This window comes from Scomber scombrus, chromosome 6 (genome assembly GCF_963691925.1).
Source record: "Scomber scombrus chromosome 6, fScoSco1.1, whole genome shotgun sequence".
Lineage (NCBI taxonomy): Eukaryota > Metazoa > Chordata > Actinopteri > Scombriformes > Scombridae > Scomber > Scomber scombrus.
Window position 1 is genome coordinate 21,240,740 of NC_084975.1, and position 144,179 is coordinate 21,384,918.

The following is a 144,179-nucleotide window of genomic DNA, read 5'->3' on the forward strand; positions in this document are numbered from 1 at the left end:
GGGTTGAGTTTGAGGGCTGTTTGGTATGTGAAGAATAGTGTCTGTCAGTAACAGAGCAGTGATTTTTTTCCTGAAGTCTGAAGAGGCGTCATTAACTCTAATGTCCTCTCAGATGGTAAGCACTGGGTCAAAGGGCAGGGAGTGTACTTTGTCTCCCTCTACACTAGACTGGAGGTACATGGTGAGGAGAAGAAAGATAGATAAGTGACTGGCAAAAGACAAACTGTTTGGACAGTATAAACAGAAAAGTACAAAATATAATGTCAGAAACAGAAAAAAGGAAAAGGGGTTTTGTGATAGTGACAAGTGATTTTGCACTGAGTTGTTCAACAATCCATTTCTTGTAGACTATGGTACCTGTTGATCTATATTTGAGTCATTGACCTCAATCAAAAAAGCATATCATGTAGCCAAACCTCCATCATCATCTCTGAGCAGCCCCACCATCAAACCAAGAATTAATGTGAAAGGTATTGCTAGTGCTGACAAATCCACAAAGAATCATCATGCTATGCTGCAGGTCCCCTCAACTCTAATGAGGGTTTTAGTTAAATTTTTGGTTTTACTCTTACCATTCTTGTCAGTGTAATTTCCATCTGTAGGAGGCAGGTGTTTTCAGTGAAAAGGCTCCGATAAACCACCTGATTCCACCTGAAGTTAGTGAAGACCAAAACAGAGTTGGAAGGAGACTTAATATTGGACTTCAATTGCAAGCTGGCCAGAGACATGACTCCAAATGAATGCAAATGTGGCCCTGTTTATGGTGGAGGTATAAATTGTGCTTGCTAACACTTCATAGGGTGATTGTATGCCAATGTTGTGGTTACATCCTGTTGGGCAGCCTCAAGTGGCCAAAATCAATGAAAATATGTATAAAGTGAGGTAAATAATGTGGTTGCAGTTAAGAAATGTGTATTGGTCTGTGACTTGATGCAAAAATTAGCCCCTGACACCAGTCTCTTTAAGGACTTACTTAAGTACATAATACTGCCATTGGCATTGGACATAAATCATACACTGCAGAATAATGCAGCTAAGTACAGCTAAAACTATCAATAGGCCAATTGCAAAGCCATACATGAGGTAGACAGTGTTTATTACTGTAAAGCTAGGATATGTTACTAAGTAATTCACACAATATGCAATATTTGTTGCTTGTCTGTGCATCTGCATGTTCAAACCCAGAGTTTCCTTTAATAGAATTTGTATTTGTCTCCACCTGCATCAGGAAAAAAAGACCAGTGCCTCCCAGGCCATGATTACATGTTACATTCTGCTGTAACATTTCTAATTAGAGAACACACAGATGCAGAGGATGTGGAACAAGTTGAGTCACAGTTGGTTTGGTGTCAAGAGCAGAACGGAGCAATTCATGGCTGCATATTTTGTTCACCTAAAATCTAAATAAGTGTCACAAACATGTTTCTAAACATTATATTCAGTAGGTACTTTGTTTAATTTAATAAAATAATAATAATTTATCAAACTTTTCTCATACGTGATAAAAACTTTGTGCCCCGATGCTGACCCTGCAGGGAGGCTTCGAGGCTCTTCAGCACTGTACCAACATGCATTTTTCCATTGTTCCATGTGTGATTACATCCATGATGTAATGTGAGTGCACTACACACACCCTGAGGCTACAGTGGGACTTCTCCTGTTGGTGGAATAATTTGCAATCTCCTGTTTTGTTTATTTTACCTCACATCGAATGGAATTCCCCTCTTATCTAAATCCAATGATTACTTAAACCTGGATGTCAAAACACTTTCCATTATTATCGGAGCCCTGTTTCCCCCCTTTTGCTTTGATCGCAGAAGGTACACTGTATGAACACAGTCCCTGGATCTTTTTAAGCTCAACTGAGTTGTCAGACTCCATAACCACAAGAGTTAAGTCAGAAAGATGGTGTCTCTGATCTCAGGATATGCTGTTGACTTTGTTGGGATTAAGACAATGCAATACTGTTTGTACCTTTCTTTATGTTTACAGAAAACACAGTTATGTGCAGCATTTGTCTTTTCATATCAAGACAAAAAAGTTACAGAAGTACAAACAAGAACATAAAGATGTTTTGAAAGTTTTCTTATTAAAGACCAGTAGTAAATAAAATGATGAAGTACTGTACAGCAAAATAAAATAAACAAGTGAAGGATACTTTATGCACACCCAACATTTGATTCTTAAATAAATAGATTGTTGCTTTGAACAAGTACATTATGTTGCTATATAACTGTCATTGTAAATGCTGGAAAATGGGATTAGAAAATTACTCAGTGACTATATACCTTCTTGTAGGTCTTATAAATTCAACCTCTGATGCACCAGACTTAATAGCATTTACAAATGGAACACTTTTAAGGTAAGGTCTAAGGCCTAACCCTTTTTTCTACAAGACTACAATGACTCCCACCAGTAAATGGATTGCCATCAAATTTGATGGCCCATTTAGCACTTAGAACAAAATCCCTCTTTGTCTAGCAGTGCAGAGATGCTTTGTTGGAGTTTTGGTTGTTTGGTTGGTTTGAGCTGCTGTTGATTAAGTTTCAGCTTGTGGGCTGTTTTTGGTGCATTTGCAGTGTTACTTCACCTCTGTGCTTGCACATTCTTCTGTCCCCACAGTAACCTTGTTGATGGAAGCAGGGGGTTGAGTGTTTTGGGGTAATTAAAAGTGGGTTTAGACTGAAAACTAAAAGTAAAGGGTTAAAGGGCATCAGTGCCTCCGTTCCAAAAGACTTTGTAGATTCCACCGGTTTCAAGAAAGGTTACAAGAAAAGTGGTGGTGGTCATTCTGGATTTTGCTTACGAATCTCACACACTTCCAAGTCTCCCAATAGTATTATTACATACTGTAAGTGCCTTATTTATTTGCATTAGTGGAAAAATCTTGTATTGATGTCATTAGAGATTAATGGATTATTAACTGTGGCTCGAGTCCTATTTTCATAGTTTTAGCCATCATTTTTATTGGTTATCATTTCTTTTTTATTATGTTGTATTCACCATAGTCCATTCCCCTGAGATCTGGGAACGCAGCAACATTGCTAAAATGAGGTCCACAGGGAAAAGAAATATGAGAGACAATCAGACAGGTTCTAAGTAACTACAATAAATTTGGTAGGTCAAAGTTCAACCAGGAAGTCATACTGTATACTGTGATGGATGCTTACAATAGACATTTTGCGTTCTGTTTTTCTTGCCTTTAATTTCTTGTTGAAATAAACCCAGGGGTTTGTTCAAAATAATCTTCTGAATGCTCATATTTTTTGCCAAAATAACAAAGACAGTACCCATGTCTATGAAACCAGTACTCCCCTTTATTCCTCCTCAGATGTCTAACAGTATACTTACAGAGTAGAACAGTCCTGCAGAGCAATTTTTCACAGTTCTACAGACAGACCAGCTGGGGATGTAGAGAGGAGGAGGAGGTGGTAGCAGGAAAACCAAGAAAAGGACTACATTATCTCCTTCAGGATATACCCTGCATGTCTCCAGCCTTTTGTGCTGGAAATAGCCACACTAAAGTCATTACTTCCTTGATTGGACCAGTCCAACATACGTAGTTTATGATTCAGAGACACAAATGCTAAGGGCTGCTGTTTCCCCCTGGCCTCAGGGCGACAGGCTTGCATGCCATGAGAGGAAACAGGGAGACACCTGTGTCACATTTCCCATAATCTCTGTATATGGGAGACAGCAGTGTGTCTGATGATGACCGAAATGTTGGTCCGCTTATTGTTTCCTGGGGCCCAGTCTCAGATGAAAGCATAATGGACAGCCATGTCCTTTTCGAGCCTCTCCAAAGACACCACAGGGTTTAGTAGGGAGATGGGGATGATAATTAGAAGGTGCACCAGTAGGACACCTTGTTCACTCACAATCAGCAAAAAGAGAGTTCATTCCTCCTCACTGATTCCTATAGAACTCATGTGATTTGAAAATGCATGTGAATGAACATGCTGGGCTGCAAACAGCTGGAATTTCTTTGCTTCACTAGCTTCTATGCATGATATTTGCCATACATTGTAATGCAATGTTTTGGACACACTGAAGGGAATTGAAAACAATCTAGTGCGACTGAATAGAAACAGAGGTTTTATCCATTCTTTTGACTTACTGTGACAAGGAATGCCATGGCAGAAGAATGAAAAGCTCTCACTAATATAAATGCAATTCAATCCCCTCATTTGTCTTGACAAAGATGAATGGTTGGCTATAGCAGATTTTTAATCAAGGCTTAAGGATACAGAATGTATCACAGCATGTGCCAGCAGACCACTTTCGAGTATCAACATGAGGTTTGGATATTTTAACTAATGAAATTACATCACATGATTTTTTAGAGTTGACTAACTATTCTACAATAAGTTTGTTGCTACACAGCTAGAAAACTTTCTGATAAACTCTGTTGCTCTAGATTAGCAAAACAAAGGCCCTAACTCACAAACAAAGGTACCACATCTACTCAGTCCAAAAAATCGGACACCACCTTTGAGGGATTGAGCGTCCAAACTCATTTTAATCAGAATGGAGTCTCCGGTCCATTGGAGGTATCTTGCGTGCTGGGCTTGGTTTTGTCACCTGCACAAGGAGAAGAAGGAGGTAGACATAGAAAGTGTGAATGTGTGACGCGTTGGTGACTGTGGCAGGACCTTTCCGTGCCTCTCTCCTTTTCTTTGGCAAGACCAGGAGCCCCTGCGTGGGGGCCACCCCCTCTGACATCAGCGGGGCCCCGCAGCCCTGGGAAGTTGAGCATGTGAGCTTCCCCAGGTCATTAGGGAGAGGCTTGAAAAGACTGTCACCAGGAAGGAGATAAGCCGCGAGGGGCGCAGTAATAAGGCCTTGAATAATAGCCCCTCTGTAGAGAGCCACTGAGGACACAGACCCAGGGATTAAAGGGAGACTGAAAAGGAGAAAGTCAATGGACCTCCACAAAAATATGAACCAGAGTGCTGGTGAATGGTGGGGGGAGTTATCAGCATTCTGGGGGCTCCTTCTCTGGGCCCCAGCAAGCTCAAGGAGAAGGGAGGTGTTCTGTGTCTTCTGGGATGAGACTGGCTATTTTAAAACAAGGTATTTCTGCTGTGTTGGCATGTAGCATTAAAGACATTACACAGAACCTAATTTCACACGAACTTGCTGACCTTGCGGTTCAGTGAAGTCATGCTCAGATCTCGGAGTTACTATGTAGCATCTTTTCTCCTTGCATGCATTGTTTTCTTACTGTACAAGAATGTCAATATGTCTGTTTTCTAGATTGGGTGCATGTGTTTTGTGTGTATCTACTGTATGTCTCTGATAGAATGTGTTAAATCTCCCAGCAAATGTTAATGCTGTCCACAGGGGTGTGTTCCTTCTTGTTGATTAGTCCTGATAAGATCTTAGTCACCTTTTTGTCATTCTGCTCACATCCTGCAAAAGGAAAATACTTATGGACTGCTTGATTCCCAGATTTCCTTTAGCAGGACAGTTATTGAGGCAGGTGGAAGTCTGTATAACTGCCATGTCTCATTAAACTGAAAATGACTTTCCTGCCCTGGGACATGCTCCTGGTGCCGCATTGATCATCAAAGTGAATTCAGACTGACAGACGGTTTGGATCACTGCACTCATGGGCTGTAACATGAGGTATTGAAGGGAAGGTAAACTTACAAAGCTCTCTAATCTGTGAAAGGAAATTCAATTTTTGGGGACACCCAATAAAATGTACTAAAACAGTCAGGGGGACAGGGGGGTCTATTTGTAAGTTGCTCTTGGGGAGGCTGCTGCAACTGATCAATTGCCAAGTAATTAGGTCATCCCCTTCGATGCACACTATCTGAATCAATTTCCGATCTCACCGCAGTGCTGTGCAGCTTCCCATAATGTGAGCCACATTGTCAGATGCTGGGAACAGTAATATGAAGCAGACACGTGAGGCTAAACTCAGGTGGGCCAATTCCATCTGCTGGAGCCATGAGGGCTCTGTCAAGGCTGCCCTTCAACCCAACTGCATTTATATAACAGTCAATAACAAATTCAGACACAACATTCTCTTAGAAATGACTAATATGCAAGCAGGAGACATATACAGCTACACGTTTTGCCTAAAAAAACCAGCCAGGCTTTGCGATTCTTTCAGTCACAGACACATTACACTGAAGCGTACAAACACAACACAAAGCTTAAACTCTACAAATGCCACAAAATTTCAACACACACTTGCTGTGGTTAAACAATTTTTAACTGCACAAATGAAGGCTAGCCCACAAATGAAATCTACCCCTTTTACTCCAAAGCTGAAGTCCAGGAAGTCTTTTAGCTGAGCCCTCGAATCTCAACCTCTCTCCTCACCCCACTGTCACCTCCCACACAGCTGCTTGCTGCCACATTGTCCCCCCATCATTGTCAATGTCACTGTCACCACCATGCACAACATGTGCCCACCCTACTGCTAACCTTTCCTCTCACCAAGCCTGGCCCCTGGGGTTTTAGCTGTTGATTGTTCTGGGACATGGCTGTGAAGCTGAGTGGTGAATCAAAGCTCTGCTCTCCCGCAGCAGGAGACCCCCTCGACTCTGACTTACTCTCGCCTGATCGGCAGCCCAAGGCAACCAGACTTCATTCTCCAGATCTCCGCTTTTAGGAACCCTGCTACTCCCCCCACTCCTTAGCTACAAATCCTGGCCAGGAGCAAGCCTAGAGAGACAGGCAGGTTTGTGAATAGGCGCAGAGACTGAATGGGCATTTCTTCAGACAAGGCTAATGGGTGGTCCCTTTACCTCGAGATTGGACTGCATGGAAGCAGCCCAGCCAAAAGAGCTCTCATGCAATGTCACCTCGAACAATAATCTGCAAGAACGCTCCAAGGTTTAGACTTCCTGGAAAGACATTTACTTTAACCCGTTTCTTATTGTCAAAGGGATTTTCAAAGGCAGCTCTTGCTGTGCAGGGAGGCAGTCTTGAACTCAACTCCCCCAGCTTTTCTCTCTTTCACCCTTCCTCTCTCCTTTTCTCTCCCTTTCTTTGTTTGCTCAAGAGGTGTCGAGGATAATGGTGTCTTTACCTCACAAAGCTTTACCTGAGAATATGTCCATCACTCAAATACCACTTGTCCAGTTAGCTAAGGCAGAGCAATTTGTACATTCACCACCCCTATTAATCTTTTTGCTAATGTGTCAGCATCACACCTGCTTTTTTACACTTATGTGAGTACATATGGCACCCTGAGTTCAGCGGGAGGAGTGCACGTGAGGTGTTATGCGAGACTAGGTGCAGATGAGCTTTCCATGGCTTGTGTTGTGCAAACAGAAGCTGTCAAAATGCAACAGGGCCTCTGATGGAACCACACCAGACAGATCTATGTCTGTCATCTCATTGTGGGAAACACACACACACACACACACACACACACACACACACACACACACACACACACACACACACACACACACACACACACACACACACACACACACACACACACACACAGTGCTGACACCGGTTGCATGTGAAGGTACCTTTGATCAGAGATTTTTCCTAGATCTTCAGCAGCTTCCCTGCTATTTAGACCTGTTTACACAACTTCAGACTCTAACTAGCAGAGGGACAATACCTGGAACTCATTTAAGGAATTGGTGAATATGTATAGTGGTGGAGGACATATTTGGACAAGTTTGACCTGAGCTTGTCCTGTTGCTCAGTTCATCATGATTGTACTTTTTTTTAAGCCTCCAACAAAAGACACGACCATGTCAGTTTACATGCCAAGTGTACTATAGGTCTCCACTTTTGTTTTGCTTTTCTACATCATTCATTCTAATTTTGCAGTAATAATCTGATACAACAGCTGCAAAACAGAGGCAACATGACAAGAGCTGCAGTCCATCATGGATCATATCATGCTTAATAGAGATTCAACAGTGTTTTATGAGCTGTAGCACTTGGGTGGATAGTGCTGAAATGCATGTATAAAATGGAGTGGAAGTGGATGAATGGGAGATCAGAACCGGGAGGCTGTGATGACCACGTGCTGAGCTGTTACAGCAGCTCACAGCCCCCTGATGGGGGTAGGGGTCTAAATGAAGACCACCTGGACTGGGGCTAATCCCCCAAACACTATCCTCCTCCCCAGGACCTCTTCATGGACCCAAACCACAGGAATTACACAGTTTGGGATTTGAAACAGGCCCATAAGTTTTTTCTTGTTCTTTTTTTGTTTGTTTTGGAGAGTAGATGGAGGCGGTGTGGAGGAATGAGGTACTGAACGGTTCTGTACTGCAGAACAGTGTGTTGGAGGTTGTTATGAGTGATGGATTTGTCATCATAAAATCTTTTCATATTAAAAACTTTCAGTGCTAGTATATATTTTTTGATTAAGGATTTGTGATCTGGAAAGTTTGTTCAATAACAGGGACAAAAGGGTCCTATTACCAAACTGTGCATCTACTTTATCCTGCATATTTGCATTAGTTCCATGAACATATCCCTTTAGTTTAAGCCAAATCATATCTGTTATCAAATCACAGGACTACTTGATATAACTGTAACTCTAAATGAATGTGTAGAAAATTGAGGTCTTCATTGTAGTGGTATTTAATTAAGATAAGAATTTTGGATAAAGGATCTTTTGAAGCTGTAAGATATTAGCCTCATACAAGAGTTTCAGGTTGCACCAAACATAAATCTCATACATCTGTGCTGCACAAAGACAGCAAACACACAGAGAGACTCACATGCACATACACAGGCAAACACACATGCAGATAACATGATTAAATAAGGTATGGAGACTGGATGTCTACATATGTCTCAAGATATGGTAAAAGCAGACAGCTGATTTTCAGGTGTTGTGCCCATTTCCTCTTGGCTGCAGGTAGTGCCAGTATAGAAGAGAGGAAACAAGAAGCAGAAAAGACCTCAACATCATTTATGCCGCTGATTCAAAGTAGAGAAGTGATTACTTTTGCTGCGGCTATCAATTTATAGTAGTAAGACTATCTTTGACAGATAACATAAATGACAGTAAAAGTCTGTTGTAAATCTATGAGAAACCTAGTGGGACATGGTTAAACTTGTGCATCAGGAGGGTATGGTGTTGCAACAGAGCCTACGCATGTAACCACCACAGCTATGCCAAGTTAACTCAAACCTCCTCAAAAATCTAAGTGCCATCATCCCAGTGACTGTCTCTATTGTGCAGACTCTGGCTCCAAATTATGTCACACAAATGAGGTGGCAGCTTCCGGAAATTAGATATTTTGGCTTCACTTTTGAATAGCGGTAGGAAGAAGGGTCCATATTGATATATAGCTTATGACACAGACATACAGTGTGTTGTGAGAGGTTTACATGCTATGAAAAACATTACAGTCATAACAGATACACATATTCAAAATCTTGCTCTGTTTTCAGACACAGTATTCACACTGGATGTCCCACACACAGCAGCAGTGGGACTTGAACAAAGTGACAACCAGTGTGCAGTGTGAAATCTCAAGCTGTCTTATCGTGGAGCATTCTGACAACACTAATTTTAGACGTTGTAGTATCTCTGAGGCCAAGTTATCTGTGTCTGAAAGTTCCTTCGACCATCTGAGACCTGGAATCTTTCACTGTGGGAAAACCAGGTCTTCATCAAGGGACACCTTGGCACACTGAAATCCTCCTTTGACAGAGTCAGCTCAAACAGAGATTTAACAAGGTGAGGTTTTAAAGTGTCTTTGTGAGGACCAAATACACTCACATTTAACTGGAGATTATGGTTAGGGTCTAGTATTGGGATTAGGTTTCAATTTAGGGATAATATTAGGCTTGATATTAAGGCTTCATTTGAAAGAATATGTATATCATGTTCCTCTGTTCAAAAACTATTACAAATACAAGAGTGAGCTATACAGTGACATGTTCCTTCTCAGGCAATGGCTATTGTAGTTTGTTTAGAAGCAGCTCCAAAGATTAATAACAGAATAATAATCATATTTTCACACGTGGCTCTGTTTACAGAGCTTCACTAGCTTACGCTACACATCACAACTTGCCATTGCACTGAAGTTCATTGAGAAATGTATGATGTAGCACAAAGTCAAGAGGCTGCATACATACAAGGAACTGCTCTCTTGAGACTGATTGCTGTTATTAGTTTATGGAGCTGTTTCTAAACATATTACTGTATCTGTATGTGTAAGGATGTGGCTCATCAATGTATATTCAATAGTTTTGTGTCAGCAGCAGAGGTCTAATAAGACATATAAGGCTTTGGATACACATATAATACTTGTAAATAGGATCAATTCATTATTTGTGTGGCTCTGCACCTGATATTTGTTAATGAAAAATATAGAAAATCACCAGCCATAGCCTTAAACCAAGACAGAAGAAAAAGTGTGTGTGTGTGTGCGTGTGTGTGCGTGTGTGTGTGTGTGTGTGTGTGTGTGTGTGTGTGTGTGTGTGTGTGTGTGTATTGGGGGGCAATGAGAGAGAGTGAGTACAACACCTTTGTGCTACAAGGCTCTAATCCTGCTGTAAGGGAATGAAATGAGGCGAAAAGTGGAGGGAGCCTTTGTGAAAGTGTAGAATAGCAGTGAGCTCAGTGGGTGTGTAAAAGGATGAGCCCTACTTTAGACAGACTGACTGCTAAAGCCTACAAATCATCTTCTGTGCATCATGTGCAAAGCACTGGTGGCCTCAAATAACCATGATCAAAATCAAAGATCAAAATGATGAAAAAAAAGTTTGAAACTGATGACTGCGATTATCAACAATATGATTCAATTGTTAAAAAGATAACATTATTAAACAGCTGATGAACCACTGCCCCTCTCTCTGTGCACATCTCTGGTGCCATGACAGGAAGTTATTCACTGTTAAACTATTTCACACATCTAAAACGAGTTTCACACCTTATTGTCACACTTCTTGGAACTGTCTTTTTAATACATATCATGGGAAACTATCTTGAATGTAACCAACCCCCCAGTGACTTGACTGCCCAGTATCTGGTCAATGTCAAAGTAATATGCAGGCATTCCTTTCAGTAGTTCACACTAGATGTCTGTTTTTTGCCAACAAGAGAAGTGAAGGTGTGAGCTCTTTATTATTTATTATTATATGAGAGATTTTTTATTTTTTTGCTAAAAAAAGATAAATAATCTTACTGCCAACAAAGCTTCAGGAAGAAACATTCTATTTGGTAAAGTAGATTAAAACATAACTTTAATAACATGGTATTCACAAACAGGATTTGCAGAAAACACAAGTAGCTGAGTAAATGTACATATATTTACATCTTCAGTCTTAAATGTTCTAATTTGTGGTACTATACGGCCCAAATATCTCCGGTATATCTCCACAGTATGACATACATTATTCATTTAGGTTTTGGCGAAATAGTAGTATACTCTTCCTGAACATCTGCCTTCTTTAGAGAAGCATAAGTGTTGTTTTCTTCTCTGTCACAAGGAACCTTCTGCATATTTTTATATCTGTAAATAAATTCATAAATAAAAACAATAGTTAAAGAGCTTTAATGAGTTTTTGGATATTTGCTCCCTTCAAATTACCAACCGACTATTCATGTTTGATCTGTTTATTTTTTTTGTTTGTTTAGTTGTTTATTAGAGCTCACATTCAAAATGCTTTCGCATTCTCACCGTTTGTAAGCGCAGATGATCAGGCTGGTGAGGAGGATCAGGTTCAGACTGAAAGACACAGCTGTTATCCAGGGAAGGTTTGCATCAAACCTCTGACTCCCATCCAACCCATCTATAGGAATTTATTACAGTTTAAAGCATTTATTAAACTGATGCTAAAGTGAAATGAAGCTATGCAAAATCCAAAAATTCAGATTGCAGAATGTGCTGAAGACTCACATTTCTCCGTGTAGTTTTGGATTGGAATTACAATCTCAGCCTGCCCCAGTCCATTACTGCTGATGCATTTGACCGTAGAGTTGAGATAGTCTGCAGCAGGCATGGTGAATGTGCTGTTCACTGTTTGGATGCTGCTAGAGCTGATGACTGAGTATTCTGTGAGAGACGCAAATGGCCAGGTGATCGGAGGCAGTGGATTCCCCCGACTGATACACACACAGACCAGCAGCTTTCCCTCCACCACACACTGAGAACCATTTAGGATTTGAGGAGGAACTGAAAGACAGACAGACAGACAGGTAGACAGACAGAAAAAAAGAAAGAAGAAGAAGAAGAAGAAGAAGAAGAAGAAGAAGAAGAAGAAGAAGAAGAAGAAGAAGAAGGAGAAGAAGAAGAAGAAGAAGAAGAAGAAGAAGAAGAAGAAGAAGAAGAAGAAGAAGAAGAAGAAGAAGAAGAAGAAGAAGAAGAAGAAATGAGAAAATACTGGAGGATTTGAATTGGTGACAGCTGATGACAGCTGATGACTGAACTATAACATATAAACTCAATTTTGTTCATGCCAAGTCAAACAAATGCTGCAGCAGACTTACATTCCACAGTCAAGGTGACAGTTCTCTCAGTTACAATGCTGTAATTATATTCTGCCACACATGTGATGTTGGTGTTATGGTCATCCGCTTTAGGAGTGAGGTGAAATCTAGAAATTTCACGACCCCTTTGAAAATGAAAATGAAAATCATAATCATAATCATGCTGTACTGTAGATTGTCCATCAGCCTTTGTCCATTTCCAGTGGACTTTTGATCTTCCAGAGCATAACCTATAAGCTCTACATGTCAGTGTGGCAGCTTGTCCTTCCTTCATGGGATACGCTCTAACAATTGGTTTCCGGGTTAATTCTGAAAATAAACACAATCAAGATATTACATTCATATACTATTAAGCTGCCACATCAAATACATTTTGCTTGGAGAGTAATATTGACCAAATAACATTTTCTCTTAAACATAATTAAAAAAATGTGTTTTTGGCAAGTTGAAAAATGTTTATTTGTGAACGTATGAGTGAAACGTTGACTACATAGTTGATTCTTTCTCCAGATTATCTGATCTTGCAGTAAATTATCCACTGGCAATCACTACAGCAATCCTAATACTGTATATAGGAACTGGCAGCACTTGGTTAAGGTTTGGGAAAATACAGAAAAACATCTGCAAAGACTTGAAGCAGAACATGTTCATTAACATTTAGGAAAAACCACAACCTTTCACTAACCTTAACCACAGTGCTTCTGTACTCGGAATGCCAAACCCTGTTCTCTAGTACCAAAGGCCTATGATAATAATCCAGGCAGTGATTGTCAGCACAATGTAATTGGAAAAACAATTAAGTAGTATATAAGCATGATTTATTTGAAACATGGTTACATTTGGTCCATGCCTGGTGCAACCAATCCAGTCACTTCAGTATGTGGGCTAATAACATGACTTTATTCTTTCAAATTGCATTTGAACTCAAACTATGATGTTTCCAAATCCAAGTCTCACAAATAATATGGCTTTAATGCTGCATTTTTAACCTTTTCACATGTCATTTAACACTGTTGGTTAGGTTAAGGCACAAAAAAACATTTGGTTAGGGTTTAGGAACGACAGCCAAGTCTCTTCAATCTGCATACAAATAACACAACTCTAAACTTTCAAATTGCATGCAGTTCATATACCAAACTCCAATTCTGTATGCAGGTTGTATGCCAATCCTTCCCAGAGAAGTGAAGTCAATATAAAGTGACTTTCTTTCTTATTTTATGAGGTGATTTTTGGCTTATTAGCAGGATGCAGGTTGGGTGGATGGCAAAAGTTGCAAAAGCAGCATGAAAGCACTGTTCAAAACCACTAACTGGATGTCTTTAATGTCACATCAGGCATTTTAACCCTATATTATTATAGTCATGTTGGGTATTTTAACCAGAGATTTTTACCACCATGTTGGCCATTTTAACCAGACCAGGTTGCAACAAATGGTGATTGGCTACCATGACTACTGTTCACTGTCACTTCTATTTGGGCCTCATTACCCAATAGCATATTACGCATTATTAGGAAACAGAGCCCTGTGGTTTGTTACACAGCTTTTAGGGATACATAAGGCACATTTAGTCTTCAAGATAATGCACTGTGGATAAAAGGGCTCCGTAGTTGTTGTTTTTTTAGTTTTTTTTTACTTTAATTATGACACATATTTTTAATTTCACACAATAAAATAAATCAGTATGTAAGTTATTTCTTACCAGAAACGTAGATCCGAAGCCTTTTGGGAAAAATATATGTCTGATTACAGCCCCATTCCAATTTGAAGCCATACTCATACTCTCCACGTGGTAGACCGTTGATTCTGAAAGTGTTTTTTGACTCAAGTTTCATATTGTCAACAACTTGTATATCTACATTTGTCTGTGGATCTTCTTTAAACCAAATCTTTTTATATGGGGGTGTAACTTTGTTTTTTGGAAAGGTCAAATTGAATGGGATCCAGATGCAGTCCCCAGACTCCGCTGTAGTATGGTCAGTCATGCTGATTGAAAACTCTTTGTCATCAAGAATTTCTGTCAAAGAAAAGCAAAAATACCAAAGTTTCCAAAATTCTCTTCAACGTGGTATATATGAGTTTCTGTTCAGTGTAGTTTATTATAGGTCAAACCTTTGGAACATTGAAGCTGGCAGCTGCTGCTCTTCAAAAAGAGGCTGAGAATCAGCAACAAGAGAGTCATTATGCTGTGGCTTTGTAGGAACTGTGGAAAAAAGTATGTAAATTAAATCTTAATTAATCAATAAGAAATGATACGTTTAATTATAAATGGCTTTTATATTTTCCCCAGTTAGTTGTGTTCTATTGTAACTTTAACACACATTAATTATTACATAAATAATGAACAAATGTATGAACTCACCCTTCGGTCCACTGTTTGTTGTTAGATCAAGTCATGCAGTAGATCCGCAGTGATGATACATTCTGAGGCTTTTCTTGGGCTGGGGCTTTTCACTGTGATGATCATTTCCTCTTACTAATGTAAGTTGAAGTAAAATTCACAGTCTCGTAATATTATTTTAGACTTGCATACAAGGAAGTGGTCAATTACAACACTAAAAAGACACCCTCCTTTTGGTGTTATCTGTGTTTTCGAACACTCAAAAGCCAGCAAGATGACAAAAAAATCGTAGGACTGTTGAGGAAGCTGTTGTAGAAAAGAATACTAACTAACAGTTACACCAGTTACAATCGCTGTTGTGAGATATATTTCAAATCTGAAAAGCTGAATTTGACTAATGCTTATGAAACAAAGGAAATGAATAAACCCCCACCACCTCCAGATATTTAAAAAAAAAAAAAAAAAATTAAACACTGAAGATATATAGTTCCAAAAACTACTTGTTCCACAGTAAGAATAATTAATTTTGATAATGTATAGCAAAAACAGGAGGGACTCCTCTCCCACTGACTCTTTATGTTGTATTTGTGTATGTGTGTGTGTTTGTGTACCAAAAATCTGCCAACAATATCTGCACTTTAAATGCTCCATTGACTGAACTCAATCTGCGTTTTACAGGATTTCTTGTTGCTCTGGTATCAACTCTGGTACTTATAACATTTCTTGCTCAGTGTTTCGGAGTATAGTGTATTATTAATGAAAAAACAACAACACTTACAATTACACAAACATTAATGCCTCTGGAGAGTCTTGTACAAAATATAAATAAATAAGCTTGTGGCATCAGCTTGTGGCATCTTTATTTCCGTTTTGTGTTGCATGCTCAAATGTACATTAGCCAACAAATACTTGTTTCCTTTTTGTACATCCTCATTTCTGATTTTCTGAAGCACATTATGAGGTAATGGGTCTAAGAGAAAAAATAGTTCTTATTTTCATATGGTCTGTGGGGAACATCCTTTTTTGTTTTTCATTTGGCTGATTTGAAGGAAAATTAAATAAAGATGAGAATGTGTCTGTGTCCTGAAAACTGGCTTTTAGCTTAAGTGTAATAGTGGAGCAATAAGATCAATTTACCCTGATAATACACACAGATCTTCTTTCACGACAAGCTCATCTTCTGGGCATTCATGACTGAGTACAGAACTCTCATTGGGTGGTGGTATCTTCTATTTCCACCACATGTGACCTCACTGTTATTTTGGTTGCTGGTCACATATAGTGCAGCAGTTGTCCTGGCTGTTGCCTTTGGGGATTTATTACTTTATCTTGTAAATTCTCCTCTTTATTTAAAATGTGTGCAAATCATAGGTCAGTTTTAAATTCACGTGATGTGCCTGAACACTTATGGGTAAATGCAAAGCTTGATTTTATTCCAAAAGTGTGTGCATTTATGGAAACTACTTCCGAATGTGAAAACTGACCCTTGCCATAGCTGATGGCAAACCTCATGTGAGTACTAATAGGTCAGGGAAACAGTTAATTTGAGGATGTGTGTTGAACGTGTATGTGTGTGTGTGTGTGTGTGTGTGTGTGTGTGTGTGTGTGTGTGTGTAGGTGTGCGTGTGTATGTGTGTGTTTGTATAAGTGTGTGTGTATGTGTATTTTGCATATATAAACAGAATGGATGTCATGTCTAGGTATGAAGCTGTCAAGTTAGAAATAAATGGAGTAAAGTAATTTTCCCCTGAGCTCAAATATATCCAAACATCACCTGTTGACCCTGACCTAAGGAAACTGATGGAAATGGAAGGTTGTTGGATGTCTGAGAGGCAAAGCAAGAGAAAGCAATATTTAAAGGCATACTGTGCAGGATTTGTCAGTTGGTGTTTGTAAACACACAGCATTCAGTTGGCCCCTCCTCCCCAACTCAACAAGCGAGCGAGAGCAGTGGTGTTAGAGTAAGCTAGACAGTGAATGAAGAGAGCGAGCTGCACTAGCAAGAGCAAAGCCATGAATCAGATAAGTAGAATTTTCCCCCCGATTGATTCATGGCGGTTATGTTCTGAAGCACAAATAAACATGCCCACACCTCCGCACAACCCTGTGGGAAGGTGCCCCATTGCAGGATTTTGTGTAAATACAGAACTTCATCCTGTCTGCTGTGGCATCTCTGCTCTGCGTTTGTGTAGCTCTGCCCTGCCCTGGTCAAGGAGACACATAGATCTGCTTTTACATTCATGACACAGAGACAGGGAGCAAAGCAGAGCAGAAGAGAGAGACGGAGACAGTATGGTAATCTGATCGCTACACTACGAGTCCCAACCTCACATCCTGTGCGCTGTTATTTGCTTGCGGCTACACACCCAATGCCCAGCAACTGATGCCCAAAAACATCCCGAACAGTCTATACATTGTTTCTTTTGAAAATCCTGCATTGCATTACTTTAAGGAAATTGTTTTTGGGAATTTTGGGAAACACATTCATTGTAGTTGCTGTCTCTGTCTCTGTTTGAGATGATAAGTATCACTCTCATGCGCATTTAGTATGGAGTATTCACTGGGAAAAATATGGGAAACATGGATAAACAGATAGCCTGGCTCTGCAAAGTTCAAACATCCATCTACTAACAAAGCTGACTAATTAATACATTTCTCATTTGTTTAATCTATACACAAACATAAATGTTAAAACATCAATTTGTGGTTGTAGGAGGACTTAAGTGCTGTACTGTTTCTTTGCCAACAACAACCGGACAAAGTGACTGTACAGAAGTGCTGGGCGAATGTATAAACCTCAAGTACTTGTTCTGTGTAGAGATTAAGCAAGGAAGTTACAACGTGAGATTTGGAGCCCTGTTAGCTGTTTCCTCCTCTGCCAGAGTTCATGTTGAGTGAATTGCTTCACTTTACAGAAACGTGATTTTCTCATCTAACTCTCAAAGAGACAGCAAATGATCATGATGATTTTCACAAAGTGCTGAAATATTCCTATGAGACCTATGAGTTAATAATGAACGGTGGTGAGCACAGAGATGTGTGTTTTAGTAACTAGGTATTAAGACAGTAAGACAGTAATTTCCCATCACAAAAGTGTTCGCGTCACATTTCTTCATGTTCAACTTTCCAAATATTTCCCAACATTTTATGATGTAAAAATGCTATGGTTAAAGTTTGGTTTGGCTTAGGTTTGAAAAGAACTTTGGTTAGATTCAGGGAAACATAAGGGTTTGGGTTAAAATACGTTCTTTGTTTAAGTTTTGGGACAATTGTGGTCATGTTTTAAAAAAACAATGTTGATTAATGGTTGGAAACAAACAGCTGTCTCTCGTATTAAAATCTCCCTCCTCCTTAACATGACCTTTGTCGCTTTACAGTAATGTCAGCTGATTTCCATCTTGGCTCCCGTCATAATTACTTTGGTGACTATCACTTGAATGTCAACATGTTTTTTGGGCACTTTGGGCACTAATGTTATTCTGTTGTTTTTCTGGGATGTCTGTTTCAGTTTGCAAAATGGTTTGTTGGATAATGATATATAGTGATTTGTATTACATGCCAAAACATGCAGAATCACTGATTATACTAAGAATGTTACTCAAACTCTATTTTTTATAAAATAATAAATTAAAAATACAAAAATCATCATTAGTACCTCCTAGCTTGAATTTCTAAAGAGAAAGTAGAAGAGAGCTCAGACCAGGACCAACTTTACACATGATCTCATAAACATGGCTCTGTCTTCAGGATATTGTGTGCTTACTATTAGTGGATCAGAAGAAAGATCCAAGGACTCCAAGCTGGACTGTCATCAAATCTCATGAGTCACTGCATGTTTAAAGTTCACAGCTGTTAATATCCCAAATACTAGGCAGCTGTCTCTAGCAGGGCCTGTGCCACTTATCACTACACGATTAGTCCCCTGTGTGACAAGAGAAAAAGCAAAGCTGTGCAAAGCAAAATGGTCAGCGTTTTCTCTTCTGGTCCTACTTTGAGTAAAACATGATGAGTGCTGGTGAGTTGTGTGACATTCAATCGTGGTATGGAGAGATATCAGGTGACAGATTAATGACACCAATGCGCTAAGTGCCGGCATTTGATGTCAAAATGTTTCCTGTTTCAATCGGCTTGACACTCAGGACCAAGCAAACTAAAAAGCTGATATGTAGATCTCCGTCCATCAACTGTAATAAGTAAAGAATTCCGCACACACTATTTCTATCGTGGGGATGGATGCACGATTGCCTGTAGACAACTGCAGAAAGAGAATACATTTCTCAGTGAAACCCGATCACAGTCACATGACATGTGTAGCAGGCTTCATGTTGTGAGTGGAGTCATGGTGGGTATATCCTGGGCAAAAAACTTTTGCATAGCTTAGATCATCTTCCACTCTACGTAACGTTTATGAGTGTGATGCCTTATTATGGTTTATGACCCCCTCTCAGTGTCTGATCTTTTTAAAGACAATTTCAGCATTAAACATGATCTCACTTCGCTTGAATGTCTGATTTGTCTCCCCATTTTAGTGTAATTGATAGTCATGTGATATGTGATTCATTAGACTTTGTCTTTATGACACCAGACGTTTCCCCTTTAGCCCCTTCCCCTAACCCAAACACACACACACACACACACACACACACACACACACACACACACACACACACACACACACACACACACACACACACACACACACACACACACACACACTCACTTTTTCTCTCACCTCTGTTTCCCTACGGTTCCTATTAGCAGTGGAAATGGATACAGTTCCTGGTATGGAAAACAGAGCCAAGTAAGTGTCTGGTCCCAGAGGAGACCAGCTGAGAAGTCACAAATTAAGGATGAGGTAGTTTTAAATGGTGCATATTCTGAATCAGTCTATTGCTTCCAAGGTTAAACTTATTTATCACATATGGTGTAAATTTAGAGGGAGAAACAGAACAGACAGGAAGAAGAAGGTAGACAATGGTCCTCATTGTAGAATATGATCTAAATGATATTTAATGAATCACTGGCAAGTAGTTTCTGAATAACTTTGAATTGTGGACTATGTAGTAGATGATAAGATACACAAGAAAATACATCAAGATAGCATGTCTATAAAACAGTACATAATTTGTTCCCAGATATCTGAATCGACATACTGAATCATTCCTGATAAATTCTGAAAATTGATTGGCATTTGAGGGGCATGTAAATAATGACTACTCCTTAATTTGAGTTACTTACATATTAATTACATTTTTTGTGCCTCCTCAAGGAAATCTCTTGCATCTAATATATATACTGAGTAGTTTCCAGAAAACCTGAGAAGTAAAAACTGAGAAGTAACTCAGTTTTTTGGTAATCCACAAATAGTCCCTTAAAGCTAGTTAATATTTTCACATGCTCAATGACATTGTGTAATTCAAAAGCGATTACTTGTAGTGAAAAACAACTAATGATTATTATCATTATTGATTAATATGGTGTTTTTTCTTGATTAATTGAGCAATCCTTTTCCCTATGAAATGTCAGAAAATAATGAAAGTGTTATTATTTCCTAGAGTCCAGGATTGTGTCTTTAAATGTTTTGTTTTGTCCAATAAACAGTACAAAATCCAATGACATTTAGTTTACTAAAATGTATGATGCGAAAGCTTCAAATGTTCAGCTTTTTTCCTTAAAAAATTGTTATTCGATTATCAAGATAGTCGATTTTCTGTTAATCGACTAATCAGCTAATCATTGCAGCTATACCCGATTTTGCAGGTCCTCCCAGCTCCATGGCTCTATGTTTTGGCATCTTTTAGCTCATTCATTTGTTTGTAAGATCTGAAATTCTAACACCCATTGTACAAATGGTCGCCCATAAAGTTGGAATAATTTTGTTTTCAGACACATTCCTCTTTTTTATTTTCTATTTATACACATCAGTAATCACATTTGACCAGGTGCAATGAGATTGATCAATACAATTTTGAGAATATATACACTTTATCTATCAAGAATAAATCACATTGTCACAATCATTTCATGAGAAGAAGTAAAACATATTTGATTCCAACTTTATGGGCGACCGTGTATAATACCCATTCAGCACCCAAGAGTCAATATTGGACTTGCATTCAAGATGTCATGCTGTTTCAAAACTTAGCTTAATCTGTTCTCAAGTAACTTATCAGTATTCATTATAAAAATCCATCATTCCAATTTATTCAGAAAACGACTGTTAGGGATTCATTCATTATTAGTTAGATGCTGATTTGTTCATCACTTTATATGGTCAAATGTTGTGTTCTGTACTGTCACGTGTTACTAATAATTGCATTGTCTACCATGTTAGGTCACTCAGCAGGTTATGATGTAATGGCCTCAGCAGCACAATAATAAACACTCCCCCTGCCATGGAAAGAGGATGTCAAAATACAAGATCTGTATTTGTGAAAGCAGCAAGATTTCATCATGTATTTACACAACTGCCTTTACTACAGTCATCGCAAGGTACAATTAAAAGCCTCATTGTTCTGTTTCTTTTCAGCACACAAGAATCTTTTTGTTTGCTGTCAACCCTTTTTTGTTATTTTGCCATAACATGATGATTCATCAATAAGACAGTACTCAGGAGAGTGGTGAGAGAGTGCTGCTTTGACATTGTTTTACAGCTGTCTTCAGGGCTAAGACAGACAATGCCTCACTCAATGGGAACAGGAAAGAGGTTGACAGACCACTGTGTTTAAAGGGCACTAGGAATTCAGCGGCTTATGAAGCTTCGTTGCCGCAATGGGGGGCGGAAGCCTTTTTGGGGGGGGCTTAATCTGTAGTGCAAGCCAACACAAGTCTCAGGTGGCCGAGCTCCTTGATCACTGCACCATGAAAACCACCTGAACGGTCAGAGAAGGGGGCGGGTGGGAGCAGAGATAGGATAGAAAGGGAGGATGTGGCAAGTATGTTATGGTAACTCCTTCAGTGACACAGTAACCTGCTATCACCACTGCACCGACTTTTTCATCTATCCATAGACAATTCAAGCTCATGGCATCATACAGATTGTAGCACAGTATGAAGAGTTCAATACAAGTACCTTGTTGGAGGGGAATGCCTGCTATAGTAGGTAATTATATTTCCCTAAGCTCTGTGGATTGTCAATATCATCTTGTTGTCAAACACAACTACAACAACATGTGGTGATGTATTGCAGTTTGGTTACTCTCCAGCAAGAAATCATTCTCTGTGATCATATTACAATCACAGGAGACCTCTAACACTTGCAAATATGCATCTGAGAAAGCAGAGGTTGCAACATTGCAAGGAGTAGCTGGTGAAAGCAAGGCTCTGATGTGTATCAGGAAGTATAGATCACTGTTATGACTAGGGAGTTCAAACCCATTGAACCATGAGGGAGAGTGGCTCTGGAGCTGTTTGAGCTCTCAAGTCTGCCCTTTGCTAAAGTTTGGGGTAAGGCTGCAGGGGTGGGAGTTTGGGGCAAGGGTCCGTCAAACCCCCTGGATGATAAATCACCTGACATGCCAGTGAAAGATCATCCACCGCTGCATTTAGTTAGAATGTACAGTAAGAATAACTGAGTGCCGCTTTTTACAGTAATTCCCGGAGAGCTCTGGTCTCTGGTATTGATTTTCAGATGGTTTACAGTACAAACAAAATATGGCAAACAAATAAAGACAGAAAAACATACAATAAAAAACAGGATAAAATGGCAATAGCACATTTTTAACAGTAGTCATGTGGGTCAGCCACCTTTTTTGAACCCTCTGTCAAATCAACGCACAGGATGTATGTCTCCTGCATGTATCTCCCTGGATTGAAATGGCAGAATAAGACAATTTTCAACAATAAATTGGGTAACAGGCATTACAATCATGTAACTAATGTTTGTAAAAATAAATAGAGTAATTTAGAAAAGGTCAAACAAGGAAAAGGAGAGGAAATTAAGAAAAACAGCTACTGTATTTCACAAATGGCATACAAACATCTGAACAAAACTACAAATATTAAGAAAAAACATCAGGGTCTGCACAAATCTTCAAAAAACCATAAAACTAAATGTACCATGGTTGATACATGATTTCTATTGATGTCTGGTTCACCACAGTTGATTGCTCCCATAAGGGGACAAACCCTTGGCCACATCTTTAACATGCACAGATGGCTGGAAGTCTCTTCAAACACTATTTCTAACTCTTTTCTTAACACAACTGTCAATCTGAAAGCAACATGTGCATGTTGGTAAAATAGATTATATTACATGAAGACAAATACACTTTTTTTTCTAGGATAACTTGCAAGGAGGTTCAATGATGATAAACTACAAGGTACAATGTAAGAATGAACTAACATGGAGCAGAATAAGAAGTGTAGCTATCAAAGTTACAATGCTTCTTATATTCTTATGGTGAACAAGTATGTTTCTCTCCATCTTAACCCTTCTTTTACCAAATGTCTCTTAACCTCCCCCAATCACCTGACCCCATAGGGTAAACTGTGGACAAGGGCCACGTAATGCAGATGGTCAATCAAGAGTATATCTTTGCTGATTTGAGGCAATGAGATGGTTAACATTTGGAACCAAACAAGTCCCTGACCACCAATTTGTTATTAAGACATTGTTGTTTGATCTGAAGCAATGACCCCAATATGGGCTAGTCACTGGCTGAACAGGGACTGATTAATATTTGTGCCCTGCACAACCACTGTATGTCCACATGTATAAGACTGATTTTTTGAAGGGGAGAACACTCCACATTTTTTAAGATTATACAAAGTAGAGGCCTAAGGCAGACACTTTATGTGCAGAGACCTGACTCTGTACATCTGGTAGAAATTGGGGATGTTTCATCTATTAACTCTAGCATCTGTGGAGAAATAATGAGTATGTGGGAGCTACACTAATCCTAAATAAGCTATCCAGTGCAGTCAAATGGCTAACTTAAAATGTGCCGCAGGTGATATAAGCTAGTTAGTTGATGGGAACTGACGTGATAGCTAAAGGGCTTGGCACCTGTACACCATGCAGCACAGGATCCAATAGGTAACCTCCCCTCAGTAGTTGTTACACTGAGCAAGCTGCACATCTGGGGCTTGTCATTATTTTCACATATAGGTTTAGTTTAACCCCTTCAGAATCATTTTTATCCCCAACTCCAATTACATAAAAAGGAAAAATAGATCATCTCATTGACATTGTTTTTTTTTTTTTAAAGACATGGCTGTTTTTCTTTCACTTAGAATTAATCATTACACTGTGGAAATATCACAAGAGACTTAGGTGTCAAATCAAACATTAACTTTATGACCTGCTTTAGGACTGACGATATACTGTATATGATAGAGTATTACTTTTGTTATATCACAAACATGTTAGAGCAATATTATTATTTATTATTATGAATTTTTGCACAAAACTTTTATGACTAACATTCCTTTCGATACGCTATGCAAATATGCATTTTTGTCCCAACTGGTTTCTGTTTGTCAAATTCAGTACTTTTTGCACATTCACACTTGGCTCTTGGTGATGAAAGAACAGTGACCGTGGTTTAGTGGAATGAATAGCCTCACAGGAGGCTTGGAGACAGAATGAATAACACATCAGGGAGGCATCAGAAGAGTTACAGTGGAGAGATTTTGCTCAAAATAACAATAACGTCATCTCAGGAGCTCTGAAATTCAGATGCAGCTTAGCAAGCCTGACTTGAACACTGGGCCTTGCATTGCATTTGAATGGGCTCTATCCATTCTTTTATGACTGCTATCAACTAAGAAAATGGAATGTGAGAATCTTGTTGTTTTATTAGCGCGTTTGAACTGTTTCCAGATGTGCTTTTTTTTGTTTCATTGAGTTCAGTTTAAAGGGGCACTTTAAGCAGATGTTAACACATTTTGATAGAAAAAAACACCATTGGGATCCCTGCCTCATCTTTTTATGTGAATTCTGATGTGCATTGATTTCTCTACATAGGAAATAAAACATGTGATCAAGTTACCAAATAAAACCAAATATAAGTGGATTTTAGAGCCTGCCTCTCATACTGTAACTGTATGACCAGCATATCTACAATGTAGACAGGGCCATATCTGATCATGTAAAAGACCAACAAAGATTTGATGTGGCAAGCCAGTGTTTGGTCTACCACATCGTGTTCTTGGCTGAAATGTATCTAGTTCTTGTTTTTTCTTTTCCTTTGAATCAGAAAAGTTCATAGAGATACACAGGAGGATGGAGATAGAGAGACTTTTAAAAACTTGGAGACTAGATGTTTTGTGTCAAAGAAAGAGCTTCCAGGATCCAAAAGTGTTTCCGGTGAGCCCACCGAGTCTAATTACTCACAATGATGTGACATTAGTCTTCAAAGGACATGAAAAACAAGAATCCTTTCACACGTCCATCAACTTTGTGTTGGACTTCATGTGCCCAAATGATTAACGAGATGCTGACCACATCATGGCCAAGAAAATCTACTTCCTCCAATAGATGACAGTGAAAAATGGCTGATAATGCCCTCTGTGCTAATTATTTTGTGCTTTGATTGCCTAATATTTTCCCACGAGTTATATTACATACTACTGTGGATACACTAATAGTAGCCAAAATGATACATGAAATGCATAATATAATCAACATAAGCCTAAACATTAGGATGGAGTTGAAATATAATGATCTCATGAGCATCAGTGTGGATTACACAAACTCTTATTAAATTTAGGCCTACAGCCTCAGACCGGTGAGATATAACTAATCTTTAGACTATTACTTTAATATAGATATGAATTGAGATCAGCATATTAGCTATATAAGCTACACACTAAATTCCAAGTTTAGGTACACTTACATAAGTACATGCAGTGTAATCCAATATATCAGCCTTTCAAATAAACCCTTATGGATCTCATTATATTAGGTGTTAATTTATCTCCTCTTGCTTCTTATTACTACTTAACCAAGCAGAAAGAAAAATAACAGTGACATGACCCATAGTACAATCTGAAAAGTGTTTATAATATATATCCACCCATATTGTGAACAGTTTGTTTCTTTTAAGTATATTTTGTTCTGTCTATGGACAAAATGACCATCCCCTTGAATCAACACCTTTTGACTGAGTTTGGATAAAATAAGTAAATTATTCAAATTTGACATCAATATATGAGAATTCAGAAAACATGATCATTATACATCAGCAGAATTTTTTCATATGAACACCCCCAAACATTTCTTGCCCTAAATGTGTCAGTACTCTCTGGTGGAGATGGACTCCACCAATTTATCAGTCAATATCTACTGTGCAAACCCACTATGAACTTTATATAAGAATGTCTTGATACTTTATAGAAACATTATAATTTTTGCATTATAGGAGATTTTAAAATGAAGTCAACACAATGTGGTATTGCAGCTTTTTGATAGTAGCTACCTATCATACACATTTTTCACATTTACACATTATTTAGAACTCAATGTTGATGGCAAAACTAAAACATTGATCTCAAGAAGACTGTTGTTTTGGTGGATTTGTATACATTGAATGGCATTGTAACCTCCTTCCAGGGTTTTGTACTGCAGCGTACAAGACTGCCCCATGTGTGGTGGTCGAGGCGAACTCACCATTGGCTCGGGAGCCTATAGGGGCGTTGCTTGTCAGTTGGTGAGTGCTTAGGGTGCACGGGGTGTTCTAGGGATGGCTAAGGGAAAGTGTACTTGGCACTGATCCCTCCTTTCAGTATAGACTGTAGTTTACATCAGGCAGCATTTTTTTTGTAAGGGAGATGAATGTATCATAAATAGTTCGCGTTTATAGAGGGTAGTGGATGCATGTTTAACAATGCGATGAGGCCAGTGCACTTTGCAAGACTTGCGCTGCAGAGAGCCTCCGCAGATCCCACGACCTGTTGCTGACAAGCCGGGGAAAAGGAGAGGGAGAGGGGGAGCAGCTCGGGAAAGACAGAGGGTACTGCCTTGGAGACGACAGCCCGGCTTTCTTCGCGGAGGAAATCATGCAGTTTGCAATCTGGCTGGTTGGACTAATGTGTCATCTGTCAGCACTTGTCCGGGATTCTTTGCAACACCGATTGCATCCGAAACAAGGTAGGTTTTAATTTTAATTTATGACTACCGTTAAGCGATATTGTTGGAGGTGTCTTAACAGTACTCTGCGGTGTTTGAGAATGATGCCTGGTGTACAGTAGGGCTGCAGCTGCATTTATTACACTGCTGTTAATGCCGTTATTTTGTTTCTGGATCACAACTTTCTCTTACTTTTTTGCAGAAGGCTTCATCAAGCAACTGTCATCGTATGAAATCATCACCCCGCTTCGTGTGAATGACTTCGGAGAATCATTCCCCCACAAATTGCACTACAGAAGGAGACGGAGAAGTTTAAATGATGACCTTTCGGACTTACGGATTCACTACAGGATTGATGCGTTTGGGGAACGCTTTCATCTCAATATGACCGCAGACTCCGGCTTCATTGCTCCCTCTTACACAGTGACACACTTGGGAGCCGAACAGAGCAACGCCACGGACTTCCACTTCTATGAGCCAAGCGATATGCGCCACTGCTTTTTCCGAGGACACGTCAACGCCAAGAGCGAGTATCCCGCCGTCTTCAGTCTGTGCACTGGCCTTGTGAGTATTGACTTTTCCCTACCTTTAAAAGGTTTTTTTTTTTAGATGTTTTAATCAAGCGATGCTGACAGGCCTCCACGCTTTCTCTCATTTCAACGGATTTCATCCATGCATGTTCCAAGTAACCCGCAGCTTAAGTGAAGTGTGTAGGAGTGTAACAAGAGCAAGTGTTACTAGAATAATGTCACAGGGGAGGAGAGTATGCAACCCTGCATCCCAGCGCATGTGGGTGTGATGCTGCAGTTGCTCAGGACTGTCTGGGTATCAGGGTGGTGTTGTGGGGCTGATGGTAGCCTACAATAAGCGTCCAGTGCCCTTGCCCTGATCAGCTCCAGGGTTGCTGATCTGTAGCTGCTGTTTGACATCTGAGGAGAGAGCATATGGAAAGACAAATGTTCCCTACATGGATCAATAAAGTATGGGATGACATCTGTTGTATCATGCATGCTTTTTTTGTTGTTTCTGCAAGAAACCTCAAAAATCTTAAACAAAGTGTAAGAGAGTAGTCAATGAATTGATTTGCACATCAGTTCCAAACATTTGCTGACTCCAGCCTCTCATAGTTGACAATTAGATGCTTTTGTCTCTTTTATATTATTGTAAGTGGATTGCTTTTGTGTAAGGCTATTTAAAGACATTACCTTGGGTTTTGGGAAGTTGTTATGGGCATTTTTTCATAGTTTTTCACTTTTCATAGACTAAAAGTAATCAGGGCAACCATTTATGACAGTCATCATTACTCAAAGCCCCCAACAACAGACACAACCACTTAGTCAAAAACAGCTGTTGCTGTTGGTTTTTTGATGGCCCATTATCATATCTTTTGGATCTTACAGGTTGTAACAGTGCTTATTGGGTAGTAATGAGTTTACGGCCCCATTATAATATATGGGGATCCTGATGCCCAAGTCATTTAGTTTGCTGACTCTCGTGTGAGAGAATCTGATAAGTGCTGAAGGGGATGACTTCATGGGTCACATAAGGTTACTGGTCCAGGGGCAGGGGGTTGACCTCAGTCGCGCCAGCCGGATTCTGGTGTGGACTGTGGTGGGGGTGTTTGGCTGGCCACATGAACATAGACAGGCTTGGTGGACCACAGACTTGGATTCTTCCTCCCTGTCATAACCCCTATCAGTGACATAATCCTTATTTTAGATAGGTGCACTGCGTACAGTACAAGGATAGCATATTACAGAATAGGTATCAGCTGCACTGAGGCTTTTCTAAACAGTACATTCACAATGCATGTAGTGATTGTACTCCAGTTGAAACCTGGCACAATGATTTGAAATCATTGTGTATTATTAATTTGTGGAGATTGACTCTGATTTGGTAAAAAAAAAAAAAGAGACAGACAGCCAAGTAAGGTCTTTTTTCATGTTTGTATGGCAATTTAAGACATGAGGTATGCTGGAATTATCAGGGTAATAAGCCTTTAATTGCCCCTCTGCCCAACTTTGATGTATGACTCGCTTATCCAAACATGTTTGCATCCTTTTTCAAGAATCTTTGTTGGTTATCCGCATCATCACTCATTGAGAATGACAGGACAATAGAGACAGCACCAGAGGCTATTGGGTCATAAATGTGTCCGAATCTGATCACTGGGGCTTAATGGCCAGGCACATTTTGTTGGGATGAGGTCATTAAGGAATAATTAAGCCCTAAAACAAAAGGGTCATTCTAGAAAAAGCAGGTTCCCCTTTCGTCCAGAGTGACTTAAAGCCGTCCCCAGGGGGGAGTTGGGGGGTGGGGTTGAGGAGCTTTTGGCCTTTTCAAAGTGAGCTGTGATGGACAGAAAAGAGGAGAAATGCTGTGAAGAGCAGACAACCGCCAATGAAGGATGTGAGGAACTTAAGGATTGCTCACATCGTGGGAATGTTAGTTCCTGGAGAAGCTTGCTGTCTCACTCCACTCACATTATAAGTGTGTGGTGAGTCAGCCTGTCCTGAGAAATGATCTTCAATTCTAGCATCAAGTGGAGTACCTCTGTGTAAAGATCAGGCTCATGACACCTTTATGTCCTATTTAACTTTAGAGATTGACTGCAACTGTATGCCACTTCTGGATGACTCAGCACCCCCAGGATTTGAAAGTGTCTTTGTTGGATTTAATGAAACAGATGTGTGCCAACAGTCATTCCATCTATGTCATGAGTGTGACCTTGCTTCAAATAGAAGTCCCTCAGCTGTAAGGCCCAGTTCAGCACCCACTACTGAACAGCAACCATTGTGTCTGTCCAAACTTTTGCCAGATTTGCTGCTGAGCTAATGCTGGGAAACCCTGTAACATTGACAAAACAGAGCATTTGTCTGTTCAGCCTTTGGTTAACACCACATGAGAACTTAAGAACGGCATGACCGTAATCATCTAATTAAACTTAACTCACCACATATAGTGATTTACAAGATACAGGTAAACATTCACTAGTTCTTACTCTGAATGAATCATTTATTATGTGTACTTAACTACAACAGTAGTTGTAGTAAACCTGCACCATTCTTGTAATTAGTTAGAAGTATTTGTGCAGGAATAATTGAATAAAGTTTAAATTCTTACAACTAGGCAAGAAAAAACTGAATGTTTTTAGCTGACTTTTAATATAGATGAGAATTCCTCAGAGTGCTCCAAAAAGAGGAAATTTGACTGAGCCAACTCAATCTACTGATGAAGTTCATCTGATATGAATGAAAGCTCCAGAACAGTTAATAAAATAACCTTGTGGTGTTATTTCCAAGAGAACAGAATATTGTTTTTACATATAAAATGATTCATCTGACTGATTTTAGCTTTTTAGAAGTTATTGTCAATGATTGATTATCAAGGCATGTAAATGCTCTCAAGTAAACTCTTTAAAGTTGTATAATGTTATCTATATTTCTAACATAGATTTGAGAAATCCACCGTCAAATTGGTTCATACAGAAAATTGTCAACACATTGGGTGCACTTTGGGTGCACCATTGTATTTCCACAGTACAAACATATAGAATTTCAGTATGTCTCAGTTGCCCATATGATTTTGTGTGTGTGTACATCAGTCTAACTTGGGATAAAATATGTATTTCTTGAACAGGAACATAAAGTAATGATTGAATGAACTATATTTTGACTGCAGAGATACTTTAGTGAGTACCTCCATGTCAGTTTCAACTCTTGATAGATTTGTACAAACCCTCTCAGCACTTGTTGCTATACTACACAATTTTACTCAGTATCTGGACTATGTCAATACTTTGCTCCATTCCTGCATAGCAGCAACAATCTCATTCATTCCCACTGGCTTGTCAGTTGTGAGGGGATGATAGTGCTGCAGAACAGTATTGTGTGGAACATTAAGGCTCTGAGTGCCTTTTTCCAGTGCTGAGATTGTTTCTATTCTGTGTCATGTTTTCACAAGCTAGTCATTACACTGCAGCGCTGAACACATGTCGCACTCAAGGCCTGTAGCACTTTTGAGGACACATTGTAAATATGTGCGAGCCTACTAATCCCTCACCCTTTGAAAGACGCAAAGGAAAGGTACATAGACAGTTTGTGCACGTTTTCCATATCCGATTTGTATGTTTTCCATTGACAAATGTCCATCACTTCTGTGGATGGTTATGGAATAATGCTGCTTTAAAGATAACATTCCAGTGTCCAATATCCTGTTTAAGTGTGCACATGAAATTACCATACAAACACCATTGTGCCTCATGGCTGAGTGAGCTAAGAAGCTTTGTGAGGGACTGAGCTGCCAAATCAATATTAGCATTCCTCTGTCAGCAGCTCTGTCCATGTATAATGATGTCACTACTCCCAGTGTCAAGTTGTGAGGGGAAATGCGTTTTCACAGTAAGAATAATCACTCTAACTTAGCAGCCTGCATATTAAGATGTGAAATGGATTTCTGAATCCACTTACATGTGCATTGATTAATGTATAAAAGGATAAAACAATGTCTTGTGATTGTTCCTGATTACCATGGTTACACTTTCAACAATGACTGACAGCGCACTGTAGTGATGTTCTTTGACCTTTACAAGTCAGCATGTTCTTTCCATGTGCACCTGTCAAAAAACAGAGCTCATTCAAAAGCATGGAAATAATGTGCACAGTGGTGCCCAAGGGCAACACAGGATGGCTGCAATTAGACCTCAACTACTTAAATGAAACCATGCCATAACCTGTAAACTATAGCTACACATACTGTACAGTATTCACACATGTAAGCGCATGCTTCATACCAAAGCTGTCAATGACATCTCTTTTTTCTACTCTAGATTGGAACTTTTACGACACAACATGGCGAATACTTCTTGGAGCCCCTTTTGAATGCTGTCGGGGAGGAATATGATGACAAGCACAATAAACCTCATCTTATCTATCGACATGAGAGGAAGATGAACATCTCAAGTACCGAAAACAACACAGAACCCTGTGCTGCCTCAGGTAACAGACTACCTAAATATACTGCCTATAACCACTGTCTGACTTTCACCCACAAACACTTACCTCCTGATGACCTGCATTTAATCTTTGAACCACAGCAATAAAAACTGACTTAAAAAGTAAATTATACTCAGTCACGATCTTTGGCTTCCAGATTACTCAATAGATTTCAGCCTTGATTAAGGGGTGTTACTGAAAACTCCTCGATTTAATTAAGTAAAAAGCGTTCGAGCACTGCCTGGTGGTTTCACTCACATTCTGCTGAAGCATTCAGTGCCAGGTCTGTGGCGGACGCTCAAAGGAAAGGAATAATTACGTTTTAGTTTGCAGTTGTGATGAAAAGAATTGAAGAGGTTTTCTGCTTGGGAGGCTGCTTCAAAGTTCTCCCAATTTCATTTGAATTTTTATGGTTGAGGCCTTTAGGTGATGCAGAGGCCCTCAAGATAAAGCAGGGTGACTGAGTGGAGTTCACCATGATGGAGGGCCTTAGAGTCATCCTTGCAGGAATCTCTGTGGGCGGCCTTTGTTGTGCGATGCAATAAATCTTTTATGTGCAGACCGCTTGATTTGCTTGTTGTCTGAACCCAGCCATTGTCGCCTGGTGGTGGCTATTGTGTGCGGCGGCGGTTTAAAGAACTTGGAATGACCTGATGGGCCAGGCCAGTACCTCTTTAATATGCTTTGTCCTTTCATTCACTCAGCATGTGTGTGGTAAACAGAGACAGAGACATTTGGAGGGTCTCTCAGCCCCCACTCTGGGACACTTTTAAATATACTCTACTTGAAGACCTGTGAGTGTAGGCTTGGTGAATGACTTCTCACTTCCAAGCAACATCCATTATCCATTCAGTAATTGTCCCATAATATCTACTAAACCCTGAGATACATCTTAACTTTTATCTCATAACCTCATCTACAAACCAATAGATAATAAAAAAACAACAAACCTTTAGAAATGACATTCAGTATACAGCAGGGGATAGTAGGGAGGAGGATGCGTATATGGATGAGACACCTGTAGAGCTTCATCAAAGGGCAGCAGGTAAACAATGATCAGGAGGATTAAAAGAACCAGTGGGGCTGGGTTAGGACTGTGAGGTGTCCCAAGCTGCGACTCCTCAGCCTTATCAGATAGGCCCCTCTCCAGATGTGGTGATAAATGGGCTCTTTGAAGGCCAAACTGAGCCAAGACTAACAGGCCTCCTGTCTTTTTATGGGAAGGAGTGCAGTACACGTCCCTACTAGCAGGTTAGATGTAAACACTGACTTGGCGTGTGTCGTTCTGCTTGCAAAACACTTTTAGTTGTTTCTCCTGGTTTTAGATTTGGACATTTGTTTGCTGAGGATTCAAAACCTTTGACATTTTAATTGGATTAAATCTCAATGATTAGGATAAGCAACAGTGTTTTTGGACTGTACTCCTAAAACTAAACTGTACCTTGTATGTATGGTGAGATAGAGCATCTAGTGTATAATTTGCAAAGATGTTTCACTGCACTTGGATTGCAGTGAAAATCTAACTGGTCACCCAAAGCTGATCATTTCTCACTAGCATATTATGCCTGTTACCCAGTAAATGCACAGTTTTTCTCAAATGGATATATAGCAGTGAATTAGCTACATCAATATGTTTCTAATATTTTATCCACCTCCAGAATATTGGAGAATATTGCAATTCAATACAACTACAAATTACCACAAACTACAGCCTCCAAAATGATCCCAGAGTTTAGTGAACACCTCTTAGACACAATCTACTCAAAAACAAAATACTATAACCGTCATAAATGTATTTTTTATTATGGTTGGAATTTAAGAATGTGTATCTAGTAGATGGGTAGTTGGAAAAATGGTTGTGTATAGAACAGATAATTTCAGTTAACTTTAGTATAACCCCCACTGACCCTGATTCATAGTAAGTTAAGAAACAAAAGTTTCTGATTTATCTCATCACATAAATGATAGACCAAAGAACCAGTGGTATTAGTAGGGGGCAGATTCCTTTCCCAGTATCTCCTCTTTTTGAGGACCTATAAAAGCACTCTTTGTCAGGGTCAAGCCCTCTCTCTTTTTCTCTTTGTCTCTTTCTTTCTCCACTTTATGTTTCTGTGAAGAGGACTCTTGTCTTAAATCAAATTGCGAGCTAGAGTTTGAATGATGAAGGATTTGGCAGGTTTGGGACTTTGAAGAGGTTTGGGTGTTTAGAGGACTCCTGGGTCTGAAACATGCCAACCATTTGAGTTCGTCCACACACATGGAAATGCTAGATGGTTAACAATTTCTCAAATCTACTAGCCAGACAGTCTTTCCCTCTAAAATCTTTGTTTTGTAAATCCCATCTACTCACTGTGATTATTCATTTTCATACGCGTTTCTCTTTTCTATATCCAAAAGGAAACATCTTTTTGAGTAAGACAAAGATAAAACAAGTTGCGTTTTATCAAAGCTGACTTCCAGGAAACAAAATGTTTATCAGCAGAAAGATACTTCTGGTGAGATAAGCTTTTCCCTCAGATATGATGTCTCATGGGACTGCCTTCAGTGTGTTACAGACAATGTCAAAACAACAACTAGGACCTCTGTATCTTCCAAAGTTTCCAAAGTTTGTATAGCATCTGCACACCTTTGCAAAATTGTGTTGAAAGGAAAGGAAGGCTATGTTTCCACGAAGATGAAGTTAACAAAGAATATGTTTTGTTTTCAGCTCTGGGCTTGTCATCTCCAACACGTACGAATACTTGACTTTTTTGTACATATAACCTATGAAGTGTCAAAAACAGAGGGGCAATGATAAGGGCTTTTAAAGTGTTACCTTGATGGAAAATGATGGTTTGTTATTTCAGCAGTCATGACATGGCCATATACCTGTCTTCAGCTGCTTTTCTTCACCGTGTGTGTTCATGCGTTGTTGTGAAAGCATCATGTCATCATTCTATATGCTATTGAATGGATGTGAGTTATACTATATCTTGAATACAGAATTTCCAAAGACCAGCTACACCAAAAAAAAACACAACAGAGTAACACTACAAATCAGAAATTTAAAAGTAAATCAAGGTCTCATTGACTAACATTGCTAGCAACTGTACCGGTCGCCTGCCTGTATCAGCCAACCTGGGTGGCTTCTTTGCTGTTTAGAATACCTCCAGAGTATACAGTGTAGCTGTTGAGTGGGTGATTAATGTTTTAAAGTCACAGAGTGCTTTGTTGTGCCTGGTTCTGGCTTTTAAAAGCCTCTGGAGAAGAAGAATACTAGACTCAAATCACAACACAGCCCCGACCTTTAATGACACATTCTACGGGGTATCTGTCTCTGAGCTTGCATGTGAATCCCTGTGTCGTCCTTCAATGGAGATAGCCACGAGGATGAGGGTGGCTACAGATAGGGGCAGATTCTTCTCTCATTCTCTTTCCTTTGCGCTCTAAAATCCATGTGAAGACAAGCAGGAGACGGAGGGAAAGGGAGTTGTACAGTATCTCTTTCTTTCAGCTGTTGACTGCAAGTCTAAAGCTCTGCAGTGTCATGTATTGTATGAATTAGACACAGTGAATTGAATATGGACAGCTTGACAGCAAATATTACAATACCAGCTGAATACCCAAACACCAACGTTCCAGCGTTGGCTACGGGGTACTTCATCCGATTTCTTGGTTTGATGGCTAACTGAGGGCAGCTGGGACAGCAAAGTGACTGGCTTTGATGTGGCAATACTTGGCACACATGGCATCTGTGCCCCTTGACCCTCAACATAATCAGTGTATAGGATTCCCCCCTTGGTGCCCACTGTGTATACATGGTAGTTCAAATGCTAGCCTCAGGTTTTTGGTCAATGGGTTCATTTACATGGAAAAATGCCCTCCCCCGCCTGGGGTTTGAACTAGCCGACTTGAATCGTTGCCCGCTCTCCCTTTGCGCTTTCATGTATGTGAATGGAAGCACTTGTTGATTGTAACCTCACTTCCCTCTTTGTTTGGAGTCACTCACTGGACGGGTGGATGTGACCTTGAGTTTTTCCCCTCCTAGAGGTGTGTGGTTATTGGGCTTTCTGGCTTGTTTGCTGGGCCTCAGTTGGAACTATGTATGCATTAAGCTCTTTGTTTTCCTCTTACGTCGACTCTTGACAGAGGTCAGGAAAGGTGGCTAGTCAGAGTGTGATGGACGGACGCTGAACACTCAGACAACCTCTCTCACCTTTAGGGGTTCAGCTTTAGGTGGTGTGGAACTTCTGAATGTCAGATGGCTCCAAAAGGCTTAGCTGTGCTTTGTGCCCTCATGCCCCCTAGACGAACTGAACCTCCCCCATTCCAGGAAGCAACTATTGCTGCTGGGCAAAAACGTTTGTTTTGGGGCTTTTGTGTGCATACGTAGATGTGACTTGCTTGTGTATGTGTGTTTGTGAGAGCACAGGCATAGGAGTGCATGTCATCTCTCTGGCCTGTGAGTGGATGAAGGATCCCGCAGAATATCGGGAGTTGCTGACCGGGCACTGCAGAGGAATGGAGAAAAGAACTTCTTTCTTCATGTGTTTGAGCAGTCCTGGCCAGCGCTGCATGTGCCTGTCGTTCTTGCGCCAGAGGTTGGCAGAGGCCCCAGCCTCTTCCCAAGCTCTCACTGAATGCCTTTCTTCTTCTACACCTGCTTCTCTAAAGTAGCTTTCTCACCCATTGCCTTGCTATTGGCCTAGAAAAGAATCAGAATGTCTGACTTTTAAATATCCATTTCAGTGGACATGTTTGTCACATGAGTTTGTTTTGCTATCATGCAGTGTCTGCAAGTCTTCAGCCAAAGTGTGAAGTTCTGACTTGAGACTCTGTTTCATCATTGTCTCATATTTGTTAATAGTGTATGACAGATAGTGCAAGCAGCTAATAATAAGGTCCATTGCACTCATTGTCATCTGATTTTAAGATAACAGATACTTTGGACAGGTCCAAACAGAGCTAGGCAGCTATAGACAGTCTATAACTTTAATAGCTGCCATGTGTCTGCCTGCCTTGAGGCCTCAGCCCTATTGAACTCTGCGTGTTGTGTTGTCTCGGGAGTTCCCGTGACAGATTCCAGCTGGGGCTATTTTCTGCCACTGTCTACTGTCTGGGCATTCTTAACAGATGGGGACTGATTGGAATGGTTAGAGTGACTTGAGTGACAGAATTGACTGTATGGTGGCATGGATGACAGTCAGAGGTTAGAGGGGGTGACAGGTGACCAACAGTTTCCCACTGAGATGGACTGGGGAGAGGCAGTGCCGAGAGCTGGGCAGTGAAACATTAGTGTCGTCGCCTGCAGCTCTGGTTATTTATCATCTGAGAGGCCTGACATCTCTCAAAACTGTGGACCTGCTTTGTTTATGTCAAGGCAAAATGATTTGTTTCAGGATTTTAAAAGTATGGATGAGATGTAATAACTTCTTCCATACTGACTGTTTGAAGAAGCATAATTTATTAATCCTATTAAATTTAAAATAGTTTGTTTTATTGAACAATAGAAACACACTTTTTTATCTGGGATCATGACAACATTGTCCAAAAACTCAATTTTACTTCTTGAATTCTTGAAGTTTTTTTCTGTTTCTCAGATCTCAGCAGTTAAACTGGTGAGTGCAATTTTATTTCTAACAATAGATCCTAATTCAGGTGCAGATGTGCAAACATCTTCTATTACGATTGTGCAGCCTTGGGTGAGGTTGGTGGAAGTATGCGCTCTCAGTGTTTGGATAGTATAAGTTAGGTTAATATGCTTTCTCAAATCTTAATGTTGGAGGACTCCCAGCTTGAACCTGACAAAAGAAAACACTCTTGGGCCCCTGCCCATCATTAGGAGTCCAGATCCATAAGTAGTATTTTGTCTCCTCAGAGGAGGTCTGCTACTCCAAACACATTCTTTAACAGACCACCATGCTGTTTTTAGCATGTCTCCGGAGTGAAAATAACAACTGAACTCAGAGCACTGTAAGTGTACAAAGCCCAATGTCTTCCAATGAGGTCAAAAGTCATGCCACTTAACTTTTAAAAGCCTTCTTCAGCAGCAACAATTAGCTGTCTCTGCTTCTCTCTGTCTGTCTAAATTGTGCCTCTGTCTGCAGGAGTTGTACTGTTATTTAAAGGGGGCGGGGTGATTGAGGTTTGAGGTTTTTATAGCTTTCCAGTAGTGTTACATATGTATTCAAATCCGTATATTTTAGCCTCAAAATACTTTTTTCCCTTGCCCTTCTAAAAACATTTCCCCATGTAACTTGGCGTGGGTTTCAGCATAATTTTTATAATGACATTGCTATATAAATCCTCTAGCCTGTCTCCCTAGCACCAAGGCCAGCATTTGCCATGGGCTCAAAAGAGCAATGAGCTCCCTGGCTCTGGCTGTTTGGCGATGGGAGAGGAGAGCTTTCTTCCATCTCCGAGCTCAAATCTTCCAAGCTAACGCTTTCATCATTCTCCATGCTTACATACTCACTGATCAACATGTGTGTGTTCGGGTAGGGGGGGGGGCATACAGATGGCGTTGCCCTTTAAACTGCAATAATCAGAGTATCTGACCTCATATACAACCAAAGCACTACCTATATTCAATATAAGGTACAATGTCTATTTAATTGGCACCTGAGGAATAGTGTGCTTCAACTCTCAGTGGACCATTGTAGAAGAATGTTAATTAGTTCAACAATGAAATGTGTGTTCCCCATTGTTGGGCTCTTGGCATTGATACCTCTGACTGAACTGAAGGCAAGTCAAAGAGCAACTCTTTGACCTAGACTGAAATTGAATCTCAATGAGATCATTTTGGAAAGGCTGTAGTACATGGATGTGCTCAAGCAGAAAGTGCATAACCTTAAAGATTGTGTACAAGCATAAAAATGTGCCCATACAATAATAAATGCTTATATACGCATCTGTATGTGTTCAGACCTAGCTTAAAAACTTGAAATATGTATAAAACTGTCATAATGTGTTGGGAATACTTGTGTGCAATTGAACATGTTATTGAGTGAGTAGATAAACATTTGTAATATTTGTTGTGTTTGATTATCTTTTGGCACGAAGATGAAAATAATTTTTGCTTAGCTTATAAGTCAAGTAGGCGTTAGAGCAGAGAAGTGTGGGTCTGTTTTAGCTATGTGCATTCTGGAGCCAACCAAATTACAACATTTATAAATGCTTACACTCATGCTGTGCAGGGCTCCTTTCATTATTCTCTGTTTTGAGAACTGTTGGAGATCGGTTTTATAGGCTCATGCTTGTGAAATTAGTGCTCGTGTAAAACAAAAATGGAATATATCACATTTTGATCTTTGACTATGAATTCAAAAAAAGATGTTGATGTGTATGTGATGTAGCTGAATTGGTGCCCATTGCCCAGTGGGTGATGTAATGTCTATGTGTGTCCAATGGGTCAGGGCAGTCACCCCTGTCTTCTCATGGTGTAAGTAGCAGCTCACTACCTAGTGAGAGGGGGATTTGAACCTAAGGCGATTTGGGAAAGGTTGTGTGTGGCTAATCTGCACTGATTCAAAGGCTATTATAAGAGAGATCATATTTTCACCTCTTCCTCTTCTTTTTTTTCATCTCACACTTCCTTGTTCTGAGACTTAACACAAATTTCTGTAGATGTAGATACTCCTCTGTGCGTTGATAATCCCTTTGATGTCTGCAGTGATGAGTCTGTTTAAGAGGTTTAGTGAAGGGTTGGCCTCAGAGAGATTTTTCCTGGAAGATACAAAGCTCTGTTCTGGCCTTGCTGGCCGGGCGGTGTGCACGGGCACAGGCGAGCTTGGCGCTGACTTGGATGCTGGTGCTGGCAAGGGGCTGGGCCTCACGGCGGCAAGAGCTGTCTGCCATTGTGCCAGGGATTCACGCTCCGCCTCGTGTGCCCGCTGGGGGCATCGCTTGAATAATCTCAGAGTGCTCAACACGTTTAGTTTTTTTTTTTTTTTTGCTTTCCTCTGACCTAACAGTTACACACAATCTCTCTCTGTCTGACTGTCTGGAAAGATTGAGTGTTGAAGAGACAATGGAGCACTTCACTATAATTGGGTTATCCAAAGTTGAGGAGGTTGTTTAGGATGACGGACTCCAAACTATGCTTGGCTCGTAAACAAAGAAAGTCATATAATGTTCACTGAATGTTATTTCATGTATAAATTATAATGCTTTAATTATTTAATGTGCACACGTGTCCTTAAAAGCTGCGGAAAGTGCTGCAGAACTTTAGTTAACATAAAATAAAAATCATTAAATCATTAACGCAATACAAACCACATTTATACACATTTTTACATTAATTGAGGAAATAATAGATTTGCTTCCAGTTTGTGAACACTAGAACAAAATGCTTTTGTGTAATAAAAAGAATCAGAAATTGTCAATCAAATCTCAGTTTGTGCCTTTTCAGCTTCTGTGTCAATGTGTTTGTATGATTTGGTGGCTTGTGGCTGATGAAAAACTGAGAGATGGCAGAAACTACTGCAAGCAATCTTTCATACTTACATCACACATGGTTATGCATCAGTGCAGATCTGGACAACATAATGGCCTGTATGCAGATACTCAAACCTCAAATTGCCTGTTTCAACAAAAAAATCATCCAATGCTAATAAATTATCCATCTTGGCTGAAACAGTTCAACACTCAGACTACACAGAAGATTTTGATGTGTTATTCTTTAACTTGATTAATGATGCTGAAGGAGATTTCTCATAACAAAAATATATCAGTTCGTTTTACGTTTGGGGTGGTTTGCTGGTCAGTAACAGGCATACTCTGCAGCTGTCTCTCCTAAACAAAATCACCTTTTTATGTGGAGCTTTCCTGTGTGTTCCCTCTCTGGTCCCCCTGGTCTAACTGTGCATTCCCCAGACTCTGTCAGGCTACAGCCGTAAGAAACATCTCCATGGACAGATATTATATGTACATGTAATTAAGTCTGACCTTAACCTTTGTAGTTTTCTCTTTTCCCTTTTCCCCAAAGAAACAAGCCTCATGCTTTCCTGATCTCTCCCACTGTTTCCCCTCTTTTAACTTTATCATGGTAAAGGAATCTATGGCTCATAGTCAGCTCAACACGTGCAGTTCAGCTGAGGAAATGCCAGTTGAGTATGCACAGCATATTATATGGCTGTTATCCCAGTTTTTTTCCGCCTGTTTGAAGCAGTTGTTAAAGGTGTTCAGCTCTGGCCTATAAATGGGACCGTTTCATTTTGGCATTACATTTATTTGATTTGTTGCTTTCTGAAAGGATTGTCCACATTTTATGCAAGTTTCAGATAAGATATTGGTCAGGGTTAGAGATGGGATAATTCTAAGCAATTTTATATACCCTTGTGGGTCGTACACTGAGGCTAGTCCCTCTGTGAGTTTGTAAAATGTTTGTTTGTATGGCTTGCACTTGGGTATGGGGAGTGCAGACTGCCTGGCCTGTAAACTCTTAGTCTCAAAGCTCACCAGTGTGCTCACCTTGTGTCTCCTGGTACAACTGTTTTCCTGAACTCTGGAAGGACACAGTCATTTATGGCAGGTTTTTGCTATGGAAGTCCAGCTTGCCTCTGTTATGTCATTGAAATTCAGCTAAGCTAAAAGCCATGGCTCTTAACTGTAGATGTACCATGCTCTCTGATGAAATGCCTATGTAACATGAGGTGGTGGATGTCCAGGGTGAAATAATTTGAGTGTGTGATAATGAACACTTTCATTTTCAAACATCTATTTCTCTCCATATAATCACTTCCATCACTTTCCTGTCTTAAAACAGAGGACTCCAAGAGGCCTGTCTCTTTTGAGAGCAGAGGGAATATGGGAGGGGAGCTGGACAATATCAGAGCCACAGTAGACGATCAACACAATTATGACAACAACTCCACCGGCACACACCCCAAATCCCAGCGGAGACGCAAGCGTTTCCTCTCATACCCTCGCTACGTTGAGCTGATGGTGACAGCGGACGTTAAAATGGCACGTCACCATGGACGCAACCTAGAGCACTACATCCTAACAATCATGTCAGTAGTAAGTAAAATAATGTTTCTTAAAATTACATTTTGTTTTAGTGTGGAAGATGTATTTTTGTGCTGTATTATTAGATGATTTGTTGTGTGTTTCTAGTGGGATATCCCTCGATCCCTCGGTAGATATATACACATATATGCATGCATATTGACCTCTACATGAGTCCCATATCTGGCTGGGAGACTAATCAAGCCAAGTAACATTGTGAATGACTCTCTGTACATATGTTATAGTAAGAGTGTTGGGGGAGTCTCTGTTTTGTGTCAAAGCAGGATAAGTTATCAATTGAACTGAACTGTGTGCACCTTCCACTGTCTCTCAGCAGTATGACAGACTTAATGTTCACAACACTCCTTAACTTATAAAGAAGTAATGATTGTCAGTGGAGTGTTGTCCTTAAGGAAGGATGATAGGGTACAGTGAATGTTATAAAGCATTGTGCCAACTTTGAAGTCCCAACATTAGACCTGCAATGCTTCTATCTGAAGACACACACATTTTTTCTGTTTTTTTCCCTCTTTCACATCCTGTCAGTTACTTGAGCCACGATTTAACCAAACCTGCAGACATATTATAGAGCCATTTTAAGCAGAACAGAGAAATCCACCAAGTCTGATGCATGCCATGGTGCTAACCCTCTGAGCTTTTTAGGTATTTTCCATACTGATGAAGTGCCTGTTGTTGAATATATTTGGCTGACATTCAGGGACGTAGCTAGGATTCTAGAAATACTAAGGTAATGAGGCTGCATTTATCTGATCAAGGACTGCAGATGGAAAGTAGCTAACTAAAATGCATCTCTTCTCTTCATACTTTATGTTTGAGATTTATAGTGTTTGTGCACGGTGCCTGTGAAATACATTTAATAAAATTTAAATTAAAATCATTCAAATTCCCCCAGAAGAACACCATCAACCTACAACATTTTGAAACACTCAAAAGTCTTTAGATTTTTTTGTTTTGATTATTTCAGTGTTTTGCCTCATAGATAATTTTTAAAAACCTAAACCAATATCAGAATCAGCTTTTAAAACCCCAGAGATTCCCTAAAATATTACTACTATAGCTACGAAAGTACACACAGCCCTGTTGGCATTGTTGTAATTTTTGGTTTGGTGGTTTTGGTTTACAATAATATGAATTGGGACGAGAGCACACAGAACAAGGTCTTGTGGCACAGTTGGACTAAGGGCATGCAAAGATTGGCTCCCTTTGCCCACTCTGAACAGGCCTTGGCCACATTTGTCTCCCCCCAGGCTAAGACAAGCTAAATGTTTATAGTGGACTAATGAGTTCCTGTCTGGAGGCCGCTCACGGCCTCAGGAGACCGCTGGACGACCGTGACAAGGGTGCAGCAGAGAAGCAAGAGAGGGGAAAGTAACAGAGGGAATGTTTTGCTGTCTTCACAGTGGGGCTTTGAGGTCCAGCTTTGCTGACGTTTCACATTTGTTGCTGGGTCCAGGTTTTAGTTTATTTTTTCTTTGCTAAAGTCCATGCGGGAAATGTAATTGGTTCTAATACCCTGTTGATTAAACTTACCCTGAAGGAGACATTTTTTCTTTCTTTTGCCTTCACTGAACTGTTGCTATTTTGATTAAACCTCATGGAGATTAACCAAAAAAAGCAACAGCTGTATTTTCTTAATCCAAGTACTGAGTTAAATACAATACACTAGCTTTTATACTGTCCCTATCTGTCCTCTGGTTCAGGTTAGTGGAGGTTTGCATTTTTTGTCTGTGTGTTTTGTCTTTGTTACAGGTAGCGGCAGTGTACAAAGACCCCAGCGTAGGAAACCTCATCAACATCGTGATTGTCAAGCTAGTCATCGTCCACAATGAACAGGTGAGTGCATAGTCTTGAATGCTCACAGTATCCACGTCTCCAATATGGCTGACGTCAGTGCAGGTGTCCCTAGCCTGGCCTTTTCTCTGTGGGGCCTGTTTGAAAGGACACTGCCTGCCTTGTCAGTCTCAAGTCTCAGGAGAGGTCTCTGTGGAAAACAAACGATACTATAGTGAGGCAGCTAGCCACCTGCACATGAGATGATGCAGAAGAGGCTTGCTGTAGCTTGTTTGGTCACTGTACTTGATTCTTAAATAGTAAAATTAATTTCAGGTATATGCCAAACTTGGTATTAATCCCATATTATGACAACATTTTACTCACCACCTCGGTTATAGAGTGCGTTGATCAGGGTAAAGAATGTGAGCCTCCTGCAAATCATCTCATGTGTGTCCAAGATACAGATAATAAGTCTCCTGAACACCACTTTTGATGTTGTGGTAAACTAAATAGCAGAGCATATCCATTTCTGGGTTAACAGACCGGCTGACTTGACGTGTGTATGTGTACTAATGCAAGGATGCTCGTTTGGTTACATTGATGTGAGGTTGTGGCTCGCTGTGTATTTAGTATCTGTGTATGCCAGACAAGTAATAGTATTTGAGAAGATGGTTTGTTTCTGCCAGTTTCCAAATGAGTATAATAAAATAACAAGGAACAAAGTAAGACTAAATGATTGCTTAACGCTATGCAAACTGTTCCATATATCAAGGAACACTGTCTGGCAGACAACATTTCAAAATTACTGACCATCTTGCATCAGATCTACAGCTGTTCCTAGAAGTGGTGTAAGAGCGATGCTTTGTAGTTCCCTTAAAATTTCTTGAGGACTATTTTTTGTGTTTACTTCGGTCTAACTCAAAGACAAGTGGTTGACATGAATTCTGCTCCTTAACTGAAGTTGTTTGGAAAGCTGCAGGAGTCTCCTGATCTGTGCCCCGATCTACTGTATGTCATTCTGATTTTTTAAGACCACTTAGAGAATATGAAAGTTTGACAAATCTGAGATACTCTTTTGAAATGAGACTTTACTTACTACAATTACTACAACCCTTACAATATTGCTGTTGGTGCGCCGAGTTTCTTGGTCACATTTCCATTGGTGTTTCACTCATAACAGGAAGGGCCCACAGTGAGTTTCAATGCTGCCACTACTCTCCACAACTTCTGCGTCTGGCAGCAGAGCCAAAATGTCCAGGATGACAGCCATCCTTCTCACCATGACACTGCACTCCTCATCACCAGGTACATACTTACCTCCTACCCTCACTATGAAAGCAAAAGCAAGTGTTTCTCAAGCTTCATAGAATAGTAAAAGCATTGTATGTATTTTTTTTTCCAGGGAAGACATCTGTCGTGCGAAAGATAAATGCGACACGTTAGGTAAACATTTGCTGTTCTCTTTGCAAAATTATCTCCACCTCCAATTCCTTTTCAATTAACTTTCCACTCTGTTAACCACAGCTCATAAACTGTGCAGTAATGAGTTTATGGCAAGCTGTCAGCTAATAATATTATAGTGACAGAACAGAGTGGTAGAAAGGGGAGGGGGGATGGAGGGAGTTGGCGGTGGGGCTAATCTCTCTTATGGAACAGAAGTTTTGATGGTTTAATCGCCTTTAACACTAAAGCAGCATGCTTTTTTTCCCTGATAGCTGTGTATTTGTGTGTATATGTTTATTTGCATCTATGTGTTTGTCTCTGTGTGTGTACGTGACCCTGCAGGACTTGCAGAGCTGGGGACAATGTGCGACCAGTACCGGAGCTGCTCCATCAGTGAGGAAAATGGAATTAGTGCCTCTTTCACTATTGCTCATGAGCTGGGCCATGTGTAAGTTGCAGCACAGAACCTGTAGCAACCCCCCCTCATACACATCCCATCTCACCCCCCATAGCCAGTCCTGACCAACAAAAGCCCTCTTATCAAGAGACGTAGGGCGTAGCAGACACAGGTGCAAAACATAATAAAGAGAAAACTTGACTTTTAATAACATGCCAGCCTATAATACCTCACTATACAGCTTAAGAATTTAACCCTGTCAGTGTCAGAGCTTTCTTTTGAGAGTTATTTGTTCTACAGCCAATACATCCAAAGATTTCTTTAAAGTGGCACAGTGAACTTTATCAGACAGTACAAAGTTAAATATTCAGTTTAGTATTCAGGAGCTGACTAGTTCCAAGCCCTCCTCTCCTTATCTCCTGCCAAAAGCCTGATAAAATAACCCGATGATGTCACAATGCCGTCATATTTAACTTGCCTATTAGCGAGTAAAACACTGTTATCACAACACGCTTGTCTGCCGTAGAATGTTTTCACAACAAGCAAATGTTGCCACATGTGTGAAGTGGAAAAAAAGGCTTGTATGTATAAACTGTATCCAAATGACCAAGTCAAAACACATGACTGAATCTTTCATATGAACCACTGTTTATTACAAATATCCATCTGAGGCAAAATTATGGTAAATCACTCATTACTGCCTCTTTCTTCCAATTCAGTTCAGTTCATTTAAATTTCACATCCTCTTTTCCATCTCAGTAAGATAGGAATAGTTTATGCGGATGATAAAGCATCCCTCTTTTTGTGTCCGTTCTTTCTTCCTGCCCACCTCCTCTGCAAAGTAAAAATTTGAAACTGAGTGAGGGATTTTCTTTCCGGTCTCCATGTCCATTTGTGTAGGATAGTAGAAAGGACCCGTGTCAGAGAGAGGCCGTAAGCCATTTGGTAAGAATGAAAGATATTCTTCTTCCTCCTCATTGCCACTCACACATTCTTCCAGTGGAGAGATTGTACCATAGCAGCCAGATGGACGAGTCTAAAGCACCCCCCTCTTCCTCTTACATCTTGTGTGGATCTGTTTATGCTAAAGTTCAAGCAGCTGGAAGGCCAGTTGGCTCTGCTTCTTTGCGAGGTTAATCGCAGCGTTCACAGGCATGAGTGTTTAGCACTCTGGGAAAGCCAGTGTCAGGTAGTGGGAGCCACTCAAGAGCATTGCAGATTAAAGAAAGATTTAGACTAATGGATAGGAGGCCTTTCTCAGAATACTGCAAGGATGTAGGATTGCTAATAGCCATCATGGGGATTTTCAGGGCGAGGCTGTGTCATTTGATAGCTGATTAAAGGTGGCACATATAAGGATTTATCAAGTTTGTCATTAGACAATACCAAGTGCTCAGATTATAAATAATTCATCCTGACAATTTGATAAGTCATTAAAGTCTATAGCTGCAAACAGACTTTCTTTTTCAACATCAAGGGTACACCAAAAAATTTCACTGGCATTATCCTGATAATGCATAACCTAAGCAAGCTGGCTAAGAAGAACAAATAGTTTCCTTTTTTGTGCAGTACTCAATTTGGAGGAGCAAAGATGTGTAATCCATTGACGATGCAGGAATCAATTTCCTCTTACTCTTATGTCCCCAAGGTCTGTTTGTCTAGAAGTGCTGGCAAAGGCTGTTTCTGTAGACTGCAGTGCTGGCTGTGACACTAATTCAAGAACAGCCAGTTTGTACAAAAGACTAAAAGTGAGTGGGCTTTAAACTTATGACATTCTGGGTAATACATAACTAATAATTCAGTGCTGGGGTTGTTACTCTCCTACTGGAATTGACTCATTGATTATGATCTGATCTGTCCCCTGAGGTTTCTGAAAAGGAAGCCACAAAGCTGCCTGATTTATAACGTAATTACAGTAAAAGGCTCTAATCTCAGGACTGCAATCCAGTATTCTCATTTGTGCTGTTCAAATCTGGGTTAAACAACACATACACATTTCTACATCATGATAATAACACAGTCTACTAAGTTGCAGCAACATATCAACGTGTTATATATTATAAATATTTGTGTGCTTGGAGATTCACCTGTGCATAAGCATATACAGATAAAGAATAGTTGCAAATACTATTTGAGCCATATTCAGTGTTGTCACTATCAGCCAATAGCTCAGCTTGTGTTTGGAGCTCATTACTGTGCCAGAGGCTTAATTATTCCCTGGGTGTTTGTCTTCAGGCCCTCGGCCCCTGTAGGGTGGGCCTCATGCCAGCCATGCTAGGTCTTGTTTGTGTGGTGGTATGGATTGACCCTCAGCCACAGCCCAGAGCCCAAAGCCCAGCACTGACCCACATCCTGTTGTAAACACTTCAGACATCATACAGCTGTGTGGGTTCCTGTGTGTATATATACGTGTGCACGCATGTACTCATGCACTATGCATATTTATGGGTGTACTGCCAAAACCGCAGCAAAAAAACAGGACATCCGTATCGGACTGCACTATTCTGGACATGATCAAGAAAAATTGCTTCATGAGCTTGCCAACTGCAGACAGGCTGGATGAATTCATTCATTTTCCAATGCCATGCTTGTACTTTACTTAATACATCTGTTCATCTGTGAAGGCTTGTTTTGTTTAGCATGACTAGTGCTGGAACAATTTGTCAATGAACTCATCAGAGGATCAGCAGAAAATTAACTGCCAACTCTTTTAATAATCATCTGAGCGTTTAAGTGATTTATTTAGCGGAAATACCAACTGTTCTGTATTTGTGTAAATAGAATGTCTTGTTGTTGGATTTGGTATTGTTGGTCAGACAATACAACAATACAATTTTATTTTCTTACATAAAAACATAATTGACAAATGACTCAGTAATTAAAATTAACCATTCGCTGCAGCACTAATTACAACTCTGGTGAAACTATGATAATATACGTTCACAGTCACACCGGAGGGGCATACACATGTGTGCTGATGTGCATGATGTTAATTCCCCTACCTTTCCCTCAGTATTAAGCCCTTTGAGAATGTGATATGGTGACTAGCATGTTGGCCGTGATGGTAGAACAGGTTGATAGATAGGTAGTAAAAGTAGATCAAGTATATAAAATGCTGTGCCACCTACTGTGCAGTTGGAGTTTTACTGAATTGTTTTGGGGATTTTATAGCATAAACATTTGGGAGATTGCAAAAATAAAGAGGTGTATGCATTTGGGAATGGAAAGTGCAGAGAAAGGTGCAAAGTATTACTCACACACGTGTCTGTTGCTGTGTGTGGCAGCCCACAGGGATGATGCGAATTGATACCTTGTTAAAAATGAGTCAATGTAACTCTTGTGACACTTATCCTCCTTGTTACGACTGAGCCATTAAGCAGCTGATAATCACATTGTGTGTTCCCTTATATCTCTTTCTCTATCTCTCTCTCCACCAGGTTCAACATGCCTCATGATGACAACCCCAAATGTCGGGATGCAGGCATGAAGCACCAGTATCATGTCATGGCTCCTACTCTCAATTATGACACCAATCCCTGGTCATGGTCCAAGTGCAGCCGCAAGTACATCACAGAGTTTCTAGAGTAGGTACCCCCAGCTGTCCTTTTATAATTTTAAACTGTTTGGCAAAATATATTAGGAATGATGCATTTTTCTCATGGAAGAGAAAGAAATGTTTCTCCATTTCCTTTCCAAGCTGATATTATCACATCCACTTTTTAAATGTGTATTAACTTTTACTTGTTGTGACGTGGCCGGCTAAACAAACAGCTTCACCGTCTCTCGCAGTGCTCTGTAGACAGGTCAGCACAATGTAAACTGTGTAGAGTTGTTATTGCCTGGTGTTGAAAGAGTATTTCCTGTTTGAATCCGGGGGTCTTCCTAGGCTGACCTGAGCGATGGATCTTTTACAGCCCCTTCATGGTCTCTCCACTCAGAGTCCTGCTCTCAAGATCCTGAGGAAACAATAATCTAGTCACTAGCCCGCTTTCTCCACCAAAACCTGTAGCACAGGGCAACAGTTCATTCAGCAACCCCTAACCCGCACCATGGTCACTGAATCTTGGTGAAGGGCTTCTCTTTAAGATTGGAAATGTCAGTTATAATTAGATCTTCCCTGGACCTGACCCTTTAATCTTTGCCTCCTTTCCTCTGTTAATTGTGGAGGCCTTCACAAAGGATGGCCTTGTTGACCAGATGCATCTCGAGAACGCAGTGTTAGGCGATTTCTCACATGCAGTTTTAAGGTTGTACGTCCCATAGTTTCCAGTCAGTGCTGATCTCAACACTGAGTGGTCGGTACATTCAGATAAGGAAGAGGAGGATCTTCATGAATCTCCTCATTATTTGGACAAGTCCTTCTCAGCTGTGTTGGGTTTCTGTGTATGACTGGTTGCCACACAAAAATCAGTATGAGTATGATATGCATGTCAAATGCATTTGTAAACTTTAACATTTAACACATAAACTTAACATTTGTTATGCGACATATAACAAACAGTGCAGGTATGGAGAGACTAAAGCAGCTCTCCAGGTTGAGTGTGGGAGCCACAGTGGTGGGAAAGGCCCTTGAGGGGTGTAGTCCAAGTGCTTTTGAAGTCCGTCTCTGGCCAACAATGAGGAGCATTGATTCAAGCGAGCACTTCTACACTGGCACTCCTGCTCAGTGGGCTGACCTGGTCAAGTACGTCAGTATTTTGACTGCCCATTCTCCCTGAAGAATAAATTCAATTTGTGCCACTCTCCTACCAGTTTAAAAAACGAAAGGCTGCACCACCTCTCAAATATCCCTTTTCAAAAGGCAAAGGATTCCCTTCCTTCTCCCCCTTATCTCACTGTTGCTGTAATAATGTGCACTGAACTCCCCCACCTAAGAGTTGATGAAAAGCGTCCTGCTGTTGTGTAGTGTTATTATGTGTCAACTGCTATATAAAGAAACCATTCATTTCTTCCCTGGCCTGGTGCCATTTGATTTAAGCCACAAAATCCAAATATAAAAGTAAAATGCAAATCTTTGACTGTTGCCACCCACTAATTGTTGTGTTCGCTGGATGTTGAAACCACATAATAATTAGCAGTGGGCAAGCCCAATCATTTTCCATTAAACACTTCAAAAATTAGGCTTACAGCACCAACAGCAACTACTTTTAAAACCCTCAATGTCAAATCCTTTTTTGATCCATTTTTAAAATGTTCTCCTTTTTCTTGATAAAATCAAGATACATTTTTATATGTGGCTTCAAATTCAACTAAACCTTACCAATCTTGTTTTATGTGCTATCATTGGCACATGCTGTCATGTACATGCTGACAAACTTCTGAGCTCTGCTGCAGTTTACTTGGCATTATTTGATCAAACACTGTACAGTGATGCTGTGTGCCATTCAGTCCATTGCAAAAACCATCAGTCAACATGAGCAGACTTCTTGCACTATCTGCTGAGGGATACCCACTATGGTGAACATGGAAACTATTATTGTTTAGTCTGATGAAATGCACACAACAGCCAACTATGTCTAACTAAGTCATTTTACAAATAAATTAACTTTCACGTTTTCCGATGGCCACCAGCTGTGGAATCTCTTCTGGTGCCAGACAGGAATTGCCTTGCTGTCTTGAATTCACGCAGCTGATATTCTTTAATAAAGTTTGATTTAAAAAGTGACCACATTGACCTCTTCTCCCTCTGTCTGTCTGTCTTGGTCTTAATAATCATTCCATTAGGTTCCAGATGACCAACTGCTGAAAGACACTGTAATATGGGACTGTCTGTATGATTCCTTGACAGGCTGCTCAAAAGTCTTCATTCATAGTATCTTCTCCTGTGATTTATTCTTCCTATGTATTGTAGTCATTCCCCTACCAGCTGACACTGTTCACTGCAGTTTTTTACATTATGGGTGGAAATGAAAGGGACAGAAGTAGGGTGACGGTAATCCTATGTAATTATTGGCCTGTCACATCAGCTAGTGCTTTGTGGACCAGGTGTTTTAGCAGCCTGAAGTTGCTCTGCCAACATGTTTGACTAGGACCTTCTCACAACTGTGAAGGCTGATGATTTCATATGCAGCCTGCTGGTGGATATATTCAGTCCAGCTGTGTTTGTGGTCTCTGTTACTGTGTTGAGGCGCAGGGTGTGGCTGATATACATCACAATCTGTCATTATACAACAACGCTAGAGCTGGCACTGACTCATATAACTTAATCACAGTGCTTTATGATTCCAATTTCCCTTGTTTGCCTTCAGCACAGAGAAATACACCTTGGATAAAAATGTGGTCAGTGTACAGATCCTTTTGAGTCTGTATCAAAATGCTGTTTTATTCAGTCTGTGGCGCCTGACTCCAGTTTCATAGTGACAGCATTTACTGACAGGCTATTGAGGAGAAGTGGTATCAGTCTCTCTGTTAGGTAACTTTACAGACCACTCGCAGGGGGAAACACATCTAAGGATGGTCACAGACAATGACAGAGATGTTTATTTTGCTCTTATGAAAGAGATGAAACATGTTGATTCTTTCTGGGGTCAAAAAATACTGGATTATCGAAGGAAGTTTTAAGAAAGTTTGCCTTGTGCATGCGTGTGTGCACATGTGCATTTGTCTGTTTGTGCAGAATTGTATGGCTTTATTATTTCTTTTTAATTTACTGTACACAAACTTCTCCTTTTGACATAGCACTGGCTACGGGGAGTGCCTTCTTGACGAGCCTGTTGGCAGGACATATGAGCTGCCTACCCTCCTCCCTGGTCAAATCTACAATGCTAACAGACAATGTGAACTGATGTTTGGACCTGGTTCCCAAATTTGCCCTTACATGGTAAGTTGGCTGAAATAAAAGAAAATAACTAGCTCTTTATGTGGAAGTAGAGCTGATATTTTTAGTTTTCTACTCAGAGGTACAGGAAACCTCATATGTGCTCTATGTAAACTCTGTGCAGATCAGTTTTTCACACAGTATAAGCCAAAAGATATTAAGCTGCTTTCAGTTTATTGTGTCTGGTTTTTATGACACTTTATTGTAATATACAGTGGGATACATTAAATCTGTAAGTTCCCATATGTAATGTAGAATTTGCATTTCAACAAGGATAAAAAGGGGCTGATTACCTAAGCCTATTTTTGAATGCATGGGGAGGCACTAATTAAAACATTATGCTGGGATATTTAAATTGCATCTTGCAGATGTCTGGAAAACACCAAACTAAAAAAGAGAATGTCAGTTCCTGACTACTAAATCTGAGAACTGCAATCACACACTTCCCACAAGAAGGAAGGGGAATATAAGGGGGAAACAGCAGTCACAGGTGAACTGTGTTGAAAACCTGTAGAATGTTGAAAGCTATTTTTTTTCTTTCTGCCACAATGATTAATTGCTAGTGCTCACTCCCCCCCCCTTTTTTTAATACACAGAAACAGTGCAAACGGCTGTGGTGTACAAGTGCAGAGGGGGACCATAAAGGATGTCGCACGCAACACATGCCACTGGCTGATGGGACTGACTGTGGTCATGGAATGGTAAGTTTGAAAATGTATGCAACAGTCTTGGCCACATGTTGGTATGTGTTAGTTGATTAACCTTTTTTCATTCAAATGTTGATGTTCAAGACCTGGGGTTTGGGAGTGTAGATGTAGTTTTCAGTTGATACTATAATGATAATAAGGTGATGTTTTTATGATTTTTTATGAATTCGCTTCAAAGTGTGTCCTAACTGTGTACTGTACCGTTTTCTTTTCCCCTTGCATGGTTGGATGACATGCATCTATATCTCACATAAGAAACTTCTCATTCTCTTTCTATGGGGTAGTGTGCCATTGAGTTGATGCATTAAATTACCCTGATGCAGAAAAGCCCACACCTCGGGTATTTGAAGCAGGGTAAGAAAAACATGATTCATTATTTGCAGCTGCCATGAAACTACTTTGGGCTAGCTTAAACCAAATACAGGTTAAATATAAATATTTGTTTTAAATTTCCATGTTGCAACACTGAATGTATTTCCTCTGTTTACTAATCAGCATTGTTAAAGCTGGCCTCATCGAACTTTATACAAAATACATTACTTACACAAGCCAAACCTCAAAGTTCCACTTTGAATTGTAATGCCTTTTTCTTGTAATTCACTTTGTCCACCAAGACAAAGGAATAATTTACCATGCATTACTTTCCTGCCTGCATTCTGGTTGCTGAAACCAATGTAAATGTGGTCAGGTGATGGCCCTAGTTAGAAACTTGAAGCTTTACCCTCAGTGTTGTTAGGGGCCCCAACCCCCATTAGCCTTCATGTTCTCCTCGCTCTGGGATGCTATGCTAATTAGGGCTGAGACGGCGGGTCAGTCACTGAGGATACATGGAAAGAGGGGCTGCAGGGCAGGGGGGGCAGAGAGAGACAGAGAGAAAGAGGAAAGAAAAGAGAGACAGAGGGGCTTAAAATGAAGGAGAGAGTCAGGAGACGGAAAGGTGAAGACGTGGGTCCTTTGAAAGAGGATGCCGCCTGCCGTTCACAGTTGAGTCACCTTGTTGTGAACCCATGACCCTAAAACCTCTTTAAAAGGCGGGTGAGTGGGTCAGTGGTCAGGCCGTAACAGAGCCCAGGCTGAGGCCAGCCAGCGCTCTCACAAAAGATCTCACATCAGTGATTCCGCAGAGCAGGAGGCGGGAGGAGTGGAGGGAGGAGGAGAGCTAGGAGGAGGTACAGGGGGATGAGGATATGGTGGGCTGGTGTTTAGCATTCGGAACATGCATGAGAGAGAGAAGGAGGGCTCTCTTCTCTCCTTAACCTTCTGCCCTCCAGGAGTCGTTTGCAGTGTGGGCCCATGTAAGTCTTATATCCCCTATACTCTTTCATCTGGCTCCATCTCCCACCTCACCATGTTAGGTCCTGGATCAGCGTTGTCTAGCGAGGAGAGGTTAACAGGGGATAGCTAACATCTTAATCCAACTACAACAACCCCGACTAAACAGTAATGTAGCTCCCATACTGGTGTAAGCCGTTTTGTGGGAGAAACGCTTGAGGAGACATGGTGTTAGTTTAATCAAACCAAGTGGCTTTCTTTAATAAACTACACACCCTTAACGCATCTTGAGCTGACTTAGCTTGATTGCAATGGATGTTTGAGCTTTATGAAACCCCGTAAACATTGACTTGGTGATTTGAACATCAATAACACGAGGACATCTGGGTTCAAACCAGGTTCAATTAGTTTGAAAATAAACATTTTTTATATTTATAAGTTAAATTAAAATTATTGTTTCAACAATGTTGATGAGGGATATTTACACTGGCACAGTGTTCAGTGCTTGTATACTGTAATATGTTGACATCTAGTTGTGAGGTTACAGATTGAAACCACCTAAAAGTGAAGCTGAAGATGATGAGACTGTCATTAGTTCTGCAGGTATTTGGTCATAAACTGAAGTATTAATTTAAGTATTAAGTACAAATTAAGTACAAATAAAACATTTGACTTGTGGTGGTGCTAGATGAAAGGTTAGGGGGGATTACCAAAGTCATTACAATTCATGCTCATGAGGGGGATATTAATGTCTGTCTGAGTTTCATGGCAATTTACCTTATAAATGTTGAGCTCCCAAAATCACAAATGTCCACCTCATAGTTGGATTAGAAAAAGAAAAAAAGCCGGAGAATCTCACCAAAGTCAATAGGAATCATCCTCTGGGGACCAAGAATGTCTGTACAAAATGTTATGGTAATCCATCCAGTAGTTTGTTGAGATATCCCAGAATTTGACTGGTCAACAGGTCAACATTACCACAGAGCCCTGCTGCTATTGTGGATTAAAATCATATCTGATCTTTAAATGGTTGGTGTTTACTGTATTTTTTGTTCATTTCTTTGCCTGTGTGAATGGCGGAACCACCTTTGTTTGCAGTGCAGTTTCATCTTCATGCAGGGGGCTGTTTGAAGTTCATGAGTTGAAAGAGAGGGGGACCCTGCACCAACACTCACCTGCCGATACAAGAGCGCTTTTATGTGGTATTTCTGTGTGGTATATTTGTGTGTGCAAGTATGTATGTATTCATCCTTATGCCAGCCTCAAAAGTCTGATAATCTGCAGAAGCAGATAATTCTTCTTGATTATCTTGTGTCTTTTTGTATTATTCTTTCTTTGTATCTCTTGGCGTCTCTCTTTCATCATATTGTCCTACCCGTCCTACTTATTTTTTCTTCTGCCTTGTATCCCTTTTCATCTCTTTTCCGAAATATGTTCAGTGTACTTAAAGTATTACACCTTCTCAACACTTCTATTGGTCCTTTATTTATAACCATTTATCTCCTTTCTCTTTCTTCCTACAAGTAGTCATGAGGTTCAGGTCTAAGGCTTTACAGGGTCTTGGGTCGGGCTTTTGGCTCTGAGGTGTCTGCAGGGCCCTGAAGGGGAGTGTGTGTGTGTGTGTGTGTATGGGGTGGGGGGTGGGGGAGGTTGTCAGATCTAGAGGATTACAGCTATGGCCTCTATGGGGGAAAACTAGCAGCAGGTATTGTCTTAGCAACCGCAGCTCCTCTTTAAAGATCCCGTTCTTAGCCTATCATTAGACCAAAGCCTGACATGTCATTCTAAACTATTACATGGGAACACCATCTCTCGTAAAAAAGACATTTCTCAAAGGCAAGCTGTCACCTCTTGTGCCTGCCTTGTGTGGGGAGATTTTTTTTGTTTGGTTGTTACAAAACAAAGTGGTGACCACATCGGGTAATTGAGGTCAGTGCCCAAAAAGTGGGAGAGAGGCACGTCCCCTAAATTAAGACTGAAAAAAAGTTTGTTTGTATACAGCTTAGTTGAAATAGGGCAACGGGCACTGTAGGGTTCATGGGTAGTTTTCTCCCCCTCTGTTCTCCTCTGACTATCTGCTTCTCTTCACTCCCTCACTCCCTCTCTGTTGCTCAACAGGCCCTCTCTCAGGGCGCCGGAGTGAGTAATGCGGTCACATGACCTCTTGGCGGCGGGTCTGTCATCTGGCTCAGTGGGCCATGCACTAACGAGGGCATCCCATCACTTGTTGTCTATAAATACCGCCACCACCCTCCTACCCTCCCTCCATCCTCTCTTCTCCTTCTCTTTCTCTCTTCCCCCTTTTCGGTCCCTCTCACTCTTCAAAAGGATCCTGCCTGTGCGTTTGTGTGTGTCTCTGTGTGTGTGTTTTGTGCAAGTACATGCATGGTTTCACTTGTGTGTGTTGCATTGCAGAATTGCAGAATTATCTACATTTAATATAAGCGTGAGCACACAGTCTGCACACACGTCTGCATTTGTGTGTGTGTAGATTAGGGGCCAGCCAGCATGGTCAATAAGAGCCTGTCAAGCCAAGGCTGGGGAACGCTTTGCCCTGTATCCACATCCCCGCCCTTTGAAGGTCCTTGTGCTGCTTCTCACCACGTTGTCGCTCAGTGGGTGGCAGAGGAAAAAAGTGGCGACTGAGCTTAGATAACATGTGATGTTTTGTTGTCAAAGTTATTATTGTTCTCAGTTTTGTGCAATTCATTGAATAGCTTAAATGTGATTTTGACTGAAAGCTCCTTTGAAAGATGTTTTTTTGCAATTTGTTGCAAAATGAAAAAACAAAACAAAAGTGTTTTTCATTTCATTTATCATCATGGCTTCTCATTAAGCTTTTCTTTAGATAAAAAAAACCTTCAAAAAGCTTTCCCAGATACTCTTGACACAGGCTTAATTAAGTGGTTAGTGTAAGTGAATAAACGGGAAGTTGTTTTTTATTTCCAGAACATTCCTCAGAAAAGAATGACAACCTGCTTTGGTTTCAGCCAATTAGAGTGAGATAGTGAGGTCTTGAAAAGTGAAGCCAGGGCAGAATGGAGTCTGTTGGCGGAGGCGGTGAGTGTTGGCTGGAACTTCCTGGCAGTCTGACAGACTTGTCGTACGATGGTGGGATGGGGTGTGTGTTTGTGTGTATGTGTGTGTTTTGTGTGTCTGTGCGTGTGCCTGTACTGTAACTTCGGATTGTGAGACTGGTATCAATGTCACTCTCAGCTAATCTCTGGATATTTGCAGGATGTTACCACTTTGATTTGCCATCATCACATACATATCTGTGGATTTGGGCTAACAAGAGGATTGTTGTTTTAGCATTCACGTAGTTTGCTGATGGAATTACCGTGTCCGGTAGTCAGTGAGTGGAGCTTTCATTGCTGGCGGTCTAGATTGTCAGAGAAGGACAGATGAATTTATACTGGAGGTGTTGAATGTTGACAAAAATGTATGTCCTAACAGTCAGTTATCAAAATGAAATTATTGTTCAAAAGATTGTATTCACTGTAAGTAGGTAAATGTAAATAAATAAAAAATCCAACATTTACAGTGATTACGAAAATGACGAGTGTAAGCCCATAGACTGTGTGTGTAAGCCCAATATTTCCACCATCTTTTGAGAATCAAAGCTGTGTCAAATTTCTTCTCTAGATAGTTGCCAACTTTTGTTTGTCTCCCGTTTATGTAGCATACAGTGAGTTCACCAGAGCTATTTGGTGAAAACACCTGCTGTCTGCTGCTAAAAACCAGGTTGATGAGAGTAGAATTTGCAGGCAAGCTGCTGTTATCTAATTTCTACAATTTATCACATGACTAACACAGAGAATTACTACCTGATCCTACAGTTACCCTGATCTCCATCGAGTACTTTAGCTGCTTTTACTTAACTTGTTGCTTCAGCCAAAAACGTACCTGTTTTGGGTCACTCTCACCACTTCTATCAGTATATTTGCTCAACAAAATAAATATGATAAACCCACCAGACACTTTCTGCCCAGCATGAAAATGCAAGCAAACATAGCTGGCGACTGGTGAACATAGTGGAGTATTTGGAAGCTGAATAGTTTAATAATTAGAATTAGAATAATAATAGTTTCCCTCAGGAGTTGGTGACAACAAAAACAAAACTAAAGATGGAATAAACATTAGACTTCATCATGTACAGTCATCACAGGGTTAGAAATAACTCAAAATAAATACTAATATTGCTTTATGTTTACTCAATGTGTAAGTAAGCAACTGTTTGGTGACATGTATCAACTTTATATAGTGACACTAGTTAGTCAATGTTATGTTTTCAAATACTAAATAATGAGTTAAGCTTCAGAAGTACAAATAAAATTCTGCATGTTTGGCACACCGAGGGGCCCCTTTTATATTACACATAATAATTTCATCCATTGTTAATATGAAACATGAAATAGCTTAGCTTACAAGAGCTATGTACACAGTTGTACAGAGATGATGATAAGTGAGAAAGACTTGGTAAAAGTACCTCTGAAGTTCAGGTGAATGGAACAGCTGACAGGGCCAAACTACTCATTGACTCTAATGACAACCCTTGCATTTCTTGGAAAGATGCGGGGGGAGGAGAGAGCACAGAGGCTGGAAAAAGATAGGAAACAAAGTAAGAAGACTCAGTAAGGAGAGGTTGCTTGGGGTCATGGTTGCATCATGTTTTGTCTTTTGCTCACCTTCCCCTCCCTCTCATCATTTCTCTTCCTCCTATCTTCACACCCTTTTAACACAAGAGACAGAGGAAATATAGAACTGTGAGGGAAATGCATGTCATAGCTGAAAAATGAGTCAGTGTAAATCCAGTCTATAATAACAACTGTCATTCAACTTATTTCCATTCCCTGCATTGCCAAAGAGATCACAGCAGAGAATTCTTTACTTCTGTATGGCTTCATGGGCCCTTTATTGTGTGACCTATTGAAAATCAGCAGTGGTGGTCCATCTCGTGTCATTTTAACTCCAGATGTTTTCAGATTTTTTTAGGATTGGGGCCTGTTTTAATTGTGCATTGTAGAAAGGACATGGGTTTTCCTGCAGATGATCAGAGACAAAGACACAAACCCCCAACAGGCTAAGGCCAAAATGAACTCCGAACCTAGAGCCACTAGAATGACACCGCAACATGAAAGGTGATGCCTTTTGGAAATGGCTGTGTTAAAATGAAAGAGCGGAGTGCTTTTTAAATCAATCCTCTGCCTTCTCATTCCTGCAGTGATGTATGGCTTGGGTTCAGAAATGAGGTGCTCTCTGCAACAGTTTCCTGGCAATTACAGGGCGCTAACTTCCAAACCAGCCAGCTGAAGAGCTCAGAGCAGATGCTGCTGTCCTTAGATATGGTTCCCACTGACGGGGTTAGCATGCTGGTAACTATTCTTTTGGCTGGATGGCTGAATTGGTTGAACTTTATTTAGCAGGGTGTGTTTGTTGGTGTATCATTTGAGAGGAAAACGGTGAAAGTATTGTGTATGTTTTCCTATGTGCATTATATCTATGTACAGTATGTGCAAAATGCATGTATATGATATATGTGTATGCACATATGCGCATGTCTTGGTATGAGTTGGTGAGTCAGCGTGTGTCTTTATGAAATTCCTAATTTGAAACACATGCTAGTCACAGCTGGACAGGTTTCTCTCACAAGACCTTCAAATGTCTCACCACATTTCCAATTGAGGGCAAATTTTGACAATCTTTCTAGGTAAGGGTCTGTTAGTGTCCTTAATGATCTTTGAGATTTGCCAAGACTGCTTTTCACCTCAGCGTTTTCCTAGGGTGTGTTTGTGCACTTCAGAAAGAGAGGCTAATTGGAATTGAGCGTGGCACCCAGATGCCTTCAGACTCTGAGCAATCACTCTCACACTTAACACACATTCACACATGTGTACACACACACACACACACGCACACATGCGCACGCACAAACACACACACACACACGCACGCACACACACAAACATCACACAGATGTTTTTTTCCCTTCCCTTCCACTCCCCTCATTCCCTCTTTCTTCTTTTCACCCACATCACCTTTTCAAGCCAAACAAAACGGTTGTAAACATAGGGTGCCAGCGGGGGGAGTGGAATGCCTCAGAGGCTTACACAGGCTTTGGTCCTCTCTGACAGACAGTCCGCCTTGTGTTTGACAGTTCCTTGGGTCCTGCCGCCTGGTTGCACTGTGGTGGTCCCAGTGTGGCCCTTGCAATTTCCCATAGGGGATAAGGGGGATGGGTGGCTATGGAAAGGAGGAGGTATAGAAGGGATGCTCAGGTCTGGGCTGACAGTACCGAGTACTGAGGTGGAGGAAGGGGATGTGAGAGCTGTAAATAGAGGAGAAGTATTTGTTGTGTCACGTGAAAACTCTGGATTTACTTCTAAAAATGTGTATCTTTTACAATTCCATGAGCTCACTTGTTTAGCTCAGTTTTTTCTTTAGGAGATTGCCTAATCCATAAGAATCCAGCACCTGTTTGTCTTTTATTGCCTCTCACTTGAATTGTTCTCTAAATCCATTGTTAGTATTCCAACAAAATTATCAGTGTCTTTAGTTTGCATTTGTAGTGGAGCCAGAAGAAAGGCCCAGACTGTTACTCAAACCATGTCTGGATTATGGAAATGTTTGTTTCTTGTTTCGTCCATACCCTACAGCTGTTAACACCTGTCTGTCATTGTGCACAGGCTTTACACTCCATCATTACGACCACAAGTGTGTAAAACACACATGAAAACTAGGCCAGGATAGTAGAGGCAGCAGTGCCAGATTCTGCATATGTTTATGTGTGTATGTGTGTATGTATGTGTGTATGTGTATATATGTGTATGACTTGGCAGTTTTGCTGGTGTTCACTGAAGATAATGACTGCAAGTCATGAATTTCTCTTGCCAGATTAGCCATTGACCAGGAGATCAGTTTGACTGATATCCTCCCAGGTTTATTAGCGTAATTATGAAAATTCACTGAAGCAAATCTCACATGATTCTGAACAGACGGTCTCAGTTTTTGTCTGAAGTCAGGGATTGAATATCTTGTAGCAGAATGGGTGTGCATCCATTTGAAATGATAATGGCTGCATTTCTTATCTGGACAGCTGGCAATGAAAGTAACACATTGCACTTGCAGAGCAAACTCTGAAACACAGTGAAAATAGAGACGCTCCACAACGAACATCCTCTTTTTCAGGTTGCTGGTCTAAAGTGGTGTACCTACAGCTTTAAAACATAGGTGATCAGGATACGTAGCACAACAGGAGAATAGAGTTGCTGATATCTAGCCAGTAATTAACTTTGTTCCTCTTGTTATCACAACTCTAGAGTTTCCTTATCATGGTGCCACTGCTCCCCAGGCCTGTGTGCTTGGATGGCGGGCTACGTACGCAGACAGACGCCGTCTTGTCCTGCATTCTTTTAGTGAACAGGACCCTCCGATATCTAGCACAGTGAGAAGGGGATATAGTTACACACAAAAGGGAAATGGGCCTGCCGTACTTTGCTCATGACAGCAGTGTTAACACTTCTTGGCAAAGGTTGGTCAGTTGGTACACACACTTTCATAGCAGGCGCCTTATTTTTGTGTCATATTGGGTGTACTGTATGAGTGTGTATTGGGTGTTCTGTTATGTAATTTTGTATATCCAAGATGAAGATGATTTCAGAAAAAATGTACTCTGGATTTACCATAGGCATAGCAAATATTTTTTGTTTTCACAATTTTTCTTATTGTAGCTGAACTGATTTTATGTTGAATGTCTAACAATGCTACATTCCCTTTATGTGAAATATAGAGCCCATGTGAAATACAGTGTGACTTTGTGCAAAGAAAGAGGCCATTTTACATTTGAAAACTTATGTCAATTTCATTGTTTGCATCAAATCTTCTTTACAACCCACTATAAGATTTCCATATTGTGTTTATGAAATGCATGTTGATGCACAAAACCATTTGGAATCAGTCTATGATTGAAGTTTTGGACATGTGATAAGAGCAAAGCAGTAACCAGAGTCGTACTGGCCATCATTAGCACCAGGAGAAATCTTGGTGGGCCGCTCACTGTGTGGGCCGCCTGAGCAGCCCGTTGTCGGCCCAGCAGCAGCTGCAGTACCCCCCACCCCCATATCAGCCGGGCCGGTCTATCTAAAAAAGTCCAGGTTTTTTTTTCAGGAACAGTTCAGGACCTTAATTGTTGAGTTATCAACCTTTAAGACACCCCCACAACACCAAATGCATATGAACATGTGGCTTATTTTAAGAAACTATGATAGCACATTTCAGATTTAGGTTTACTGTCTTCCACTTCCTCCTCGGTCTTTATATAGCTCTCCCTCACTCCTCCATCTCTCTTTGGACAGCTGAGAGGAGTTGGATGTATTCCCCATGGCTAATCACTGAATTAGAATTTCTTTTAAAATATAGCTTGATGTGCAAACAGACGATTATGGAGGCAAAGAGGAACAACACTCCCAGCTGTGTCTGCACTTAATCTGCACTAGAGCTGTGTTTGTCTTCAGGACTGATAAGATGCAGTCATGGTCGTCATGATGTTACAGTCTTTTAACAGGATTTGTGTGTGTTTGTGTTTGTTCACTTCAGTATTGCAGACATGGGATGTGTGTAAACAAGGAGTTGGATCTACAGCCAGTCCATGGAGAGTGGGGTCCCTGGGGGCCCTACAGCAGTTGCTCTAGGTCCTGTGGTGGAGGAACACGGAGCACCATCAGAGACTGCAACAAGCCTGAGTAAGAAAGAATCAGACAGTTAAAACAATTAAAGCTGTAACACAATGAATATGAGTGAGACTGTAAACCACTTAGAAAAAAGTGTTCTAAACATGCTTAAGTGAGTAACCAGATTCAGTGTGAATCTAAATGGAAACAATGTTGGTTTGAAGTCATACAGCACCAGTCAAATATTAGCAAATGCTTTAGATTTAAATAATTGTAGTACTTCTGCAATCCATCGTTTTTTCCTCTAGGCCTAGAAATGGCGGTAAGTTCTGTGTGGGACGCAGGATGAAGTTCCGTTCTTGCAACACTGAGCCATGTCCGCGAGGACGGAAAGATTTCCGTGAAGAGCAGTGCTCTCACTTTGATGGCAAGCACTTCAACATCAACGGTCTACCTCCCACCGTCCGCTGGGTCCCCAAGTACAGTGGCAGTGAGTACACAAATGTAAACCTACAGTGTAATTTGAATGTGTTGTTGGAAAATGAACCAAAACATCAAAGATGGTTACTACTTACATTCAACTATACTGTGTATTTTGAAGCCAATGATTCAGTATCTTTAACTTAAACACTGCAAATGGGCATACTTCAATTTTGCAATACGTTTTTGTGTATTGTGTCTATTTTTGTGTATTTGCCCAAATAACAAGACAGAGGGTTAGGGTGAGGGTTAAAACATAACCTGTGGGATAGGTTATGTTTTAGGCCTAACCCAAAAAAGAAAATAAATGCTTGTTGAAGAATGGGTGGATGTGTGAGGTAGAGTACAAGTCTCTGTGTGTGTCTCTTCTTTTTCATTCTTTGCATGCCCATGATAAGAAATCCCCTGAGGTAAAACCTTTAACTGATACTTAACTACAGTAACATTAAAGCAGCATGCAGCCCTTCCATATGAAACTCCTGGCAGCTCTCCCTGTTGCAGCAGTATCTCATTCCTGGCCTAGGTGGCTTGCCCAGCTACATGAGATTACCATCTGGCAAAGACCACCATGTCTAAGTTACTGCAAGTGATTCATTCATTTAATTGATGCTATACAAGCAAACAGGCCAAGCCTTGGAGCAAGTACGCTGTCAGATACAAAGTGATTTTTTTTAAACAACAAATGCAATTTTGGCATTTCTAGCAAAACTCTGTAGAACTTTGCAAAAAATGTAAAAAGGTTTAAGATTTTAAAAAATGTGAGCTGTTATGTTTTATTTAATTTAATCAGCACAGCAAGTCATCTCAAGGCATTTCATCATGTTTTTTTCAAGATTTTTATTTTATTAAATCTCAGTAACTCAGTGAGCAATGGCACAACTTTTCTCATTATTTGTTTTCTTTCTTCATCAGTACTAATGAAGGATCGGTGTAAGCTTTTCTGCCGAGTTGCTGGGACTACGGCATACTATCAGCTGAAGGACCGCGTCATTGATGGCACACCATGTGGGCCAGACACTTATGATATCTGTGTTCAAGGCCTCTGCAGGGTATATTTGTCTGTTTTTTTCTGTTATAAACTTGTGCAATCACACACATACTGCACAAAGTTTTATCATCAACGTCAGCTTTCAACCATGGCTCCCTCTCACGATATCATGATATGTAGTGTGAAATCTGTTTCTATGGGTAACCTTTGAATCCAAAAGAGTTATTACAAAATTTCCATTTAAGATGTTTAAATTGGTTGATGCTAAAATACAAACTGAACTCTCTCAACCTGCTCTGGCCTTCACTTGATTCATGTGTTGAAATTGCTGGAAAGGATGCAGCTTTAGTTTTCAGTGAAGTGTAAGTAGGTCACAATCAGAAACACCTGCATTTTCTAAGTCCATTTGCACAAGTCCAGGAAAAAAACTGCAGACAAATGTGTAATTAAAAACATTCAAACTGATCCAGTTGAACAGACCTCTCATGTTCTTTTCTAAAGGGTTTCTAACATATGTAACAGGCAAGCCACCTCCTACAGGCCTGGTGGCAGCCTGAAGCAAGCGATAGCAAAGAAGGCAAGGAAGAGGAGAACAAAAAAACTAAGAATAAGAAAAAGGATAAAAGAAGCAAACAAACAAAAAATTCAAAGAAAAAAAAAGGAAGGGAAATTAACATTTACACAATATTCTGACCTTCCCTGCCCCAGATCGACCCTGGCACCTCTTTGTCCTTAAAGCCCAAGCAGAGGTGCCCTCCAAGAGCATTGTAGATAAGTTTGGTGAATACTGTGTCCCCCTTTTGCTCTATCTCCCCTCTATATCTTTCACACAGAAGTCCCCCCCCACACAAACACACACACACACAAACCTATCTACACACATGCATACTAAGAAAATCTAGTAAAAAAATATTCTTTTTTTGTTTGTTTGTTTGTAATATTGTAGCTCATGTTTCTTTTTTGTTTCAGTTTGGTTGAGTCTAGTTCTCCCTCCTGTCTTCATGTTGGCCACTTGTATTGCACTATGACAAAACCCAGCATGTCACAATACATCACTCTTAATCATTATTTTCCCATCTTCTCTTCATCATTGCCTCTTCAGCAAGCAGGCTGTGACCACGTGCTGAACTCGAAGGCCAGGAATGACAAGTGCGGAGTCTGTGGCGGGGACAACTCGTCATGTAAAACCCTGGCAGGGACCTTCAACGATGCTCAGTATGGTACGTCCCCCTCCTCATATTGCACGAAAGAAACACTAATAGCTGACTGTTCATAAAAAGGTGTTGCTATTAAACACACTGTATGTCAGCAGCTTCAGCGGATGAGCAATGATATATCTGATATGCAGTAAACATAGACTTCACTTCCACATGGCTACAGTGCTCATGTGCTGTATTCTCATATTATACACTGATGTCATATCTCGTTACGTTTAAACATAGTAAGCTTGATTTTCCGTAACAATACGTGTCTCAGCCAAATTAGGGGAATACAGGACACCAATACTCTCTAAAGCTTTAGAGGGTGATTAACACTCTGTCAGGTCTTTTGGTAGCAAAAACAAACCTGACATCACCCCTTTAAACTGTCTTGCTTAATGTGGTGCCTCAACGATGGCCAAGTGCTGATTGCATCCAATCCTTTTTATGTCTGGGCAGCAGAAGCAGAAGCATTAGCATAAAAGCCTTGGGTGTGGCCTCGATTATGTTTACTCCGCATTAGTTTGACACTTAGCTTTTGCGTCTCTAGCCATCTGCTTTCTTTCTTCACTCTGTTGTTTAGTGGGGGTAATTTATTGAACCACACCAGAGTGACCTCAGCCCTGGAAATCTTAAGAAAGAGACAAGAGTGGGAGTGCAGCCCCTGCAGAATATCCCTCTACTCCTGGGTCTGGGCCTGCCTTTCTCTCTATCACCCTGTGTCCTTTCCTGTTTGATGTATCTCTGTTTCTTAGTGTCTACCTTTGTCTGTCACTCAATCTTAGTCTTTATTATTTCCCTTTGCTACTGCACTAGACTAGACAAGCTTAATTCACAGACAAAACCAGAGTGGACCACTGAAATGATACAGATGTTTTCTTTAGTGGTGTTAATCAGTCACCAGTTTTTTTCTGAGATGTCTCTAATTAAATGTTCAAGTTGTAAAGCAATGCAATGTCTTTAGCTAGTTTACCCTTCAGTGAGTCAAAACCTGAATCAGTGAAGTCTAATGCTGAATTCAGACTACATTATACATCATACTTATCAGCCTGATGAAGGCCTGACCCAACAGACTTGGTCATCAGCAATGAAAATCAGCCGCAACAATTGCTTGTTTTGTCATGTAGTGTGTCTTAGTGAACAAAAGAAAACAGCACATGGGAAGCCATGAGAGACGGCAAGCTAAGATTAACTGGTGTACAATATATAGTCTGCTATGTCTTTTTGATCAGACATACTGTAGTGATCACTTCAAAAAGTAAAAACAGTGTGTAATGTTTTTAATTAAATTCAGATTCAAGACTCTATTCTATAATTCAAGTCTCTCTAGATAAACATGTTTGCCATGACCTCATTCACTATCCTTGGACAGTTTGCAATATGGCAAGCTTGTGACACTTTCAAATTTTCATCAGCAGGCTATTAATACTACATCATCTTCTCTCTTCCTAGTGGCAGGGAGATGCATGTTTGAGGTAAACCCCACCATTCTCTAAGTGCAGTATGGTTGTATGCCCCCTCCCTCCCGGGTGGTGTGTTTACTGTTCATTCCCGGGTCAGTCTGTGGTGATGGAGGATCGTGTGTGTGGTCAGTTGTTAAGCTGGGGGATCTCAGAGGCCTCTGATGGCTTGTGGATACCATGTTTCCTCAGAAGGGGACCGTGTTGGCGGATTCTAAAGTTCATACACCCCTATGTTTTTATGTGCTTATCCTGTCCCTAGTGGTTAGAGAGAGAATTTGACACTTAAACAGTAACAGTTAACACCAAGTTTTTTTTTTTTTTTTTACTGTACGTCTGGGTTTGTGGAAGTTTATTTAAAGTAGTTTCTTTTTACAGTTGTGTTTAGGAATGACAAGTAAGTATCAGGTACTGTGTGGCCTCAGTGGGAAGGTTTTTCAGTTTGACATGGCTTGTGATAATAATGGATGTGTGTGTTTGTTTGTGTGTGTGTGTGTGTGTGTGTTCGTGTGTGTGTGTGTGTGTGTGTGTGTGTGTGTGTGTGTGTGTGTGTGTGTGTGTGTGTGTGTGTGTGTGTGTGTGTGTGAGGCTTATGAGTGGACGATATGAAAACCAAGTGCTGCCCCCGAGTGGCTCAAGGTATCAGGCTAACCATCATATCGCACCCTTTTCTCTCTCATTCCATTGTTTTTTTTCTTTCATTTTGAAGGCAGGAGTATGTAGTTGGCTGGCCACATGGTTGCTGGTTGAATTCCTCAAGCTGAACTAACATAATGAAAGAAATTAGTGAACGTTAATAGTTTGGTAGGTAGCAGCCACCATTATTATACCCGCAATCAAGCCTTTGAACACCCTGTGGTTTTACTGGACTGACCTAGTGGTCCGAACAGCTGCTCATCATACACTAGGTGTTTCTGTAAACAGGAATATGCTGTTAACCATCTGATCTTCCCTATTTTACCTGTAGACAGTTGGATGTATTACATATCCTGGGTTTACTTGAATGTGCAGAAACTGAAGCAGCGATTTTCACAAGTAGAGCTGACTATCATTTGAATTTTTAAAAATACTAATATTGACATGATAACTGTGTTTTAGTTTAAAAAAAAAAAAAACAGTACCAATAGGTAAACCACACTGCCAATGAATACAATACAGTCTATAATTTAAAAAAAAGTATTATTTTAAATCTAAGCTGGATACTAGAATAAGAATAAAGAGCAAGCATTCAATATCAGCTTGTAGTTCTTGATACTTGTTGCTATGGGCACATTTCAGTTGGAGTTTAGTTGGTACATTTTTGGCTTCTCTCCTCTAATTGACATCATTTTCTTCATATTTTGCTCATTTTGTACTATGACCCCTACTCAATCTCTGTTTCAACATTTTGTGTTGTCCCCTCTTGGCTTTCACATGTTTCCCTGCCGCTTACTTTTGCTCTCTTACTCTTTCATGCTCACTCGTTTTCTATGTTAGTTTATCATGGGACAACAGGCCCGGTGTAGTAATTACAGGCCAAAGGTAGGTCCAGGGAATAATTACATATCATTTCACGGTTGGGCCTCTGAGACTAAAACAAGGTCTCCTGCAGGTTATTTGAGAGGACTAGACCTTTTTTGTATTTTTCCAAGTGTGACATTGAAATCCCTAGTGGTTAGAACCGGACTTCCCTAACTGAGATGTGGTGTAGCATAGTGAAGCTATTATGGAAATCAAGGTGGTACAGCTCAGTGCTGTTGATGTAGCTACTTTGTCCCTTTTGACCGTGTAACTGTTCATGTTTTTTGTCTCATTCTGTGTCTCTGCCTGTCTCTATTCTCTTTTTTTTCCTTTCTTCAGGTTACAACACAGTGGTCCGTATCCCAGCAGGAGCCACCAACATTGATATCAAACAGGTCAGCTACTCTGGAAAGCCAGAGGATGACAACTACCTCGGTGAGTATACTCTGTGTGTATGTGTTAGTGTAAGGATGTGGTTTTAGCAGCACAATATCAAGTTGCACATTTTCTTAGGAGAATCCAAAATTCAGGCAGTCCCACCTAATAAGATGTATATATTACACCCCGTTAGTTCTCATCACACAGGTCAATGCCATTACCCCCTCACATGACCATAAACCACCCAGATTTGGTGACCCAGAGCTATAGAGGCAGGCTTTTAGTTATGGGGGGTAAAGAGACATAGGCCAAACTGTTGTCAAACCGTTTTCATAAAGGAAAGGAAGCTGTCATTTGTACAGAGTGTATATAGAGGAAACGTGAAGGGGCGTTGGTCCATCTGGTCATGGCAAAGAGGGTTGGTTGGGAAAGCAAATGTCAGCCCCTGAGAAAGATAAATGAGGCAGCAATAGGTGCTAATTAGAGGCATGTGGAGCCCGGGCTGCATGAAAGTGGATATAGGGGTGTAGGGTTAGATGGGCCAACCGTGCTCAGTGTGTGTATGATTGCATGAGAGACATAGTCAGACATAGAGAGAGAAAAAAAATGAAAAGGGGTTTTGCCTATTTTGTGGGGGGTGGGGAGGGGTGGTGGGTTCAGATGGTTCAAGTCAGGTTCAAGATGTTCTCCAGTCAAATTGTCAGACAACACATCTGGAAGACTCTAGCTGCCATTCTGCTGTGAAAAGCTTGACTCCAGCTATTGCGGAGCACTGCACCAAAACTTTGAGTGTGTGCCGTCCACACATGGTTAACGCTTTGCCAATTTGAGGTCACCACACCCAGTCAAGTCAGAGACTGCAAATGTAATCCAATGCAAGTATTTAATGATAAAGCCAAGGGCAAATGTTTGACAAAGAGGAATCCCTGAGCTCATAATGACATCAAATAGAGCACTCCTGTGACTCATCATGCAAGCACACACAGGTCAGAAAATGCACTTCACAATTTTAGTTCCTAAGGAAACTCTATAAACACAATATATAAAAAAAGTGAGGATGAATCAATAGAGGAAACTGAAATAAGTACATATCATTCTTTTACTCAAGCTTTGTGTCCTCTCAAAAATGGTTGCTAAGGCCGGGGAAATCTCAGCAACATGTCATCAGTTTTCTTCCTGTGTTTCTCCCACACTTCTAGTTTCAAACAGGTGGCAAAAAGGCAAATGTGTCTTTGTGTGGCAGTAGAAATAGAGAAAGAGTGGTATCCTGCCCAGTAGACTACAATATAAAGAGTGGAAATCAAAGGAAAAAGCAGAATGAATGAGAGGGGAAATATTACAAATTCAGATGTTTGCCAACTAGGGCTAGGCGATAAAGACAAAATCAAATATCGTAATATTTTTATTTCAATATTGATATTATGACAATATTGTAGGGATGAAGAAGAAGACACTTTATCACATCTAAATAATCATCAGTAATGTGGATATAGTGACCAAGTGGGTAAATGCAAATAATAGAACAGCTATAAACAGTCTATATTGCTCTATTGCCAACATTAAAACACTAAATGAGTATTTTTTCCCCCCCTTTTTTCTGTGAAATAAGCTTCAGAAGAAACATCTCCTGGTCAGCACCAGGCATGAGAGAAGACAGGGACTTTAAAAAAAGCATATATGTTCCACTATGTGTGTATACCTTTCTGTGTCTGCACACTAATCCATTTTTTTCCATTGCTGCAACGTGTCACTGATGACAACCAGAGTGTGTAGATCATTGTCAAAACCCAGCAGACCCCCCCAGTCGTCTTTGGGCTAAAGATGACTAGCTGGGGTCCAACAATGTGCAGACTATAATGTAAACAAAGTTGGTTCTAGAGACTTAATCACATACATTGTTTCGGCATGCACTCTTAGATTGTAATTAACTGCATGTTTCTTGGAACATAGCTTTTGAGGTAGAGAAAGATTTTTGTGTTCATATGTTTGGTTGCCAAGTGTGAGTACCTAACCATGTGTTCCTGTGGGTGTTATTTGCGTCTGTATGTTTATATACTTGTTTGTATTTGCAGTCAGTGGAGGTCCTTTGTTTGCATAGTAATGTCAGTCACTAAGGAGAGTCATGCAGTCTAACTCCAAATGACTGCAATTTAGTGTCACTAGTGTTTCAACATGCCTCCCCTGCAACAATGGCTTTGCCCAACAATAGTTTGGCAGCTCAAAGCTCAATCTAACATATAGCCTGAAATAGCAAATGCCACTCCCAAAACCCCAATTCCGCAAGACAAAAACTCACTCTAAGAACGAAACATTCCTTCATTTACACTGAATTCTTTCATGTTTCAAGTTGTTGTTTAGAGTTTTGTGGTCTTATTTGTTGTCCCTATCTGTCTGTTCCTTATTCCAGCATTATCCGATAGCCAGTCCAACTCCCTCCTCAATGGGAACTTTGTGGTGGCCATGTTCAAAAGGGAAATCACCTTCAAGGGAATTGTCATAGAGTACAGCGGCTCAGACACTAAAGTGGAGCGAATCAACTGTACTGACCGCATTGAGGAGGAGCTCATTTTGCAGGTTATTAGAAGAAAGCTTTCTTCTTGGTGTCTTGAATTGTCTTTCTGCAAGTTGTCTTTGCTTCTCATTTCACGATATTTTGAGGATGATCTGCAACTTCTCTCTTGTGGAAAAGCCATGTGAAGTCCTTTGAACTTGACTCCCACCATTGTTTCCATAGGTCTTGTGTGTGGGAAACCTCTACAACCCAGATGTCCGTTACTCCTTCAACATACCCATTGAGGAACACAGGGAACAGTTTGTGTGGGATCCCTCAGGCTCCTGGCTTGAGTGCAACCGCATCTGTCAGGGTAAGAGCTTGACTCAGCCACCAAATCTCCACACATGAAGAATATGGATAAATTTCTTTGGTTTCAGTGAATCTTAAAAAGCTTTGTGGTCAAACAAAATATCCATTGTGAAATTGTAATGCAAGCATAATTACACATTTTCACTTTTAGGCCAATTGTTACTTCACAAATTGCAATATTGCAAAGTTTAATGCTGCAGAGTTATGTGGCCTAACTGACTGTTGAATTTCACAGCCAGTCTTAATGTAGAGCATAAAAATGTACCATTTAAAATCTGTAAGAAGTGTTAACTTTATAGAAACCATACTGTGTCTTACAGCTCTTATTACAGAGAGTCTTATTACATGGGCATGGAGCTCAGTGTCAGCGCATATTAGGATCAGCATTTCTCTTGCATCACTTACAAACACCTCTGGATTTAAAACCTTATTCACTCATCCCCTACTTCCATAAATCCCCCTCATGGCAACCTCAATGTGACCCCGGCCAATCACATCGCCCAACACCTTCCCCTTAGCTTGGCCCTTAACCCAACTAAGCCCCTCAGATTTCCCTTTCAGAAGCAAGCTAGTCAGGCTCCCTGTGGGTCAGAGTGCACCCAGTAAAGAGACATATTCAGGGGGTCTTCGATCGACATGGACCCCTAAGGTTGTATGATGAAGAACTGCATGTCAGAGAACTGATCAGGCTAGTTAAAGGTGAAGAAATGTGATATTACGAACTGTCTGCCAGATGTTGTCTGATTTAAACCTTACTTTTCTTTGCACGTGTGTGTTTCTGTGTAGGTGTGCGGAGACGAAAGGCAGTGTGTGTGCGTAAGAGCGATCACCTTGAGGTATCAGACCAACGCTGTGAACACTTACCTCGTCCTGTTGCTGTACCTGAGCCCTGCAACACCGACTGTGAAGTCAGGTGGGCATTTAATGCACAAAGACAGACATATACTGGCGCAAAAACAAATTCCTACAGAACACAAACATTTTTCTACATCTCCTCTCACACAGGTGGCATGTTGCTGGAAAGAGTGAATGCTCAGCTAAATGTGGCCTAGGTTACCGCAGCCTGGATGTCCAGTGTATGAAGTACAGCATGATGAAGAGACAGAGTGAGAGGATGGAGGCCAGCACCTGTATAGACATTGCCAAACCTCAAACTAGGGAACAGTGCCATGGGAACTGCCTGCTCAAGAACTGGCAGTACGGTGCCTGGTCACAGGTATGGGGAATTATGATATATAGTATGCACTGGACAAACAAACTTGAAAAAAATTGAAGAGCCTCATTTAAGGGACATATCTAGGCATATACAGTGTTCAAATATTGAGTTTAATCAGTGCCACTTTTGGTATATCCTTCGACTTAAAAAGTCATAATAAATCTGAAATAATCTGGCATTTTTTGTCCAAAATGCTGTATTAAAAGTACAACATTATTACAGCTTTTGGGTTACATCTTTGCAAGTGTAAAATATTTAATATACAATAATATAATGTGTATTTAATATTTGGATGAACATGATTGAGTGGGCTCAACATGGTTCATATATTCTTGTAAACAGTGCTCTAAGATGTGTGGACGTGGGAGCCGTAGCCGAGAGTCTTATTGTATGAACAACCGGGGCCGGCGGCTGTCGGACAGGGATTGCGACGAATACCAGAGGGTGGTCACGGAAATCTGCAATGACCAGCCATGTCCAAAGTGGACTGTCAGCGAGTGGAGCGAGGTGGGAACATATCTCAATCATGGAGCCACCCTTACAGATGGAATAACACAGCAGATCTCTCCAAATTTTAAAACACCAAAGAAACCTGGCTCTTAGCAGAGTATAATGCTAATATTGACATAGACATTTACTGACACTGCATCAGAAAGGTGTTTGTGTTTCTCTATTGTCTTTTTAGAGGATCTAATTATAATGCTGCTGAATTATGTTACTTAATATTAAAAGATGAGAAAGGACAAGAGAAGAAATGTGGGTGGTACTATTTTGTAACAGGAATGTGATGTGATTTTGGATGTGTGCCATCTCACATTGATTTATTTTTCTCTCCCTTTTCCACCATTATCAAACACCCTATCATTCCCACCTTCATCACACACCTGACCATCTCAGTGCCTGGTAACTTGTGGGAAAGGGATGAGGCACAGGCAAGTGTCCTGCAGCATGGGAGCTGGGGAGGAAAAGCTGAGCGAGCACCTCTGTGACCAGTCCAGCAAACCCCCCACTGTTGGCAACTGCGAGCTGCCTGAATGTGCATCCTGGCAAGTTGGTGTTTGGGGAGTGGTGAGTCCTGCAGACACACACACAAACACACATACACACGCACAGATAAGACAAAGACGAACTGGTTTGATGCTGTGTTTGACTGAGGAAATAGGTTTCATGTGTGGTTTGCCGTCTAGGAGTTTGTCTCCTATCGGTTACTTTGTGTATGTGTGTGTGCATGTGTGTGTGGTCACAGAGATCACGGAGAGAGAATGTGGTGTGTAGAAGTGACAGTGTATATTTCAAGTGTGTGTGTGAGTGTGTGTATGTGTAACCTGATATACTGGCGCGTTACGGAGGAGTGTGCTCTGACTCCAGCTGCCATTTCCTCTATGGTGCTTTCACTTTGCCCTCATATCCTGTCAGACTAAACCTGACCCACAGTGCACTGCACACACACTCGCACACACAAACACACATACACATACACACACTTTCCTATACATACAAGTTTCTTCGTTTTCATAGATTTAGCACTGTTAGGGTAAAGCACAAACTGAATGAAACATGTATGAATGAACACCTTTGCCCATTCATAGTCTAGTTTATACATTGAAAAACCTCCCACACATGTTTAGTCAGATAGTTGTATTTACAGAGCTGGAATATATTGGCTCGTTAATGCCTGTGCAATTATAATTTGCTGCTCAAATAAACCTATCCTGTGGCACTTCCTCTGCTCTTGTGTTGTACCTAAACATGGTTGGATCACCTTGTATGTGAGTTTAGAATTGGGTAAAGGGTCGAACTGAGAGTTTGGGTGTGTGTGTGTGTGTGTGTGTGTGTGTGTGTGTGTGTGTGTGTGTGTGTGTGTGTGTGTGTGAGAGAGAGAGAGAGAGAGAGAGAGAGAGAGAGAGAGAGAGAGAGAGAGATATATTGTATGTTTGTGTGTGTGTGCATGTCAGAGTATTAACCAAGCTCTGCTGGGCTGGACCTTGACTGAGGCCCCGTCTAAGATATCAACCTTGACATACTTAGATAGAGTTTGAGATAGCTTGCGCTTGACTGGGCTTCTCTCTTGTGTGTGTGTGTGTGTGTGTGTGTGTGTGTGTGTGTGTGTGTGTGTGTGTGTGTGTGTGTGTGTGTGTGTGTGTGTGTGATTTTGTCTTTCAGTGTGCAGTGACCTGTGGCCATGGCTACCAGATGAGAGCTGTGAGGTGTGTGTCAGGGGACTATGGTGACACAGTAGATGACAGAGAGTGCAACGCTGCGGCAAGGCCCAGAGACAGTCAGGTAAAAAGAACCTCAAAAACCTCATAATAAGTGCTCATACACTCTCCACACTGCTCAAATAACAAAGGGTCAACATTTTAGGTTCACCATCATTTGTCCCAAAATTGGTGTTTTCTCTTGGGTAAAGAAACAAAACAAAACAAAATTAATAGCACAAGGGCATAATAAGCATAATAATGCCACATGTATTATCTGAGGTTAGACACAAGGCTCAGTTTAAACTATTCCCAATCAGTTGTAAAGTTTATAATAAAGAGGGTCCTCTTTGTACTTCAGAATGTACTTTCTCTAACATTGAAGAGCTGTTAATTATTACTGCAATTAGGCAAGCCAGACTAAAATTAGTATTTATTCAAGGAATTTAGGCTTCCTGGGTTTTATATACTTTAAATGATAGTCCCACTATAAGCCAACTTAAAGCAGCATTAAGTATTTTTTTGGATGACATGTCAACAGTGGAATAAGCCAACATTGACATATTATCACCTCGTAAAGTTGTTGTGGCTAACGTGTTTGCAAACCATGGCCTAAACATTTGGTGCAACATTAGCCTTAATTTGGATGTTTCTGGCCATGACTCCAAATATTGCTAATGCAAGACCCAGTGGTTATAGTGGTTATGTCCGTGGTTATATCACAACCTTTTCACTGAAAACATACCAAAACATGAGCTGAAAGATGCAATGACTCTCCATAGCACCAGCTTACTTTTTGCTGTGAGATTTGAGCCTAAAAACATCTACGGTGGACAAAGTGAGCCAACAGCTGGAAGCCAGACCAGTCAGCAAACTTAAGGTTTTAGAGGATGAGGAAGACAAGCAGTGCTGAATCATTGACACTCAACCCTTGATTCTTGTGAGCAACAACTTAAACTAGGCACTGCAGATCTAAACTCAAGCATTATTCAGTGAGTACATGACCCATTTTTTTTACCTCAGAGCCACTCACATTGTGAATAATTCAGGTGAACTTTGAAAAATGTTCATTCAATGATTTTGATGTTTTAGCTCATGAAAACTCTCATCATTGATTTACTGATTGGTTAAAAGCAAATCCAGTCACCTGAAAAGGGACTTCAATCTCTGACAATTGAGCTTTCAACACAAATTTCAGTAAAGCAAAATTCATGACCTGGTTGTTAGAGTTAACATCATCAGCCTCTTTAAATGTTTACCAGCTCTACTTTTACTCAATTCAGTGTCAAGGTGGACACAGACCATAAGGCTGCTGCACACTTTATCTGAGTACTTTAAGTGTATTGCTCAAGGGTTCCTAAACACTGATGGAAACTCAAGGCAGAGTGTTGAACTGATGACCTTTCAGTCTCCAGATAACAGTGGTGGAAGAAGCATTCGTACAGCTGCAGAGAGTGTAGACTATTCCTTTAAGACAACTATAGTTATTATTAACGCACCACATATACTGTAACTTCATTGAAGGGAAAATAATGCTTTGAAGTATTTGTGAATATTTATTTTCCACCCACTGATGTTTGACTTGTATGACTACAGTGTTTTCATGTTTGTATATGCAGGACTGTGAGATGCCAGCGTGTCCATGGGCCTCTCCTGCACAAAGCACACCTCGTCCTGACAAGTCTGCTCAGCTCTTGACTCAGTGGAGATATGGCTCCTGGACTGCGGTGAGGAAACAAAAGGGGTTTATTGGGTCTATCAGAGCACATTATAGTCTGTAGGTTTACCTTATGAAGTCCAAAAGAATATATAAAAGCAATGCAGTTTTTGTTAAATGGTAAAAAAAAATTCTTGAACTGTTTCATTCATCTTTATGGATGTGTTGCTTGCATATAGAGTTTGCATATACTGTATACTGTATGTGTATGTGTTTCTTTGTGTTTAATAGCAGGGAACCACACTCTAGTAATGACGGGTCTGCTGCATATATCTTTACAATTAATAGGTTGACATATAAAATTTGACTGTATATTCTGACATTCTTTCAGATAGTACATACTGTACAGACCATAATCTTTTTTGGCATTGTCTCTTTTACCCCCTGCTGCATCGACGCGCTCCCTCTCACAAACACAAACACACACACACACACACACACAAACACACACACACACACACACACACACACACACACAAACACACACACACGCACACACACACACACATACAGACCCACACACAAGCTTCACTGTCTGGGCAGAGAGGCCCCTCTGTCTCTGATGCCTGTCTTTGTATTGTTACTCGTCGCAAATGAAAACCAGACTTCATCTAAACACGGGTCTACGGTTTCTAAGATTGAACCCCGTCTGTCAATCTGAAAGTCGGTGTGAGCTCACATGTCAAAGAGGCCAGTGCCAGTGTGGTCTTACAGACACACACATAATACACACATACAAATACATATATTCTCTCAGCAGAAGTATAGTATCATTGATATGAGTGGGATATTAATGGGCCTGTTTGAGCTGGAGCCATTCGATTGCATTAGGTATTCATCTACTCAGAAATGTTAACTATGATGTCCTGTTGAGATGACATGGGTTCCACTATATATATCGTATAAGCAGGTGAAAGATGATCAGAGTCATCTGAGGACACCAACGATGGCAGAGAAATTCCTGAACACATTTATTTATGACACCAGGAATCCAGAGAAAGATTAGGTGCCGTTTGTAAACACAGCATTCTAATCTTTCCCATCCTGGATGACAACATTTTTTTATTTTTTATTGATTTAATTATCGTAAAACAAGATATTACTGAACATTTTTACTGCACAAGAACTGATTAATAGAAGCGTCTGAAACTCATATTGGACAATGCTAAAAATGTGTTTAACATCTTGCATCCTTATTGTATACTTTCAAATGAAACGGTAAATGGTCAGGTTGGTAACTTCAAATTGAACATAATTGCAGTTTACCGATGACTCACTTGATATTATACAGTGTCTGGGTAATTATATGTCTACTAGAGGTACTATAGATACATGATATATAGTTCATATGGTATTTAGTGTTCTTTCATTTGGAGCTAACGGTTTGCAGAAATTGTATAGCACAGCTTTCATGGCATATTCATTCCAAAAAAAATAACATGCTTTTAGTTTTGAGTAGAATTGGTTATATTGGTTATACTGGTTACGATTTTAAAGCAATGACATTTTTTTCAGAAGTCCACTACAAAAAGAAGAAAATGAAGAAAAAAATAATTGATTTTGCAATTAGCCATTATTTTCACACATGCAGAAGTGAGTCTGTGGGACCCCAAGAAAGAAGGAAATGTGTCCAATTTCAACAAACACAAGAGTTAATGATTCCTGTGGGTTGTTTGTATCATACTGTAAAACTGTATAATACAAAACATTTTTAAATTCCACATGAGATGAATATTTATCTCATAATCTGCATGCTCCTCAGTGCTCAGTGTCCTGTGGCAAGGGGAAGCGAGAGCGTTATGTCAGCTGCAGAGATGCCCAGGGAGGAGTCGCCGATGAATCATACTGCGCCCACCTGACCCGGCCCCCGGAGTCCTCTGCCTGCTTCAGCCCCTGTGGTCAATGGATTGAGGGGGAGTGGTCTCCTGTAAGCAAAACGTCTGACACTGTGTCCAATTGATACAGATGTTTTCCAGTACAGAGACTTGCAATAATCACCACCACTAATAATAAAAACAAAGTATAGAAAAATACAAAAGAGAGAGAAATAAAATACTAGAATAGAGCATTAAATATAAGGTTGCTGCATAAAATAATGATTTGCTTTAAAATCCTTAAAAGGACATACAGTACAAATGAGAGATTAACATTTAAAGTGCTTTGAAATAGCTCAATCATAAGCACAGGAGAAGAGAAGTGTTTTTAGCCTGGATTTAAAAATGTTCACAGTTGGGGCCGATTTCAGTTCTGCTGTTATTTTATTCCAGTTGTGTGCAGCATAACAGCTAAAAGCTGCTTCACCATGTTTAGTTTGAACTCTGGGCTCCACTATTTGACCTGAGTCAGTAGATCTCAGAGCCCTAATGGGTTTATATTCCACTAACATGACAGATTGACTAAAGACAGATTGATCATATCTAATAAGGAGGTGCTAACTGAGGGAAAGACTTCCTTAAGCAGCCTAGTTGGAATCGAGTCTAAGAGACAGGATGATGGTTTGGATGAAGTAATCATTGAAGTTAATTCTGTGTGGTTGACTTGAGAGAAACAGTTTAAAAATATCAATTCATCCCATCATTTCACATCAGTCTAGTACATGGTCTTCAAAGCAATGTAGACTAGTCTATATCCTTTATGGAGTTTTGTGCTATGATAGACACTCAACCACTCTTAAGTGAATTATGAGAATTATAATAAATAAATGAATTGAAATTAATCTGGTTTGAAATTGATGGTCTGCCATAACTGCCTTTTCAACCTGATTCAATGATTGGTTGTGTCTCCCCAGTGTTCAGTGACTTGTGGTGTTGGAAGAACTACCAGACAAGTAGTCTGCTCTAACTACCATCAGCCTGTAGACCAGTCTTTCTGTGACCCGGATGAGAGACCTGCAACAGAACAGGAGTGTACGGCTGTACCCTGCTCCTCTGTTTACCATGGCACCAACCAGCCGTATGGATATCCTCAGGACCCAGGACACCATCCTGGGCACAGCTTCTGGAATGTGCCCTCAGCAGACAACCAGTGGAGGACTGGACCTTGGGGCGCAGTACGTACAGCATGTGATTTTCGCAGTGCAGTAGTTTGTCCAGTAGTGGAGTGATATTATAAATTCCAGTCAGGATTTACATCAGTCATCCGCCATTTACAGGAATAAATTTAATCCATTTAATCTGTGTGACCGATTGGATTAAATGTGTTAGCGATGTCAGTTTGCAAAACCAGCGAAGGTCTTCTCTTGGAGCTTATTTATAAATTATTTGCGGTAATATAATTTAAACTTTCTTAAGAAAGCTATTGATGAAATAAATGTTTTGAGGTATAGCTTCTGTAGCACCTGTTATATAATGACTTTGTGTTGTCATCAAGGTCCATATATGTGTGCATCTGTCTGTAAACACAACTTGGAGGAAGTAGCAAATGCGAATCGAACGGCCAATCGGTGGACGACCACTCTACCTCCTGAGCCACAGCCGACCCTTGTCAAAGGACAAGTTGTAAGGCAAAGTGTGCCAAGGACTTCAGATGTGGTTTGTCAGTGTAAATGTAGACATTCAATACTCTATAACTGTGTAGCCAAGAAAAGATCTAGGTCCCCTAAAGGTAGAGCCATGATTCTTAAGCTAAAAATCGGTTTGGCATGAAGAGTCTGGTGGTTTAACATCTGCATAGAAGGTGGATTGGTACTGGGAGGGTTGTGTTTTCTGTATGTGCTTCTGTTGTGTTTCCTGTCCAACCAAACACAAGCGCAAACATATTTTTTTGGGGTTAAGGGGCACAAGAGACCGTAACAGCTTTTTACAGTTAGTACATGAGTTAGAATAATGTGTGATTCTGACTAGTAAAGTCATGCGTAGCCTAGGATGCCTGAGAGTCTTCCTTTCCAGTTGATGAAGTTCCTATAGCCACTATATGTCAATACATGCCTCCTTTCACTGCAGGTTTTTTACTTGTGTTTTGTGTTTGTGCTTTCACTTGTGCATATGCCCGGTTGCATTTAAGTAGAGACCAATGTGTTATGTTGGAGGGAATTTGCTCCCTGCTAACAGACAATTGAGTCTTTTTTACCTCATAAGCAGAACTAAGTGTACAGATGGCTTTTACACAATAGAGGAGGATACAGTTTCCTAAAAGCATCTTCAGGCTGACCTAAATTTATGCCTAAGATTTGCTTTTGGAAAAATGGTGGCCAGATTATCTTCCCTAAAAAACTAAAATAGTGGCTTGGAGATAAATGTTTTAAGGTTTTTACAAAATCTTAAAGCCTCAAGAAGAACATAGCTCTATTTGTTTTGTCCCCCCAGCAGAGGCATTCATCTCAGTACACTGTTAAGTCTCACATAATGAACTTGACTGAGGGCACTGCTGTTGAGGCTCACTTTGTGCTGTCCTCCCTCACATATATTGTAGAGCACTGAATGTACTCCCTCCCGTTGACAGTGGGGATGTGTTATTTTAATTGGATGCAGAGTGTACCTACTGCTCTGTTGAAGGCTGTTCAGAGTTTGAGGTTGTCCTTTGTTGGCTGATGTTTTCCATTTTAGGAATATCATTTTGAACAGAACAGTTGAAACAGGGCTTGGTTAAAGTCAGGTTTGTTAATATAGCATAACTGGTTGTGTATTGTTTTCATTCTTTATCTTGCGAGCATCTATTTGTGGTAGAATGATTCTACAAACTTTTCCCGGACGCTTTCCCCTATATGCAATGACCTTCCTCCACAAATGGAACTTGCTCAGATGTAATCATGTGTCACGTGATGACAGTTGGTCATATTTAAGGGGTAGATCTTTTGTTTCTTTCTTTACCTGACACTGGTCTAAAAGCTGAGTCTGTTGGATACAGTTGAAAATTCCAAGAAAAGGTAATACGTAAAGTTAATAATGTTTTACCACTGATGCACTGATTCACATTATATAATAATATAAAACAAAAAACATCTGTACATCCATATCACTTATCCCAATCAAACCATGATATGCACTTATGTATACTATGTCCTTTAACCTGAAATAGAATTGCATCTGTTATATATATATTTTTTAAAGCATCATTCAAATAAATTAATTTTCTGTTCAGTTCCAAAAATTTTAAATAAATCAAACCAATCATAGCAAGTGAATTATGCACATTTGTGTGTGAGTGACGTGTTGTAGTCCTCGCTGACACGCTGTGTGTGCTCTCTAGTGTTCCAGTACCTGTGCAGGAGGCTTCCAGAGGCGAGTGGTGGTCTGTCAGGATGCTGATGGTCGTAGCAACAGTTACTGTGACGAGAGGGTCAAACCCGACGAGTCCAAGAGCTGCAACTCTGGGCCCTGCCCTCTGTGGATCAATGGAGTCTGGGAAGAGGTGAGGTCATATTAAGGGTTAGTCATTGTTAACCTTATTACATTTTCCCACATTACTCTCTGTGTATGTATTTCTGTGTTTGTGTCTGTCTGTATGGACCCCTTCACAGCTTGTAAACAGTGTGACATATTTTTGGGGGCGGGGCTTAGCTGGAGGCAAAACATCTCAAAAGATATAGCTTGTAAACGCTGTTTAGCGTGTTTTAACGAGTTTTACTAATTTAACGAGTTTTACTAATTTTAGTAAATATATAAATACACTAACTCTCCGAGACCGTGTGTTTTATTTTAAAAAATTGACACTGACTGACAGGATGACATTCACTGACCCCTACACTCTCACTCACTGGATGGACAATTTGTCAGGACTGCCCCCCCGACAATGGCCAGACATTTACACCTACCTAATTGACAAACCGAGCATCTACACAAAAGAAAAAATTAAGGCATACAAATCATTAGACGCTTATAACTATGTCGTGAACGGACATGTTCAAGATTTGCTCCCACTGCAAAAGTACGAAAGCTAAGTTACTCTCGTTAACGTTACCAGGCCTGCTGCTGCTTAATAACTTACTGTTGCCTGCCACTACTCACGTTACTACTACTAACTCGATACTACTTCTTCTACAGTGACTTTTACTTTTACTACTAATACTGACTTTCTGCTATTGTTATGACACCTGCCTGCTGCTGCTACTACTTCTACTACTATGACAAACTTACTGCTACTCAAGTATACAACTGCTGCTACAGTTGCTACTCCTTGACATATTATTACTGTCACCACAACTACTGCAGCCCCAAATAATGATTAATTTAACGTAATTTCAGTCACAATTTAGTCTAACCCATAACGTTATCCAGGCTGAAACTGATGATACATTACATATTAATCTTACCTGATATGAAGTGTACGCTGCAAACACGAGCATTGTTGATTCTACTTTCAGTCCAATCCTTCCGTCTAATCGCGTTCAACCAAAGTAGTCTACAACTGGCAGTGGCTGGTATGCGATAAAACTTTAAGTTTGTGTTTTTGCGGTTTTGGCACCCAAAAACACAGCAAGACGACATTTTCGCAGGTGTTCGCCTCAAGCTTACCTTTGTTTTGCCTCCAGCTAACATCGTGACGTCACAGTGACGTAGGCCATGAAAGGGTCTATACTGGTCAAAAGACTTTGGTCGTATAAAGTCAGTCCTGAAGCATAATGAAAGTATCCTGAGCACCTTTTTTGTTTGTTTGCCTCAGTGCACCCAAACCTGTGGTGGAGGAAGGAAGACTCGCTGGGTGGTGTGTCAAAGGCCCAATGGCCAGAGGCTCAGCGACTACAACTGTGACATCCTGGACAAACCGCCTGACATGGAGCAATGCAACCTGCAGCCCTGCCCAGGCTCTGCCTCCTGGCAACGCCGACCATGGAAGCCGGTACGATAGTACTACCTTGTTCTCTTCCAACACTTATCTTCCTCACTGAGGGCGCGTCACTGTGAGTAAACATGGTGTGCTAAAATAACTTCAGACCTGTGTGCTGATTGTGTTTTTAGCCTGAGAATGTGGGAGATTCAACTGAACGTTGGATATCTCTTGCCACTGAGCTATCCAGCTCCAGCCCACCCATATGGGCCCTGCAGTGGCATGGTGCTGATTAGAATCGAGAAAAAGAAAAAAAAATACACAAAAACACAATGCTGCTCCACTTAGGGGATCATTAAAACCACATGGATCCCATTTCGACCTTAGGCTCCCAATTAAAACCTATAAATGAGGACAGTTTTGTCCAGCAGTGCCATATATCTGTAGAAGCATAACACTAGAAAATATTTATTTCATATATGAGGCGTGAAGTAAATGTTCTATGCTGTTATTGCTGTCTTCACCCTGTATCCGAATTACACAAGTGTATATTTGTGTATAAGAGTTAATATTATGACGTTTATTGAACAGCAACAAATGACTGTTACTATATTTTGTATATGTATCTTTGTACAGTGTGATTTTATTTTTCAAGTAGCTACTTAAGTTACTGGATATTATATTTAATATTTTTGCTGGTGCTCTTGGTCAGACCTCTCGCATCTCTCTACCAGTTAATTCAGTTTGTACAGAGGAAAATATTTTCAAATCATGTTTCATTCCTATTTTTGATATGTTTGGGTTTTTGTTTTACTTACATTGATATGCAATTCAGAATGGCTTCATGTCTGTTCAAGGTTAAAATATTTGAAATCATCTACATCACAACCGTGTCATAGTGGACACCTTACAAGATAAGAACCAATCTCAAAAACAGTTCAAACTAAACTTAAAGTAAATGGCTTGAAAGGCAGAGTGATTGAAAAATAAACATTACAGGAAAGTGTTAACATTAATTGTTATTATTATCAATTTCCAGTAAAATATAGTGCCTGGCTTATACATACAAATAGGAAAATGAGCACAAATGCTGAGTAAACAAGACCTTAATTACTATTTGAGCATGTTACTTCCCCTGGTTGTTACATTGTTGTAGAGTTATGTCACAAAAACAATGGCTTTCAATAATGGATCAACTTCTGTGTGGATCAAAACAATTATTCAAGTGTAATCCTAACTTCATACCTGTGAAGTCCTTCTGTGATTTTATTCAGTTGCTCTGCAAGCAGCCACATGAGCAGAAACGGCAACTTTAAAATGCAAACTCATAGTGACATTGTGATAATTTATGATAAGGTGCTATAAAATCTTACATTATATGATGTTGTAATGTCAGTATGATAAAGATACAGATATAACAGAGTTTTCCAGACTTAGAATAACTATTTATTCTGTTAATGGTGGGCAGCATCAGCGCAGTTAACTGAACATAAAGCTGTCATTGCAGTAAATCGAGGTTATTGTTGAGTCGTTCTTTTTCAGCTTTCATCAACGTCTATAAAACAAACTAAAGCACACAGATACCTCCTCTTTATGAAATTATAGTCATTTGTTGCTGTGTCACTCTTTATTCTTTGGCCAGTTTTTGTATTTCTGAAGGATTTTTTTTTTCAAATGAAAATTTATTTATTTGTTTACAATAGATTTTAATTGTTGCAGCTTTAATGCTTTGTTCCAGTTTAGATTGATGTAACACTTTACTTGAATTATTTGTCATTATCCACACGTCACCTGAACAACACTGGTTTGAGCTTTCGCTCTCTGCAGTCACGTTACTTGATTAGTGATCCAAATCTCCACTTCTTGAAAAATCTCTTCTTCAAAGTCACATACACATTATCAGAATCTAGGTCAACATTTGTACTTAAAACATTATACTACTGGGCACATTATTAAGTAAAAACTGTAAGTTCCTGGCAGTAAAGAGCATATACTGCTGCCAGTATAAAGAGTAAAGAGCATATTTTAGCACAACAGTATTCAAAAGCTGCTCTCTCTGCATTTATCTATTATAGCATTAAGCTCAGTTCAGCTCTCTCTCAACATCCACAGTGCTTTTGCCGTATGTCGTCTGTGTTGGGGCTCTAACACTCACACTTGACTGAGTCAAGCAGTCACTGTCCAGTGGCTGTGCAGTTTTGCAGATTCAGGTTCCTGCAAACAATTTGTGACCCTTTGTAAAATGTGACATGTACGCACTCTGACTTAGATAAGGCAATATGAAATCATTGGGACACATATTTCAGGTGAAGTGTTGCAATGGTCTGTATTTATGTCCTCCCTGGTGAGGATATCTGCAGTCTCCTTCTACGTTCCTTTTCTTCTCTCGCTGTGTGTGTCATTCTCAACCAAGACTTCCACTGCAACCAAGACTCCTCAGCCATGACAGTTTCCCTCCCACTACTTCATTTGTTTTAACTTTGTGGTGCGCAGTTGCCAGAGGGCAACTTTGCTTTATATTGCATATTTTGGTTCGTTGTTCTTTTTGCTATTTATTTCATTCACATGCAAAAATACATAAAACATGTTGAATTGGCTTTTTTCCCACTGTAAAGTTTATTAAAGAAACATAACTGTGAAATTTGTGTTGTTTCTCAATGCAATATTTTACTGGCAAACAACTTTAGTAATTGCTTTGTAATCTAAAAGAAAGGCACAAGTCAACTTCAGGGTTTTAGGGACATACAGTATACATCCTATAAATAAAACTGAATAAGACACAGGATGCTGCAAAATACTTGAAATACATAGTTTATTTCTTTAGACACAACAGTTATTATCCCACATACAATATCTTGATAGCACACTAACATGCACTGGTAAACCACATCCATGTGTATGCACTGCAGTATATAATGTGTAGGTGAGGTACTGTAAACAGCTTATAGAAAAGATTTGACTTGAAGCTCATTATGGGATATTTTGGTATTTGACCCTCAATTGACTTTGTCACATTTGGAAGTCCTTTTCGGTAATTCTTGTAATAATTCAGTCTTTGAGAACATAATGGAAATCTTTTTCTATAGTATCTGTAATACTTAACATACTTCTCATAATTTGGTATAAAAACACTGCAGGCCTTTTTCTGTCATGAGTTTTAGCATTTCATTTCGTAATCTGCCCGAAGAAAACATACATGGTCCAAATCAAACTTTAATGGTGGGTGGCACATCTGTTTACCATTGTATTAATGGAGGGCTCTGCAATGCATTTGGCAGGAGACTGGCAGGGTAATACTTGTACTACAACTATAATTGGTATTAATTCATTCTGGCAAGGGTTGTTTAGCTGAGGAGATCCAAAAGTGAGCTTTGCAAAGCCAGTATTTACAGAATACTGCTGAATTACATATGAAATATTGTGCGGGAGGTCATTCATTGAGGAGAAACACACATTAAAATATTTTTTTAAAAACACCTGTGTTTAAAGTAATATCAGGTGGAATCATCAAACAGTAATTGCTGACCTCACCATGTGCCTAAGACAACAGAGCAATTTGGAATAGACCACATGACTACATTTGTCTATAGGTAACCTTTTATTTACCAACTGCAGTGAAAAATTGCACCTAATATAGCTCAATATAAAGTCATAACCTAATGTAATGTCAAGTGTTGATCAAGTTTATTCAACTCAATTATGAGGCCAACTTCTGTAATAAAAAATGACTTGATCCATGTGAATAATCTCAATAAATACGAGTAGAAATTACAGAAAGCCTTCATATAATTTTTAAATTGATCAATAAGACGATTGGATTATATAACATTGTCAAAATATTTCACATGGCTATAAACGGTGTCTTACCTTATGTAATGGTCTCTTCTGTAGGTAGTATTCCCAAAACATGTTTCTACTCTAAACAGAAACACTTACAGTATAAGTATACCAGAGATTTGAAATATCGGTCAAATCAGTACACAGCAGTAACTCATGAATTAAATCTATTATTGTATCCCAAGTCAAGTGTATTTCATGCTTTACATTATCCCAAAATGTATCACTGCATGAGTGAATGTTGTTTAATTCCCTCTTGGAAAAATAATTAACATATTACACATTTAAGTATTTTAGTAATTCATAGTCAAGCCATTTCTTTTAAAGGCTTGTTTTTCTGTTTTGGACATAGGCAATTTTTTCTTTAAAGAATCAGAGGATGATTAACAAGGGAAATGGCTTTATTAATGATGGTACACTACCAGCTTGACAATATTCACAAAATGTGTTGCTCTCTAATGAACTTGTGATCAAGGAGAGTTTTTATGCTCATAATAATTGACATAAAGACAGTGATTTTCTTGTTTTGTTTTGTTTTGTTTTTTCACACCTCTGCAAAATCTCTTGTTTTACCTTTGGGACCCCTTCCTTTTTCATGCAGTGTCACCAACTAAATGAGTGATGTCAAAGCTGTATTCATTTTCTAAATACAGGTCATCAAAACACATTTGTCATGTATTCAAAAGAAACGACACAAAACAATTATCACATTTATTGCACAAAATTAGGATAGCAGACATGGTAAAACATAAACTATCAGGAATGTAAATATCATTAACTAATTATGATTACTTTAAAAGCAATGTCCATGTCAAAAGGAGCAATAGTAAGGCTTTGTGTGATAAATTGGTAACCATTTTAGTAATTTATGCCTGTTTGTTGCTAACAAAAACATACCATTTCCTGCCGAGAGCGGGTTTCCCATAGAGGGGGCTTGCAGTTGAGTGTCTGTGAACTAATCATGCTGGTTCAAATGAAATCCACATGCACAACAATGTCATACTTGATTTTTGCCTGAGGGTACTGGGCAAGAACATTCTCCAAACCTGTCACCCTGGGGTCAGATGGTCGTGACATCATTGGGTTTATGTTTCCTGATCCTGCCCATATGCCAGTTCAGTGTGAGCAATCGAATTGGTGGTGGCTGGAAGGTTCCAACGTGGTCCTCATGAGCATTGTTCTCATCATGGCTTTATTTTAAATCTGAGTGGGGAGATAATCTTTCATTTCGGCCTTTAAGAAAAAGCAAAATAGTTCAGTTTGTGAGTTGCTGGTTAAAAGTCAAGCACTGTGTTCCACAGACTTTGGCAAACCATTGAGACATAGGGGGTAGAAAAAACAGAAGATTTTAAATATTTGGTTCACAGCATGACTTTCAAATCAGCAATGAAAGTCTCTTTTATGTCAAGCAGTTGGATAGCATGAAGAAAAGAACATGTTACACACATATATATTTTCTTTGTCAGAGCTTGCATGAATATCCTCACAATTTATTGTTGTATAGCAGTTAAAACATGATATTAATGCTGTCTCTGTAGGAGCAAAGCCCCATCAGAAGCAATAAGAGTTACCACAGTGAGTTTGTGTAGGCCATTGGAAGAAATAAAGAGAGGAGTCCATCTAGTAAGGGTAGATGCTGTTTTGCGGGTGATCCAAACTTTGAACAGATGCAGTGAGACCAAATGAGAGGAGACAGGGCGTGAAAGTCTGGAAGCATTTAGGTTGGTCTACCCCAGGCTCATCGTATGACAGGGAACATGGCCTCACTTTGACACAGGTAAAGAGCGTCTGTTTCTCTTCAACCTGCTTGTCGAGTATTATAAAGTGTTTTTAGGCCTGTAGGAGTTGCTTCTCAGACTCTACGTAAATCTATGTTCTTCTCGCACGAGACTACCACCACAGACTAAATGGGGCCTGGTCCAGTTTGGACCTGTTGATGCTATCGAGTTGGTGGAGTAAAAAGGAGTTAGTGGGACTTGCCATGTCTGTCAAAGAGCTTTTTCGCTCCTATTGAAGAGACCGTGATAGATCGGGTGTCCCAAAGAATTGTTCTGAACCACTTCAAGTAACAAGGAGTTAATAGTCATTTATTTGACCTCTTTTAAATAATATGCAAAGTTGCTAATGTTTTAGCTACTATAGACAGTAATCACACTTCACTTTTTGCATGTGCTGTACTTGACGTGAGTTAGCTATTGTCAGATCAGCTTTTACTTGTCCATCGTCAATATTCGTGTACCACTGGTCTACAAATTGCGAGTACATTCCAGTATGTCAGTGCTTCTGAGGAAAACTCTTATTGAGTCTGAGTGGTAATTAAACCCGATGTTTGTCATTGATGTTGTAGACTGTTGAGAATCAAACTGCTTTGTAGCTGTGCTGGAAATAAATTGACCAAATAAGGTACATCAGGGATTGTTGTTTTTGTTTATCCCAAGTTTTTTTGAGTGAGTTTTTGGTTTTGTCAAGACTTCCATCTGTGGACTTGGCTGAGACCAGGCACAGGGTTAGCAGTGCTTCTTAAAGAGGCACTGTGAGGGAAGTGGTTGGGGTGGTAAAGTGTAAAACAAAGTAACATTTTGGTAAACACTGCAATTTACATGTAAATACCAAAAAAAGGTTAAATATAAGCTCCATAGTACTACTCTAAAAGGAATGTTGTAAATACTGTGTGTGCTTTGGGATGTGCGTGGTAATGAGAGACACACACACACACACACACACACACACACCAAAACACACACACACACACACACACACACAATTTACACCATTAAAAACATTTTTAAAACTGTAATATTTTCCTTCTTCTTCTTGCATCATTTGCTTTTTTTCTTGTAAATGTAAATCCAAGGGCAAGATCTTTCACTTCACTGAACTTGTCCATACTTCCACATCTGCAAGCTGTGGCAAACTGGTTGCTATGACAGATTAGAAAAGCAGCTGGATAACATTTAGCAGGAAGAGGGATTAGACTCTGATGTCCTGTGTCAAAGGTCACTGCTTTATGACTTTACGGCTGGCCTGCTGTTTGTGTTTTTCAAGAATTTGCTGTATTCAATCTTTTCTTTAATGTTTAGTTTTTTTCCTCAACCCCACAGTACTCATCTGAGCAGTGCTGGATGTTTCAGTATAACATGGTAATGGAAAAAGCACTCAGTGGAATGTTTAGACAGACGGAAAAACTCTGTTTTGTCATTTGGTTTTGACTTATGGTTGCTTAGTATATCTTCTCTGAGTGGTGTTGACTTAAAAAGGAAACTGTGTTGAAGAAACTGTGTATGCCTACTCAACCGGTTGTTTATTTAACTCTTTCATGATGGCAAAGTCATACTTTGGCATGGAGCACAGAATATGCAGTTTAGTTTTAGCTGACTATTCCTCTCCAATCAGAAGCATGCTACAGTTCCTGCAGCTGACAGTCTGTTAGGAACTACACTGACAGAGACAGGAAGTAATTTCCACCTCACACAATCAACTGCATCTTGTGATGAATAATATGGCAAAAATGATATTGTCACATCTGAAATGTATCAGTAGTAATTTTTGCATTTACTTGTTTTTATTGAATTAATCTTACAATTTCCATATTTGAAAATCGTATCATTTCCATAATTCAAAATAGCTTGTAGATTGATTATAGACAAAGATTATAGACTGCGATGGATGGGACATAAAATGTTTGGATTTTTAGGGTGCTCTTCTGCTTGCTTTCAAACAAGTCTGAGTGACTATTTAGGCCTGTTGGATAAAAGATCAATGACTCTGGACATTCCTCTGCCCCATGACGCCTCTCTTACCAGCTGTTCCCATGTTGACAACATGTGTTGTTTTGACTTCTGTCTTTGAAACCTCCCTGCAAAACAAAACCATGAACAGAGAAGCAGCCTGAATGTTCTGTGATGCTTTATCGTCCTCCCTCTTGTCTCCGTCTTTCTCTGATCTGCAGTTTAGTCTATGAACCAGAGAACACACTGATACTGATAGAGATATAATACAAGGCGTGACACTATCTTAAAGTGCTTTCAGTTCCGATCTATCATTTCTTCCTTGCATAATATGGTGAACAGATTATATGTTGCATCATAAATTGAGATTTTGCATGAGCATAGCTGCCCATGGAGCAGATAGCATTGTTTAAAGATACGGTATCTCACAACCTTGACAACATGTAGCCCAGGGTATAATTCTCCCACCACACAGTCTAAACTTGCAAGTTTGTTCTTGCTCGGGGTCAACACTGAGCTCCTTTGAAGAGTCAGGGTAACTACAGTTAGCATATGCTTGGTATTACCATCCTCTTGCATTGCAAGCGTGCTGCAATGTGATTGGAATTCAACCTTGGCGCTCACATTTTAAGATATGGTCTCACTTATAACCCCCACATAAACGTGCATACAACAAAAACTTTCATCTTGGTCTGATTTGACTTTTAGCCGCCTAACTTTCACACATAATGTATAATTTCTTGAAATGTTGGCTGTAGTCCTAAGAGCAGACACTATTTAATAATACAAAATATTTCATGATATTGTAGGACATCATCATAATGGCTAAGGAATAGGCCGGAATTAAAGAATAAACCAACATTTCAAACAACACATGATAGTTTTTATTCATCTCTGATCTGCCAAAATCTGACATTTTGGCAAGACTGATGTATAAGAGCGTCTTTTTATTGGTCAGATCCAACATAAACCAGGGTTTACAAAATGCTTATGTTTACTTTTATCACCAAAAAAACTTTTATAGCATAATTATAGTTTTTACAGTAATAGATGTTTTCATACATGCTTGAGGCCGTTGTGTAAATGCACATTCTAAAAGCAATTTTGATCTGAGCCTGAGAACATAAGTGGTATGTTGGTTTTGTGGAATTTACCCTCTCTGTAAGGTGATGTACAATATTATCTGCTTTGATTGCAATATTGGCTGAGTGACAGATATTTCAACTCTAGACAAGTTTCTCTTGGATACCTAACAGTTTCCATGTGTCCTATTGGCTTACCTGTTTGCAGTCAAGTAGTGGGTGGGGTCATCTAGGCAGTCCTAGACAAAGACATTGGTGGTAAAAAAAAAAAAAAAAAAGAAGGAGTATCTAATATCAGTTTGTTATCCTGTTAAAATGCATCTGTAATGAATTATATTTTATTAATTTAAATCAAAATCAGACATCTCTGCTTAAAACGCCCTGGGCTGTTTTATAGTTTTATAGCACACAGAAAAGCCATGAATGAACTGGATCTGATTTAACACTCAATTATATGATTTGTTCCAGAACTGTGAAACTCTATCAAATCAAGAATGCTGCCCTGGAGCCATTCGGCAGAACAATTAAAACCAGCTTGTTCAGTATGAATAGTTTTAAATATCAATGATGTCTTTTTCTGCAGAACTTTTGCTCTTCTTGAGGGTACTCTTCACAAAAGCTGTTTCACATGGCTGGCTTTCAACTTTGTGCCACACTTAAACCGGTTGAGTCATTCCATTTTATGGTTAATCCACATTATGCCTAGATGAACCTCTCTGGATTATACTAGATTTAAACCACCTAATCATGTGAAATTAATTGCTGGTACAATGTGGGAAGGCAAATCTGTTTCTCTGAGTGTTTCTCATTTCCCATGTGACCCCTTTGATTTATGTGTTGTTTTTTTCTCCCTTATGTTAAAGTGACTTGCAGAATTTTAACTTATGTTAAAACAATCAGTATACCTCAGCAGCATTTTAAGCTAACAACAGACCACAAACCTCTTCAAATTTGACATTACATATAAAGAAGTAAAATGTACTGTATCACTCTAATATGAGATCAGTAGTCTGACAGTTTCCAAAGAAAAAACACATATCCACATTAAAATGTAGGCAATGTATGCACCGCCAATTTTAAAGAGATGAGAGGAAAGCAGCTAGACAGTGAGTTGTCACACACAGCAGCTGAAAGTAAGCGGCAAGTGGAATAGTCTTACCTGAGTGGGTGCTGGTGAGTGAAGCAACCCAGCTGTCGATCGTTGAAGCGGAGGTCCCTGAGTCCTTGCCCTCTTCTTGCTCTCAGAGGTGAAGCTGTCCTCTGGTCCCACGCGCTGTGCCAGCTCTCTGTGCTCAGCATTACCAGCCCTGATTAACTAATGACTGACAGATGAGGTTGGCAGGGTAGAGGGAGGAGCAGATCGCCATATAGTGTATTTTCTCCCACCGTTAAATGCAGATACAGTTCAGCTGGGGCAGCATAGCCCGTATGGCTGCGTTTTCCTTTCTTCCTCCCTTTTTTCCCTCCTTCTTTTACAGCAGGAAGGAGGGGCTAGTCCCCCTCATCACCCCCTCAACATGTTTGCCTGTCTCTGCTCTTGTCTGAGGTAGAGGGAGTTCTGTTATCATTTTTGAGTGAGTGTGCAGCGGGAATCTGCCATGCTCAGGGCCAGTCACTCAGCTCTGGCCTGGCTTTGATGTTCTTCGTCAGCTGAGCCAGCCCTGTGTTTAAAATGCCTCTATAATTACAATGTGTATGATGCATGTGTGTGCAGTGTCAACCACTGCCCGCACCAAACTTTAGAAGAAAAGGCAGGAGGTGAAGGTTTGTTTGAAGGGTTGAAATGGATAGAGAGGTCTGGCCAACTCAAACCTGGATCACTAGAATTATTTAACAGGCTAAAAAGTCTTTAAGCTCATAGAAAAGAAGCTTGAGACATATCTCCAATATAGGTTATTTCTTTCCACGGTCATCTGTAGTATGATCAGTACCATGAGCACTCAGGGGGAAAAAAATTATGCATTTGGTGTTATGCAACATTCTGAGATCATAATTAGAGGACAATGCAATATTATGTTTATTATCTGGACTGGAAAATATGGTAAGACAAAATGCAACTCTCCTTGTCTTGTGTATTCTATTCCAGCACCCCATTTTAGAGTGGCTTTGTATAGGGGCGCTCACTCGTCAAGCAGAAAAAGCGGGCACCCTAATTGCTGTCTGGTCCAATGTGGACCGAATACTCTAGAATATTTTCATCTACCATCTCGGGCAAAGGCCTTTTCAGGGCTTTCATTAGGGTGTCTGGTTTTTATTCATTGTTTTTTGTTTTTTTTCTCTCCTCCTTCGTCGTCGTCTCGCTAGCTTTCCTGAAGTATTTCTAAGTTCCTTATTGATACCAGATGATAGTCTCACCGTGCGCATGCATCTGTGTTTCACTCTGCATCAGCAGCTCTACAGCAGCACCTCTACAGCAGCTCTAAAAGCAATTCCTCTGTTTACAGGTTAAATAGTTGGCTGCATTCCATCAGCGTGTGAGTGTTTGACAAAGGGTTTTGGTGAAATCCATTTAGGTTGTTTAGCCGAAATTTGTTTGCAGTGTGTTCACTTGGCCGTGAAATGCAACAAGGAAGCTGCTTGTAGCGAGTGTGCTTGTGTTGAGGTCTAAATCCTGTATATGTAATACTGAGAGAAACATTTTGTTATATTCCCGTGTTTCCTGTCCAAGATTATGTAATACTCTTTATGTCTATTTTCTCTTTCTTAAAGTGTTAGTTCACTCAAATTAGAGGGGGCAAGCTGGTATATGGTATCTGCATGGTAGCGGAATCTCCCCCCACGATTTTTGCTTCCCGCCTAATGGAGTTTAATGGAATTTTGTTGCATTGAAAATGTATTTAAACATATTTAACATACAAAAACAAAAAATGATTTAAAGAAACAGCATCCACATTACCCTGAATATTCAATACCTCACTATCAACAGTTTTCAGTGGGACTAGGTAATTGTATCCAATCTAATCCAATCCAACTTTATTTGTTAAGCACTTTAAAACAACCACAGTGGACCAAAGTGTTGTACAGAAGAAAAGACATAGCTCACATGAGGCATAGAATTGCGTATATCAAATGTTTTTTCTGGCTCTACTTTACTTAATGTGATTAAGAAATTCCCAAAAAGGCTGCAGTTTAAAATTCATTATGGAATAACACAACTCTATTGTGTGACTATTTTGACGCATTTGTAATAACTTATTGTAACTGCACAGCATTCCCTGAAGTACTATGTCCTCATCTAGCAGAGTTATAGAGATATTAAGTTCAACAAGACTTTGCTAATATGCCCTCTTTTCTTTTGTTCTCCTCTCAACACCTACCCCCCTTCTCTCCCATTCACCCTCCAGTGTTCGGTGAGTTGCGGCCGGGGAACCAAGCAACGGGAGATTGCCTGTGTTTATCAGAACCAAACCAAAATAGAAGAGGAGCGCTGCAGTCATCTTCCTCGGCCACGGACACAGAAGGCCTGCCGGACCCGAGGATGCCCCAGTTGGAAGGCGAACAGGTGGAGAGAGGTATGCATGCTTTTCCCACTGTCTCCTCTGGCTCAATAGCCTGGGCCTCTCACAGACCACGCACACTGTAACTGCTGCTAGAAGCTGAAATACAAACACAGCAGAAAGCTTTCCAGAGGTTGCAGATGGAGGACATGTACACACAGAGCACCTGTCCAATCACCACTTAGTTTATTCTTGTTCAAGAGCAATGTGTCATTTCCTTAAGTGTGAGCTAGACACCACAGGCAGGATTTTCAAAACTGTTTATGTAGCGGTTTTTAATATTCAGATAAAATGTTGAAATATTTAGTAGTAATGTAGTGTAATCTTCAGCTTTATGTATTGACCGCACACCTACAAGCATGTTTCAAAAACAATGTCTGCATTAGTGTTGCATGACACACACAAAAACATTCCATACACTAAATCTTCTAAAGAATTTGTTTGTAGCTCAAATTCATGATGAGGTAACTTCATGAAACACAGTAAACATGGAGATCCCGAGTTGCAGCTGTTGCAGCCGAGCTCGACCTCCCATACAGATGAAAGCATGGTGTTAAGAATGACACAGGTCCTGAAGCACGGCAGGTTTCTGTACAGTACCATTGTAGACTTGTGCAATCAGACACTTGCAGGGCAAAGGCCGTACGTAGAGGAGTCGCTGGGGGGGGTGAGGTCACAGTCATTGTGAGGCCACACAGCTATGGTATCTGCCACCAAGGGGCTATGCATATAACAGCAACACAGTTTTGGCTCAAAGTCATGTTGAGCTGCTACAGTCACAAAAATGTTTAAACTCACAACCATAGAGCAAACTGAAAAGAAGAATACTTTGTCATGTCCTTTGTCTTAAAGGAACAAGCACACTGGATTTTCAAAAACACAGAATACACACATCGAAATTTAAATTTATTGTTTCTCAAGGTGGTTGTCATCCATAAATTCAGTCTTTCTTTCACATCTTTTAGTTATACTGTGTTTTCTGATCACCCATTTCTTCCACAATAATGTCAAAATGATCTTTCCATCTCCTGTATGATCTCTTTCCTTCTTGCCAAGTAACTGTTAAATCCCAAAAGGTCCATGAAGACCCACATTTGCCTCCCTCCACAAGACTCCTGCCACTCCCCACTCTGTGAGGGTGTTCTCCTCCCCTCTCTCACTCTCCCTCTTTCCCTGAAGTCTGGAAGCAATCATCTTCCTCCACATACCACCAGCAACCATGAAATCCTCAACTAGAGCATAAAGACATGTTTTATATCTTAATATCCATGCATGTGACAACTTTGAAACCTCAGCACCCACTATTTGAGTTATTCCACAGCTACCCAGCCCTCTCAGTCACCTCTGATGGGGGGTGTAATGTTAGTTGAGCAGAGGGGGTGTGGGCTGCCGATTGAGCCAAGGACATAAGAATCATTCTCCTCTTTCTTACTGCCTGCTTGTTACACTGATTATACACATATTTACATTGTAATATTGTAAATTGCAGGAAGTGTCTTGCTTCACCCAAATTGTAAAAAATATATTTTGTCACTTATGTCTTAGCTAGAGAGTTTTGGTTTTATTTTCATGTTTTTTTCCCCAATATAAATCTCTGAAAAATCTGCCTCTACCTCATGCATTGGAGGTAAATGCAATTTTATTTGCCATTGGAAAAACTACATTAAAACAGTGACATCTCTATACAAAACAGTGGCCCTGTTAGTTTGGATAATCCACAAAGCATGCTGTCAACAGGAACTACTTTCTACCGAAAAATAAATACATTTAAGGAGATTTCGATATAAAGCAGTCCCACTAAAACCCTTACAGGTACACTGTTTCTGGAAATTCATGCTGAATGTTTATAATTTATTTTTCAGTTCTGTGTGCAGCACAAGTAAAACTGCATTGACTTCAATTGGAGTTGCGGTGGAACTCACTGATATAGTGTTCCTATTTCAAAACCTGTCCGAAAAAACCCCAAAAGCATCTGGATACTCTAGCTGGATACTGGTAGATGTAACTGAGAAAATATGCTTTATAATTTGGGTCAACTAACCCTTTAAAGTCTGAAGCTGCACACTCAACACTCTTAAGAAATCATGAAATAGTCTTACTTTTCATCTGTAGTTTCATGATGTCCCCACCATCTCTTATAAAAGAGCTATTGGTTTTTTGCTGGAACACAGAATCAGGTTTCTTTAGCTGTAGCAGTTAACATTGCCTATAATCACTTAAACAGCAGGTTCCACTTTCAGGCTTTGTAAGATTTTAGAACAGGACACTTTTTGATTTGAAGGTCAGATTTCCTCTGGTGCTTTTTGTTCTCTTTCCAAACTCAAGGACTTGACCCTTCACATTCAACCACACAGTCTGCAATGATAACATGCAATCACAATGAGAAACGAGTAATACAAATACATCTGGAAGTTTTAGGAAATTTGATACCTGCTGTAGAATGCATAGATTTTTTGACTATGTGAAATTGCTGAGGTCAGGCACTGTTCTTTGAGGTCTGTAGGAGAGTCAGACAGAAATCAGCCTGATCAGCTCAAGCCATACAGAGCACTTTCTCAGTATGCAGGTATGTTTCTCAAAGCACATCAAAGAGATTTTTGAGATAGACCTTTGTGTGATTCCTACCTATATGGCTCACAGAGAGCGACAAACTGGCTTTAAATGTATGTATAAAAGTATATTGTTCAGAAGCATTAAAATAGGGTTAGACACTGCAGACACTTTGAAATAATATCAAGTTAAACTAGGACTGCATAGCTCTTCCAAGAATAAAATATGTCAATCCTCCTTTTTCAAATAACAGCTGCAGTTCATAAGCAATTACCTTTGCTTAATTTAATCCACTTAAAGGTTTTGTTGCTTTAGCCCTTTTTGGTCAGGTATGATCAGCAGCTTAAGGCAAACTTTAGATGGATTTTGCTGTTTAATTAACATTACCGAGTAATTTCTCTGACTTTATGACAGTTCTTCTAGTGCTACCATTACACTATGTTTTAGCATGTCACAGATGAACATTTCATTGGTTTTAGTAATTCCACTATGAATGCATTTACAGAGCTGGATATTGGATATATTACGAGGTTGACCATGCACCCCATTGAAAGTTGCTCACCTAGCACATGTGCTATAGACTTTACATTAAAATGACACCATGTGTATAAAAGTGTCTTTTTTCTAGCTTTTGGGAAAATTTAACAAATATTAAACCATCATTGTTTGAACTTTAATAGTAGGAAAAGGTCCCATTTACTTTGACTTGTTTACAGTAAGGAATGTCCCTTTAAACAAATTTACAGTATTTTATAATGGTGGTCTTTAAGGAAAACCATTTCAGACCACAGGGGCTTATTCCTACTGCAGTATGACCACTGGGGTAACTAACTCAAGAGACTCTTAGGAAATGAAGGGAATTGAAAAGACCATTATCCCGTAATTGCCCCATTGTGGCCATTTTGGCTGAAGGTGATAAAAAGTTAAGTAATATCACTTTAAAGGGGAACCCCAACCAACCCCAAACTTTTACAAAATTGCATGAAGCTGGGTGACCCATGATATACTTGTCCCTCCTGTACCCTAAGCTACAAAAACACTGGATCTTGCATTTCCCATAATGCAATACAGATATGCCTTGCATTATACCCTCCTGCCTCCTAAAATCCCACTTGTTTAAACCCCACACTTTCAGTTTGAATTGCAGACTTTGTGTGAAAAATGTGAAATCTCCAAGGCCAAACTTTGGAAAGCTCCCTTTAGATCCCCACAATACATTATACAAAACTTTCACAAGCTAAGTACTACTTATCCCGGCAAGTAAATGGTACGTCAATTGTAAAATCAGTGGAGTATCCCTTTAATGTCAGCTCTGAGAGAATGAATGTTTGAATGCCATTAATATAAGCAGCATACTTATAGAAAGAAACACGCATTGAACTCCAGTTTGTCTTTTTCTCAGTCAGATGTGTGCTTTGTGTGTGTTTTACTAGTGTTCTGTCACCTGTGGAGTCGGAGTTCAGAACCGAGATGTCTACTGCAGGCTAAAAGGCACTGGAAAGGTCAGAGGGGATCTATGTGACGCTCACACACGTCCTGCTGTCATGCGGCCCTGCCAAACTGCAAAATGCACCCATTACACTTGGGTTGCTGGTGAATGGGATGAAGTAAGTAGAAACTCTCTTTTTTCTCCCTCTTCCTACCTACAACACCCCCCCATGCGTTCCCAGTGTGTGACAGATGTACAGATGTTAAACCATCTTATTAAGGTTTTTATTGGCTGAGATCTCCACTCTCTTTCTTGCATCATTAAACGGACAACCTGCAGGTACTCTTGCGCTCTTCTGTCAGTCATGTGGGCTTTGATGATTACCATCAGTGGGTAAATCATATCAAGTCTTGAAGTGCTGATGGCCATCATCCCTTTTGTCCTGCTGTTCTGTGTCACGCTAGCAGACAGTTTTTTTTTGTTGGTTCATCTTTCTTTAATGTCCCGTGCTTTGTCCTCAAAAGAGAGGCATGAAAGAGGGGCACCATGCAGGGACTTCGCACAGTATCCTCCTACTGCAGGAATGTTTGAAGTGTTCAGATTCCTGTCTGTGTTGCCTCGAGAACTTACAACCTCTTTCTTTCACAGTTGGCCCTGAAATCTGACTGCAGACTTTTTTACATGGGTGAATTTCATGATTCTGATCCATATCGTTAGTTAAAATGGTCATATAAAGCATCACTGGTCCTGGAGGAAAACAGCTTAAATTTAATCTGTCATGGTAACATTGTCAAGCAGAGCACATATTAGGTATTGTATCCTTGAAAGCAAATGGAATAATTGTCACACAACACTCTACAGTACTTGTGCAAGCCTCTACAAAAGGAGTGTCCATTCATGGCCATCTGGAGAGCTAAAGATGCAGTGAGCAGGGGTCTGAGAAGTCAGTAATTTTGCTGAAAGTACAACACTGCCCCCCCTCTGCTAACTCGTCTTTGCTTTTACTGACTTCTCCCTGTTCTTGATTTCCTTCCAGTGTAATGCAACCTGTGGAGAAGGCATGAGAAGCAGGAAGGTGGGGTGTATGGGCCCAGGGATGACCCCTGCCCAGGTTGATTATTGTGAGCCATCATCCCAGCCTCCATCACACCAGCTGTGCAAAGGAGCTCCTTGCCACTATATGTGGATCACAGGGGAATGGTCACAGGTAAGAATGAAATAATACATTTACTTTGTTCTACTGCAAATGTAGTTTAGGATTATTTTCATAATATTTTGCCACACTAGTGGCATTGATCTATTGATGGCAATCCTGCCCATCAGCTCACCACTTTGGTCCAGACTGAAATAACTACTGGTTGGATTAACATGAATGTTTGTAAACTTTCATGGTTTCCTGACAGTATTTCCTGATGACTTTGTTGATCCTCTGACCTGTCCTGTAGCGCATATGAGGTTGTGCCACTATGCAATGCCCAAAAAGCTTATCAGTCAAATTATAGATTCTCATTAATAGATACCACTGAAGCCCAAATCAAGAAATTAACCTCTGCATTTGATATTACTACTGCTCTGTACAAACTTTTACACATGCTAGTGTTATTAAACTTTCAATGTATCTGTGTGTGGCTCAGTGCTCTGCCAGCTGTGGTGTGGGCTACCAGCAGCGTATTGTCTCCTGCTCCATGATGCCTTCCTCTCAGGCTCACCGCCTGTATGCTGCCCAGTCCTCCTCTGCTAGCACCCACTGTGTGGAGCCTCATCCTCCTGGCACCCGACCGTGCCTTCTCAGGGACTGCCCATACACATCCTATTGGAAAGTTGGCCCGTGGAGCAAGGTGAAACAGAAATCGCTTGCTAGGCAATGAGAAATCCTCTCTAGCTGATTGCCATTTTCACAAAAACACTTTTGATGACTTGAGTATAAATCTCATCTGTGAATTTTGAATCAGGCTGCAGCTTGTTTGTGAAACTGTTTTATTGTATGTGTGAATGTTTTTGTGTGTATTTGTATTTATACCAGTGCTCGCAGACCTGTGGAGCAGGAGTGATGGAGCGCAGAGTGGAGTGTGTGACCTCCAAAGGTCATCTGTCAAAACACTGCCGTCCTTCAGAAAGACCTGAGTCTCAAGCTGCATGCCAAGACAGAGAATGTGTGTCAAATACATTTCGTTTCTCCTTTCTTATCCATGTAGTGCTTACTGCCAACCAGGAATGTGTAAAGTAATGGTATTAAATCGACTGCGCTGTGTGCGGCACCCAGCGTACCTGATTGTGTTTATAGAAACTCAACTTTATGCTTTGTTTTAACACATTAGGCAGAACAGCAATCTCTATTAAAGCCTCTTGGGGTGATTACTTTGTGGAACAATAAATAGACAGTTAACAGTTTTCTACAAACTGTGATGTCTACAGTCTGTTAAAATGCCTCAGGAATCTGTGCTGGAGCCAAAGCTTTCTTTCTTAAGAACTTGCAAATACTGTAAAAGCCGACTGCAAGCAGGTTCGCTCCCCACATTTCAGATGTTACGACACATTGTGTTGTTGATTCCTAACTTGGTTTCTGCCAAGTCGGGCACTGTCGAAATTAAAATGATATGCTCGGGTGACGGCCAGTACTGCAGTCAAGTATTCATACTAATTAGCTAATCAGTGTGATATGCCGTCTACAGCACTGGGAAAAGAGAGGAGGTAACACCAATAATGAGACATTTACATCAGCTCTCATTTAGAAATATAATAGCAGTTAAAAAACGGGGCTCTGAGTAAAACTCACAGGTAAATCACAATGTCCACCACTGAGGATAATGTTATCCAACCTGTGGAAGACAAATGTGGGTCCGCAAATGTGTAAAGTTGTTACATCACAGCCTTACAGAGGTCCAAACTGCTTGTTTAAAGGCACAGTTTGTGAATACAAGCTGTGTACATTTATCTTTGGACTGAGCATTTTGACACATTATTCATATAGCACCTAGACCTGTTTTATTATCAAAAAAGAAATGGAAATCTCTACAATATGGGACCTTTAAAATAAACTAAATTAACAATGAAATTCTTATACAAATGGAGGTTGGAGGTAGATGATTACACATACACATATGATTGAATGGTATATGAGACATGTAACTATAAAATGACTTCTGCACCTGCCTGAACTACCACATGGCTCCATTAGTTTTGCTCTTTATGGCATTTGTTGATAACAGATTTATGGCAGTGGCAAACCTCATTGTCAAAGATTTGTCTCTTATTTCCTTACTGTTGCACTAAAATCGCCTCCCTTCATGTTTTTTCTCTTAGGCCAGTTGTTCACTTCCTGCCGTGAGGTCCAGATGAGAAAGGGTGTGAGGATAGATGGAGAATATTATCTCAAAGTCAAGTCCCGGATCCTACAGGTGTGTCTGTTCTGTCAGAGTTGCTCTGGCACACTTCATGACTCAACCTGCTACTTCCCCACATGCTCTCATCTATTGTCTCAATGTGTTTGGCTTTAGATTTACTGTGCTGAGATGCAGACTGATTTCCCCAAGGAGTATGTGACCTTGCGCAGCGGTCAGACAGACAACTACTCTGAGGTGTATGGGCACAGGTGTGTATAATCCAGTGGTGATGGATAGCCACTTGAGCTATGACTCAGTGGAGCTTTGGATATTATTGTGTAATTTGTACAGAATTATTGAACTTCCTTAAATACCAGGTGCATACAAAATGCAGTATTTTAAGACTATTCAGATTTGTGTGTTTGTCCTAAATAAATCTTAACAATAATTGTCCTTACACCAAAGGTTGCTGAACCCCTTTGAATGCCCGTATAATGGCAGCCGAAGACAGGACTGCAACTGCAGGAATGACTACTCAGCAGCGGGATACACACTCTTCCATAAAGTTCGTCTGGACCTGAGCTCCCTGAGGATAATGAGTGCGTAATTACTGTGTGATTGCCTTATGTTGTTTGTTTTAATAAGACCACACATCAGTGTTGTTATAACCCTCTGACGCCTTGTCCCATAGTGTTTAATAATTCCACGTTCTAAAGCCTGGCCTGTCCAAATGCACTATGTGCCTTTTTCCACACTCTTTCTTCTGAAATCCAAATAATGACCTTTCAGCGCGCCATTTTCACATCACAAGGCGACTTGAAGAAACTGGGCCTCTCAGTGCAAACATGTGAGCATGAGAATAAAGGAATGCATGCATGCACAAACAGATATGTGTGCCTACTCTTAAGCACATATAGACTATAGTGCTGCCAAGCACATCTTTTCTTGGTGAGCATATTCAAGAAGACTAAGGACACAAGCGCACAGTGCAAGCACACACACCTGTGAATGTGAGTGCATTAATATCAAATTCTCACACTAGCATGCAAGCAATCACACATTCAGATAAAGACACACACATTTTTACACACACATCTTCAGGCCATATTGCTCATTATTATAGCCAGCCCAATCTTCCCTGTTGTGTCCAAGTATGCCTTTGATGAGAGTATGTGGTTAGTGTATTCTGTACACACAATGTGTGTGTGTGTGTGTGTGTGTGTGTGTGTGTGTGTGTGTGTGTGTGTGTGTGTGTGTGTGTGTGTGTGTGTGTGTGTGTGTGTGTGTGTGTGTGTGTGCTTAGAGGGGAAGTTGGATTATAACCTACATAGTCATCCTTCTATCCTCTTCATCTGGTCTGAGTCCTGACAGCACATGTTCCCACCCTTCCCACCCTGCATGGTACTCATTTGGCTTTCAGGCGGCTTGAAGAGGGCTGGGGGGTTGGGGGGTAATGAGTTCAAGATGAAGGAAAGATTATGAAGAAGCACTGCTTTTATGTGCCTTGTGCATCCCGTGAACTTTATCATCATTTTATACAGGCAATATGAAGGGAGGGGAACAGAAAGGTACTGGTCATGGTTATTATGTGTGACAATATAGGGGAAAAGGAAAATTGGATATACTAAACAGGGTTCAGATTTATTTGCTAAATTCAAATGTTAATCAAGCATTTTTATGTGCATAACCAGTTCACTCTTAGACAGGATACATATGTGGAATTGTGTTCATAAAAGTGGTTTCTTTTTGCATCCAGGAATTCACCGGCTGGAAACATTTTTTTGTAGAAGCAATGCACAAAACATTCAGGTAGTCATTCCATTAAAAGATACATAGTACGGTAACTTAATTTGAAGTCTTTTCTATTCTTAAAAATGATGACTTTATCTGAAACTATTGTTACTTAAAATGGTTGAATGCTAAACCTAAATGGAATTGTTAAGGTACGTAAAATAATTCAGATTCTTTAATAAGGTTTGTTACTGGATACAGATTTGAATCCCAACCCGAATGTGAGATGCTTAAACAAAAAACTAAAACATCTGGCAATGTGACAGTGAAGTGACATCAACCCTGCAATGAAATGTAATTGCATAAACTGTGCTTAGTGATATTCCGTGTGGTTATTTACCTTAAAGCAGCTGTCTTCACTCCATGTTTACTTCTGCTGTTGCAAATTGTGACTCTAGATTTGTATCTTTGCTGTTTAACAGTCACAGACCTCCAGTTTTCCCATACTCTTCTTGGTCGACCTGTGCCCTTTGCTACAGCGGGAGATTGTTACAGTGCAGCCAAGTGTCCACAGGTCAGTGAAATACTGTTCATCGTGGCCTCATGGCAGTATATAAATGTGTGTTTGTATTCATTGTGGCATATTGTTTGTTAGTGGCCTGCAGGTCAGACAACTGGCATCTGCTCCTATAATTACCTGGGTCTGATGCAAATAAGCCATTGAGCAAGGCAATAACTTGATCTGCTCCATTACTCTAATGGAGATGCTGATCAGCACACTGTACTGTACCTTTAGTTTGTGTTTAAGACGCAAATCTTCTGGAGCTATTTCCAAAAACCATTGCTAGTTCGTTCTTGACATTCCTGGTTAAATAACCGCTCAGAAATAACTCAAGTCTGATGTGTGTTCACAGGGTCAGTTCAGCATTAATCTGATTGGCACTGGCCTCAAAGTGACTGAGGCCACCAAATGGACATCTCAGGGCAACTATGTTTCCGTCAAAGTCCACAGATCTGAGGTAAGAAGCAGCAGTAGCAGTATATAATGTTTGTCTTTTGCGCTGGATGATACTATGTAGCTCTTAAAGGACAAAGTGTGCTATTCTATATTTGCGAGTTAAACCAACAATGTGCTAATCCTTCCACAAGCACATTGTTTTCTGAGGATGTAAATCTTTAAAAAAATCTTTAAAAAATACTGTTTCATGTTTTAAAAGGTTAAGTAACTTCCTAAACAGCTGGGTACTGTAGTTTTAGTAAATATTATTCAAGCAGGAGTAAACAGTGCATTTTTGGGGACCATTTTCAGGCACCAATTGACACAAATTGAGTGCACTAGTGAGTATTTGCTGCACCAGGACGATTTATGTAGCGTCAACTCAAAATAAACTACAGTCCTCATGTTTATCATAATGAAGGAACATGTCACTGAGTGCAACAGCATGACTCATTCATGGTACAGAGGAATAAGCTATATCAAGCTACACAGTCAAAACTTGTTAGTAGGATCAATTTATTCTTGGTTTAGGTCTTTTCATGGATAATTAGAAAATGTTAAATATTATCAGTACTTTCCTTTTCTAATGGAATTTGTCATGAATGTCGTTTAACTAGGGTGTAATTATGCTTCGTGTTGGGTCTTGTTATCTGAATTGTCGTCTTGTATTTCTGTCTGATTCACTGAGGAGGAATCCCCAGTGACATTTATGAAGCTCTGTAAAAAGTTGCCCTTTGCCCACTCTTTCCTCTCTCATTTGTCCCGGTCCGTAGGATGGAACAAGAATCTACGGTCGCTGTGGTGGTTTCTGTGGGAAGTGCATTCCCCAGGCTCACAACGGCCTACTCCTTCAAGTCCAGTAAGGGCCATGCAGAGACCAAACCCCTAAATCAACCTGAAGACAGTAACCAAGAACATGCAATAATAGTGATTTGTTGGACCCCATAGTCATTTATAAGTGTGGTGGAAGAATTTCTAAATGTAATCATCCTACAATAACATCACCAGTTCATTTCCCAAATGGCAGCTAAAACAGGCAAGACACTATGTATTGTTCGATACTACAGGGCCAATGTCAGGGCCTTCATCCAAACTGCTAACTCTAAATAGGAGCCAGCTATATCTGCTTGCCAACAGTGTTGCAAAGCAATCAAACACGTCTGCGCATTGGAATCTAAAATGTTTTCTTCCTCTGACACTGTTATGCATTTTTAGCATACAAAGGGATACAGTACTTAAAAACACTGGGAAAGCAACTACTCATACAGTAGAAAAACTTAACAGAACTGAGATATTTTCATCTTAAAATAGCAAACTTTGTTTTCTGTCAAATGAAGTGTTTTCTGTTGATAAGAGTAGTTTCCAGAATTTTATCATGGGGTGCCTGGAAATAATCTTGTTGTATGTTATCTAATATGATTATATACATATTTACAGGTACACTTCAATGAAACAATATACCAGTATAAGTAATATATGTATTAATAATCGTTGCTGGACATTTGAATAATATGTAAGGGATGGGCGTGCTATTTTCTTATGTACACCATTAAGCCGGTGCAGAAAATTAATAATACAAGAACAAATTCTATTTGTGGTAAATATGAAGCCACAGCAAGCAGCTGGTTAGCTTAGCTTAAAGACTGGAAACAGCTAGCCTAGCTCTGTCTTAAAGTAACAAATCCCACTTACTGGCAGCCCTAACAAAGGGCACAATAACTTCCTGGAGCAAAAATGGAATTGTATCTTTCTTTGAATTGAGCCAGGCTAGCTGTTCCCCCTTTATGCTAAACTAAGCTAACCGGCCACTGCAGAAAGCATCATACTTACCATACAGATATGAGGCTGGTATCAATCTTCTAACTCTCACAAAGGAGACAAATAACCATATTACCCGAAACATCAAACAAATTATTTAAGGCTTGAGACTGAGTTTTCATTATATATTTCTAGAGCCTGTCTAGTGTCACCTGTTGTCAGGTATTGCACAAAAGTACTGAAAACTGCATATAAAGTCCACTCACTAACAGAGACAGTTAAACACTAGTGCGGTGGGGAAAAAGATGAAATATTTCTATATTTTCTACTGTTACTACATAAACTTCTTAAGTTTAATGTAGCTTTTCATTTTCGATTTTTGTTTTGTTTTGTTTGTGTTTTTCTTTAATGTCGTCACACAGACAAGTTCTCATCTGTTACACCGTGACACAGTATCAGGTGTGATGTCTCTCCTCACACCCTTCAGTGGGCCTACTGTAGGTACCTGCAACACCTACCTCTCACAAACCATACTCTACTGAGATATGTGTTGTAATATATTTATGTTCAAGCATATTTATTCTGTAATGATTTGTAGGTATGTTCCATGTTTTAAGGTACAATGACTACTATCAACAGTGAAGCCATTGTCTGTTTTTTTTGTCCTTTGTTTGCTTCACTTAAAAAAAAAGGTATTAGCTTACTACTATTTGTAGTGTATAACCACTAACCTTAAAAAAGGAGCTTTTGAATGGTGCTTTTGAACTCCTAGAATTACCTCTAATCTTAAGAAGGAAAACACTGGCTTTGGGAATAATAATCACTGTGGCGGAGCTTCGGTTCTCTAGCTGTCAGGGTTTGATGTAGAAGTTTCTCCAGCAGATGTAGGATCTAAAGCATGTCACGATCCTCTTATTAATGTAGCTGAAAATCTAGGTGCAAGGTTGCCTGATACAGCAGATAAACCACTACATGAGTAAATCTGCCCTTGAGTAGAACTTCACCCATCATGACTGACTTTTACCATGACCACTACTACAACTTTTTATATTATGCAACCTAACATGCTGGTACGTTGATGTTAAGCTTTAACCAAAGTTAGAGGATAGATGCAGATTCGACTTTCTTTTTTCTTCTCAGACAATGCAGCTTCTTTTGATTTAAAGAATAGCTGAAAAATAAATAAAAAAATAAGTCAATGAGCAGCTAGAAAACCTTTGGCTATCATTTATTTTATGATGGTCAATTGTGCTATGAGGTCTGTATCAGAAATTTAAAGAATACTTGATGCACTATGTGCCATACATTTTGTAGAAATGTAATCCTGTTTTTGTTTTTTTGTTGTTTTTTTGTAATAACCATTAAGAATTGTAACTTATGATATATGTGTATTTTTAATATTCATACTTGAATTGTAAACAGTGTGCTAAATACTGAATGGGCATTGGTACTGAATAGAGAAACAGTGTGTTTGTTTGCCATGCTTTATCCAAAGATGTTTTTAAGAATCATATGTACCTACAGTATGTATGTAGCCTGTATAAAAGAAATGAATGATTGATTCTGGTGCTATGGTTACTAATCATACCAATACTGTATGACTTGCTACTACTAACGCTGTTAAAAATGAGTATTAATTAAAAAAAAGCTCTTCAGCTGACTCACAAATTGATTTATGTTTATTTTATTTGCACAACACATTGAAAGATCACATCTTGACATGACAAGATGTGCATAAAATGATTTGAATAATAATTTGCCTCATAGTTTTTCCACACAAAAATATTCTTTATACGCAAATATTTCTTGTTTCAAAACAGTTGGACACAAGATGCCTCCCAATTCACTGAAAAGTCCATCTCTGTATATGTGCATTGGAGGTTTAAGGTTTTAAGATTGGCTCCAACCTACAGTAGCTGTCATTTCACAAATGCTGCTCATAGGTACACTACAAAAAAAAATTTTGAGTTTAGGGGGACTTATTTACAATATTTAAGAAAACATTTAGATGTTCAAAACAAATAAAGATACTGCAGATATATAGTTTGTGTCAAATACGGTTTTTCAACAGAGAAGTTCAATTACCTAACATTCCTATAAAACCATCTACTGCTCCCTCATTAAAAATCCACAATCTCTTCATCATAAAGTCCATTGTCAGTGTATGTGTAGCAGAGGTTTCAAGTCTCCACAACTTACACATCACACTTGTGTAAGTTGCACATTTGACCATTATTGGTTTCCAGACTTCTTGCAATATCACAAAATGGTGTTCATATACGCACATATCTCAGATTTCAGGTTAAAATAAATGACTGTCAAAACCACCTTCTGTTGTCAAACTCTGCACATACAGTACATCACTCTTCACAATGAAGGTCAAACAACCAAGTGAAGTACAGTGCAAAAAACAAAACATGTTTTGAAATGTAAAAGGATTTTAAATATTAGACAGGGGGAATAAAAATTGTGTTTAAACTACGTTTGGTGAGTAAAAACACAAGTCTTCTCCAGCACAGATAGACCAACTGGTTAATAATGAAGGGCAGCAGGTCAGCACTGGCTGGGTGTTTATACTTGCCAGACTGTGAGACAATGTGGCTTCACTCAGTGCTGCAGGTTGCATTTCCACAACATTCTGGAGTTCAATTCCACTTAAGAGACACATAAACAGAGCAAATACCTTTTAATACATTTCTCACTGAAGAACACTTACTCTTGAGTTCAGGAAACAGATGATGCTGTCAGCTTCCTGATGACTCATCAAGTTGCTATGTCAAATCAAAGAATGAGGTAAGTTCCCAGTAAGCTTTGAAAATTTGACAGAAAGATGGAAAGTACCTTCTTGAGGAATTATGTCACCAAAGTGACTCAGTAATAAAGGTGATGGTATTTCAGCAAAAGACAAAGTGTTTATATACAAGCTCCTTTTATAGGGCTCATTGCACAGAGATAGCTCTGTAGAATAAATGAAAACAGATACTGTGGTCCATCAAGAACTGCTTTGATTTCTTGCCAAAAGCCTGCCTTGGTTCCTAAAATCTAATCTGAGGATTTGGAAGAGACCTGGAGCACGACAACAGCTCCCCTCGAAAGCAGTTTTCCAGGGAAACCAAGCTGTGCTTAGGTCTTTCCAAACTATGTGAACAAGTTAGGAAAAGTTTGCTGTGAGCATAAACCAGACATCTTTAATGACTGAGCTGAAAAACACAAACCTGCACTGAGAATCCTCATAAAAGAGACTAATGATTGATGTTTACCATGTACCACAGTCTGCTTTGAGGTAACAGCGCAGACATTCCAGTGCAATGTGCTGCAAAATGCTCCAAAGACCACATATCCATAAACCACTACTCAGATGGTTTACACTGACACAGTTGATCTGATATATTTGCAATTTAATCTGCATTTGATTCAGTGCTTACATATTATGAAATTCAAAGGATTTATGACACTTTTCAAAAATGTAACTGAACTATATCCCAGATGTTTAATTGTGTTGTTGACAGATTGTGTCATAGGTATCAGTTATTCAACTCATGCAGTACAATTTCAGCTGCATAAAATAAAATAAATTCATAACACACCATTACATGACAGCAATATTTCTTGGTGAAGTATATACTAAAAAGGAGGCGTCCACCTAATGACCCAAAGAAACATGCATTTCCTTAAACTGAGAAAACAGTGACCCCTAGAGTATTAAACAAGCTCTTACATCCACTGTCCATGTTGGGCACATTTGTGAACCACTGGAGCATTTATAAATAAATAAATATGTCCATAATTAAATTTTTAAGTTAAGTAATTTATGTAAAAGTAACACGCAAATATAATAAATGTTATAATTTAGCAGGTAGATTATACTCAGAAAATATGAGTGTAAATTGTGTATTTTGTGCTGACAAATCCATACAGTCCAGGAGTATTTTTATGCTTTGTAGAGGTGCTCTTCTAAACTTCCTCCAAGCTGACTGACATCAGACCATTTTAACATTATGGTGACTGTCAGCACAAAAGTGTATCTAAGGTACTTTGGCTTTGTACCATGGGGTGATGAAGTAGGGATGAAAGTTATTCATTCGCTGCATCAGATCTTAATACAGAGGGTGCTGTTTATGATAGAGTTAAGCCGCTGACAAAATATTTACAATCAGTGCATTTTCACCAGTTTGTTTACTGTATCCTACTGTATACAGGTCAGTGACAAATAAGGGTTGGCAAGATGAGAAATTCAAAAATGTCTTTAAAATTGTTTTAAAAGCATGTAGCAGGTTTATTAATATGTATATTTTGTGTTTTTGTTGGTTTTAATTCATTTGAAATGACATGCAACTTTTTTTTAAACCAAAAGTAAGACTGAGTGCTCCTGAACATGTCCCATGGTGTAACCATAAAAGAATGATAAATATTAAATATTTTAATCACTTACAGTGTATTTAAGTGCATTTATAAAAATAATTACTTCATTTTAAAACATCAAATGAAAAGAACATTTTTTTGAGTATTTCTTTAAATTTTAATGTTTTCTGTCAAGCTTGAGCAGGACATATCCTAAACACAACCATTTTTTTCTAAATAAGTTGGGGCTAATGATATTTATCATCAGATTTTTTTTTTTTTAAATAAATAGATAGATAGATAGATAGATAGATAGATAGATAGATAGATAGATAGATAGATAGATAGATAGATAGATAGATAGATAGATAGATAGATAGATAGATAGATAGATAGATAGATAGATAGATAGATAGATAGATAGATAGATATTGCATGTTACTGTTTTCAGTGGAGTATGCCAGTATGCAACAATTTGGTGAAGTTCATAAATGCACCTTTATTGCTGACCAGTAGATGGTGGTAAAGCATTATATAACTGCTGGCAGGTTTAAATGGGGTTTCTGGAGGCTGAAGCATCAAATGATCACAATTTTTGTCTTTTATTATCCTTAAATATGTGGTGGATTTTATCCTTTGTCAACAGTTGTAAATGTAATTGTATTTTACATACTCTAACCTTTTCTGTATTTTCCCTGAAGTATGTGTTTTCACTACTCCAAACAACAACAACTGCATAGAGACATCTTTGTTCAGTCCTCTAAATGATTATCAGAGTGAAAGTTGTTGCAGTAAGAGAAGGTTCTTTAACCGGGATTAAAGCCCTCTATACCTCACACAAACACATCTCTCATTTTTCTTAAATCCCTTCCCACCCTGCACTAGCACATATACACACATCCTATAATGGAACAGTTGGCCTTGAACACTATCAATTTCATCTTTTGATGCACCATGTCTGCTTCAGAAATCCATGAAAGCCACACACGATTACACAGTTATCTCTGCTGCCAACTGGGCTAGCAGTAGTTTGGGGGTAGAAGCTATTGGCACTTTGCCTCACAAGCATTATAGACTGTCCTGTCAGTTTGATTGCCAGCTTTTTGAAGGAAATCGTATCAGCTTTGACTTTAACTGGCTGAGACTGAATGAGGTCATTTTTAGGTATTGTGTTACATGTCTAGAGTGTCTATTTTGTAACAGCTGCATGCGATGTTTGGGGGACTGCACTCTTGGTCCAAAGCTGACCACCTATTCACTGCATATGGCTGGGTGGTATGCTGTCAGAGACAGGCATGGTCCAACTGGAGGAGGTATGAAGGGGGTGGGGGGTTGGTGTCGGACCCCTGGGGTCTGCAAGCATGTGCCAATAGCCCATAGGCACATGTGGTGTGGTGAAAAATGGACTTGCATTGTTTGATCCATGAACGTGACACTCTGGCGTGAATGACACATTACAGCTAACAGACGGCAGTACACAGTCACTGAAGGATTTCCATATCTTCTCAGAATCTTCTTTTAAGACTCAATCCTGTAAGACAAGATGTTTTTTTGCATGATATTTTGTAGATATTATTACGATTTAAATGCTATTGTTACACAACCAAAGCTTTTATTCTCACAGTAAGCACAGCAAAATGGCCATAAAAGTCTGCTGACAGTCATTTAGGAGAGGCACACAATTATGACCAGTGGCAGTGTTTTCGTTGCAGAAAATACTTTCCCATTGTAAAACTTTAGGTTGTTAAGCAGCCTGGAAAATGTTGCCCCGTGTCAGCATAGTTAGAATGAATTAGGCACAAGCCAGACGCAACTATAGACACGAGCTGTGCCTTTTGTGTCTGAAACTCGCAGGCAATACACTCGATAACAGCAGGGGGGGGGGGGGGGGGGTAATTATTTTTAACAGCTTAACACTTCAATCAAATGAGCTTTCTGGAGATCTTTACACACTGTTGTGGCTCACGTCACCAGGGTGTATTAAACCTCTTAACAGAATGTTGCTCTTGTTCTCCTGCATTTCACACTAACAAGAGGTCTGTGAGGTATACACACTGCATCCCAGTTAGTGGCACACAACCCTATCATGTGATGACAGACAACACACCATGCAAGCAACTGAAATCCTCCAAAAATAAAAAATAAAATATAATTCCCACATATTCTTTCTTGTGGCTTCAGCATTTTGGGGTTTTATACTATATACAAAAAAGAAGTAAAATGCTGTATTTCTGTTCAGTGGAAAAGTTTGCAAAGCTTATGAAAAAGATGTTAGCGGTCATGAGGGAATTCTTCTCAAGGTAGCTCAGAATAGATTATGTCCATTTTTCCAAGCTCAATTGTTTTCCTGCTGCAAAGCAGCAGATGGGTTTCTTTTATTTAACTGGAGGGTGATGCATCAAACTACAAAAACATTGAAACGCAGCCATGGAGCTCTTCCTATAACACTGAGAAGTCACATCTTATAAAACTCAAATAGTTTGAAAACAGCACTGACAGAGTGACTAAATAAAATAACACATTAAACCTGTTACATCAGTGATTTAAGGCAGAAGGCAGACATTAATGTCAAATCAATATATTTTCCTCTTGGAATATGGAGGAAATTCAGAGATAAAATGAACACAGTGACTTGGCATTATATGATCTACTGAGGGCACTGTTGTCCACTAATTTTTGCAAACATACTATGCAGTATTATTATAAATATTATGATTATTCATTCTAAAATGGTAGATTGAATAAAAAGACATTCATTGCAGCAGCAGAGAGAGCAACAAGTCTATCAGTCTGATCTAACAGTGGTAGGTAAGAGCATTTGGAAGTGATTTATGTTCTGTTTTGCACTGATCCATAACCCTGCATTTGACAGGGTTAACTCACATCAATCACTTCTTTGAAGGTCCTCCACTCTTTTTCTGACTAAATAATAGGTTCTGGTTTCTTGTACCTAAGAGACATTTAGACTAGCCCTCCTCTGTCAAAAGGAAGATACAATCTCTGGACAAGAGAAAAATGGGAAATTCTTAGACAGTTAAAACATTGGTTGCACACTCTCTATGACAGTCAATTAAAAAAAAAAATTCAGTTGTGATTTTCTTTTCTCCATGCGGATGTGATCATGTTTTACCCACAAGAAAGCATCGCTATCGCTTCATCCTTAAAAAGGCCCTCAAACCCTAACAATGTTCCCCCAAAAAAACATTTCCACCCCTATGTATATCTGCTCTAATTAAGAAAGCCAGTCTAAGTGCTCCCCTCTTGTGTTGAGTATGTCTATCTGTCTGGACTACAGACAGTGTGTGTGTGTGTGTGTGTGTGTGTGTGTGTGTGTGTGTGTGTGTGTGTGTGTGTGTGTGTGTGTGTGTGTGTGTGTGTGTGTGTGTGTGTGTGTGTGTGTGAGTGTGTGAGAGTGTGAGTGTGAGTATGTTTGGTGTGTGTGTGTGTGTGTGTGTGTGTGTGTGTGTGTGTGTGTGTGTGTGTGTGTGTGTGTGTGTGTGTGTTATCTCTTTGTATGAGTGTATGTGTTTAATACACACATACACACACATATACACATGCACAACTATTCTATTAGTGTGGCAAGAGAGGCACTCATTCCGGTCTGTCTCATGCTAGTGCCACTGAAACACAGACAAAGGCACTTCAATGAGCCAGTACAACAGCCAGTGACAAGCTTTTATCACACTATCGACTCTTTTTTTTGTTGCCAAATTTGTATTGTTCTTTCTTTTTTCCCCTCCTTTTGCTTTCATGAAATGTTACATATCAAAATAAAGTAACTAAAATATTGTGTTGACACTGCAATATCTATACACTAGGGTAATCCGATATGCATTATAGATGTACATACATTTACATTCACATTGTGAGAAGAAGTGAAATACAAAAAGTATGTAAAAAAAAGAAAAAAGAAAAAGAAAGAGAAAGTGTACTCAGGAGCACCCAAAATAAGCACATTGGTGTGCTCTGCTCCAGCCAAACTTTCAAATAAAATTTTACTACAATTTATTTTAAATAATTTCCAATTCAATTTATTTTAGTTATTATTTCCCTTCTCTTCTTTTTTTATATATAGGGTTAAAATCCTAAAGGGGTAGAACCATGTAATAAAGCCATGAAACTTGGCACCATATGTGGCACTATGATGTGCATGTGCCAAATATATCAGCCCAGTGACCAGATGATGGCGCTCTAATTGAGGCCCAACATATACATTTTGGGAATACCATGCTCCTTATACGGGAGTCTGATTGACTTAAAATGTCATTAAAAAGTCCAGTGTGCTCTACAAAAAAATCCTCTGGGATTTTCATCTTGGATCATAAAAGTCTGCCATGATAGATTTTTTTGCTAAGTAGTATAATGTGAAAAACAGCAATGTGACATCTACTGTTTGGATTTTGACTTCATCATCACCAAATTAAGTATACAGCTTTGTGGGACTGAGATTCACATTTCTATTATAAATGAGCAAACTCTTTTAAAAAAAAAAAAGGGCTGCCATTAACCAAAATGGCTTCACATCCTCTTCATGAAAAGGTAGCATTCTTCAGTCTTTAAGACATAACACAATAATCATTTGTCTAGATTGTGGCATTTGTGGCCACAAATGTGTATCTGCAAACCCAGTGGACAGAATTTTCACCAAAATTCATGTGCATGCTCTGGGGGCAGGTATCGACCAAAGTGATCCTGATTAAGCATGTAACACTTCTTTTTTGATGACTAGAAAAAGCAAGAGAAGAATCATGATTCAATAAGATAATGTTTGGGAGACAGGAAATGTCTGGTATCCAGTATCTGATAAGGCTCTGGATACTTCCATCCAGGTATTGAACTCTGGACATTCCCATGACATTTACTGTATGTAGCAATTTCATTTTGTGAGCATAGTAAACATATAAGGCTTGAAGTCAATTTAAGTTGGCAATATTTTCTTGGAGATAAATAAAACCTATGAAAAACTTTATGATTTAGAATCTGATGGTTAGATGATTGCACAAATTGTGTGGAATATTGTTCCAAACTCTCCTCCAATCTATGGACTGATAATAGATTTTAAGCTCTATGTTCTGTACATTTACAGTTCTCTATAAACAACTAAGTTGTTGTTGGAGCTTTGTGTACATATTTGACATAAAAAATGGAGCAAACATGAAGCCTTACACAGAAATTTGAGGGGCGTGATTTATGCAGATGATCACACCTCCTCATCATGAAAAGGTGGCATTCATTAGGCTAAAATGAGCAATTAATAATAAGTTCAGACAATTAAGAGAGTTTGTTTAATCCCATGTAGGATTTTATTCTTTTTTTTCTTATTGCTTTGTGCAAGAACAAATATGTTCAGGCATGAGGTCCATTGACTCTAACAAAGCTGTCCAACTTCCATTTGCTGAAGATCTTCATATTTCATACTTATTAGTATACTTACATTCAAATGTACTTATATTAATATGAAGCATATTTGTAGGTATTCACTCAGAGTTGTAATACTGAGCATAAAAAGGAGGATTGGATGCAAAACTGAGGGAGGCTCCTCAAGAGTCTAGATTAAATAGACACATTTTTACTTTACATAGCTCTGTGTTTGACACAGCTTCTGACTTAAATTTCAAAAGCTGGGATCAACTAGAAGTTGCTCAAGAATGTAGTACAGCAGCTGTTGTAGGCTACTATCTGAGACAAATGTGAGAAAAGGCAAATAAAATGATTCAACATTTCCATTTGTAGTCTATAAACCACAGTCTATAAAACACCCTAGCATCCATAGGCAGGGCATTGGATTTCTTTACATAATAAAGATGTGGACAGTGGGCACTGATAAAAGGATAGAAAAAGCCTTGTTCAGAACCGACACGTCCATTGAATGGTAGCTGGTTCTGTATATGAAAATTTCGGGTTCTGTTCGCATCTCTTCCTTGCTCTCTATGTGATTTGGCATAGTTTACTTTCCAGCATGTCCAGCTAAACTTGTAAGCAGAGAAACCGTTATATTAATTAACTAGTCCTCCGAAAATATTTTTATCTTGAGAAGTTAAACGTACAGTCTGAAAATATGAACTACAAAACATAACTCATAAGCAAAGGTAGTTAGCCTACTTGTAATATGTTTTACTGTTAGGTCTAGTGGATATAATTATCACTAAGCCTTATGGCTGCACCAGCTAATAACAGGTCACAACATAGGTTCAATGCCTTTGGTTTCCAACAAGAAGAAAGGATGCAAATACAAAAAATAGCAAAACAAAAGCAAGAGTTACCACAAACATTAAGATAAATGTAACACACCCAACTAAATCCTAAGTGAGAACACAAGTATTGTGTCAGCTTTTGACAGGCATAGCAACAGTAACTAAGGGCAGGGGGAGACATAACAAATGGTCAGTTAATACCAGTTGATGATAAATTTCTGGATGCTTGTTTGAATTGCAGATGGGTAAAGGTTTGTGATAAATGACATAAAATAAAATGTAGAACAAGACCCAGCATGTATACACTATAGCTCCTGACTGCTCCTATGTGCAAATGGCTGGTATGTGAGGATTGCATATCAACAAAAAATTTTAATAAATAAATAAATAAGGGGTTAGATCTAAAATCTTTCTAAAATCTGAGTGATAGGACAAGTACCTTGAGGTCAAATTCTGTTTTATGTGAGAAATGTTGAGGAATGGTGTGCTTTATTTGATTTGCCTTGGAGTAAATAAAACCAGCGGCTGTTCAGAAACGTCTAAAGTAACCAACATGCACTCTCAACTTTCATTTCAGAATACTGCTGATCAATCTTGCTCCCAGCACTCTAAAAGTGAACCACGTAGCCACCTCCTGTACTAGAGTTCATTGTGTTTAAAGGAACCTCAAATTCAACCCTTATGCCTTTACCCCGGGCCACTGTTCCCATTTAAAATATCGATATCCCAGAAAGTTTTGGATAAAATACAAGGTGTCCTGTAAGAAACATTCATGAGCTTTCAAATGCCATGATGGCAGCAGGATTTTTGATTCAGTTTTAGCACTCCATATGGTACTGTATCTAAGCAACATACACTACCCAACTGCTTGTGACACATTTATTGGCATAATGTGAGGCATCAGTGGCCACTTTGACCAGACTGTCTATCAGTTGCCATAAGGACCAGATCTGACATAGCATAATTGGCCCACAAGAGTTGTTAGACACATGATTAGATATATTCTAATTAGACATGTTTGGTACAGTTTTTGCCCTTGTATACTGAACTTGTAGTTTCTTCAGAACAGTCAATTATAATATAGCATACAATATAGACTGTTACAATATAATACTTCTGTTTTGTTATACTATTTTTATTGCTTTGTTCTCTATGACCAGTCTTGACTGCTTAAAATACACTAATGCTGCGTTGTTATAAATGGCTCATGCTTTGTTCCTATTATTGCTGTTTTTATGACTAAACAAAAAAGATTAAGAACGGCATGTGTCTCATACAAAGGCCATTTAATCTTGTATTTCTCATTTGAATGTATTGTAACATCTTGCTCAACTTTAATTTGTGTGTTTAATTTTCAATTCACTCAAGCAGTTTGTCTCCATGGCAGCAATAAATAACCTGCAAACACAAAATTTTTTACCAAAAGCTCTTATCTATTTTGGGGATAAAGTACTTTTCAAGGCAATTTTCCAGTATGGGGCCAATGCAAAAAGCAGACCATATTTCAAAGACGTTTGAAGAAAGCAAGGCCACACAGACAGGCCATTGGCGGTGTGTTGATGTTTTCTCAGATAGACAAGGCATAGCCAAAGCAAATCTTTGTGTTGTTAGCCTTCCGTCGCACCTTTACACCTCTCTCATCTTGAACTATTGTTACACGGCCCTTCACTAACATGCTGTTATACCTGCATGAATCCATGCATACTATAAGGTTTAAGGGATCCTTTTCTTTGAGAGGAGATAGGCCTGCACACCAAGACAAAGGCTTCAAACTATCCAAATTATCTCTTCTGGGTGTTCCTCAAAAGGTATTATAACTATCTGGGAGAATGATCTTAAATGCGTGTTCCCTGCATGTCAAAGCAAAAAGTCTTATTGTACAAAATCATGAGCAGCAGGGTGCTGATTTTTTTTCTTCTTCTTTTTTTGCCAGGTTGTAATTTAATGTTGGAACACACGCACTACATCTCCAAGAATGTTACAGAAATGTTTGATCTTTGTATGAATGTTGAGTCTGTACACACAAGATGCTTATTAGAGCAGAAGGTGGAATTTTTCTTCCATCTGATTTATATCAGGTGCAAGACCATGGATGGGTAATTTGGCTGATAGAAGCATTTTTATTACAGAGCTATAGTTGTAGTGGAAATGATAGGCCTGCTTTACAGCAGTTGTGGACTGGAGTTTACCCCCTTTTTTGTCTACAGCTGATTCCCCTGGAATGTTTGTTTAGACTCATCGCCTGTATGGGAGATTCACCTGGAATTCATAGCAGCGCCCAAAAGTTCTGAGATACACCTGGTGAAAAATAACAAACAGACGAAACAAAATTTACCATGCTGGAGGGGGTCCTTTAACCACTGCAAAAATATCTCATATCTAAACACAGTCATCTTAAGTGAAGCATTGGAAGAAAGAAAAATCGTAGACTTTGTCTTTAAAAACAGATGTGATTTTGATAAGACTTAAATGTGTTTATGTAACTGGTCCAGGGTTGACTGTATCTGGGAACAGCCTGATTTCTGTAATAATGGATGCATTAACATATTTAAGAAATATGGCAACAGACAGGTAGACTGTATTGTTTTCAGTTGTTGCATGCACATAATACCAAAATGAATATGATTAGGCAAGTCATAGATAGGATTTTTTAAAGAGTTTACTGTAAGGTCAGGTGACAACCAGTATTTAAGGGGCTTAAAGCAATTTAGATTAAATAGGGTGGTGGTTTGCAGAAATAGCTCTATGGATATCTTCACATTTTTCCAGGCAGTATGCAAAAGCTTTCTAACTAGTCAGTGAGTGGTTTATTTTTGCCTTTTTGCCTCCAAAAATATAATGTCATGTCCTACACATCTCATCTGTGGTGATTCACATTACAAATACATGGTGCGTCTTTTACAAATGCATTGGGCCTCATTCACAAACAGTGCGAACATATAAATCTGTGCTTAAACCATGCGTACGAACATTTGATGCACAAATCTGGTATTCATCAATATGTTCTTTCCTAATTTTGTTCGTACTCACGAAAAAATTTAGAACTTCCTCAGACCATGATACATATGCAAAAATGATGGCAGGGCAGCAGTACTCTACTTACCTTTTGGGGTCATCTCTTGTAACTCAACTTTTTTCAACTTTCAACTCTGTTCAGCACACTGCTCTCTTCATGATACACCATCAAATACATCTGTACATGTCTGTTGCAAAATCCAAAAATATGCAAAATAAGTGGACAACACAAACCACCTTAGCAGTAACCTTAGCAACAAAGGCCATTTGTGGGTATGAACAATCTGTCATCATGAGGAAGAAGTATAGAAGTAACTTTGCAAATTAAGTGTTCAGAGCAGGTTGAAGCCTGCAGGGAGCATTTTTACATATTTTCACCTCAGGTTTTGGACCTTCAAACATGTTTAAGTAGGTGTAGATATCTGACATTATAGCAGTATAAAAATAACAGTAAAAAGCATAGTATTTCCCATTTACACAGTGAATATACAATACAGTATTATTTGCTGTGCTGATCTATTTATGCTGAGAGCAGTGATGTTCTGTATCATGTCTGTAGACCTTGGTGCTGTCACATTCCTTCACTGGCTACAAATGGCAGCAGTGCTCCTGTCTAGGTCTGAGTCTGACAAAGGGCTGTTGTTTTCCCAGCCTTTTCTCTTTTCACACGCCAGCTTCTTTGGCCCAGAGCAGCTGCTGAGGCATTAGAATTAAATTATTGGAATATTTATTCTACTCGCTGTCGATATGGTCTAAACATTGATTCTGTCCATCTCTTCTTCCTGTATGACCTTTGAGTCTCATTTCCTTGGAATATGATATGGTATCAAAGTGATTCATACATGCATTCCTAACTACTGCCACAGATGCCAAATTTGAGACTCAACCAGCAATTTCTCATTAGGCTTCTGCAGAGTTGGTTCTAAGGTGATAATTGTGAATTTGCCTCTCAAAAAGCAGAAGCCATCATACAGAGGCGTACCAAAATATGCATGTTTGGATTTCTGCTCCATGAAGACTAATGAAATCTATGAACTCAATTCAATTTAATGGCCAGTTATTTTAAAAAGGCAGACATAGCAACAAAACACATACTGTAGGATAATTCAAAAATGTCTCTTTTATTTTTCTCCCAAAGCTGTGTTACAAAAAAACCCAACCATGCACTTTGCAACTTTGAGTCAGCCATGAAGAAATTTATAAAACTGTTAGTCTGCAGATCAGAGACATGTTGGAAGCCTATTTGTCATGGTTTCTCATGAAATCAGCCTCTTCAGGAGTCTCTTCCACCATGTCAAAGTAGACAACGATGGGATATTTGGCAAGGGTGCAAGGAGCAGACTGAGAAACATCTCTGCTAGGGAAATCCGGTAAAAAAAAAAAATCCTTTTATAAACAGGGATTCAATAAGCCACCCTTGTGTAACCATGACAAAGAAGCACACACTACACTCAAACTTTCCTAGGACAGGATGTGTTGTCATACAAGCTTTTGGTTTACACTTTATTTCATCGGAAATGTCAGGTGACCTTCTTTTCCCAGAAGCAGAAGATACTGAGTCTGTGTTCAATTGATGTGAGCAACATGTTATACATTTCAGGTTCTTTAAGGACTCATACCAAAGGTCACCCAGTTGGAGGGTCCCTGCTTTAATCTCCCATGATTCCAAATGCCTGCTGATAAAGACACTGGAAAATCCCTTCTGCATCTGTCCTCAAATTTCAGCTCACTATAGTGCTGATCTATGTGCATAGGAATAATGTTGTTTAAGCATATTATTCTCTTAAACAACAGTATCAAATAAATCTAAACATATCATGTAAATAAATCTCTTCAATGTCAGGAGGTGTTGTAAGTTTACCAGATCAAACGCAGCCTTGTTATAACCCATGTTTTACTAAGTGGATCTATTTCAATTTATTTATTTTTTCATACATGATTAGTCATTTCTACATATTTACACCTAGGTATACCTGTTGTGTAGCTAACTAAACCAACTAACTAACTAAACCAAGGTGAGTTCAGTACAGCCTATTGTTTGGCCCTCTAATGTTAAGGTCCTGCTTTTGATGCTGCAGTGACATTTATTTAGACAGATTGCATTTCAAGGGACTGAAGTACAAATGCACAGATGTATCCACTAATTAAAACATTATAAAGGTATTTAGATGTTCCTTAAAGATCAAGTGTGTTGGATATGTTTTTTCCACAAAAAAGTATAGTTACCACCAAAATGGCATCTACTAATTCTCTCTCATTAAAAATCCCACAAAGTATGAATATGTAAATATATACAATTTCAGAAGTTGAACAGCAGGACACAACATGTCACCTACCTCACTGTAAAGTCCATTCTCACTGTATGTGCAGTTGCTACATCACACTTGTGTAAGTTGAATATTGGACCATGATTGGCTTCCAAACTAATTGTGGTCACAAATCATGCTTGTAAGCCTGCCTGTTAAAATTGGATTTTCACTGAGCAAGAAATTTTCCACTTTCAGCAGATGAATGTGAAAACAAACTTTGCACATACATCATTTTGCACAGCAAAGCTCAAACATCCAAATGTAGGAACAGGAAGGGCAACATGTTTTTGAGTGATTTAGTAAATCACATGATTGAAACTAGTGGTTAGAAGAACAGAGGAACAACTTAACAACACAATCTTAGTAAGGGCAAATAGATAGTGCAACCTAGTTGAGAGGTGCTACAGAGTGTGGCAAAACTTGTCAGATGAAAAAGCAAATTTCTCTTGAAAGACACAATCTTTTAATGAGTCAGATTACAGTCTATGTTACTATAGATTTAGAAAACTCCTGCGCACTAAGCATTGCTTTAGCCCTAACATCCAGTGTCTAAATCTTGCTGAGCCCTGGAAAGTACTCCACCTCCATTAAAAATCAGTGCAGCCTTATTCCTCAGCAAATTTGTGAAACTGATTTGGTGTGTTGCAGCCAGCCGCAGAGTGTGCAGAGCCAATCCACAAATTGCATGTGCTGTGTGTGATGAAAATAAGTGTGAGGTGTAGAGATGGAAGAGAAAAAATAAATAGGACTGGTGTGTTGACAGATACTGTGAATGTGATTCTTAATGGGGCATTTAAAAAGGGATTTAACACTGTTTTAATAAAATACTATGATGTGTTCAGCAAAACCACAATCCAAGCTTTCTACTTATTTTCCAGACTGAATTACCTTTAAAGGATTTTACTTTCAACAACATAGAAATCAGAGTCATAATATCACAATTTAAGTCTCAAGAGTAATAGGCCACATTGCATTTTCATTAAATTGGGAACTGATTGGAGGATTGTGGCTTCAACTAAATAAGAGTTGTCATTGCTTTGTACATTTTGAGTTTCAGAAAAAGACCTGAGGTCAAGGAGTGCTGGCACAAGAATGCTAATAGGTCATAATCATCTCTGTGTTTTCAGTCAAATCTGATGAAAAAGGCCATAGCGCTAGCTGACCTCTGATTTTCTGATTTGGTTTGTACTTTCCCCAGACTTGGCAGCCTTTGACAACGAGAGAACTGTAATAAGAATGATCTGACATGAGTATAAATACTTTACATGGGTAATTGACCCTTTTCCTGGACACACACACTCCAACATCAAAAGGGTATATCCTCTAGACTCCAAGAGCCACTGATTAAACACATTTCAGAAGTATTTCCCTTCCATTTCCAGGGCTGATCTGGCAAAGGCATCTGAGATGTGTTTCATTAAGTTGTATCATGAAATATAGTCCCTTGTGTGTGTGTGTGTGTGTGTGTGTGTGTGTGTGTGTGTGTGTGTGTGTGTGTGTGTGTGTGTGTGTGTGTGTGTGTGTGTGTTTGTACTGTATGTGAGTGTTGCTCTGTCCGTCTATGTTTATCATGCTCTTTTTTAGCTGGTGAGGGGAAGTGACATGGTGTGTTGCCAGCTAAGTCTCAGTGTTTCTCAAGAAAGACAAATGGCATTGTTCCAGGAGCAGATACCAGCTTTACTGCCAAATCCCTGTCGGCTGGACTGAAATTTCAGCCATGTAAAGAGAGCAGGAGTGGAGCAGGGCCTGACAAAAGATGACATTGGCTTGTAAGTTTTAGGCGATGACGCTCAGGGGGATTCTATTATGTGGCTGTCACACAGCATTAGGCGAGACAGCAAACACTTTCATGTGTGGATTACCATTTACCCATCGGAGATAATAGATATTTGCCTTTGCTAATCCATTCCTCTATTGATTTTTTCCCCCCTTTAATAACTTCTTGCAAGCAAGCAAATTTTAATAAGTGCAAGAATGCTGACATGTAAGAAGCAGGAACAAAAGACTGTGTTTGACAAAAATAAGCAGCTTATTATAGTTTTCCATAGAAATGTGAGATATATGATTTGTGACAACTATTTATTTCAAACAACATGTACATAAACAAACAGTATGATTATAGTGCAGAAATCTTTTTAGAGTAACTGCAAACTGAACTGTTCTTGCATTGATCAAAATCGACATGAGGAATTAGATCAGATCTATGTTGTGATACAGTAGTACCATATATACCATATACCATAACAATCAATATTACATATGCAAACTCTAAGCTGTCATAACTATTTTACATATTTTTTTGACTAAACATTGTTTTATTCCAATACATTAAGTTACAGGTACATTGCTCTGCGGTTAAAGAATGTATAATAAAACAGATAACATCATCAACAAACATAAAAAAGAGAAAGATGCCTCTTTAATGCAATTCAGCTTGCATGGTTCATGTATCAGAATGTGTAGCAGGGATCAGGTAACCAATCTTTCAAAACAAAACTTTTCACATGAAATCACATTTAAATGTACTAGGAATAAACAGATGATTCTGCCCCAAATTATCCTTCCTTACATGATTAAACCCAATAATCCTTGACACAGACAGCTCCATTGTCAATATACTGCGTCTATAAATGTTATTGATGACGTGAAAAACAATATGGAGGGTTATAAAAATAAGACTTTTTTTGTACGATTTTTTTTCATTTTGTTTCAGTTGTGTGGTCATAAAACTAAAAACAAAGCGTTGTCTTAGTTCCTGAAACATTTGTTAAACATCTTTGGTAAACAAGATTTGTACTTCAACAAAATCAGCATATTCCAGTGAGAGCTCAGCAGGTTAGACCTCAAGCTGAAGGCAGACTCAGACGTTTGGTGTCTGGGGGCCCTTCGTCCTCGGCTTTGGCACTGGTGAAGGCTGTTGTTCTTCGGCAGCTATGGATAGCTGTGTAAGCCTGTTTTCAGTCTGAACTTCAGGCTGAGAGACATTCTGGTAACAGACCCTGGGTGAAGGCCTGGGGCTGGGAGGAGTAGGAGAGTCCTCAGGTGGGTGCATAGTCTCGTAGTCTGGGCTGATGGAGTCAGGGTCCCGCTTGTTTAGCGAAACCATCCTGAGCTCTCCTTTACCCCTGAGTCTCATCTTGATTTTGTTGCGTCTGTGGCAGCAACATAATATGAAGATGATGATGAGCAAAAGCAGAATAAGACCTGATCCTCCTGCTAGCACTGCTACAACAGTTTTGGATGTAAAACAAAGCAAAGGTGGAGGTGATTGTGATGGAGTTTTACAGGTTGGACGAACAAGGTCACTCTGCTCCTTGCTGACTTTGTTTGCCACACTGCATGTAAAGGTCTTGTCCCCTTTCAAATGTGCCAGTGATATGCTCAGTGTTTGTTTTGTTTCGCTTGTTAAGGTTTTTCCATCGAGAGTCCATGAGAACACCAAACCCTGCGGTTTTGCCACATGGCAATTCAGATTAACAGCACTGGACTTGAAATCACAGACATAACTGAGTTGAGGTTTTGATACCATGTCCATCATACAGAGTCGACCAGTCCACGTATTCTGCAATGTTTTATTTGGATGGAGCACATGTGCTTCATATATCCCAGCACTTGAGAATTTTAGGTTCTTCAACAAAAGATATCCAGTCTCAGAGATGTCTTCTGGTTTCCCAACCGACACTTTGCCTTGCTGTCTGTAGAAAATAATTGTGCCATTATGAGTCCATTTCAGCCCGTCTGTTTTTGTTAGTCCCTTGTGGACCAATGGCATATTTTGCCCAACTGCAGCATAAAGGTCACATGTGTTCTTATTAGCTACCGAGAGTTTGATAAGTCCCAATAAAGTGATGACTCCAAGTGTGACAGCATGACATGCCATGATTTTGATGGTATGTTCTCCTCGAGTAGTCCTGTTGAATTATTTCCCTTTTTAAAAAAAGAAGTTAAACAGATTCCTAGTCCATGACTTTCAAGCCCTGGTCAAGAAGCACTCCTGTCTGACTTTGCAACCAATAATATAACTGGCACATGAGTAACAAACTTAACGCCCTGCAAGAGAAGTGAATCTCCAGAAGGAAGGAAACTCTGTTTGTCAAGAGTCTACTTTCAGTTCTCTATAGACAATAAATAACTGTTAAAGTCATGGGGTAACTAATATTTCCTGCTCAGTGAATAAGTCATAGGTATGACTTATATATGCAATAACTGCAACAATTTCAAGCAAGTGCAACTTCTTTGTTTGGATGGCCCCACAATGAGGCAATATGTCATAAATAACTCTGGCTGAGGAAAATAACACTTCAGTGTGCCATGCAGTTTATGAGTCACTCTTCGGCTTGTTAATCTTAAAGTTGTTGAGAAAAGTTTAATATTGAATTTCAATCAAAGGAACACGCACTAGCACAGGTAACAGGTATATCTTTGCTCCATCTGTACTGTATGTTGAGAATACGATTCATTAACAAACATATGAATATAGAAAAACCAAAAACAGAGGGGATTGAAAAGGATGCAGGTTAGGATTAGGCTAAAATCAGAGTAAATGTATAGTATTACATAGCCAGTCATAATAATTGCAATACAATACCAATACACAACATTATTTTTAACCAAAGAAAAACATTTATAGAAAGAAGGAAAAATTCTATAAATATTCAACCAAAAGGAGAAAGAAAAGTAACAAAGATAAAGCTTGAGATAAGAAAGGGTTCAGCTGAAGTCAAGGTAGACATTTTTGACAACTGTCCCTGATTTGTCCATTAACTGTTCCTCTGATAAAGTCAGAGAAAAGGCATTGGCTGGCATATTTCACTCAAAACTATGCATGTCAGTTAAACTCTGAAATTCCTGAAAGTCCATACAAAACAGTGGCTGGTGTCACTGTGTTGACTGGACTTTTGAGCACAGTTGCTGAGTGCCTCAATCTCAAACCCATTACCCATTACTATTACTAAATGGCACTTATAGTATTTGTTAATGTTAGCATATGAGTATAAAGGGTATGTTAAAGGGATAGGTTCACAATAGTTAGGTCCCCAAATGAACATTGAAGGATTAGATATCAGGATTTAATTTGACTAATTTGGATAGCTGAAGCCTTATATCAGCTTCAGATAAACAGAACATATAGGACTACATCTGTTACAAGTGCAGCAGGAAAGGATCGCTTAATGGTCAGTATGAACAAAAGAATGAGCAAGACCTCTTTCAATGTTTATATGAGCACCTGATCTGGCCATCTAGCTTTTTAAGGTACAGCAGGTGCTACATTTGTTATTGAAAACAATGACTGTGCAATACTACGGAAGAGGATTAGGGCAACTGTGGGAAAAAAGTGAGTTCTGACTTTTTTCTCAGAATTCTGACTTTAATCTCAGAATTCTGAGAAAAAAGTCAGAACTCACTTTTTTCCCCACAGTGGCCCTAATCCTCTTCTGTACAATACAAAGCGGTAGTAGTCTGACTGAAAATTACTTCCAGCAAACAAGCTCAAACAACCTGTGTGCTAAGCTGGTGATTGGTGAAGAAAATCAAGCACTGAGCAAGCTAAAGACACATATTTCAGGAGTTATGTAAATTGTATATAGTGTACATTTATCAAGTGGCCAATCAGATGAACATGCTTCTCTGTATTTATTGACATTTATGCATTCATTTAGTCTGTTATTATTACTTTAAAACCAACATGAAACTTTACAGGTGAACACCTTATACGTTTCACATACTTACTCACATAATGACTGAATTTGGATTTGGAAGACACCACCATGTGTTCTGCGAACACTGTGCAGCCAACACTGCAGTTTATTACACTGCTGAAATAATATTAAAGGAGATTTATTGTCGGCCAGATATTTCCCTGCTGGCTTTTGTATTGTTTGCCATGGTTATTGGTTTTGCTTGTCAAGGAATACAAATTACTTTGATTTGTCTGCTCTCAATTGGTTTAGTCATGGCTGCCTTCTCTGATAAAGCAACTGAATGAAGCTGAAGCTTCATGTAATAGCTGTTAGCTTCATGTAAATATCTGTTGTAAAATGTTTAGTTTTATTGTGTAGCTAAACAATGGAGTGGCAATGCTGTCAATTAAAAATCAAATGATTTAAATACATATTCTCTTGAGAGAAGAGCTGTTGTTCACAAAGTCACAAATAAATGCAACTTTTCTTTTAACAAACAATAGCCACAGATCCAGCCAAATCCAATAATTGTAGACTCAGTGGTTCTAATCCACCCAAGTCTCCAAGTTACACATAACATACACATTTATATTTGGTGAATCTGAAACTGAATTGGTATTTTTTTCATGTAATTTATGAACAATTTGCAATTGAAATGTACCCCAATCATCATAATCAAGTGACATTTCTGTAAATCCCCTGCAGCATTTCCAGTAAACATCTAGAAATACCCTTGTCATTCCATAATTCATGGCATCTATAATGCTCCAAAGTACTACTAGAACTGCGTTGGCTCAAACTACACTAGAATGGGTTCATTTTGCACCCCACAACTGTAATTTCATACAATTAGCAGTGATTCACAATCCTTTTGTAACACTCAGCACCTTCAAAGATACTCACAGCAAGAACACCTGTTTCTTTTAGTTTCACCGTCATTACACTTTTTCCTACCCTGAGGGAACAGATTGATGTAAAACGTTAGCTATTTGGAGGGGGCGTATTGAGAGCTGAACGCAATGAATTCCTAGTTACAAATGTTGTAAAGATTATATCTTCAAGAATTTTCCCTGCCAGCTCACAAATAGGAACATGTGTGTACTGTGCTTGTGTGTGTGTGTGTGTGTGTGTGTGTGTGTGTGTGTGTGTGTGTGTGTGTGTGTGTGTGTGTGTGTGTGTGTGTGTGTGTGTGTGTGTGTGTGTATGTGTGTGTGTATGTGTGTGTGTGTGTGTGTGTGTGTGTGTGTGTGTGTGTGTGTGTGTGTGTGTGTGTGTGTGTGTGTGTGTGTGTTGAGCTGAAAGCAGCAGGTTCATAGAAACTGGTGAAAAAAAAGAAGAAAAAAAAGAGCAGAGCAGAGCAAACATATGGTATATTTGTGTTTTATATCATGGCTGACATGAGCCAAAGAAGTTGCCTATTCTCATTTTGCCACCTTTTTGATCAATGTCAGCAAGACTGTACCTGGCAACAAAAACTTACACAGAAATGCAATGAAAATTGTCAACTGGAAGAGTTTCATGACCCAGCTTTTTTCATTCTGTGTTTCAGCACCCACAGCAATTGGGTTGCCAGGAAAAGATCAGTGCATTAAAAAAAAATCCTCAGAGGAAAAGCCATAATATAATGATCCATAGGGATCACATTCATTGTATACATTCTTTTTTTTCTTTTTTTTTAAACACCACATAAATCACTGCCCATCAAGGAAAGATACTTATTACTGCAGGAGGCAAAAATGTTCATGGACAAGTGCAATGACATTTCCAAACTCTTCACTGTGGTTGAAGGAACCCAAAATGTCTTGTGTCTTGGGATAGTATTGAGACAGTTTTGTTTGACTTGGTGTATTGAATTTGAAGTGCTCTTTAATTCAGCTGTATTAAATCATGTAGACATTTTAAATGTACCATTTCCCTTCCCTCTAAAGTTAAAGAGTTCTGGATTGTTTATCCAATATCAGTATCCGTTATATAAGAATGAGGTCGGGACATTTTTTGGAGGTACCCTTTCAGACGTATGGCACACATCATCCATGTCAGATGCATTCTCATCTATTGCAAAAACGTTATTTGGTTTAGGTGAGGGGTGGACCCATGATGTAGTGAGCAGGAGGCACGACATGACACAAAAAGTATGAACAGTCACATAGATGGTTTGTAATTTGGTCATATACAACCAAATGTCTTTCCCTTCCTTGAATTTGTCTCACAATTTCATCATTGGCCCTTACCAACAGAAGTTCCCAAATCTCATTGTCTGTCTAGACTGGGCATGGGTTCAGTTCCTGGTCCCTCAGTTAGACATTTTCGTTGGCATCTTTGTGTAAGTGACCCTTCTTCTTCTCCCTTGGATGCTGCATATTTTGTTTTGTGTCAGTCGCTTGATAGAAACATCATCAACATGCCCACTTGCTCACTGTTCTTCTCAGGAAAATGACCTGCCCAATTCATGCACAGGCTCAATTGGACATTAATTTGAATTTGTACTGGGGAGCTGACAGGGTAACATCCATGTCCGGTCCAACTGATTGAGATGGTCTGCATTCTCATACACAGTATAGCTCCTCAGGGTAATGTCCTGATTACTTCGGGATTGTAGTCCATGTGTGAAAGGAGACAATGTGAACACCCAGACCCTCAAAGTTAAAAGTCTACATTTTTACCTCACAGAAAGTATTTTGTTTTAATGTGCTGGAGCAGAATTAAACAATGAAAAAAATCACTGTCCTAATACTTACAACCTGCACAGTAAGAAGGTAAATTCTGTATTATTTGTGGCTGCACATGGCACTGCTCCATGAAAGCTAAATCAACCACTCTGTGCTTCCTGTTGCGCTACAAATGTTTTTCTCATTCACAATATAATTTATACTGTGTATAAATAATGAACAACAAGGGATATAATGACCTTGTTTATTTTTCTCGACAGGAAAATAATGACGTATTTTTGGTGACATGATTTGCTCAATGGTACCTCTTTATTGTGCAACATAGCAAAGCACTTGACCAGAAGCTTGTGATTGCGCCACATCTGTGATCATCTCCATCTGTTAGAAGAAACTACGTTTCCGGATTCAGTTCACTTCTGCAGCCGTCATTAACTGTGTTTCCTGTTATTATCTCATCTGCAGTTGTAGTTACTCACACTAGACAGGTGTCAGAGATGGAGAAGGGGAACTGAACTGTGGCAAAGATGAATGTGTCTGATGCCATAGTGACATAATGTATCAGAGTGTGATGTCAATGCACAATTTTCCAATTTCAGTATTTAAGCTTCAACAGAAAGTTAAAGTTTTGGAAAAAATATTATTGGTGCATTTGTAAGCATTAAGAAAATCAGATTTCAAGTAGATTCAATCCTTATTGTTAAGAGAATTCTTAATGAGTTGAGTATGGCTTACGGTGACAGCAATCATTGCCAATGAGTCACTAAGATTTTATGCAAACAGCTCTCTGTCATATATCAAATCAAACCCAACTGTTTTATCACCCCTTTATGCCCTCTTAATTGGCGACAAAGTAAGGTCTGAATAGACTGGGAATGGGTTAATTGGCCTCCGTTCCTGGTCCCTCAAGCTTTCAGGCAGGGAGTTCGTCTGCCTAGCTGATGTTTAATTCAGGGGCCCAGATGGAGGTGTAACAGCCTGGCTGTGAGATGCTTGAGTCGCACTTTCACCAGACGTGGCTGTGGCTCTGGATGGCCTCGGGGGATGAGGGGGTCTCAGTGGCCACTCCTGCTCTCTGGCAGTGATTGCAAAAGAATCGCCCTGAACAAAGGATTAGTACGTGGAGGCTACAGTAAGTCGATACATACAGAGCTTTCATGCAGAGTGCTACCGTAGGGAGATTTGTGCTACTGTCAATCTTTATAGTGCCATCATTTGAGATAACAGAGAGTCCAAAATGGAAATTAGGTGTGTTGGACCATATCATTTTATATAACCCTGCTCTGCAGAAATATAGACTTGGAGCTCCACACAAGAGGTTTGCAGCCAGTGGTGAGACAGGAGTTGATGGTATAATAAATACAGTGTCAACTTTTGTACGATTAGTGATGAAGCAAGGCAGGCAGCTTGGTGAGCTAATATGTTTGGCTAGTGCTTGCATGTCAATGGTGAGCTAAAAAGTCAGTGAGCTCACCAAGCATAGTAGCATGCCAACTGGCTCAGCAAGTACAATAGTCTGTGTAACCAAACTTCTGGGACATGAAATGTATTTTACTGTGCCACTTTATGGGCACTAGCTATCTGCATAGTCAAGACCTCTCCTTTTTATTTATATACATTACCAGTTTACAACTTTGGTATATTTGATTTCAACTTTCTGTATGGACATGCACCTCAGTCTGTCCTGTTTTGACAAAATGAGCAAGTGTTACTACTATATCAGATTTTCTTTTCTAAATAATTTATTAACTGAGGGGTTACAGGTCAAAACACACACATATGTACATGAATTAACATTTGTAACATAATTAACCTTATTCGCCATTCAACACAAAAAGTAATCTCACCATCCAGCAGCACACACACACATACTAATCACATTAGCCCCTTCATTAACATAATACTGAGTAATCCCTCACAAAGCTCTACCCCATTAACCTTGTACTTGTGTTTGTAATATATGAGAAGCTGAATGCTTTAGAGTTTATTTTCTTTCAGTTCTGGTCACAACAGCAATTCATTAAAGTTGTTTAGACAGTCATGTGGTTATCATACAGTATCTGTGCCAACAGAAATAAACTTGTTCTTGGTAAATGTGACTCTTAAGTTGAATCCTTGCTTACCCTGTGTCATTCAGGCCTGTAGCACTGTCAGCTAAATCCTACAGGAAATTGTGCAACCCATGAAAATATTTACCTCCACTTTGGGTAGCATCCAGGAAAATTTCCTCCTTAAAAAAAAGATTTTCTGTCCATGTGGACTTCAGTCTCTGTAGAGTGTTTAGAGTCAGTGTCATTTAAGAAGCATCTTTATTTGGGTGTTGTGTGTGTCCGCATATTTAGTGTTGTGTCCGATTTATCCCAGTTTAAGAGGGAATATTTGAAATTGTACATTCATGTAACTTTTACTCAATTACCGATAAAAATGTTTAGTCTTATTGGTTTCTGGATGTGTGTGAGCATTTTCCAGAGTGTTGTAGTGTTTCATTGACACTATGGGTATTTGTCATTATGGCTGATTAAAAACAACCTCCCTCTGTCTACACAGGCAACAGAAGAACAAAGAAACAGTTTAACATACTTTTAACTCAAGAGAGGAAACTTATCATCATATTTATATACAATCATATCCTGCATAGCTCCATACTTCCCCATCATCCTTTGCTAACACTCCATGTTTGAACAATGAACAGTGTTGGATTAGTAATCTGGTATACTGGGCATTGTCCTGATGGGCAGATACAATTGGGGCCAATATGATTCAAATTTTTAATTACCTTAATAAATGAACAAGTGGCCTATAAAGCAGGGGCAGCAGTCCAATTGTTCATTTTCTATAATGAATACAACTGCCCCCACCCGCCCAACCACCACCACTCCTCGTGCTGCCATCCCAAAGCAGTCAACCTAGGGGAAAGACTGTTTTATATTTGTATTGGCTGCTGAAATTTTATTTTAAAAAATCGAAATGATACTTCAAAAGCTAGCAGAGCTTTTCCTTTGACAATTACTTGTATTTCTACTTGAGTATGGATAGTGTGTACTCTACAGCCACCTCTGATCACCGGAAAATCAGTCGAGAGAGAGCAGTACTCTGGTCTACTTGCACTGGTACACTTGTCTTCAGCACTTACTACTCAGCTTTGTAGTGGTTTAGAGGAATAGTACAGTACAAATATTTAGGGAGACCACAAGGATGGCGTACAACTCATTGTGAGGGGCCAGTCTGGGCAAAAAATGCCAGGGCTGATTTTTTGTCCTAGTCCAGCTGTGTTTGAATACTTCAACAAAGGGCTGGACTGATCACAGTCCCTACAAGTTAAAGTCACTCCCACTACTTCTCCAAAATGGTTGTAGAGACTAAAGCCAGAGCTCTTCTTCTGACAGAGTTCAAGAGATCACAGTTTATATTTCCTCTTGCATTACATGGGTCTCTAAATTGTCTGGTTTTGGTGGTAGTGGTAGGGAGGGAATGCTGCGCTTCAAACACAATACAGGCTGGGTCTTATCATTGTTGACTGCTCTGGTGCCGCCATCGAGGAGGAAGCCGCTTATATCATCTTTGTTTTGCTCGGACCCAGCTGTTTTTGCTCACTGGGTTGACTGGCTATCTGCTGATGCAGAGGATCTTTGATGTGGGCAGGGAGAGACAGCATAGAGGGGAATCACTCTGGCACATATGACCCCAAAACCTACCTCCCATCAGCCTGTTGGAGTTCAAGTTTAAGCAACTGGGATGGATTGTTTTTGTTCCTCTTTTCCTTTTTTATGGCTGCTAGGCATCTGTTGTGAGTGGCACACATCATCCATGTCAGATCACTGTTGTCCTACCTCCCTAGCCAATGAAAACTGAATAGATATTTTGTGGTAGACCAAGGTCTGGACCACTCTCTTTTAGGTTAATGCAGGTTAATGTACAATAAAGTCCAATCAGAAGAGCTACATTCCCAGCAAGTGTAAGTTCAAATGTAAGCTCTTTTGGTCCATCAAAACCAACTCTAGACATTCCGACAGCTGGACAGCATGAACAAACGCTTCTTTTCTGAGATTTCACAACAGATTGAGTCATTTGTATTTGCCTGAAGATTATCCTGTGGTCTTCACTTTGCTTTTATGACTAATGAACAGTTAATCTTCTACAGATGAAACATCCCACTAGGTCCAGGTTCTTTCCTTTTTGGTTTTTGTGTGCTAACAGTGCTGGTAATGTTATAATGAATGTCGTTCTGCTATTACTTTGGCTTTTTTTCTTTCATATACTCTTTCTGTTGCTTTGCACTTTTTCTATGAGTAGGGTATAACTACAATCTATTTTATGGACCTTGTTTTACCCCTTATTACTCTTCTGAAGTTTTTCCTCCTTCTCTCTACTTTCTCTAATTCTATGGATTTGTCTAACACTTCATATTACCATCATAACTTTTTAACACAAGTGGTCACTGCACATCAACCATCTAGATGTTTAATTCCATAATTACCTGCATGATTAATGCAGTCAAACTGTTGAACTGTTTTTCAAAGACAAGTGCACTATCCATTATGTAGTAAAAGATGGAGGTTTGGGTTGAAAGGTGTGGGGTTAAATCAGGAAGCATATGATTAAATGCTTGAATGTCTGCTTAAGTGACTGTTGAACAAGCTAAAATACAGTGTGTGACAGCCTGGTCAAAGGAGATAAAATACTGGGCTGTAAATCCTTGCACAGCTGGAGGTGAGACATAGCGGCTAAGTGCAATGAAAAATGGGCAATTTCATTGCGCTGACAACCGACACCTACACATTGTCAGTTTTATTTATTGTTAAGGCCCATTGCACTCAAGAGTGTGGGACTACTGCTCTGTCAAGCAGTATCCCCCCAAAATTTAGCTGTGGTACTTTAGACAATTTGTAACACCATGTTTAAGTTTGATAACATGATGTGATTTGTTGATATTTCTCTGAACATTGGGGTGCCAGGTCTTAGTGCTCTTTAAAATGGAAAGGTAATTAAAAGTCAAAGTGACTGAGGAATGTTCAACATATACAGTACCAAGGTTAAAATATTTTATTCCAGGTAGATTATCATCATCTCCTTTCAGGTTACATCTTTTCAACTTTCTCATTCTTTATTCACTGAGCTAAGCCAAATAGCGTGCTGTTTAATTAGTTGAACTGGTGTAACGAGTCACACCTGGTGGCAGATTTCAAGCACCTGCATGCCTATTAATTGGGAGTGGAGTTAAAGGAAGGGCTGTTTGGTGGTACCTGCTCTTTTCTTTGTGAGATCATAGAGGACACTAGTCTCACTTTTTAAATTTTGAGCTGTTGAGCACAATTGTTGTTTGGCTAGGGTTTCTCACAGTTGGGCTCACTAATGGAGATAGACCTGTGAATCTGAGTCAAACCTAATGGGTCCCAACAATGGCTCTGGCCAAAATCACAGCCTTGTTCATTCATTCACCTTTCCCTTTATGATACACACTCATTGACTCAGACACAGTGGCATTTGACACATATCACTAATCTGACTACTACTATTATTATTCTATTGTTACAATTTCTGAGTGCACTCTACAGGCTTAGATCAAAAATCTCAAAAATTCAGACACTTAAATAAAAAGCACAGTTAAAAATAGCACACTACACAGTATAGCCTTATTGCACAGGGAGTACTGAAGAAATTATTTGTTGCTTCAGCTAGGGGAATTTATTAATACTGATACAGCTATAACAGCTACTTACAGGCTGCACTATATACTGAATGTCATTGGTTACGGCCAGGGAAGACGACTGTATATCATTTTATCAACAAAAGCAGTTTCTTGCTGCTCTACATCATGGCAACGTTCTTGCATTTGTGTTCCCTGCTATTTTTCAGAGTCTTCCTCAGACATGCTCATTTTAGATAAACACCCACCACAATGACAACCATGTGACTGTGACAATAGTAGAGCCCGTCCTCTCAAGAACAACTATTCATTGCCAAAAACAATGTATAGTAATGTTTGAGTAACAGCTGCCATCTAGCAGCTGCTGTAATTATGACCTGGAGAAATGATGCAATTCAGATGACTTCTATAAGGTTACTTGCATTATCAGGAGGAGGTTGGCTGGGTGGATGACTAGATAGTGGCAAAAAGTGGACTTAGTTGCAGGAGACTGCTTTTTTACCTTTTTCTTCCAACCGCAAACTGGGGCATCTTTTTTACAACCATAACATGGTGTTTACTGTTGTCATGACGATGAAAGTTGCCTGACTTTAAGAAAGTAGTATGTTTAAAGCATAGACTGTATATAAGAAATGGACATAACATCCGTGACGTCACCCATTGGTTTGTGGACTGCTGCTCGGAAGCCAATAGTTTCGGATCTGAGCAGCGCCATCTTGAAAATTTCAGGTGCATGCCGGGAAAAATAAAAACACAGATTCTACTTATATGGGCATCAGGAGTTGCAAGAGGACGGAGCGGGGGAGGTTGCGAGGGCTGGATCTATCACAGTCTACACCGGCAACCTGGTGATGCTAACCAAGTTAGCTGTTACGACTAACTATAACCACAAAACTCCGGAGAAAACTGTCGGTGTGAAAAAAGTTCACGGCTGTTTCCTGCAGTCTATCTGTCCGCGCTCCTGAACCTGTGAATCAATCAACCTGTCAATCACGACGTAGCCACGCCCTAATGCATACCCTGCTTTATCGTCAAATATAAAATCAGGGAGGCCAAAATTTCACAAATGAACATCATACTGCATTGAAGAAGGCTTTAAACTAGCGATTGAGACCATAAACACCAAAACGGTCGCCCCCTGGTGGCCTTTTGATAGAATGCAGTTTTAAGTTACTTCCCCGTTGGCCTCATTTCAGAGGACCGGAACTCCCCGCCATTCATAACCAAGTGGTTTCTGTGCCTAAACCTACCAGACCTTAACCACAGATGTGTAGCATCATAAAAAAATATATTATTTTTGAACACTGATTTGCAACGGGTTTGGAAAGCAACTTATCATATTCAATGGTTCATTCTGGAGTGCAGGTACAAATAACCTATGAGGTTGTTTAATTTGGAGGACTCGTTGCAATAGTAAATATGGAGATATTTAACACAGCCAATGTCTTAGGTCCATTTATGTAATATGTTGCAGTTTAAACTAAAATGACCTGCTTAAAAATATTTATTTAAGTTTTACATATACAAAAATCAATAACAGTGCACTCCGCAAAAGACAAAGGAAAAAGTGACTGTAATCTAGCACACTGGCAGTTTTTTTGCACAAAGACTGCACTACTGGGAGTACTTCATGATACTACAGGTCTGGCAGTGCCCCTTGCTACATCTGTATGAGCAGACCATTCATCATCTTCATTCCTCTCTGTTACTTCCGCCTGGGTTAGATTAGCTCACATGAAGACAGGATGCCATATTCTCTACCCTCTTGAAATAGCTTAAAGCCTTTTGATGTGGGTTCAAATGTGAGAAAAGATCAAGAGATCAAAAACCTACTCACATCCAAGAGATAAAGCTGTTGGTCATGTCTGTCAGTTGACTCAGACCTGTCAACTCTGGGTTTCTCCTGTCTTTTCCCCTCTCCTGCTTTGTCCCTGTTTCATAATTTTCCCAGTTTTTCTACTGTCATACACAGGGTTTAACCATCTTTTAAATTCTGAAATACCTTTTATGCAGACTTTCAATCACTTTACAGTTACAGTTAGATCTCTGGAGCTGAGACCGGAATTTCTTTTCACAATGTAAAATCTCCCTTATTTTCAAAGCCCAGTTTTGACAGGTATGGTTGACTAGATCTGACAGTGAAATAGTAAGGGTATATCATTGGCTTGGTGATAAGGTTGAATGGATTTGGTGAGTGAGACGAAACAGTTTGGCTTGGGTGTCGTCTGAACTGATCAAATCCGCACAAACAGCTATTTGCATACAAGAAATTCCTCAGCAAAGGGGATAAGCCAAAAGGAAACCAGCAATTCTCAAAGTGATTGTTCTCCTCCCAGTTCTTTTGAAGTGTTTGGCCAGTATCTGCTTGTGTCTTCAATGAGAGGATGAGGAGGATGGAGCCTTTTAAGAGATTAGCCAGTATCAGATTCAACATCATCCAACCCTCTCAATCATACTGCTGAAATACATTCAGGCTTTTGTGGTTTTGTTTTGGCAAACTGATGCAAGACTGGTGCAAGATTTGATATTTTGAATTTTCCATATAATCACAATGGATGTATGCAGGTTAAAAAAAGGCTTTTTTTCTTTTTTAGTATAGACAGTATTTTCCTTCCTTTTTCAAGGACACTACCCTTAGATGTTATAATACATTTGTATTGGTTTCTAAAACGAGAGACATTAAAAATTTTATTTCGCTAGTAGAAAAACTGAACCTTAAAAGATTACTAAATGATGAGGTTGAGTTTTTTCAACAAAATAAAATCCTACTCCCTGACATACATTTGCCAAAATGTACACAAACAAAAATGTATCTTGTCTCAGATGTTTTGGGCTTTTAAAAAATGGCTATATCTAATTAAAGTTTTATCACCAAACCCACAAAGAGAAGAGTCCTTCAAATGGCCTCCTGTAGAGTTTATATTATCTTTTCTCACCAGAGATTTATTCAACACAGATCAAATGATTTTTGAGAAAGATATGGTGACCAATAAGAAGAGGTCATCCTCTTTATTCAGCCATGACACTTTCATGTAGGTTAAACCGCTTACAGCACCCTGGTATGGTGCCCTACCCCTGACAGCAGAGACTTGGCTGTCTGAGGACATAAAGACAGACACAAAGGGGGATGTAATGTAATGCAGGAAGAAGGCCATTTTGTCAATTCCTTGTAATCCTCATGCTTCTGGCTCACGCGTTGTAATGGGGTTGTAGCATCAACTTTGCCAAGCATTCCTTGAATACTGAAACTTCTGTGTTTTAGTTGTGGGTAAAGTTTAAAGACGAAGGAAGAGCCATTTGGCTGCCTAAATGGCTTGAAAGAGGATAGTCTGTTGGTTCTGGGCCCAAGAAAAACAAAACAGTAGGATTTCCCATTTTCCTCTTACAACATGCACAAACTGCTAGTATGATCTAATGCACAAGCATAAGGAATCAATAGGGAACAAATGCGCTTTGCTTTAGAAAAAAGATCAGCTAGTAATCATAGCCCTTCTGCAAATATAATTCATTCTAAAACTTCTAAAATGTATGCAAAAGTACAGTATGTATTTCTTAATAACATACATGTTACAATGTTAGAATGTGTGCCTTTTCTGAGACTGCAGTGTGCAATCTTTTTGGAGAATGCAAAATCAAAACATCTAAAGAAACCAGACTACACATGACAGGAGTAAGTTGACAGACAGATGAGAAACCAGCTTTGATAATAGAGTAATACTTCCTCCAATTCAAGATCAATAGACCTCAGTATCAATGTCTACATGACTCTTATAATAATTGAAGTATTGCCCTACATTGACTATAATCTTATCTAATTATAAAAATATGTAAATGCAAAAAAAAAGTTAACTGTTGTTGTACCACTACAACAGGCTTCGAGGCCAATGCAAAAGAGCCCCAGCCACAACCCCCCAGTTTCCATGCCAGTCACTTGACTCCCCCTCGTACGCTTCACACACACGCCAACGAGAGACAACAAGAAAGGACCACTACTCAGCTCATCCAAGGTCATTTTAAAGAGGACATACATGCACATTTTAGGCCTATATGTATGTTCTGAAGCTGGTTCTAATGGAATATCTTTGTATGATTTATAGTTTAGAAAACTACCTTATTTATCTTGTACGGACCCTTTATGTAGCCCCTCAGTTCAGCCTCTGTTTGAAACAGGCTGTTTTAGCTCCTGTCACTTTAAGGCCCCCTTGCCAATGAGACCAAAGTTCTGATTGGTTTGGTCCTAGAATCTGCCCACCAGAGACAATGTAAACAGCAGTAATCAGATTTTGGTTATTTTTCTCGTACAAAGTTCTCAAATACATGCATACGGTCATGAAAAGGATGTACTGATGATTCATTGTGATTGGAGGACTAATAAGCGTTAATCTATCAAACTGTAAAATACGAAGAGTAGTTCACTTCACTTCACTCAGTAAGGATATTTTCTGTATTGATACCAAGACATCTTGTTCACCTCTTTTCCCACCAATGAGCCTAATGACTTAAAAAAGAAAACTGAAGAGAAATCACCAGCTTTGACCCTCACACTCTATAAGAAACAGACAAACATGAAATAATACATTTTCACAGACAGAGGAGTGAAAAAACATACTTCAGCCCACTGTAGAGCCAGAGGGAGCAGAAGTAAAATAGGAGAATATTAGTGGGTTGTACCTAAAAATCACAGAGGTAGTGGGCGCAATTGTAAATCTTATGGATGCAGAGTTGAAAAATGTGACTCCATCTGCCCTGCAGTTGAATGCAGCGTTGTCTACGATAAGAGTGAGGTCTCGCTGTAAAGCCTGAACATGCCATGGGGGCAGAGGCCTTGAAACCATTGCTGATCTAATGATATACTACACTTTTACTTTGCACGTCTGCCAAAAGAGAGAGCACTGGAGAGGAAGGGAAAGTATGAGAAAGAGAAATCCCCTATTTAGAAAAGCATTATTTGCAAACATCACTGCAGCAACAAACTGAGAAATGTTCTACCTATAAAACATTTGTGCACAGCTGAATTATTTTAATGAAGCTGCAGGCACTTCCCAAAAGTCAGCACTGCTATGAAATTCGAATACAATTCTGAATGGAAACAACACCTGCCATTTATAATCAAAACTAATGAATTGCAAAAAATGAGTGAGATCCCTCTCTAATTTGGAATAATAACACATGGGCCAACAATGTGTGTCATATGACCTATCTCGGTGTCTGCCATGGCTCCCCAAGTAAAGCTTACCAACCACAGGTAACATAGAGTTCAAGGATAATCTGGGGCTAGCAGAGGTTTTATAAACTCCCAGCATGCTGTGTTTGTGATAACATTCCCAAAAGCCTTGACAAAATATCGCCTACAGTTCCAAAATCAGCCTAGAGCAACCAAAAGTAAATTGGTGTTTTTCTTTGGACAGTGCCAAAGCCTACAGCTCTCAGGATACTCAAAATGCAATCAAATTTGGCATGTTTGTAAAGGCTTGTAAAGTGATGTTGAATACTTCCCCGCAAGCAAATGTCTCTGTGCTCATTATGACTCAGGGTCTTTTCATGTGGTGGTGTCTACAGCAGATGATAGAGCTTTTAAGATACTGAATTGAGACATGACACATGCAGTATAGAGAAATCATAGGATATTGTTGACCACATGCTGGAAGAATATATTGGAGGGCAGTGTATGTGCCGATATGGAATATGTAAAGTTCTGCTGTCTAGCCTCTGGTATTCAAAGATTCACACTTGTGCATGCGAAAGGCTCAAGGAATGTGAAGATATATTGACAGTGAGGTTTGATCCGTTTCTAGACAATGCTTTTTCGCCGACGGTTGCACTAGTTTGTAGAGAACAGCAGACAGACTAATAATAATAATATTCAGAGAAAAAAAACCTCTGAGTTTCTGAGATTAAAGTCGCAAATTTGTGAAAAAGAAAACTTGCACATTTTTTGAGAAAAAAACTTGCAAATTTGTGAGAAAAAAGTCACAAATTTGTGAGAAATTTGAGATCAGTTCTTCCACGGCACCTTTTTTCCGAGTTTTTTTCTCACAAATTTGCGACTTTAATCTCAGAAATTCAGAGTTTTTATATTTCTCTATTTATGCTGCTGGAGAGGCAGCATCTTTATTTTTAATTAGGGCCTGAGCACCAAGTGATGATGATGATAATGATGATGATGATGATGATGATGATGATGATGATGATGATGTATTATTATTATCCCCCTGCAATAGTCCAGATGTACAAAAAAGCATAACCATTTGCAGGTGTAATTCAGGTTTGTTCAGTGTCATCTAAAGACGCTGTTGCTGTGGTGATGCAGCAAAAAACCCAAAAAAGAGAAAGTTGTTTTAACTCAAATCTAAGTTGTTGAACCTGCCCAAATTTCTCATTCTTACTCTGAACATATGTGTCAATATTGAGTGATAGTCATAGCGCAACCTACTGGCAGCAGGAAGTTACAGGTGCTGTACTTTTACGACCTCTGCCTAACAGAGACCAGATCCACTTCAAGTTTGGACAGAAAAGTCTTAAAGACATTTGTGTTACTATGTTGTGAAGCTTGTGAGTTTACTGTGGCAATGCAGCGAATTTCAATGTTTCAACATGAACTGTCCACCACATCACATCTTTCCCAAACTTCACATTTGATAATATCATGGTCTGAATATATATACAGGCCAATATTGCATCATAGTCATTGTGCCACCTACTGGCAACAGGCCCCATACTTTACTAACTACCCCTATCAGGTTTACCAAATACACCTAA

At 39.5% G+C, this 144,179-nt stretch overlaps 2 protein-coding genes across 3 annotated transcripts; one reads left to right on the forward strand and one right to left on the reverse strand.

Moving 5' to 3' along the window:
- The first annotated feature begins 26,778 nt into the window (after positions 1 to 26,778).
- LOC133981510 (A disintegrin and metalloproteinase with thrombospondin motifs 20-like) lies at positions 26,779 to 106,738 on the forward strand. Of its 2 annotated transcripts, XM_062420249.1 has the most exons (41): positions 26,779 to 26,869; positions 27,051 to 27,412; positions 31,677 to 31,845; positions 35,302 to 35,313; positions 38,397 to 38,418; positions 41,622 to 41,841; positions 43,600 to 43,683; positions 44,804 to 44,928; positions 45,026 to 45,066; positions 45,409 to 45,514; positions 48,901 to 49,047; positions 52,142 to 52,283; positions 52,877 to 52,981; positions 62,855 to 63,000; positions 63,237 to 63,418; positions 64,321 to 64,457; positions 65,499 to 65,616; positions 68,895 to 68,990; positions 71,341 to 71,507; positions 71,668 to 71,797; positions 72,583 to 72,709; positions 72,802 to 73,012; positions 73,355 to 73,519; positions 73,910 to 74,080; positions 75,176 to 75,295; positions 76,830 to 76,937; positions 78,690 to 78,854; positions 79,716 to 79,976; positions 82,115 to 82,276; positions 83,528 to 83,704; positions 95,624 to 95,791; positions 99,760 to 99,933; positions 100,792 to 100,962; positions 101,390 to 101,593; positions 101,779 to 101,908; positions 103,059 to 103,153; positions 103,253 to 103,347; positions 103,544 to 103,677; positions 105,292 to 105,383; positions 105,724 to 105,828; positions 106,580 to 106,738. In XM_062420249.1, the coding sequence occupies exons 1-41, from the start codon at positions 26,779 to 26,781 to the stop codon at positions 106,667 to 106,669; spliced, it is 5,727 nt and encodes a 1,908-aa protein (XP_062276233.1). In that variant the 3' UTR covers positions 106,670 to 106,738. The 2 variants fall into 2 exon arrangements, with proteins under 2 accessions (XP_062276233.1, XP_062276232.1); XM_062420248.1 differs by lacking the exons at positions 35,302 to 35,313; positions 38,397 to 38,418 and having other exon boundaries at positions 41,588 to 41,841.
- An 18,759-nt stretch (positions 106,739 to 125,497) lies between these two features.
- On the reverse strand, positions 125,498 to 127,306 carry LOC133982472 (hepatic and glial cell adhesion molecule-like). Its single transcript, XM_062421526.1, has one exon. It carries the CDS (start codon positions 127,304 to 127,306, stop codon positions 126,287 to 126,289), a length of 1,020 nt encoding a protein of 339 aa, XP_062277510.1. The 3' UTR covers positions 125,498 to 126,286.
- Positions 127,307 to 144,179: the final 16,873 nt, after the last annotated feature.

Excerpts from the sequence above, each read along its gene's own strand:
- LOC133981510 (XM_062420249.1), top strand. The coding sequence starts at position 26,779 with ATGCAGTTTGCAATCTGGCTGGTTGGACTAATGTGTCATCTGTCAGCA. Across the intron at positions 100,963-101,389 it reads TCACAGGGGAATGGTCACAG|TGCTCTGCCAGCTGTGGTGT; the intron begins GTAAGAATGAAA and ends TGTGTGGCTCAG. Across the intron at positions 105,384-105,723 it reads GTGCAGCCAAGTGTCCACAG|GGTCAGTTCAGCATTAATCT; the intron begins GTCAGTGAAATA and ends GTGTGTTCACAG.
- LOC133982472 (XM_062421526.1), bottom strand. The coding sequence starts at position 127,306 with ATGGCATGTCATGCTGTCACACTTGGAGTCATCACTTTATTGGGACTT.